Here is a 144,179-nt window from a genome sequence, read left to right as displayed (position 1 = left end):
TAGCACGGGTAGTCACAGACCCTTGGGTCACCCCCTGGCTCAATGGCATAATATTTTGTGTCTCCTGTGCCACCTGTTTTGGACAACTAATCACAACAGGTAATGCCCCCAGTGCTAATCAATCCCATGGTAGTGGGCCTAGCAATATAGTTAATCCCCTCCGCCATGGGCTCCATGCCAATAAAGTGACAGGGTGCTGACAGAGAAAGAGAGTTAAGCGTCACCTCTATGCCCTCCAGCTGCTGTGATATGGGTGCATTTAATGTACTAAACAGAGATTCCAGCCTGGATAAAAATATATCTAAGAATTGTTCAGAGTCAAAGTTGTATACTGGTAGCATCATTTTCTATGTTGTAATCCGAGGGGCTCTTTTACAACTAGTCCTCTTCCTTTAAATTGGGGGGCCGTCCGGGATTCAGTCATCCTCCACCATTGTCAGGTCTGCTTTGGCGTTAGAGACCACTATAGATGAAATGGCAGCAGGCGATAAAACTAGGTGAAGAGTTGCCCCTTCGGCTTCGTGATTCTCCATTAGGGTTAGATCATGTACGACTTTGCCAGTGTCCAGAGAAAGCCTTTCAGTCAGGGCTATCGCCTTTGAAATGACGCTAGCTGCCCTAGTTAAAAAGGAGTCTAGGGTAGCTGCAGTATTGCTCCCTGATACCGTAGCAGTATTTTTCCTTTTAACCATGGTTATGGGATTTGAAACACGCATCCCACCCACTGATTGTGCAAGCTCCTTAGGCAAACCAAAGAGGGCAGAGCACTCACTTAGCTGTGAGAGACTACCAGCAGAGTATGTCGAAAAAGGCTAATGCTGCGCACCGTCACTTTAGAAATGCAGGGCTGCCCAGTATTTACAACAATAAGGTGCAGTTCTGCATTTCTACCTTCGCTGGTGTTAAATTTAGCTGCCTATAGCAAACGCAGGCACCCTTCACCATAGTGCAAGAGTGCCTGCTTTGTGGAAAATGATTGTTTATGTGCAGGAAGGTATCCCTTCAGCAAAAACTAGGAGAAAGAAAACATTTCTCCTTGTTTCGCCTGTTTAAGACCAGGATTTCCCTTGTCTTAATTTTGGTACTGTCCCATATTAACGCCACCATTGTAAAAATGCCCCCTATTGTAAATAGGGGGCAGTGTTGAAGAACTGTAATCTTCATTCTTAGGGAATACTTACTAATAAAAAAGAACTTGGCACAGAAGCTGAAAATATGAAAAGACATCTTTATTAAATTTAATAAGTGAGGCCACATCACACAGAAGCCGTAGCAACTGAATGAGGTAGTCTGAGGAATACAGAGAACAGAGGCCTTTTATATGCTCTCAGGGTTACAAACTTCAGCATACAAGTAAGGGGCAGTCCTAGCTTTTGCAAGCATGCAAAATACCTAACATTCCTTCTTACACAAGCCGGACAAACCCATAATAAAAGGACCACAACCCATATCATAAACAGACCATAAAAGAAGGAACAGAAAACAGATAAGGGGTGTGTGTGTGCATACCAAACTCTACAATGTCCTGTGCTTTGATCCTCAATCTTGATCAGCTAAAGGGCAGGAACTGGTTTAACAAGGTCAGCTTCAGGCAACAGGGTCAGTTCACTCAGGTCAAACAGGAGTCAGCACAAACTCAAGCTAAGGTCTACATGTCCTTAAAAGACGTGTTTCAGCCACAATCATGGCCTATGTGAGGGCAACCACAAAATGGCTGCCATACACAAAATGGAACCCACAGGTTCAGAATTCACAGAACCTCAGTGTCAAAATGAATGGGTGTTGCGGTAGAATGCCCATAGCAACACCCATTACCCACTCCTTTCACGCTGCGTATAGCATGAAAGGGTGCCTTATTTACAAGGTGGCGTTAAGCCACATCAAGTGGCTTAACGCTGCCTTATGAATAAGGCGAAGCCCCTATCACCACAGGAACGTAGAGAAAAGTGATGTCCCTGTGGTAATAGGGGCTTGTAAATATGCCCCATTGTTCCACATTGACATTTGGAGGTTTTTTCAATAAAGATTTCTCCTTCAATATATCAGTAGTGTGTGCATTAATGCTTATGCTCTAAGCCATGGGTACTCACAAACTTTCTCTCCGGGGCAAATTTACAGTGTGGTTTGTGTCCGAGGGCCGCACCGGTGGGGGCGGGGTCAGTGGGGGAGGGGGCGGGGCTAGAGCAACAATAAAACTATGACCATGAGGTTGCCCACAGGTCCCTGCAGCGGACGCTTTCGTCCACTGAGCCACCAGATCCAGCATACACACACCTCTCTCTCTCTGTCTCCCTCCCTCTCTTTCTCCCTCTCATTCCCTCTCTCTCCCTCTGTCTCTCTGTCTCCCTCTGTCTCACTCACTCTGACTCTCTCACTCCCTCTCACTCCCTCTTTCCATCTCTCCCTCTGTCTCACTCACTCTGACTGTCTCACTCCCTCTCTTCCTCTGTCTCACTCACTCTGACTGTCTCACTCTCTCTGTCTCCCCCTCTCTCTCTGTTTCCTTCTCCCTCACTCTGTTTCCCTCACCCTCACTCTATTTCCCTCACTCTATTTCCCTCTCCCTCTCTCTATTTCCCTCTCCCTCTCTCTCCTTCCCTCTCCCTCCTTCCCTCTGTCTCCCTCTCTCTCCTTCCCTCTCCCTCCTTACCTCTGTCTCTCTCTCTCTCTCCTTCCCTCTTCCTCACGTTGAGGTCTCCCTCACTCTGAGGTCTCTCTCACTCTGAGGTCTACCTCACTCTGAGGTCTCCCTCTGTCTCCCACACTCTGAGGTCTCCCTCACTCTGAGGTCTCCCTCACTCTCCTTCCCTCTCCCTCACTCTGAGGTCTCCCTCTCTCTCCATCCCTTCCTCTCACTCTGAGATCTCCCTCTCTCTGAGGTCTCCCTCTCTCTGAGGTCTCCCTCTCTCTTCTTCCCTCTCCCTCACTCTGAGGTCTCCCTCACTCTCTCTCCCTCACTCTGTCCTCTCTTTCTCCCTCTCTCCCCCCTCCCTCTCCCTCCCTTTACCTCCCACTCACTCCCTCTCCCCACTCCCTCCTTCTCCCTCCCTTTCCCTCCCTCGGTCTCCCTCTCCCTCCCTTTCCCTTCCTCCCTTGCTCTCCCTCCCTCTCCCTCCTTCCTTCTTGCTCTCCCTCCCTCTCCCTCCCTCTGTCTCCCTCCCTTTCCCTCCCTCCCTCTCCCTCCCTTTCCTTTTCTCCCTCGATTTTCCTCCCTCGCTCTTCCTCCCTCCCTCGCTCTCCCTCCCTTTCCCTCCCTCCCTCGCTCTCCCTCTGTCTCCCTCCCTTTCCCTCCCTCCCTCGCTCTCCCTCCCTCTCTCGCTCTCCCTCCCTGTCCCTCCCTTTCCCTCCCTCTGTCTCCCTCCCTCTCCCTCTGTCTACCTCCCTTTCTCCCTCTGTCTACCTCCCTTTCCCTCCCTCCTTCTCCTTCGCCCTCTCTCTGTCTCCCTTTCCCTCCCACTGTCTCCCTCCCTCTGTCTGCCTCCCTTTCCCTCCCTCCCTCGCTCTCCCTCCCTCACCCTCCCTTTCACTCCCTCCCTCCCTCCCCTTCCCTCCCTCCCTCTTCCTCAATTTCCCTCCCTCGCTCTCCCACCCTCTCCCTCCCTCCTTATCACTCTCCCTTCCTCTGTCTCCCTCTCCCTCCCTTTCCCTCCCTCTGTCTGCCTCCCTTTCCCTCCCTCCCTTTCCCTCTCTCCCTCTCCCTCTCCCTCCCTTTCCCTCCCTCCCTCGCTTTCCCTCCCTCCCTTGCTCTCCATCCCTCTCCCTCCCTTTCCCTCCCTCCCTCTGTCTCCCTCCCTCTGTCACCTCACCCTGCCTGTGTGTGCCGGGGCTGAGACAGCTTCTGGGGGCACACACACACACACAGCTGCACCCGAGCACTTCACAGGTCTTTAAAAGACCATTGGCATGTTAATGAGGCTTGTTCACCTCTTAGAGCCCCTGCAGCCCCACTCTGACTATGGCGGAAATCGCCCGGTCCCCACAGAGCAACAGAGTCTCTGAGTCGCGCTCTGGTTGCAGACACTCTTAAAAACAAAAACATTACAACTCGGGTAAGATGTCTGAAGGGTCTGCGGGCCGCCAGGGAAGGCTTGCCGGGCCGCCAGTGGCCCGCGGGCCGTACTAGGAGTACCCCTGCTCTAAGCAATTCTTATTTATTACTTCATATGGTCTTAGGTCAAAAAGTCAAACAAATGCTGGTGACAAAAATGGCATATAGCGCAAAGGTGATAAATGCAGGAGATGCAGTGGCTAATGATAAAAGAGTAACAAAAGCACAAGTATTATAAAGAATTCGAAATTCAGAGTATTCATGAATTTGAAATGATCTGCAGTCTTGAGTACAATTAATTATTTGTCTTAGCAAATCACACTCTATTGGTTTGTCAACATTTCAAACGCAATTTGTCAAAACTGGAGGGGTTCGTCGTCAGGATGGGAGGTGAAGCCACTTAACAAGGCCACCAATCTAACGATTGAGAAGACAACAGTCCATAGGTATATGTTGTGATATAGTCTTCAATGGCTGGTAAATGTAGTAGCAACTGCTTAATTTGTGCCGGTGGTTTCCAGTGCTCAGCACTGGCACTTATTTGCCAGCACTGGCTGTAGTGACAGTCCACCACATGGTGGTGTTGCATTTGTAATTTTGAGATGAGCACAACAACTGTGTTTATTACGTCAGTATATATTGAAAATCAATAATACCAGCCTCTCATGCCATTATTATAGTTTTGTGTGGCCTGAAATAGTCTAAATTGTCAAACTTGTAGAAGTACAATTATTAGGTGGTATGTTGGTACCGTCATTGGGAGCGCTGGCAGTGGTCTTCCGAGAAGGGCCTGACAGTCATTTTTTACAAATTAAGCACTGCTGCATTGTGAGGTTAACCATCCCAAAATACAGTGGCGTAGCAAGGGGGTTGGGGGGTCCGGCCATGGTGGCACGAGTTTTGGGGGCGGCAGCCTCCCCCCGCTCTTACCTGCTGTCGTTGCGGGGCTGCAAACACAGTAATCGCCACCACTACCCACCACTCTTGACAGATGAAGAGCTGTATGAGTGTCAAGTGACAAGAAGAACAATTGTGGGTTTTAAAATACCAATAATGAAAGTACTAAGTAATTTAAAAAAATCGCACAGGAATAGCCAAAGAGAAGGCAGGCAAAGAGAAGAGACCGGCAAATAGCAGACCCTGGTCACCAATAAAATGAGTTAGCAATGAAAGTAATGAATTACAAGCCCTTTCACAAGGTATATAAGGGAGTGGTCAGGAAAATCCACTGCCATTTACAAGGGAGCTGTAGATAAGGAATACGACCATGCTTACTCTAAAATAGAACAAGTCCAATTACTTTTCAGCTCTGCCAGTGTAAGTACCTGTCAAAGAGGAAACTATCAGCCTGATTCATCAAAGACCCGTTTTGCGAGTCTTTAATAGCGATTCATAAGAAATCGCTATTAAGGACTTGCAAAACGGGATTCATGTAGGAATTGCAAAAAATATTGCGATTCCTACATGTTCCTTATTTGCGATTAGCAAATTGCTAATCGCAAATAAGGAATAACTCCCCATGCATTCCATTGGGCCTACAGGCCCATAGGAATGAATGGGGAGTTATTCCTTATTTGCGATTAGCAATTTGCTAATCGCAAATAAGGATGCGATTTCAAGGGTGCCAGGGGTGTCCAAAGGACACCCTGTAACACCCCTGAAATGCAACATTAAACAGGGGTTGCGCACACACATGTCCAAAGGACATGTGTGTGTGTAACATGCAACAGAGAATAATGCACTTAAGTGCTTTTTTCTATTTTTTTCGCTATTTACCACGAAGTCTGGCTTCGTGGTAAATAGGGGCCAAATATCGCGAATTCGCTATTAAAAATTGGTTAATGAATTGCATTTAAGGAATCTCAAATAGAGATTCCTTAAATGCAATTCCTCGCACAATTGCGAATTCTATAATAGCGATTATTGCATTTGGGATGATGAATCCCAAATGCAATAATTGCGCTCGCAAAGGGCCAGATTCTCAGAATCTGGCCCTTTGCGAGACGATTTTCTTTTCATGAATCTGGCCGATAATTAGGCTTGAATATATACTTAAGAACTAGGCTTAAATTTAACAAGGCGAGGCAAAATACATTGTAAAGATGAAGGAGAGCACTGATGAAAGTGTTTATCTGCACCGAGATGCTTGTGATGGTAATTCCGCTCTGCTGTGTAGCGCAGAGAGGCAGAAAGGTCATCATTGGCACCAGAAAAGGATTACTGAAGAATAATTGAAAAACAGGGTTCAATGGGCGAAAAAACTATGTGACACATCATTATATGGGAATGAGAATTTGCCTGCTTAGTTAGAGGACTTATCAAGAGAGATCGTAGACATGAAAAGAAACTTCTGCGGCCTACAGTATCACCTGCCTCTGTGTTTTGCTGGTATGTGGGAGGACACCTCCTTCTACAGAAAGTATGCACAAATGTAAGTATGATCATTATTTATATTGTTTACCAACTTTATATGAACAATGAGAACAAAGTTCCCAAAAGGAACACTTATTTGAAAGTCTGGGCTGTATCAATGCACATAATTTAATAGGAAACCACATTTCATTTAAATATGCAAATAATTATTTGCAATAATTTGTTTGAATGTATTTTGGTCTAAAAACAAACCCATAAAAATACATAGTTTAGAAATACAATGTTGTCCCTTTTTAAGCACATTAGGGCATATTAGCAAGAACCTCGTTAAAATTATCGCCTTTTTAGCGGCAGTTTCCTGCCGCTAAACGGCAATAATTGCAACGAGGTTCTTGGTAATATACCCCATTGTTTCTTACAGAAATAAAGATTCAATTATAATTACATCAACATACATTTGTGAAAAAATATTTTCATTCAGAAGGAGGAACTTGGCATCATGTTAACAGTAACCTAAAGAAATGAACATAGTGTTTCAGTGGTATGATCTTTTACTCACTACCTTCTTCATGACGATGAAGAAGGTAGTGAGATCATTGTGCAAGATCATCAAGCAATTTGGCACAGTATATGATGTAGTAAAAAACACCAACAGCATAGAAAGTGAAATGCCACTTGTGGACTGCAGCACCTATTGTACCATTCACTGGGCTCACATGGAAAACATGGCTTCAGGCATAAATGTAAAGGGTGGCTGCTGGAGCTTTTCAACCTGCATGAGACTCTGTCAAAATAGCCCCTTTTGACATAAAGGATCCCTTCTTTTAAATATTATAAAAGTCCCCATGGGGAGGCCTCATAGCCCACAAGGCAGGATGCTTAGTATGTAAAAGTGGAACATGGAAGAATTTCATTTTAATGTGTTCCTACAGTGACTAGTCATTAGAATCTATTTTTACTGTAAATGGCTACAGATGTTTCGATGAGGAAAAACTAAAGTGCAATTAAATTATTATTTTTCTAACCGTGGTTTGGGATAAGCTACACAGATGATTCAACCACTATGTTTAATATTTATTAAATATCAAGCTTGGTGGTATGCTGTATGCTACAATCATAGACTGTACACGACATTTGTTTACCCAATGGTTTTGGCTACAAAGAGAAGAGAGTTATGGGACCCAGTTACATCATTTTTTAATACAAGTGCAAGGAGTTCTCTGTCTCAATCTCCTTTGCAACAAGAAGTTGCTAAACCTCCATGACTTCCTTTAACTTACTATATTTACTTTTTGTATTCGATGCTCTTTCCTTAAATTGCACATCTTATGTATTTCATCATTATATTATTTACCAATTTACTTGGTTATGCTTACATTTATTTTATCTGTCTGGATTTTTCTAGTTATATTACTGTTGCTATTTGTTTTGCTGTATGATTTTATTTAACGCCTTTATTGACTCAATTTGTATGATTTCATCATATTTACATTAATAAAACTTTCTGAACTTAAATATCCAATTCATTTATGAAGTTGAAATTCTGAGAAATATACACATAAAGTAACTTTTAAAAAGTTAGATTTTACCTGCCTGAAGGTCCAGCTGGCTAATTAACCTTAGCCTGCCTGCATTTGACCTGTTAGATGAGCTGTGAAATAATGGCCTCAGAGCAGAGACAATGGCTTGGGACAGGTAGAATGGCTTGAAGGAGGAATGTGACACAGCTTAACCCCAGAAGGAGAGTCCAGGAACTTTACTAACTTGAATGGGACGGGGAGTCTGCACTTTTATAGGTTAGTGATAAGGGAAGCTGAGAGAAGAGGAGTCTTTAAATCCCGAAATAAATTTTAGACTCCTGGCTTTAGTCTCGGTGGATGAGGGATTTGGCCACAGAAACTAGTTTGAAGTGGTTGAGTGGGAGGGGACCGCTCATTACCTTAACCATACCCCTAAGTGTGCCACAAGCTCCCTCCCTCCAGATGTAGAAAGGTTCTGTCAGTGGATTTTACTGAAACTATTGTACTGTGGGATGGTTTGCAATGAAGCAAAAAGTATGTGATGGAAACATGGGAAGGTTTGTCCTTGGGAATTGTTTCCACATTTATCGGGGAGTGTCCAGGAATCACCCCACCCACTGGCTAGTGGATTAAACAAACACTTTCTGAACTTGTGGCAGAACAAAGGAGGACTGGAACTGCTGTCTATAACCTGTATGGCAACCTAAAGGGAAGAACCAGCTCCTACTTGTACCCAGGACTAAGACGTGGACCTTCCACAGTGACATCAAAAGCTGCAAGAGGCCCTTTTCCTGGAGTATCTATCTAGTTAGCCAGTTAAAACTGGACCTGGATTGGACCTTGCTGGTGGCCTCAGTTAGAGTGTCGCCCTGGCCCCTAAGCTTTTTCATTGAGGTTCTGTAAACATTAGAGGTGACTTAGAGGAACCACTCCAGAAAATCTGAAAAGTTTGGAAATGTTTGGACTTCTAACACCTCCAGAGTCAGACTTTGCAGCAAAGGTGTTCGATTTCAAGAGGACTAGGGGCAATATTATCAAGCAAGGGCGATACATTATCGCCGCTTTTATTGGCAGGAAACTGCCACTAAAGGGGCGATAATGGGCTTGATAATATGCCCTTGTGAATTCCCATAGCAGCCCAGGTTCTGGTGTTAACCAGGGCTTCTACGGGAATTCACAAAGCCATATTGTCAAGTCCATTATCGCCGCTTTAGCGGCAGCTTCCTGACGATAAAAGCGTCGATAATGTATCGCCCTTGCTTGATAATATGGCCCTTAGTTCTATATAGCCCAGACTTGCACCACTGAAAGATTTTGAGCTACAAAAAAAAGAGACTCAGTCCCAGATTTGTCATAGTATTGCGTTGCCCTTGCGTAATACAACGTGTTGCAAGGGAAAAGCAATACCAAAGTCAGACTAACCAATCAATGCAAGAGTACCTTGTGTGGCCCTGTGTCGCTTGGTAAATCTGGAGTAATGCACGGCAGGGCTAGTCACTGGGAGACCCCACGCATTCACCCATGGATTTTGGCATATGCCAAGACTAATAAACCTGGTAATGCGTCAAAATGCAACGCCTTCCCAGGGAGGCACAATAAGGAGAAATATCTTTATTTATCCTTGTGTTTCCTCTTTCTACATGTGCAACATTCTGCAGCACACATAGAAAGAGAAACAAAACTCAGAGGATTGTTTTTGTGCAGGAAGGTGTCCCTTCTTGCACAAAAACAATCCTGCCACAGTGCAAGGGTATCTGTGTTGTTGCTATGCAGCAGATTGTGTGCCAGCGCAGGCAAATAGCATTAACGTGCTATATATTGTATATTGGTAAATACGGCAAATTCCTGCCCTCTCCCTTTCATGTAGTGCAGCAAGATGTCATGCTGCGTTGCGTTGCATGAAATATTAATTAATCTGGCCCTAAGTCAGAAGTAGCAATCTAGGCCAGGCAAACGTGTGAAAAGTATTCGACGACAAGAGGACTTTGGTGAATTTTCCAGCTCAGAGTTTTCTCCACCAAAATTAATGGCTTCAAGAGGACCGCATACAATGGCTCTCAGACTTTGAGAGGACTTTGTGGGATACAGCCTTCAACCTTATGCCACTGCAGGATTTCGACTTTCCATGAAAAAACTAATTTCAAAAGTAAAAACTTCATCCTCGAAGAACCACTTGGTGTATCGCTCCATTGCGGTCAGCCTAAAATTGCACCTAGGTGCCTCTTCCTAATTTGCATCCTTAATCACTACTAGCAATTCAAAACCAGACATTCTTGTCAGAAAAAAGGGAGTTTTGCAGACCCTGGAGTACATTTCAGGGATTGGTTGCCATAGGATATGGTCAAAAGAACTAGTAGGTTGTGGAGGGCTTATCTATAGCAGCTAAGGCATCAGGATCATAACTGGTGATTCTGGTGATTAGTTTATTCTCCAACGTTGCATCCCTCACCTTTGCTGTTTTGTTCCCTTCTCGATTCCATGATCTTCTTTTTTTGAATTCTGACCTGCTCTGTGGATTTTATGATATGGTACTGTTTGCTGACCAGTTGCCGAAACGCTGATGTATCTCCTGGTTTAAAATGTGGTGGTGTTTGCTGAACAGTTGCCAGTAGTCTATTTTGTCTCTGGATTATGTATCAATATTGGTTGTTGTGCTTCCTCCCCCCCTTGAATCCTGAATTCCATGTTTTCTATAAACCCCAGAATCCACCTTTACTTTTATTGGCTTTCTTTGCTTGTGGCTTAAGTTCCCCAGGGCCCTCCATTACGAAGCTGATAAGCACATTCACCAATACCTCTCATTTCCACAGTATTTCAATGTTTATGCAACATAGTAAAATTGTGTGTGTTACAGGCTATTAACTAATCAATCAATCAGGATTATTAGAGTGCGGCTAATCACTCGATAGGGAATCCAGACACTTGCAAGTCCCGGTGGCTTATTTGAACAGCCAGTTCGTGAGGGCCATTAGGAATTCCGGAAGTGTGGTGATGGTCTGAAGGTGTATGGAGAGGATATTCCAGGTCTTTGCTGTGATGTGGGAGAAGGAGCGTTCTCCACTTCTGCTTCAGTAAATGCGGGGAGTGTGGGCAAGTGAAAAGGAGGTGGAACATAGTCTTCTTGACAGAGGCAGACACCACCGGGAGTCGCGGAGGTCCAGGCCTGGACAGGGCCTCCCCAGGCAGCACACGGCTCCGGCTACACTACGGCCCATAGAGCTACTACCGGGAGTGGAGGAGCACGCACCCCCCTCCTCACGCACACCCGACAGCGAGCGACCGCCCCGGAGCACAGACAACACGACGAGAGGCAGCGACGGTGCGGGGCTGCAGGCGCAGCTTACGCAGGCCAGGAGCAGGCGGCAGAGGTGGCCCAGTACTTGATTCGGGCCTTGACTGAACCTGGTGCATGAGGTGAGGGGCAGTGCAGCCGACCAGCGCCGGGGGGACGGATGCTCTGATCCCGCGCAATCCAGGCCCCGGGTGTGAGGGCCGGGATGACCTACTTATCAGCAGGGGCGGCCTAGGTGCAGAGAAGAGGCACAGAACAGGACGGCGCTGAGTCCGGTGGCACGCCCACAGCCTAGGGGCGCAGCGGGCAACAGAGACAAGGTTAGCGATGAATGCCGGTCGGGGGCGGAGTTCTGTCCCCGGGAAGTGGCACTGCCAAGAGTCCCAACGCCCGGATGGTGACGGGTCCGGGAGACCTAGAGTCTTGAGGTCCAACCCACATCGCCGAACGGGGGGAAGGTCAGAGGTGGGCCTCCTGCAACCCACACCCCTCCCCAGCAGTTAGAGAGCGGCACATCCCCAAATCGCTGACCGCTAGGTCATTGCCTACTGCCAAGGGAGCGCGGACCCCGGCCAGCGTTGTCGGCGCAACAGGCAGACCGCTGCGCGACAGGAGATTCTTAGCTGCTACGGGCCCGGCTGAACTGGGTATTGAGTAAGCGATGGCAAACACGAACCGTAGAGGTGGACGCACCATCACAGAAATGCTGGCCAAAGGGGCCTCCAAGGGGGAGAAGAGCCCGACGCCCCCGCCAGCAACAAAAGAACCCTTGGGGCGGGACGATGGAGAGTCCCCCATTCCTAAAACCTTTCTGGAGTCCCTATTTAACTCCCTGAGAGAGGACTTTCAGACACTTAAGCAAGACATGGCCGGGGAACACAGGGAACTGCGGCGAGAGGTGGACGGCCTGGGTGAGCAAGTAGTGGCAGCAAAGGAAGCGGACCAAACCAGGAGCGAGGAAGTAGAACAGTTGCAGCAAGAAGTGGTCCGGCTCCGCGAACAGCAGGTTGACCTACAGGCACAAGCGGAGGACCTCGAGAACTGCTCTTGTCGAAATAACATACGTGTCCGGGGAGTCCCATCCAAAATGGAAGGTAACAACGTGACAGACTTCCTACAGAGACTGTTCCGTGAAGTTCTAGGGCAGTCCGAGGAATTCGAGATCCGCATTGACAGAGCGCACCGAGTGGGTCTCGCACGCCGGGCGCCAGCTCCCCCACCTGATATTTTGGCCTTCCTACCTGACTTTCCTTTGAAAGAAAGAATCCTGCGGGAGGCCTGCCAGAAACAACCCCTGCAGTTTCAAGGCCACTCGGTGGCCCTATATCAAGACCTCTCTGCCATCACCCTGCAGAAGAGAAAGACATTTCGAGTAGCAACGAAGTTCCTGCGGGACAATAGGACTCCCTACTCATGGGGCCATCCGTTCAGACTCATCTTTAAATGGAAGGGATCTCTGCATCAACTCCGCTCCCTGAGGGACACTAGCACTCTGCTGGGCATAGACCCTGGGGAGGACCTGCATGAGACAGGGGCATCATCACAGCAGCTGCGGAACGACTCCCCCCGTACCGACCGACAGGGATGGCAACGAGTGGGGCGCCAACGTTCGCCCAAAGCCGACCACCGACCAGACCCGGAGACAATGGCGCAGGAACAGGCGGCGGCAGTCCAGGAAGTGTCTAAAGACACAGCACCCTTAAGCTGATATACCACAGACAGATGGTGGTCTCCTTTTTCGCATGGACATTTAGCGAGACGCTGGGGGGGACGGGCGGGGGGGCCACGGGGTCGCCATTGCCACACACTCCTCTCTTTCTCTTTACCACGGATCTGAACAGTTTGTGACTGACCTGGGACGATGGTCTACAGTTGGGGGTCACCAGTTGGGGTCAGGGAGGGGGGTGGCGGAGAGGGGGGTGAAGGCCGGGAACCGGGAGGGAGGGGGGTGGGAGACAGGGGGCGGAGGGGTGGGAGCAGTAAAGGGGGTGGGAGGTGCGGGATCCAGGAGTTGTTGGGTTTTGGTGGGGTGGTTGTTTTGGGGGGAGGGTCTCTCCTTTGTCCACACTCTTTTTTGTCTTTACTTTTGGCACACTCCTCAGAGGTCCGGAGCTACCAGGCCTGCCAATGACACATTCCAAACTCAAGGTACTTACCCTTAATGTAAGGGGGCTCACCAACCATATAGAGCGCTGAGCTGTCCTATCTCTTTTAGAGCACTCTTCAGCCGATATCTGTCTCCTCCAGGAGACCCACCTGCTACCCAAAGACCAACACCGCCTCAAGACACGCGCCTTTCCCACGCAGCTTTTCTCCTCTTCCCCCCAGAAAAAGGCAGGAGTAGCAATATTGGTATCCAAATCCTTTCAGGGCAAGGTTCTCCAACGGGAGGCGGAGATAAGAGGGCGACTTTTAGTCTATCGCTTCCTGGTGGTGGGACTCACTGTACTAGTGGGCTTGGTATACGCACCCAACGATGGTCAAGAAACATTTCTCCAGACAGCGCTAGCGGCAGCTACGGCCAATACGGAACGACATCTGGTGCTGGGGGGCGACCTTAACCTGGTTTTCCATAACGTAGCGGATCGCTCTTGCCAGAGAACGGGCCAGGTGGGGGCTCTCTCCAGGGCGGGATACACACATCTCCGTGACCTAGGCCTCACTGACCTGTGGAGACACCTCCACCCACGTAGTACAGCTTACACCTACCACTCTGGGGCTCATAAATCATACGCTAGGCTTGAATACTTCCTTTGCACTTCCTCACTGGTACAACGCACACACGAAGTAGAGATTTTGCCAGCCTCACTGTCGGACCACTCACCGGTGGTGGCCGTGTTTCTTCTGCCAGCCACCCCGAACCCACAACGACACTGACGCCTTAGAGACGCCCTTCTCCACACCCCCTCGGCGGTAGAACGGATCAAAGCCACCATTACACAATTCTTGACCCACAACAACAACACCGACACCGCATGGGCCACTCAGTGGGCTGCCCTTAAGGCTGTCCTGCGAGGGGAATTCATATTGATCGCCACAGCCAACAATAGAGAGCGGGCACAGAATAGAGCCGAAATAACGCAATGCGTAGCAGAACTAGAACGAATGCACCAACGCACGGGAGCGGCCCGGGCATGGCGTTAGCTCTGCACCGAGAGAAAGATGTTAGCCACCTTAGATCAAGATATTTGAGAATATGCAACACTTCGCCTCAAACTGGCCTACTATACAGGAGGGGATCGGTGCAGACGGCTACTAGCGACCAAACTGCGGGAACAGCGACAGCGACAGGGTGTACAGGCCATAAGAACAGACGGAGGCGATCTAGTCACGGACGATGCTGCTATAACAGAAACCTTTGGGGCATTTTATCAGTGGCTCTACGCAGGCGACACTCTGGACCTACAGACGGCCCAGACTTACCTACAAGGTGCACGTCTTCCATCTCTAACCCCGGCCAAGGCAGACTTTCTGGACAGGCCCATAGGTCTGGAGGAGGTAGTGTCTGCGATCTCGCGCCAGAAACTGGGGAAGTCGCCCGGCCCTGATGGGTACCCCGCAATCTTTTACAAAACATTCTGTCACCAAGTGGCCCCTATCCTCCAGGACCCTTTTAACTCCTTTGCCAAGCCCGGCGCGATCCCCGCAGAACTCCTGGAAGCTCAATTTCGGTCATACCGAAACATGGCAGAGACGCGACCCGCTGTGGTTCGTATCGGCCGATATCACTTCTGAATATTGACTTCAAACTATATTTGGGAATCATTGCGAGTCGCTTGGCGCCTTACATGCAACAGCTAGTGGAGCCGGACCAGGCGGGTTTTATACCTCAGCGGCAGACCAGTGACAACACCAAAAGAGTCCTCCATCTCATTGAAGCCGGGTCCCGTACGAAGCCGGGCTGCATGCTCCTCACCATTGACGCCGAAAAGGCCTTCGACAGGGTGCATTGGCCCTACTTAGAGCAGGTCCTGCACCTTTTTGGCTTTGGAGAGATACTCTGTACTCGCATACTAAACTGCTATATGCAGCCCAACGCCACAGTGCGAGTCAATGGACACACCTCCTCCCGCTTCTCGATCGGAAGAGGGACCAGACAGAGCTGCCCGCTCTCCCCTATCCTGTTCGCCCTTTATATGGAACCGCTGGCACAGAGAATCCGGCAACACTCCCTCATTAAAGGCATTCCGTTCGGACGGGATACCCACAAAATTAGCCTCTATGCTGATGACATCCTACTCTCCCTCACCGACCCAATCCAGTCCCTACGCGCGTTATTTATTGAGCTGCACAGCTTTGCACTCGCATCCGGGTTCAAGATCAACTCCGACAAATCAACAGCCCTTAATGTGTCTCTAGCACCAGAGACGCTAGCCGAGGCTCAGGAGGAACATGACATACAGTGGTCAGATACCACAGTCCCCTACCTGGGAATCCTCTTGGGTCCTACACTCCCAGCTACCATCAAGGCGAACTATGCCAGGCTGCGCACACAACTCGGAGGGGAACTTCGGAGATGGAAACGTTACTCCCTCTCCTGGTTGGGGAGGTTAGCCGCCACCAAAATGACCCTTTTGCCGCAGATTCTATATCTGTTTCAGATCCTTCCCCTACGGCCACCGAAGAACTGGATACAACAAACGCAGTCTGAACTGGCGCGCTTTATCTGGCAGGGCCGTCGACCACGCTTCAAACATGATATCGCGGTCCTTCCACCGGGCTACGGCGGAGTGGGGGTACCGGATCTCCAACTTTTTATTTTTACGCAGTGCAACTTAGAGCCTGGTGGAATGGCATCAATTAGAATCGGGCAAACATTGGCTCTTCCAAGACCAAGCGGTGGCGGGTATGCCGCTACAGGGGGTGCCCTTTCTCCCTAGACGACACCGACCGCCGAACCTATATGCAGCTCAGATTACGGGCACGGTCATGGAGGTGTGGGATCGGGTCACCACCAAATACGATTTGACTTCCTTTCCCTCCCCCATGACACCGATACTCGCCAACCCTGACTTTACTCCGGGTCTCAACCCGAAAGCATTCACTGCCTGGCGACACTCCCCTTGCAAATCCCTAGGTCATCTTTTTAATGTAAATGGTGTGCTCTCCTTTCAACAAGTAAAGGAAGACTACGGCCTCACAGACGAAGACCGGTTAACATACCTACAGGTTCGTCACTGGGCGCTTCACCCTGAAGTCAGGCCCGGGGCACAATGACACCTCTCCCCCTAAGAGAAATGGTTGGTCACCCGCACATCCGAGAAAAAACTAATCTCCGACTTATACCAACACCTCCTCCTCCTCACGAACATTTACACACATAACGCTGGCAGGTGCAGATGGGAGCGGGAATTAGGAAGATCTCTCACACACAAAGAATGGAGTGGCATCTACCATAGATCACGCTATTCCGCATACCACACTGGACTGACCGAAACTATGACCTACTGGTATCACACACCTGAACGCCTCCACCAATTTGACCCACACATTAGCAACCGATGCTGGAGGGGGTGTGGGGAGCTGGGCACATTGGAACATCTGCTATGGAGCTGTGACCGCCTACAGAGGTACTGGGGCACGATATTAGATTATATAGATGACCACCTGGATACACAACTCCCCGGTTCCCCGCTTACATCTTGCTGGGACTGCCCAATACCCTAATGTACCCCCTGAAGTCCCAGAGAGGTTGTCTCATTGCTATAGCACTAGGGGCAGCCACACAAAATATTTTAGCACATTGGAGGACACCACAGGCCCCCCCACATTCAGGTTGGTTACATAGGTTATGGATGGTGCTCGGCATGGAGAAGCTGTCGCTGGTCTCGGCAGGGCGGGGTGACGAATTTCCAGAGTTGTGGCGCCCCTTCTTGACATTACTCACTAAAGAATTTCGTGAATTGAGCTGCCCAAGGTATTTGCGCCTGCTCCGATTGGCGGACACACCAATACCGGACCAGAAGGCGCCCAAGCGCAAACTGACACCCAAGCACTGAGGACTATCTCACTTGCTTTTTCTCTTTGCCATACGGAGGATGCCTTTTTGTTTAGTGGACAAAGGGGGAGGGAGGGGGGAGGGCGGGGCTGTTGTGTTTCCGGGGGTTACAGGAGATCCACATCACTGATCGGCTCCGCTCTGCATTAGAAACATATGCCTGTGTCGCACTGGAGTCTGCCTTGCATTGCTTGAATGTTCGTTTGAGGTCCCTGTATTTTGTTTTCTTTGAAATCTCAATAAAAGATTTCAACCATAAAAGATCTCCACCAAAGAGCCCTCTTCGAGGGCCCGTGAGGGACTGCAGCGCCACTCCCACGAGGAGCAGTGCCCAATGATGTTGTTTTACACTCGCAAGGGTGTGTGAGGGCACAACAGGCACAGGAGTACCTCTCCTCACATCCCCTTTGGTATTGCTTTGTTCGCCTTAAGTTGGCAGGGTATGCCCAGACATGGGTTCCTTGCTCACTTTGCCACTGGATTCAAGATAGCCTGGCTGATGAGGGTTATGAACCCAAAACTGGTCCCAGGATGCTTGTTTCCGGTCCAGGGAAGACATGGCTCGGCAGTTTGGGTTGGACTATTCCCAGGAGGCACAGGGTCAGACTGATTTGCATATCGCCATGTCTGAAATGGGGTGGCAGATTGAGCTAAACAATGATGATGGATTAAACCCAGATCAGTTGACTGGGGGTGAGTGCTTGCATTGTTCAACACTCCGTCCATCATCCCCTTTGGTATTGCTTTGTTCGCCCTAAGGTGGCAGGGTATGCCCAGACGTGGGACATTGCTCACTTTGCTTCTGGATTCAAGCTAGCCTGGCTGATGGCGGCTGATTAGCCAGAAACCGTTCCCAGGATGTTTGTTTCCGCTCCAGGGAAGACTTGCTTGGCAGTTCGGGCTGGACTGTTCCGATAAGGCACAGGGTCAGACTGATTTGCATATGGTCATGTCTGAACTGGGGTGGCGGAGTGAGTTAAAGAATGATGATGGATTAAACCCAGATTAGTTGACTGGGGGTAAGTGCTTGCATTGTTCAACACTCCGTCCATCGTCCCCTTTGGTGTTTCTTTGTTCGACTAAGTTTGTAAGGTATGCCCAGACGTGGGGCCCTTGCTCACTTTGCCACTGGATTCAAGCTAGCCTGGCTGATTAGCCACAAACTGGTCCCAGGATGCTTGTTTCCGGCCCAGGGAAGACATGGCTTTGCAGATCGGGCTGGACTTTTCCCATGAGGCACAGGGTCAGACTGATTTGCATATGGCCATGTCTGAACTAGGGTGGCGGAGTGAGCTAAAGAATGATGATGGTTAAAACCCAGATCAGTCGCTTGGGGGTGAGTGCTTGCATTGTTCAACACTCCGTCCATCATCCCCTTTGGTATTGCTCAATTTTAATCACCACACAACATTTCTCAAAATTGACAGCTAAATGATCCCTTTTAATTCTGCTTCCAGTCTCTTAGCGCCACCAATACTACACTCTGCAATGCAGCCAAATACTCATACCTTCCCATCACCACCATCTCCCACCTATACATAAACTAATTGACCTGTCAGCTGCACTTGGTGTATCTGAAATATGGTTTTTCAAAGTGCAGTCTGGTTTGACCCCCCCAGAGATGACGAGGAGGCCTGTGAGATAAGGTGTGCAGTCTTGTGATGGTTGACTTTGTATGCTAGGCACCCAACTTTAAACTTTAATCTTACCTTGCTGGGTAGCCAATGGAACTCCTGGAGATGGCTGTGGTATGATCAGATTTTCAGGTGAGAGACAGAAGACGAGTTGTGGAGTGAATAACTGCCTTGATGGGGACAGATATGATCTTCAGATGCTGATCAATATGGCATTTCCACAGTCTAGATGGGATAGGTTTATAGCATGGATAGAAATTTTTTGTTAAGTAAGTGAAGGGAATTGTTGGATTTTCCTATGGTGTGTAAGGTGAAAGTTGACTGAGCTCATGGTTTCATTTGTAGGTGGGATGAGAATGAGAGAATACATTTGTGAAACCCAGCGATTTAACAGAGCTGGCCAGGAAAGGGCTCAGACTGTCTTATTTGAATTTGACAATCAGATTAGTTGCAAAACATAGCTAGACAACCAGTGCTGAAGCTGGGCAAGTACAAGATGGACACGGTGTATATCAATTATGGAGGGGGTTTGGGTGTATAATTGTATATCATTAACATATTTATGAATGAATTTACATGACCTCTAATAGATCAAACTCAAGAGTTTAAGCTACAGGTTTAAGACAGCGGGGGTCACAATGAAGCCCTGAGGGACTCCACAGAGAATCAGTGCTTGGATCCAGAGGTGTTCACCAATCTTTACCTGCGGCTGTCAACGAATAAACTGAACTAACTCGGAACTAACTTGAACTAACTTGGAACCTCATAATCACTCCCATGCAGTGCTCCAGATTGTGAAGCAGCCTATCATGGTCAATCTTGTCAAAGGCCATCAACAGGTGTAGGAGGACAAGAAGGCAGTTATCTTCATCAGCAAGCACCAGGATTATGTGAAAATACAGAAATTGATGTCTCCTGACTAGCTACATTCTCTTTCAAGTATCCTCTGAGGACCTATGTTTTTTATATTAGATACAATTGCTACCCACTAGCATCTTATGCTGTCCTCTAGTAACGTATGTGTTTTTGCATGTATAAATGTTCTCATTTTGGTACATAAACTTATCCTCTAGAATCTATTTTTGCATTAAAGTTGAAAAGCTCTCCTATAAGTCCCTATCCTTCCCCCCACATATCTATGATCACTCTTAGGTATGCATGCCAAACGTATCCTCTGGAATCTATGTTTGCATTTAAATTGAAAATCTCTCCTATAAGTCTCTATCCTTTCCTCCAGGTATCTATGATCGCTCCTAGGAATCCATGCTTTCCTCTACACTTGTGTCCTTCCCTGGATATTTTTGTTCTCATCTGGATATGTACCCTCTACACTAGCCTATGCTGACCTATAGGTACTTAACTGTGAACCTATGCAGTCCTCAAATTAGAAATCTACTCCAGTTACTCTTCTTCTTCTCCAGGTGCCAATGCTCTCCTCTGGACATCTTTACCCTTCTCCAGCAGCTTATGTTTTCCCCTTGATGTTCATGCTCTCTTCCAGACACCTATGCTGTCCTACACGAATTAACGATTTCCTCTATGAGTCAGTTCTCCCTTCAAAGTACCTATGCTCTCCTATAGACCTCTAGGCAGTGCTGTACAGATCACCCATTACCTCAAGGAAGCGATGCTCTCCTTTTGGTTCCTTTGCTTTTCCCTAAGCAGTTTTCCTCTCCTGAATTAGCCAGTTATGTCTTCCCTCAGAATCAATGCTCTCCATCAGTTGTTAATACTCTCCTTGCTCCGAGATTCACGTCGTGATTTTATTTAGGCTCCTCTGAAAATGCTCCTATCACTGAATATTTTACTTAAGTGATAGGGTGACTTTCTGCAGAGGAGTACTGTCTGTCACCTGCGCTCATTTGCTGATCATTGCAACAAAAAAGTTATAAGGTATGGACAAAGTGGACAATTGCCCTATTCTTGACCCTCTAATGGTGCTCCCTGGTGAACTGATCTTTCTCTCGATCTATTGCACCTTAATCGATTTCTCTGTCAGAACCTATCTCTGCCCATCACTACGTCTGACTCTGTCTCTTTCTACTCAGTGTCATTTTAAGGATTTTGGACCCCTGGACAAGACATATTTCAGCTGCTTTTGTGTGAAAATTGAAGAGAATGTAACATTGTTTAGCTGGCTTGAATTACTAAGAAATGACCAGAATGAAAATTGTCTACTAATCCTACCTCTCCTGTCAGCAGTGTTCGATACTATGAGTCATCAATCAATCATCAATCAGGGAATTTGTTAAGCACGCTACTCACCCGTGAGGGTCCCAAGGAGTCATGATACTCTGCTGAGCCTATTAGAGCACAGGATGGGCCTTTCTGACATCGTACTAACATGGTTCTCCTCTTTCCTTCACAATCAATCTCAGTACATCCTAATCCACCAAGCTCTTTGTAATCAATGCCAGTGTTTCTGGGTGTACCCCAAGGTTCAACTCTCTCCCCGACATTGTTTAATCTATACATGTAACCCCTAACCAAAATCCTCAAAGTTGCTCAGATCTCCTACCACATGTATGCGGATGACACCCAGCTTTACATGAAAATGTCCTCCCCGACGACATCAATATCTTCAACAACGTCCTGATAAAACTCAACATTGGTTAACTCTTAACCACCTCAAACTCAATGCCCTCAAAACAGAATTCCCTTTGATTTCACCTCCTGCCATCGCCCCTAGTATCAAAGATTGGCTTCCACACCTCAATGCTTTGAATTGCACCCCACACCTCTTTCACGCTGCAAAATCCTTATATTAGCCAGGATATTGCTCTCGCCATGCAAAAGAATATTACTGCTGCCACCAGAGGATCTAACTTTCAACTTCACTTCCTAAGAAAACGTAACTCGTACCTCCCCCTTCCAGACCTCAAAACAGTGGTTCAAGCTTTTGCTCCACCAAAATGAGATTATGGCAGTGCCACTCTTGAGGGCTGTCTGAAAATCATTCATGCACCATTTAAGGCACACACTCATCACCAGCAGACTGATCTATGGCAACGCACTCTATGCCGGCATCACCCAGAAACAGCTCAAGAAACTACAGAACGTCCAAAATGCTGCAGCCAGACTGGTCCTCAACATCCCCTGCCGCAGCCGCATAACACAAACTCTAAAAACTCCACTGGCTCCCAATCGACAAGAGAATCACCTTCAAGCTACTCAGACATGCCTACAAAGCTCTCCACAATGCAAGACCACAATATCTGAACCACTGCCTAGCATTCTACACACCCACTAGACAACTCTGCACCACCCAACTCATCCTGACATCCATCCCACGGATTCACCAGACCAGAACCGGAGTTAGGTCCTTCTCCTACCTCGTCGCCAAGACGTGGAACACTCTGCCCCTCCACCTCAGGCAATCTGCGTTGTTGACTCGATTCAGGGAGGACCTCAAGACCTGGCTCTTCGACTGAACTTCTAAACCCAAACAGATCAGCAGCCCTCCCATTGCCTTGAGACCCTCACGGGCGAGTAGACATGCTATACAAACCCCTGATTGATTGATTGATTAATTAATTAATTGATTGATAGATTGATTGATTGATTGATTAAGGCAGTTTTAATGCTGCAGCCAGGCTCATTATCGGCTCAAAAAAACCTAATCACATCACCCTCGACCTCCAATCATTGAAATAGCTACCTGATGAGGCCAGGATCCATCTCAAAATTGCATGCGTGACCCATAAAGCTCTGCATCACAATACTCCCTCTTACCTCGCCCAGAAACTGACCCTAATGGACGGAAACAGACCATCCAGAAGCACAAGCCTCTTCTTCTCTTACCACAATAATTTAACAAAAAGAAAACCTACAACCCATCCTTTCAGGAATGGCCCCAAAAATATGAAACTCTCTCCCGCCAGAGATCAGATGCATCCTTTTCACATCCATCTTCAGGAGAGAAATAAAAACTCTATTTGTGAACAATTTCCTCTCTCATTTAAGACAATCCTCCCTCTCCGCCTAAACTACACTTTTCCTGATTGTGCGTTGCTCCTTTTGCCACACCCTTGCACATACGTCTCTGTTCCGAGTTCTTCTCCTGTGCTTTCCCGCAAATCTACAAACTGTTCTTTTGCCAGGAGGACTCTTTCCATATCAGTATGTGCCGATGTTTGTTTTGTTTTCCCACAAATTTGCTTGTGGAACTTATATTCTACAATTATAAATTGCTTACCGTTTTGTTACTTACCTTTTGTTGCTATTCTTGTATAGTTCTCTGTTACCCGAAAGGGTCTTCTTTGCGCTGTATAAAACTCTCAATAAAATATAACAATAAAATAAAAATTCAAAGTTTTATGAACAGGTGCCTTCAAAATATATCAATCCCAGTTTTATAAGGTCCGGGGATCCCAGTCCCGGATGGTATTGCCCAATATAGCTATAGATATTAGTAGGTTTGAGGGGGGTTCACTCAAGGCATTGGACCTCTCCAGTCTATTTCCCTCAAGACACGATAACGAGGGATTGACCCAGGACTCGCATCTCATGAACTACGACAGAAACTTCGACAGTTATAATATAAAACTGAAGCTTGTAATTGAATTTAATGATTATTGTATGAACCGGACCATGCTGTATTAATGTTTTTAAAAAGCCTTAAGAAAGTCCAGGTCTCATTGACCCCTATGGACGAAACACGTGTCGGCTGATGCAGCTTTAGCTATGTGCTGTTAGGAATACCTTGAAAAACAAGGATGATATACCTGTACTGAACTTCACAAAACACTAATAAACCAAGGGGCAGATTTATGAGTACTGGCGCATCTCTGCAAATCAGCAGGGATGCGCCAGAACTGATGCGTCACGCATTTCCCTCCTTGCGGCAACACAGATGCGCCGCATTTACAATGCGGTGCACCATGGTTCAAGGAAGGGCAGATGCGTGACGCATCTTGTGGTGTACGGGCGGCGCATTGCTGGAGTAGCGTCGCAAGTGCGACGCAACTCCTGCAATGTACAGAGGCCACCCATACATAACGTGGTGCGTCACTCCTTACGCCTGCTTCAAGCAGGCGTAAGGATTTGACCCAGCAGCGTCGTAAAACTGACTCAGTGAAATCTCGTAGATTTCACTGCCTCAGTTTTACGAGGCTTTCCTACGAGGGAACACCCACCCTGCGACAGAACGCCCACATGAAACCTGACGCAGGTTTGATGTGGCGCAGGGCTTTACAACGTGACGCATCTGCCTAGATGCGTCACGTTGTAAATAGGTCGCAGGGATGCGCCACGTTTCCGCGCTGTTGCGTGACGCAACGGCAGCGTAAACGTGGCGCAAGTCCGACATAAATCTGCCCCCAAGTGTATAAAAGAACAATAAAGAACAGCTCATCAAAAATGAACTGAGATCTCCTTGTGCCTATTTAATCATAAACAAGAAGGAGGGGGATACACTCACAACCATTTCCTAGAAGCCCTCAAAATATATATTAGTCAGGGCCTCAAAAATCCTTAAGATGAGGCTAAAATGCAGAGACAAATAATGCGCCATGGACCAGCTCTATAGGCACCAAATACCCCCTCAGCATTTCATTGTTTTTTAATCCACACAAAACGCCTTCTTTCACCTCTCGAATATTCACCAATAAACATCAAAGGCCTTCTTGTGTAAACTGTCCTTCACACGTTACCCCTTGTCCAGACAGGGGCGTGGCTACTATTGGTGCAGCGGGTGCAGTGGTACCGGGGCCCAATAAAACCTGATAAGTGTTGTATTTTACCACAACAGCAGTCAAAGGGGGCATTTTCTTTGCTTTCACCAAAACCCATTCCCAAGTTTCGCCACTGAGTCCAGGCTGCCCTGCTGTAACTGTAAAGTCTGTCCCTGTTGTGCGCTTATTCGTGCTCGGGTGGACTGGGCTATGCAAACCACAAGTGAGATCCCTAAATTAAGATATAAAACGATTGCTACTTGGCTAGTTCTACTTCACACTAACTTGTTTATGAGGTAGACAAAGATTAGTACTACTATGGCTTTTAAATAGAACGGGAAACCCGAGATGTGCTGAGATCTATCGCCATCTTCCGGATATATACGGTACTTCATCTTTGCAATTATGGTAGATACTTTTTCTCAATGGCTGATTTTCTCCAATCATACCTGCCAACTAGGCCAGCGGGGTAGGCGGACACTGGTAGGAATCTGCATATGTGTGATCCTTTTCGCCAATAATGATCACGATAATTTCGGGCTTCAGTACAAGTGTAGAAATCATTATTGTTGTAGACATAAGGGGGCAGATTTATGAAGGCCTTGCGCCGCCGGTGCGTCACTTTATTTGACGCAACGGCGGCGCAAACAATGCGCCCTATTTACAACGTGACGCGGAGGCGTTCCGCCGCAGGGTGGGCGTTCCGGGGCAGGTGCGCCTCGCAAAAGTGGCTGAGTGAAATCTATAAGATTTCACTCAGTCACTTTCAGGACAATGCTGCGTCAAAAGCCTGCGCCTGCTTGAAGCAGGCGTAGGTCTTGACGCAGCATTGTGGAGATGGGGCACCCCCGAGCCTTGCTGGAGCTGCGTCGCGCTTGCGACGCAGCTCCAGCAATGCGCCACCTTTTCGGCACAGATGCGTCACGCATCTGTGCCGTTTTTGCCCCATGGTGCGCCGCATTGTAAATGCGGCGCACCATGGGTGGCGGAGCAGCGGCGCAGGTTGACTGGCTCATCCCTGGGGATGCGCCAGTCATCATAAATCTGCCCCAAGGTTTTTTCAGAAGGAGATGGTCCTGCAAAACAATTGAGGATTATTTCCCTCCAAAGAAAGCTATGTAGGGCGTTAAATGTCCCAAACTCGTAAAAAAAAAAACTTGATTGCTCGAACACAGCTACCATTGGAGACACAGGAGAGCTCAGTGGATCGTGGCTAATCTTTGGGAAGATGAGAAGAACAAACCGTACCAATCCTGATACTCCTGTCCGTCACCCCATCCCCAAGACCTGGAGATACAATCTGAAGATAAGGGGTGTAACTCAGGGCCTTGGTTTGCAGTGGGGTCCCCCAATCAGCCTCGAGCCGGTGAATATCGGAGAGATATGGAAGTGCCTCAGAGGCCTCTCGCCACGTTCTGCGTGATTGGGGGTGTAATTTAACGTTACTGTACTGGTGACCGAATTTACTTATTCAGTTAGACCTGCAGTTTATGATTCAGAGCGTTGCCCCTACTTCATACATGTAGGGCCAGATGTTAAAAAAAGTCACGCAAAGCAGGGCAGCCCCCAAAGAGGCTGCACTGTGTTGCATGACAAGGAGGCTTTATAGCTCTCTGCTCCCCTCTCCCTAGCGCCTGTGCTGATTTCAGCTGCCGTTCAGAACACACACACCTTAGCGCTAAGGCGCATGCCTGAGTCGGGCATAGGTTTTGTACAGGAAGGGCACCCTTTTGGATTTCCTAAGAGAGTTATACTCTGAAGCTTCTGCGAGAGTGCGCTATGGACAGGGCCGGCTTTAGGCATGTGCAAGCTGTGCATTCAATCAGAAAGGGATACGAGGGGAAAAAAGGCTATCTAGGGCAGTCCCCCACTCAACAAATCTGCAACAAGAAGCCCTATTAGCCTGCATGTAGTGAATCTCAGACTCAGTAACTTACGGGGTCATACCTCCCGTTCACACACCAAGTGGCCAAATCAGGTCAGTGCTGCGTTACAGGTCCTGACATGCATTCAAACATACCAACAACACTGTGCACACGGTACAACACATAAAGGAAATATGTGTGAAAGCAAGGAAAGCACCTCACGGACGTGACACCCGAGGGGGTTCCCGGTCTGTGAATGGCCGGTTTACCCACTTCTCATCATCGGTTACTTTCCTTGCGGGGAGGATGAAAATGTGCAAAAGAAGATGTGCACAAAACAGGACAGAGAGACAGAAAGGGAGTGTACAGATACACTACCTAGTAGGATAGAGACATGTGTTCAGAATTGACAAGTACCTACACCCAACACCAACAAAACATAAAAATATATAAAATAGTGAGGTTTGGCTGGCTGAATCAATTTTATTCTGGTGCTGCCAAACTGCACTGTTTTTAAAAAAGGGTTAAATTGATACCATTTGATGTTGTAATTGGACCAACATGTTTCATTGCCTTGTCATTGGCAATTTCATCAAACCCCAGGGGCCACCACGCCAATATATATCCTTAATATATTAATCCTCTGAGAATGGATACATATTTGCGTGGTGGCCCCTGGCAGGGATTTGGCGGCCCCCGGCTCTGTTCCACTTCTAAACACCCTGACCCCCTCCCCTCTTTACTGGCCTGCGCGCTTCGCCCCGCCGGACCCCCTCTTCCGGGCCCCCTACCTACGCTCCCTGCCCAGGGCCACCATGAGCCTAGAGCCGGCCCTGCTATGGAACTAAAGGAGAACTTACTGTGCCATTCAGAGTAGAACGAGGAGTAAGGCAGGGATGTGTCCTAGCCCCCTTCCTCTTCTCCCTGTACACCAACGGATTGGAGGAAATGATGCTGAAAGGGGGGCAGGACCTCCCCAGATTGAAACATCGCCTGATCCCCGCATTGCTTTACGCGGATGATGCAGTCATCCTAGCACGCACTCCTATAGAGCTCCAGAAATCCCTATCCAAGTACGCTGATTTCATGAGCGCTTTAGATTTGCAGATAAATGTAAAAAAAACGTTCGTCATGGTTGCGGGCGGAGGCCGAAAACCCACAAGGAACATCAACTTAAATGACCAAAAACTTGAGAGGACCCCCCAGTACCCTTATCTGGGCATCATGATTGATGAAAGACTAAACTGGAGGGCCGCCGTGGAGGCCAGGAGACATCTGTTTAAAAGAGCAATCACAGCACTGATGACTTTCTCACAGCGACTTGGAAAGAGACCACAAGTTGAACTTTTAAAAATCTATGCAGCAAAATGCCAAGCCGTTGCTCTCTACGGGGCTGGGGTATGGGGACATGCAGACATTGGCTCACTACAGATCGTAGAGAACTCATTTATGAGATTCCTTTTATCCACCCCAAAATGCTCTTCTATTTACGCTTGCCATCTAGAGCTGGGAATCCCATATAGAAGACTTGATAAAGGTGCAGCCATTACTACTCTGGAGACGTATCTGGTTGTCGGATAAAAATCTACTGACCAAAGACATACTACTGGACTCCATGGCACTGGATCATGCACAAAAAATAGCATGGCTTACCTATGTCAGACATTTCTTTATTGACCTGGGTCTAGAAGAGTACTATACCACCCCAGACAAAATAATTGAAATAACAAAGAAAGACCTAAAACAATTAGCATTGAGCCATCTAGAGTCTCTTAGACTGACCTCGCTATCATCTAAGCAATCTGTGCTCCATGCAAACATGATCCAGTATACCCCGCAAATCCAGCCCTATCTTACCTTAGAATTTACCACATACGATAAGATGCTCCTGACAAGGTTCAGATTGAACCTGTTTCACAGACTTGTGGCCTTGAAAAGAACACCTGGGACACAAACTTGGTACTTTGTTCATGTGACGATATGTCCCCCCAATCATGTATCCACACAATACTGTTCTGCAAATACTATCACACTCACAGAAAGATTTGGCTACTTCCGCTACTAAAACGCTGGGGTCTTAGACGCTGTCGGCCTGCTATGTTAGCCTTGCAGCTGCTAGACTCTGAATGCACTTGTTATCATGTTCTTAACTTTTTAAAGTGCATTATGAGGCACAGAAATACACATAGGATTTTGATGATATCTGTATTTTATACTTTGATAACGTGTTTATTATTTTCCATATATATAATATGTATGAATTTTTGTGATTACTTTTATGGTTTTTCTTTCCCAAAACCGAATAAAGGAAGATTTATTAAAAAATGTATTATTATTGTACGAAATACTAAGCCTAGACAAGTTTGAGCACTTTTCCCACTTTATATGTGTGCTGCACAGTGCAGCAAGCAAGAGTCGGAAAAGAAAGGAGAAATCAAAACATTTCTCCTGTTAACTCCTCCTTTGAAGTGGCATTAACCTTTAGTGCTAAACCTTGCCTCCTATTGTTTGTAGATAGGTTTTAGCATCAACGGCATGGGTGGTAGCATGGGAACACCCATGTAACACCCATGTAATGCCCCCTTGGCACTAAGTAACACAAAGCAGTGCTTAGCTCTGCTTTGTGTTACTTTCAGGGTACTTTCCAGCGCAAAACTGTGCTGGACAGTAAATTAGTAAAAAAAAATGTGTACTGGTTAGCGCCACTTTTGTGATGCTAACCCAGTGCAAAATGCTTCAAAATCAACCCTGTAGTGGCCACACACATTCCAACACATGCTAATAAAAGAATGTGCATAGCACCATTACTACTGGTAGAATAGGTTCTTTAGTAATCACCAGATAACGTTTCACCATGACCATATCTTGAGTAAACCAACATTCAGTGCAGGTGAGCAGAGTACATTTCGGAGATGACTTGTTTCACTGCTGCACCGTGAGCACTCAGCAAATTGTTAAAGTGGAAGTCCTATGAAGAAAAACAACGGGCATATTCACAGGCCCTCAGCACCACCGGAGCATCACTTTTTTGGTGTTGCAGTGCCATTTTCCATATTAACAAAGTGACAGTTCACCCCTTGTGTGGCTTAATGCCACCTTGTAAAGAAGCCCCCTTCCGCTGCAGTCCTCTGCAGCAAAGGGGCATGCAATGGGTGTTACTGTGGGCATTCCACTGCAACACCCATTGCATTCTGATGCTGCCCCAGGTTTACAAGGCTGAGACAATGCTAAAAACTAACGCCATGGAATACCAGGTGTTAAAATGGTGCAACAATGAGAAATTATTAATTTCTTCTTATTTTTTGCTCTTTCCATGTGTGCTGCATTCTGCAGCAGACATAGAAAATGCAAATCACCATTATTGATTGCTTATGTGCAGGAAGGTGTTCCTTACTGCATATAAACAATCATCCCTCCAGCGCAGGCACCATTGCAACATGGCGGCAGGGTGTCTGTGTTATCGCTAGGCAGTTTTTATTTGCACCAGCTCTAGGGGAAACACAAGGGTGCGCTGTATTCTTGTGAATATGGTGCACCACTGCATTTTGAAAATTTCAGAACATGGCGCTGCCAAATTTGTCGCAGTTCTGCGCTCCGACATTTTCTTGTCAATATGCCCCAAAAAATCCAGATCACACCTCTGCCTTTTCTCAATTTCTCAGTTTGCCAGGCCTTCCCCAGCCCTTCTTTCACAGTTTTTGGAGTTCCAGCCTGAAAACAATTAAGTAGCCACTTTATACATGTCTAGCCTTGTCATTCAGGGGCCTAGGAATCAGATGTGAGTACATGTTAGTGAGTATCTTTTCTACATTTGGGGTGTGTGAGTGGAATAATGGCCACTGGTAAGGGATGAAAGCCAAGCTCTAACTCTCTTGAGCATTTCCTGGTAGCCGATGAAACCTGTGTTTTCCTGTTAAGGGAAGGCAAGAAAAGCATAAAGTGTTGTAATTTCAGCCAGGACTGGTGATGGCATGTAGCTTGGCTGGAGTTGTGTGCAGCCTTTTCTTCTTCCCGAGTGACTGCTGTCTGAGAGTGTGCCTGATGTGTGCTGCTGTGTGTAGTTGTTTGGTAGGGAGAACATCTGAGGAGAGACTCTGCTGAGTTATTTTCCTGCAGACGAAGGAGTTTGCTTTATCATAGTTCTTCATCCTGACCTACGTTTTTAGTCTGGCATTCCAGTTAGGGAATGCCCAGTTGAGTTTGGGTATTTTTAATTCTAAACGTTTGCCATAATAATAGCGGAGCTATTCCCATGATAGGCTCAAACCTGGTCGAGCTTTTAACTTTTCTTAAAAGAGAGATATTCTTTTACCAAACACCTCACCAACACCGAATCACGTTGAGGTGGGGGTTTCAATGGTGGTAGTAGAATTTTATGCAAATATCCATAGTATGTAAATGTCATGGATGGACATCTTTGCTGATATGTTAGCGGTAAAGGGGCCTGTTGAGTGGTAAGGGCATTACTGTGTCATATAACCCTGACCAGTCTGCCATCTGGCTGCTGAGGTCGGCGTAGGACTTGCAAAGAGGCCCATTCCCGGGCCGTCACAGCTGGCCAACTCGACTGCACGGTTTGATCGTCGACAGGCTGGCCATGACGTCAGCGCGGCCTGTGACCTCAGTCCTCGTGACATCTCTGCCATGCTGTGTTCTCTCGCTCTGTGACCTCAGACGCCAGCAGCCCCGTTGCCGTGGTGATCAGAATGCCACCTGCGGACAGGGTTGTGGCCGTTGTGGAGGGCTTCGCTGGACTTTACTATCGGGGTGTGTAAGAAGCTGGGCCCTCCCACCAGAGACCGCTCCGACCGAGACACAGAGATCATCCCGGCGAGCGACCACACCGAGGAGAAGAACCCGAGGAGAGGGCAGGTGCGGGCGAGTGCAGGCAGCGTGCAACGGTTGGGTGAAGCCTCAGTGGTAGTGTGGAGCTGTAGAGGAATAGCCTTCTCTGGGGGAGGGGTTGCAAGAATTAAAATCCCTTTAAGTGGGATGAAAAAACTGGGGGGGGGGGGTCTCTCAAAAGCGCGTGGCCGATAAAATTAAGGGCGTGGCTTAAAAACATGTAAGCTAAAAAGCTGTGTTTAGCATAGTGTGCCACCAGACTGGTATTTGGTGTTTCTGTCATTGCATCCAGATATATAATACAACAAGTAACATCATACCTACAACAGGTTTGTCAACAGTCGTTAGTTGCATAAGATAGATAAGCAGCAACTATGGCTTGCATATAATACTGGAAAAGCTACCACTTAAAGCCCTGGTGACACCCCGACAATGTTGCTGCTCCCGATTTTCAAAAAGAGAAGGGAAATCCAGAGAGAAAATGACTCTCTTTAAAGGATTTCCCTACCCCTACTACGCTCACCTGGCATGACGCCATGCCGTAACTTCTCCACTAGTGAGAAGAGAGCAGTGTGAGCTGCGCACATCGATGTCCCTGCTGTTACTGCAGTCCGGAAAAAACGGACCGCCTGTGCCAGCGCACAAAAGATAGGGACCCGTTTCGAGGCCCCCTTAAAAAAACTCCTGGTGCTCAGCACCAATGAGACACGGCTCACTTAAAGCCCTGTGTGTAGGATTGCAGCCACATGGGACCGTGTGGGGGACAGAGACATCTCCTGCGATGTCAGATCAAGGTGGTTGATGGAGCATAGAGGGATCCTCTTATTTATTTATTTATATTGTATCCTTTTTTTATATAGCGCGTGCTTTACCCAGAGGTCTCAGAGCGCTTTACAAAAAACGAAGTAAATTACATAAGGAATGCGAGCTACATATTAACAAGTTACAAATATAGTCACTATTATGCAAACGACAGGTGGCACGCTTCGGGTAATACAAGTACAGAATACACATTTCCAAAATTGAGCTCTCTTGAATGTTATGTGGCAATCAAGGTCGAACTTCAAGTCTAGTCCAGGCCGACTCGGCCTTTCCTCATTGTGAGAACGACAAAATAAAATTGATTCCACCGAAGCGGTAAATTGTCAATATATCATTATTCAAGCACCAACGGTAATGTTTGTTCAAGAGGACGGGGGAACGAAGGGAAGGAAGTGGAGGGGATTTTGAAGAGAAAAGAGAAAACTGCCATCAGCTAGGAAAAGAGCTGTGTGCAGGCAGGGGAAGTGAAAGGTGCAGGAGGTAGGACAGCAGGGGAGAGTGGAAGGGTGAGGGAAGGAATGGGAGCAGTTGGGGGGCGATGAAAGGTGTGTGCAGGAGAGCAGAGGAAAGACCAGAAGGGAGGGCAGGTAGGGAGGAGTATATGACGAGTATATGGCGAAGGAGGGCTGGGACCAGTGTGAGCAGAAGGCAAGGAAAGGATAAGAAGGGTAAGCAGGCAGGGTGTGGAGGGGACAAGCAATGAATGGAAGAAGATGGAGAGATTTAAGGTGTGGGCAGGTGAGAGGATGAGAAGGGAAAGCAGGAAAGGGAGTGGGGGAGAGAAAGGAAGAAAGACGAGAGGCTGGTGAGAGCGGAGGGCTGAGGAGCGTGTGAGGGAGAAGAAGACGCCAGAGTGAAGGGGTGCGCAGAGGGAGAGAGGAGGGGCGAGAAGAGAGAGTGGAAAAGGAAATGGGGTTGAAGAGAGTAGTGGGGAAGAGGGAGTGCATCAGAAGAGGGAGAGTGGACGACTTGGGGAGAAGGGCGTGGGCAGTGTGTGAAAGGACAAAGGAGAAAGGTGCAGCGGGGAGAACAGAAGAGAATAGAATGTGATGGGGCAGAAAGGATAGAGAGGAAAGTCAAGGTCAGGAGGGAAGGGATGAGGGAGAAAGGAGGAGAGGGAAAGGGGATGGGAGATGGTAGGGCAGAATGTAAGAGTGTTGGATTAAGTTGCAGCTGGGGAGGGAAAGGGAACAGAAGAGCAGGATGAGAGAAGACGAGAGGAACAAACAGGTAAAGAGGTGACAGGATAAGGGCATAAGTGGGATACGTCGGGAGGGGGGTGGTCGGAGTAAGGCAGGGAGTAGCCTTGACATGAGCACGGTGGGATGGCAGGAAGAGGCAGCTCCTGCCAGGCTGAATGGAGCTGGGCGTCTGGAATCTGCTGTAGGCAATGGAGATGCAGAAGGGAGGGACTGACTGCCTCCTTGGGGAGTATCCGCAGCTCCGCCAGTGCACTTCTAGGTTGACCTGCAGTGCACACTGCTATTTCTGCACAGAGACTCACACACAACTCTGCCAATGTCCTTTAGCGCTCTCTGCTAATCCCGCACTGAGTTGCACACTATGGGCCTCATTTACAATATTCGCTGAAGGCAATTGTGAAGCGCCACACGTCGTCATTCTAAAAGTGCAGGAATGTGCTGTAGTTACAGGAATACGGCGCATTACTGTATTGACCCCGCGCCACTGCTAAAAAAGCAGCCAAGTGCCAACGCAGGCATCCTTGCACCATGTTGCCAGGGTGCCTGTGTTGCAGAGATGATTGATTTTGTGCAGGAAGGGACACCTTTCTGCACAAAATCAATCAATGGAGGTAATTTCCTCCTATGTGAATGCAGCACACATAGAAAGAGGAGAAATAAGGATATTACTCCTTGTTGCACCTCCCGAATGACACCCCTGGCGTCGTGTAAGAATCTGACGCAATCCCTGGTTTAGGATTCCTCTTAAATCTTGGAATGCTTCAGATTCCATGGGTGCTGCAGGGGAATACCCACAGCAGCACCCATGGAACGCCTCTTTCATTCAGTGTTTTGCATGAAAGGGGCACATATTTACAAGGCCATAAAAAGCCATGTAAAGTGGCTTTACGTGGCCTTGTAAATATGTGCGGCACATTGTGCCGCTGGAATGTCACTTTTTGGGAAAAGTGCCGCAATGGGCCTCATTAATGAGGCCCACAGTTCTGCCACTGCACCTCAGTCCTCACCCAATTCCCCAACTCGATCATCTGCTCTCTAACAGGCACAACTCTGTCAATGAACCTCAATTGTAACTTTCCGACCAACCTGCTATTCTAGACTGGCACCCAAACACACCTGCCATCGCTTATCAATCCCCGCCTGAGCCCCCCTGCTATTTCTGCACCGAGAGGCACACTCAGTTCTGCCAATGGACTCGAGTCCTGCCCAGCACCCCAATCCCATCCCCCACTATTCATTCTCTTTGGCACACAACTCTGCCAGTGCACCTCCTCACATTTCCTAGAGAAAACCTGGATATTCCAGAAACAGTCCAGTGCAGCTCTGCCAGTGCACCTCAATTGGTGTCCTGGAGGAAACCCTGATATTACAGAAACAAGCCCATGCAGCTCTGCCAGGGCATCTCGATTTCAACCTGACTCCCTCCCACATTTAAAACATACAGCTCTGCAAGTGCACCCCAATCCTCCATACAGTACCAACAGCTATTCCTACACTGAGACTCACAGATCTGGCTGTGTATTCCACTCCTGACGTGAAGCACTTCTTTCACTCCTGAGGTTCTATAATTCTCGAGTCTGACTCCATTTTGTTCTGTGCCACCATTTTGTGTTGCCCTCACGTAGGCCTGTAAAGGTAACCTGGGGAACGAAATGGTCTGGCCTTCTTAGTTCATGTATGCATTAACTAGGTTTCTTTTTGACTCTGAAAGGAACTGCAAGAAACTGACCTCTTCACCTGAAACTGACCTCGCAAAGCCAATTTCCCTGATCGATCTTTATCTGAGATTGCCAATCAATGTTCAGGACATCGTTAACTTTTTAGTTTCCTTGCACGTGCTTTATCTTGTTCAGCATCTGTTACTGTTTCTTTTTTATGTTTCTTCATTACATGTGTTATGCTTTCAATTATAGGTTTGTCCGGCTGGTAGAGACTGAATTTGGGACATTCCTAATAATTAACTTTTGGGTTGGGATACTGTAAATTGAGTTTTTGCTATGTGATACTTTGTTTGAAAATGTATCTTATTGGCTAGAATTTTGTGCAGTGGATGTACATTTATAATGTGAATATTGGTTATAAAAGGAGACGTCTCGCCTTAGTAAAATGAGCAGTCTCCTGAGAATTTACACTGTGATGTATTTCTAGGATCACTGTTACTAGCTGCAGCTAATAAACTTGGTCTCTGACGCCATCCAGAAGTATTCCGTGTCTTTGAATACCAAGACAGGTGAACTCGAAGATCTTAGGCATGTCCCTGACGTCGCTGGGTTAAACCCCGGTTCTTCAACTGGCGCCCAATGTGGGGCGACTTCAGCGGTACTGGTCCAAGCCCGAAGATTGTGAGGAGCCCCGTGAGGAAATTCTGGAGGACGGCCGCCACTTCATTGACCCCTGCATGTCGACGTGGACCGAAGGTTTTTTCTGCGAGGCTTCCCCTTTCCGACAGCTGTGAAGGACTGCTGCCCTGACTGTCGCCCTGTCTTCGACCCTCTTGTGATGATTTGTAAGGCGAGACGTTAGACGGTCTTCTGGTGGCGTGACAGACATTTTGGTTAAGTATAAGTGGGTCGCTCCCACGACTTTGTTTTGTTTCTTGGTTTTGATTCGGCCATTGCAATAGTCGATGCCGAGGGGTTCGTATATTTACAAGTGTATCATTTTTTGATAACCCCTTGAAGTTTGAAGCAAGACTAGCGAGCTAAAGATGCCTGGTTTTGGCAAAATTAGGAAATGGTTTTGTTGTAGTTGTAATAAGGATTCCCAATTGGCGGACTCGTGTCCGATACCTCCGGTTGGAACTCCAACCTATGAGCTCTATTCAAAGCATGGTGTGGGTCCCATTACCTTTAATGAAGTATGGGTCCGTTATACAAGGAAAGATGGTGTTTTACGATGGCCCCAACATGGTAGTTTTGAATCAGATGTTTTAGATAACCTAGAAGTTGCACTATTTAAGAAGAAAGCCCGGCCGGCGATGTTTGACTCTTTCCGCCTTTGGCGTAAGGAAGCCAAACAGCGGGAAATTAAGCAAGCTAAGAGAGATAGGAAGGAAAGGAATATGTCGGTAATGCAAGCTGCTAGGCAGTTTAAGGAAGATGAAGAAGATCGTGCGATTGAAGTGTCAGACAGACAACATTGCATGGCCATTGGCAAATGTTACCCAGCTTTGCCACCTCCCCTTTCAAATGTGACTGAAGACCCTGAAAAGGATCCTTTGATGTCACATTTACTGAGATTACCACCCCCTTATGTGCAGGGTGCTACTGCACCTCCGTTACCTCCAGTTGTTGCACCCCTTGTTGTTGTTCAACCCCCTGTTGTTGTTCTGCCACCTGTTGCTTCACAGGTGGTTCTTTCTTCCGCGGCGCAGCCCCCTCCAGGGCCGCCAGCTTTGTCACCAGCCTTGCCTCAAACTCCTTTGCCTTACACTCCTTTATCTTCGACTTCTCTTATTTCTGTCCCTACGTCTCTCTTGCCTCAAAACACTTTGTCTCCTGTCCTCATGTCAACTTCTTCTCCTTCTGCTCGGCAACGAATAACTGAGACTGTCACTAGTATTTTGTCTCCTTTCTTTGGGTCACTGAATATGACCCCTGTTTCTGAACGTAAGCAGAGACGTAGTCAGCTTCCTGGTCCCGAAGAGCGAGCAGTGTTAGATCTCCTTGCTCGTAGATGGGTTTCGAATGCCTCCAAGTACAGTCCACAAGTGGTTATGGATATCTTCCTACAGTGGGAGGCACCAAAACAAAGGTATGTTTTTGATGTCATGTGTACCTTCCTTCATCAGGAGTGAGAAGATAATGAGTTGGGTTTAATTCCATTGGAATTGATTAATGTTCAGTCTGAATTTGCTAAAGGAACGATAGTGGGTTCCGATGTTGAGGAAGCGGTAGAGACACTACTCACTTTTAGGTCTAGACTTCCACCTCAGTTATTGTTTGAACCTGACCCTTCTGTTAGGAGAAAAGTGAAGCAGTATCCTATGAGAGAGGTCCCACCTGTATGGAGAGAGGCAGTTGTGGCTGATGCCGCTCATGGTATTGTGGCTGCACCGGCTAATTTTCAGCAAGTGTGGGTGCATGTCCCTTGGAAGAGAGCTGAGGTCCTGGCTCTTAAGCAGACCTTGCCTGACCCCCGTAAAAATCCTGCTGGTTATTACAAGGAGTTGTTTCAGACAGTTGATGCATGTGTTATGAATTTAGCTGACATAGATATGTTGATGGGTAATGTAGTTCCTCAACCCTTGTGGGCGAAGATCCGTCATGAGGATCATGCGCCAGAGTTAGGAAATACATGGGTTAATATTACTGCTGCAGATGGTCGGCAGGTAGGAGGTGCCAAACCTGAACCCTTAGTTGCAGAACTACCTGGTAGGATTATTAATTTAATGAAAACTATGATGCCTCCTTTGCTGGTGAATTGGGACAAGTTAGCAGCATGCAAACAAAAGAAAGATGAAAGTGTGTCTGATTTCTTCACTAGGTTCGAGGAAACATTCATTGATCATAGTGGTCAGGACATGAGTACAAAAGGTGGTCAGAGGTTGTTTGTAGATAAGTTTGTTTTTAATTTACTTCCTGAACTTTCTACTAAGTTAAAAGATTCTGAGAGTTCATGGGCTGCTTCTTCTTCAGCCCAATACTATGAGAATAGAGATAAAGATGAGAAGGATAAAGTAGAGAAGAAGACGAGAGAATTAAAAACGAAAGTTCTTCTGCAGCAGGCTTATCCGCCTCGCCCTAATCAGCGTCAGTTTCAGCAACCCCCACAGTTTCAGAAACTGTTGCAGAAGCCTGAGTCTTTTGCTTCGCGACTCCCTCTAGGCCCTAATCAGTGTGCTTATTGTAAAGAGGAAGGTCGCTTCAAGAATAGTTGCCCGATCTTGCTACAGCGTGCAAATTGTATGTCTGGTCTGAGAGGTCGTGGTGGTTACCAACAAGTACCTCGGGGTAGGGGACGTGGTACGTTTCCCCAGAATGAACGTTCCTTTTCCCCTCAGAATTCTATAAATTATTTTGACCAACAGAATGTTCCGACCGTTCAGTCCACTCAGTACAACACTGATGATTATTATGTTGGAAGTGAGAGTGCTGGTTTTAATGATAGTGAGGACAGCCATGGACAAAGGGAGGGAGTAGTGTCAGTTCCAGTAGACCAGAGTGGACCTTATGTTGAAGTGATTAAATCAGGTGTGGCAGAACCTTTTCTTTTGGATACTGGTACAGCAAAGAGTTCTATCATGCACACTAAACTCCCTGGCGCACCCTTGTCTGGCTTGACTAATGTTTCGGTAGGATTTTCTGGCGCCCCAGTTCGTAACCCGTTTTCTTGTCCTTTGCCCCTTTCCATTGGTCCTTGTGATTTGGAGGTTTCCCATATTCTAACGACTGGCCGTGGCGAGAATTTGTTGGGTTTGGACTTGTTGAAAAGATTGCATGCGACATTACATTGTCCTCCTTTGGGAGTGCATCTTACAGTGGGTAAGAAAGTGTTTTCCTCGATTTATCTGTCTAAGGATCGCCTTCCACTGGAACTGCGTTCTCTCCCTGATACACTTTGGGCTACAGGTCCTAATGATGTTGGTCTCTTGCAGATTCCACCTTACGTTGTTACCCTTAAGTCGAATGCTAAATTACCTCGCATTCCTCAGTACAAAATTTCCAGTGATGGCGAAAGAGCTCTTTTAGAGATTATCTATGATTTGGTTGAGAAAGGTGTGGTTGAAGAAACGAGAGGCAATGTGTGTAATAGTCCTGTTCTGCCTGTCCTTAAGCGTACTGACTCTTCTCAGCCACCTGTGTATCGGTTTGTGATTGACCTTCGAGAGGTCAATAAGATTGTTGTGCCACAGTTTCCTGTTGTTCCAGACATTACTGCTTTATTGACTATGATCCCTGCCTCAGCTGCTTGGTTTTCTGTTATTGATCTGAAGAACGCTTTCTTCAGTATTCCGATTGCTGAGGAAAGTAGGGATATTTTTGGCTTCTTTTTAGGAGGCCGCAGTTTCCGGTTTAAACGCGCTCCTCAAGGTTATGGTGAGAGTCCCTCTATTTATAGTCAGGCTTTGAAAACTCAGCTTGATTCTTTTGTATTGCCTTCTGGTGCTACTCTTAATCAGTATGTTGATGATCTGTTGGTTGCTGCTGATGATGAAGAGATTTGTAAAGAGGTTACTCTTTCTTTGTTGCGACACCTGTCTGACCTTCATCATAAAGTGTCACCTTCGAAGTTGCAGTATTGACGACAAGAAGTGACCTACTTAGGTCATCTCTTGTCGAAGGAGGGAAGACGATTGACCCCAGAGAGTATTCAAGCGATTGCCCAAATGACTGTGCCATGCACACAGAGAGAGGTGTGTGCCTTCTTAGGTATCACCTCGTATTGTAGACAGTGGATTCCGAATTTTTCTTTGCTAGCGAAACCTTTGTTGGCACTTACTCTTAAGGACACACCACACAATCTCTTCCTTGGTCTGACGAATCTCAGAAGAGTTTTTCTGAATTGCGTGATGTATTGTGTTCTGCTCCGGTGTTGGGTACCCCCGACTATAGTAAACCTTTTACACTTTATGTACACGAGAGAGAAGATTGTGCGTTGTCAGTGTTGACGCAACAATTTGGAGACAAGCAGCGCCCATGTGCGTATTTTTCAGCCACTTTAGATCCGGTAGCTAGGGCATTGCCTAGTTGTCTAAGAGCTACAGCGGCAGCAGCTGTTTCTATTCGACAGTCTGCTGGTTTGGTATTGGATAATACATTGATTGTGATGGTTCCACATGCAGTGGATACCCTATTGAACAGAACAAAGATTCAACATCTTACCAGTGCACGTTTGTCAGGTTATGAGTTGACGCTTTTGGCTAGTCATGTGCACATCAAGCGGTGCAACACATTGAATCCAGCTACATTGTTGCCAATTTTTGTAGAGACAGATGTTCAGGAACAGCATGACTGTTTTCTCTGGACAGAGGAGGAAACGAAGGGTAGAGTTGATCTGAAAGATACTCCTCTTTCGAATCCTGATAGTACCCTATGGGTAGATGGTTCGTGCTTTAAGCTTCCGAATGGAGAGACGACTGCAGCATATGCTGTCACAACTTTGCACACGATTGTTGAAACAGCACTTATTGCACAGAATTCAGCACAGGCAGCGGAGTTGATAGCATTGACTAGAGCGTGTGTGTTGTCAAAAGGAAAGAGAGTGAATGTTTTTACTGATAGTCAATATGCATTTGGCGTGGCTCACAGTTTTGGTTGTTTGTGGAAAGAGAGAGGATTTCTTACTTCCCATGGTACGAAAATTCAGCATGGACAATTAGTGAATGATCTTCTTGAATCACTTACTTTGCCGACCCAAATTACGATAGTAAAGTGTAGTGCGCATAAGAAGGTTACGGATGATGTCGGTCGAGGGAATGCGTTTGCAGATGAAGTAGCGAGAGAAACAGCAAAAGATGTGACGAGTCGGATGTATGTTGCAGGTCCTGCCAGATGGGTTGTGGAAGGAGGAATGTGTGAAGATACAACAGAAAGTGTGAAGATGAGTCAGGCGGAAGCTACTGAGAAAGAATTGAGTATGTGGAGAGAGAGTACGGGAATGTTGGATTCAACAGGCTGTTGGGTTGAGTTGTCAGAGCACCGGCGATGGTTGTTACCGGATGCATATGTGCTCCCGGTGGTTACTATGGCTCATGGGCTGGCTCACATTAGTTCAAAAGGGATATGTAAGTTGTTGGCTCCGGTATGGCAGAATGGTGGAATTCCTAAGTGTGCTGAGAATTTGGTTAAACATTGCATGATTTGCTTGATGCATAATCCTGGAAAGGGAACCCCAACTCCAGCGGGTCATTTTGCTCCTCCAACGTATCCGTTCGAGGTGCTGCAGATAGACTACATTCATATGGAAAGATGCAATAACTTGAGTATGTCCTTGTGGTTGTTTGTGCCTTTTCCAGATGGATAGAGGCCTACCCCCTAAAGGATAATACTGCCTTGTCTACAGCCAAGGTTTTGGTCAAAGAATTCTTTCCCAGATATGGTTTGCAGAGGATGGTATGGAGTGATAATGGAAGTGAATTTGTGGGTCAGATTATGAAGAAAGTATGTGCGGGTCTGGGTATCAAACATAAATTTCACGCTGCAAATCACCCCCAGTCAGCAGGCCTGGTCGAGTGCTATAATGGCACTCTGAAGCTGAAGTTGGCCAAGGTGCAAGCGAGCTCTGGTCTTACATGGCCCGATGCCTTACCATTGGCACTTTTGTCCACGAGAACGACAGTACATTCTAGCGTGGGACTTAGCCCATACGAGATTGTTTTTGGACGCCCGGCGAAAGTCTGAGGTGTGCCGAGGCCTAAGAAGTACAGTGATATCGAGTACCCTATGTTGGTTAACTACTTACATGATTTGACTACTAAATTGCGTGTTCATCACCAACAGGTCCATGACACTTTGCCTTCAGTTTCTGTAGACGCAGGCCACACAATTCAACCTGGCGACTGGATTCTAACCAGGAATTTCCAGAGGTCAAAGAACTTGGAACCAAGATGGACTGGTCCATACCAAGTCCTGTTATCAACTCGGACTGCTATTAAGGTGTTCGGCAAGAAAAACTGGGTACATGGTACCCATTGCAAGAAGATACCTTTGCCCTTACCGTACGATAAGTGGGTCCGGGAAGGTGTTGCCGATTCCGAGAGTGAAAGGGTTCCAAGATTTGTACCTTTTAGCGATGCACATCTGGAATGGACTCGGTCAGAACGTGCGGATAATGAAGTCTTGAAAGAAGCTGTGCCGCCGTGTTTGAGATTTGATACTACGCATCCAGAGACACTCTTTCAGGATCAAACTGTGCCTGGTAAAGAACGGTACAACTTAAGGACTAAAAAGGACAAATAAAATCTGAATTTTGTTTGTGAATTACACTCTTTCAGACAAGAGACTATTTTTCTTTTTCTTTTTGAGCCACCATCTGGGTTCAGGTGCAGGGTCGCGGTATAAGACTTAAGGGGTGGCCCGCGTATTGACGAAAGGTCTGCGGTTCTAGGGACGTCTAGGACGTCTAGGACGCCTGAACGCACACTTGAGGATGGAGTCTGTTGTAACTGAAAGAGATGTTGAGAGAATAGATCTTAAGACAAGATTTTGTACATTGATATATAGCAAATGTTTTATAATATTGTGCTTTTTGATGTTTTTAAGTATCACATTAGCTTGTGTGGGTTGGATTGTCTATGTTACACAACAGACATCTGCACCCACCTCTCAACCTATGTTTTCTTTCACTACTGTTTCTTTGCACCCGTTTTATACGTTGCCTGAACATGAGCAAACAAGGAGATCAGAATTTGTCAACAACTCGTTCATACAGTTGTTGCATCAGCATCAGTTAGTAGTAAATACCACTAATTGTTGGGTTTGTGGTCTTATGCCTCATACGACAGATAAAGGTATGCCATATTTGGTTTTGCCTTTTTCTTTTAATGGGTCTGTGTGGGCTTTACAGACCATGTTTATCTATGCAAATGAGGTACGCCCCTTACGTTCCCTTAAAGATAACTCCAGCAATAGTGCCTTGATAAGGGGAATAGTAGCTATGATCCGAGATATTGATGCATATAATGCTATCCCTAAGGAGGAGGTGCAGGCTTATGTTGGTTGGAACGTGACTGGATATAGTACCAGCTTGACAGAGAAGGAGAGACGAAAAAGGTCTCCCCCTATTTGGATTGTACCCCACCGAGGCCATTTTTGTTTGCAAGGTACTGGTCGGAATCCGAAAGCTCAGCTAGGTAAGAGTGTGTGTGCTCAAACCTATGTCTATTCATCCCGGACTTCTCCACCGTTTGTGCCAGCTAAAGGCACATTTTCTTTGTCATGACAGAGCCTACACATGGTTGCCACCTGATTTTTCAGGAACATGTTATGTGGCGTTTTTGCTTCCCCCTACGTACACTACTGCTTCAGACTATCATAGAACGAGATATGGTAGAGGTGTCTTCAATCAGGAAGATCCTGCAGCACATGAAGTAGGAGATTTCTTCAAGGGCTTCCTACCCTTTTGGGGTCCTATGATCAATAGTAGGCATATTCGACAGCTCGTCCGCGTTGTTGAAGCTACTATTAATGAGACAGCAGGTGCTCTTAGTAATGTTACAGCTGAGCTTCAAGCCTTATAACTTTGCAGAATCGTATGGTATTAGACAACATACTTGCAGATCGAGGAGGAGTATGTAAATTGATTGGATCCAGTTGCTGTGTTTACATACCAGATAATGCCCCTACAGTGTACCAAGCCATCTCTAGGTTGCATAAGATCTCTGAGTCTATCCATGTAGACGAAGGAGACTGGTAATTGACGGGATGGTTTTGGGGACTGCTGTCTAAGTGGGGATGGAAGATTCTGACATTCCTTGGTATGGTTTTAGCCTTCCTTTTCTCTTGTTGTCTTTGCATCCAGTGTGGTCCCGCCATTTGTAGTCTTTGTGCTACTATGTGTGTTCGGAGATCTGTCCCGAGAGAAGTAGAGAATAAAAAAATTATGCTACAGCAACACTTTGATGACCTAATGAATATTGATATAGACCTAGGTTCAGATTAACATGAGTCTTAGGTTATTGCCTACGTAATGGCAAAAGGAGGGTCTGAGGTTCTGTAATTCTCAAGTCTGACTCGATTTTGTTCTGTGCCACCATTTTGTGTTGCCCTCATGTAGGCCTGTTAAGGTAACCTGGCGAACGAAGTGGCCTGGCCTTCTTAGTTCATGTATACATTAACTAGGTTTCTTTTTGACTCTGAAATGAACTGTAAGAAACTGACCTCTTCCCCTGAAACTGACCTCGCAAAGCCAATTTCCCTGATCGATCTTTATCTGAGATTGCCAATCAATGTTCAGGACATCGTTAACTTTTTAGTTTCCTTGCACGTGCTTTATCTTGTTCAGCATCTGTTACTGTTTCTTTTTTATGTTTCTTCATTACATGGGTTATGCTTTCAATTATAGGTTTGTCCGACTGGTAGAGATTGAATTTGGGACATTCCTATTAATTAACTTTTGGTTTGGGATACTGTAAATTGAGTTTTTGCTATGTGATACTTTGTTTGAAAATGTATCTTATTGGCTAGAATTTTGTGCAGTGGGTGTACATTTATAATGTGAATATTGGGTATAAAAGGAGACGTCTCGCCTTAGTAAAATGAGCAGTCTCCTGAGAATTTACACTGTGATGTATTTCTAGGATCACTGTTACTAGCTGCAGCTAATAAACTTGGTCTCTGACGCCATCCAGAAATATTTTGTGTCTTTGAATACCAAGACAGGTAAACTGGAAGATCTTAGGCATGTCCCTGACGCCCCTGGGTTAAACCCCGGTTCTTCACTCCTGCACTGAGCCTCAAACGCAGCTCTGCCAAGCACCACAGTCCGGCCCTGCAGCACACACTGATAAACCTGGATAGAGACTTGCCCACACCTCTGGCAGTACCTCCAATAATTCCTGATGTATAACATTCCCGTACTGATACAAACAGCTCTAGCAGTGTACCACGAGCATTATCTGCAATGCATCAGGCTATGCAGTAGTAATACCTTCCTACAGCTCTACCGATGCACCTCAGTCCTGACACTCACAGCTGTCTGTTTTGACTCGAGTTGTGAACAGCAGAAACACTTAGGGCCTTATTTATGAAAAGTGACACATCGCTGCGTGAAAACAGCGATGCGTCACATTTCATTGCACCCTCCTTGCGACACCAATGATGCGTCATAATTACAGTATGACGCATCATGACACAAGGAGTTACAGATACATCAGTATTTCTCATGTATCTGTAGGCACAACAATGACGCATTGCTGGAGTGTGTCACAAAAGTGACGCAACTCCATCAATGGGTCATTACTCATTGGCAAGTCCCTTGTGAAATGTACCTGCATGTGTCTTACGCCTGCCATGAGGCAGGCGTAAGTTATTGACGCATTTGCGTCCTAAAAGTGGTGCAGGGAAATCTTATAGATTTCACTGCGTTACTTCTATGACCCTTTCTTGTGTCGGAACGCCCCCCCTGCATATATTATACACGGTGCAGGTATAATGTGGCGCAGGGGTTTACAAAGTGACGCATCAAGGTAGATGTGCCACTTTGTAAATATGGTGCAACAAGGCTCATTATTTACACCGCTGGTGTGTCACAAAAATGGACGCACCGGCAGCACAAAAGTGACGGAAGGGCTACTAAATAAGCCCATTATTATTTCAACACTGAGCCAAAGTTCTGCCAGTTCCCCTCAGTTTCAACTTAGAGCTCATCAAGCGACCCATTATTAAGTCCATTTACACTCTGCTAATGCGCCTTAGTTCTACACATTACATCAACTCCTGGTATTTCATGAGTGGGACTCAAACATATCTCGTCAGGAGGTCACTACAGCTTGCACCATCCATTGACCCTGCCAGCGATGCCAATCACAGTACCAACACAACTATTAACCAACCCACTCCTGCAAGTGTCAATACAGACTAATACAGCCCCGCAAAGCTATAAGAATGGTTTCGGCAGCAGGTATTAGTCATTTTTAAAGTATATTGAATTAATAAACAACTGTTGTTTTGCTAATCTCAAAATTAGACAAGCAGTGGCACCATGTGGCAGACTGTTATAACTGCTGGTGTTGCCAAGTAAGTGTCGGTGCTGAGCCCTGGAAACCACTGACTCAAATTAAGCACTATTAAGGCCATGACTTGAATCTGAAGTTTGTTGGGCTTTGGCCAGGACTGTGTGAGAATTACAACCTCACAAAATCCTTATAACCAGCCATACCCCCTCTCACTCACCCACAAGAAAGAGGGCTGTGTGGAAGGAGCTGCCCAGATGCTGACAGTATATGCCCACAGCAGGCAGTACCCAGCATGCAAGAGTTGTACATTAAATAAATGTGCGTGTCCCAGGACAGATGGGTACCTCCCTATTGGAAATGGCCCTTTTTGCGGGGTTATCCCCAAACTTTTTGCTTCTTCCTCCCTTGTTATTCCTGACCTGTGGTTGTTGGCAATAGGACTCTGGGCATTTTACCACTGCTGATCAGTGCTAAAGTGCATATGCTCCCCCTGTAAATTATTACTGTGATTGGTTATCCATGATTGGCATATTTGTTTTACCTGTAAAGTCCCTAGTAAAGGGCACTGAGTGTGCCAGGGCTGGTAATTCAAATGCTACTAGTGGGCCTGCAGCACTGATTGTTCCACCCACACGAGTAGCCCTAAAATGGTATCTCAGGCCTGCCACCGCAGTGCCTGTGTGTAGTCTGTGAACTGCCATGTTGTCCTGGCCAGTGTACACACTGACCAAGCCTGACCCTTCCCTTTTCTTACACATTGGACACCCCTGTGGTAGGAGCAAGGTACCCACCTGGGCAGGGTGCAGTGTATGTGAAAGGTAGGACATGTACTAGTGTGGGTGATATGTCCTGATAGTGAAATACTGCCAATTTCGTTCTTCACTATTGAATAGCCATCTTGCCCATAGGATAGAATGTGGAATGCGGTGTCAGTGTACCTGCATATCTCCCCATAGGAGCAAGATGGGAAGCTGAAGTCTGGTATCCCTGAACTCAGAATTCGATAACGCATCTTTTTGGAAAGATGGTTTTTACATTCCATGTTTGAAAATAGCACTTTTAGAAAGTGGCTATTTTGCTGTTCAACCTTTCTGTGTGCCTCTGCCTATTTGTGTATTGACTGTCTGGTTTGTGAGTGACAGGGGCTTGGGATGGCTGCAGGAGGCTAGGGGGTCAGCCCAAGGCTGAATAGACCTATCTACACTTAGAGTGGTGGGAGGAGTTGCACCTGGGCCTGAATAGGACCGTGCCTGCCTTCCACAATGCTGGCTCCATCTCCTGCGGTGCGTCTAATAGCCCTGGCCCACACTCACAAAGGAAGAAGACCTGCCCTGGCAGAGGGCACCCAGAACTGGTTGGGACTGGATCCTGGACCCTCTCACACATGAAGAACAAAGACTTTTGGGGTATAAGAGTAAGACCCAAAACCCCTGTAATTTAGACTACTTCTACAATCAAGAGGAACCGCTGTCCACGGAGATCAACTGAAGAGACTGGAAAGGGAGACTGCCCTTGCTGTGTGTTCTTGGGCTGACCTGCAGTTTACTGAATCTACTGAGAGCGAGGATAAGGGACTTTGCTGTGTGCTGTGACCCTCCTTCTTAACAAACTAAGGACTTTGCTGTGTGCTGTGTCCTGAGAGTCTCCAAGGGCCAGAGGAGAGCGGGCCTCCTGTTAAAACTCAGGGACACAATAGTTTACAGGAAAGAAGCCACTTTATTGCCCGTGTGTTTTGCAGACTCTAGGTGCTCATCGGCACACAGCTGGGGCTTGTCGTGAGGTCTGCTCTGCCTCAAGCGTGACCTGCCCCAGGATCGTGCCTCTCGCGCTTTGAGCAGACTAGCGCCCCGCTGAGGACCTGCAGGACGTCTACTTGGCCCCAGATTGCTGCACAAGGAGATCACTGCCGCCGGCCCGTGAGCCATGATTGTAGCGTGCTACTTTTCCCCGCTGTCGGCCAGTTTAATCATCGGAGGACCAGCACTTTATCCTCGCCGGCCCCGTCTGGTCTGAGGCGTCGTGACCAAGTTTGCCGCTGGGCGGGGAGCTCTGAAGCGGCCCCAACCCTTCGGCATTGCTGCATTGTGGGGGCTACATTCACCGCCGCCGCCCGGGAGGCACGAGATCGCTGCATCAGGAATCACCGCCCGCGGCCCGGGAGCTTCGTGAGTGCCGCTTCCCCCCCGTTGCTGATGTCAGGAGAACGCCGCGCTGGGATTAGCCGTAGCGTTGGGCGGCCCCTAGCAACCGAGGGGCTCGACTGCAAAGAGCTGCGCAGGCACTGGAGGAGGTGCGGGCGTCTCCTAGCAACGAGGCTTCCCCGCTCCTCTTATGTCGGAAGGTTGGCCTCGGAAGCAGGGGAGCCGCGTATGAAGGAAGCTGCCCCTGCAGCCACATGGACTGCCAAACCTTCTTCCCTCTGCTGCAGAGAAGGTAACACGTGCATTGGCGTCCCTGGGGTGAGTTTAATCTAGAACCGGCAGCAGTAGCGCGTCCTTGTGACACGGGGGGAGTTGGTGACTTTAGCTTCAGCATTTGTTTCCCCCCTGAGTCACCCAGCGTGTACACCTCGCGCTAAGAAGGCGATATTACTGTTTGGTTGCGCAGCACCAGCTTCACAATTTCTGAAGGGAATTGGGCTGGTAGCGAAGAGTATTATGGAAGGGAACTGTGCAAGCACAAAAGACTATTACCGCAGAGTCAGTTGTGGGACAGTCTTGAAGGGTGCAGGACAGCGTCAGTCCGTGTTGACTTGAAGAGGGTGGCCATAACCCGGTTGGGCAGTCAATTCTGAATTGTCTTGCCCTAGTGAACCTGGGTAAAGAAAAGAAATACAGAAACCTGCAATTTTATATTCTTATCAAAGAATGCAGAAAGCTTGGAGTTTATTTTTATGAGAACTTGACCAGGACCATTCAAAGAATAAGCATACAAAGGTGGTTTTTGGCCAAGAGAAATGTGAATAAGTCATATACCATCACAAGAGAGAGCCAGTGATTTTGGAAGTAACGTCATTTATATGTATGTTTGTGCATTTTGATCTGACCTAAGCTACATAAAGATAGTGATATTTTTATAAACAACCTGTGTGGTGTACATTTGTGGTGTTTCACTGTGTTACTGTGCGTGTTAGTGCAAATACTTTACACATTGCCTTGGGGATAAGCCTGTCTGCTCGTGCCAAGCTACCAAGGGGGTGAGCAGGGGTTATCATCAGTGTGTGTGTTCCCCCTTACCCTGACTAGAGTGGTGGTTTCTGCCTTGCTTTGTTGCAAGCCTCAGCCAACCCGAAATCCCATTTCTAACACTCCCATTCTACACCTATTCCTAGCTATTTTAATGCTGGCATCAGTTTTGGCAATCATTTTAAACCATGGAGTCTGATGTTGTGTAGTTTAGAACATATTGACACAAGTGTGATATTGCATTCAAAATCTATAAACCATTGTCCCCACTTAGTACTAAAGATTGACTACTTTATCCGTGTGATACATGAAAACCTATCAAGGTTAGCTGAGCTTTTAAAATATGATTTAAGTAATTCTATATTTCCATCAGACACTGGGACCAGCAGGCGCATCTAGTGACAGCAGGGCTGCTCTGAGAAAGAAGAGATGTAAATAGTAGCAAGGGGCATCGGAAGTAAGAAGGTGCATTGAGAGAAAGACGTGGCTCCGAGTCAAAGAAAAAACAGAGAGGCCCTAAAACAAGAGAATCTAAAAGAAGAGGCCCTCTTTTTCGTATTGACTGTTCTTTCTCTCAGCACCAGCCTTCCTCTTACTCTCTTTGGTCCTTGTGAAGGGGCAAAGAGAACGATGGGGCATAGAGAAAGAGGGGACGAAGAGAAATAAGGGGCAAAAAGAGAGAAGGGGCACAGAGAAACAAGGGTACCAGAGAAAAAAGGGCAAAAAGAGAGAGGGTCCCAGAGAAAGAAGGAGCCAAGAGAAAGAAGGGGTCCAGAGAAAGAAGGGGCCCAGCGAAACAAGAGACCCAGAGAAAGAAGGGGCAAAAATAGAGAGGGGCCCAGAGAAAGAAGGGACGAAGAGAAAGAAGATACGCAGAGAAAGAAGGGGCTCAGAGAAAGACGGGACGAAGCGAAAGAAGGGTACATAGAAAGAAGGGACCCAGAGAAAGAAGGGGCCCTGAGAAAGTAGGGAGGAAGAGAAAGAAGGGACCCAGAGAAAGAAGGGGCCCAGAGAAAGAAGGGAGGAAGAGAAAGAAGGGACCCAGAGAAAGAAGGGGCAAAGAAAAAGAAGGGGCCCAGAGAAAGAAAATACCCAGAGAAAGAAGTGGACCAGATAAAGAAGGGGCCCAGTGAAAGTAGGGGCACAGAGAAAGGAGCGGCAAAGGGAAAGAAGGGGCCCAGAGAAAGAAGGGGTCCAGAGAAGGAAGGGGCAAAAAGAGAGAGGGGCCCAGAGAAAGAAAGGGCCCAGAGAAAGAAAGGATAAAGAGAACGAAGGTGCACGGAGAAAGAAGGGGCCCAGAGAAAGAAGGGACGAAGAAAAAGAAAGGGCACAGAGAAAGCAGGGGCTGAGAGAAAGAAGGGGTCCAGAGAAAGAAGAGGCCCTGAGGATAAAGAAGAGGGCCCAGAGAAAGAAGGGGCAAAAAGAGATAGGGGCACAGAGAAAGAAGAGACGAAGAAAAAGAAGGGGCCCAGAGAACGAAAGGGGCCCAGAGAAAGAAGAGATCCAGAGAAAAAAGGGGCCCAGAGAAAGAAGGAACCCAGAGAAGGAATGAGGTACTGAAATTCTGAACCCATTTCTTAATAGTCGTTCAGTTACAATGGTTCTGTGTGGGCATACAGAACGATGTTTATCTATGCTCGTGAAGTCCACCCCCTACGTTGTATGAAGGATAATCCAAAGAATAGTGTTCAAGTTAAGGGAATAGGCGATATGATTAAGGGAGCTAGTTCCTATGAGACTATACCAAAAGATGAGACACTAGCATATATTGGATGGAACGTGACTGGATATGGAGCGAGTCTGAGCGAGAGCCAGCGAGCAAAAAGATCCTCTACGATTTGGATTGTACCCCATCAGGGTCATCTATGTCTGCAAAGTAATGGCAACAATCCAAGAGCTCAGTTAGGGAAGAGTATCTGCACTGAGACGTATGTTTTTGCGTCCCAGACTTCCCCATCGTTCCTAGCAGCTAAGGGTACCTATTTCATCTGTTATGATAGAGCATACACATGGTTGCCCCCTGATTTCTCGGGCACATGTTTTGTCTCGTTCCTGTTGCCTCCCACCTACACAGCTGTGGCAGATTACCACAAGACAAGGGTAGTTAGAGGTGTTTTCACTAAGGAAGATACTACAGGACAAGTATTAGGAGATTTCTTGAAGGGTTTTCTGCCGTTTTGGGGACCTATGGTTAACAGCAGGAACATACGGCAATTGACGAGAGTGGTTGAGTCCACCGTAGTTGAAACTGCCGGTGCCCTTAGTAACTTGACTGCTGAGCTCCAGTCGGATCGTCTTATGACACTCCAGAACAGAGTTGCGTTAGACGTCATACTTGCAGATCGAGGTGGGGTATGTAAAGTAATCCAGTCAAGTTGCTGTGTTTTCATTCCAGATAATGCTCCGACAGTGTACCAGGCCATTTCCAAACTACATAAAATCTCCGAATCTATACTTGTGGATAAAGGAGATTGGTCGTTGATGGGATGGTTCTGGGAACTATTATCCACGTGGGAATGGAAGATTCTGATGGTCATTGGGATGATCTTAGCCATTCTTTTCCTGTTCTGTCTGTACGTACAGTGTGCTCTGCTATATATGGCCTCTGTGCTACATCGTGTGTAAGGAGACCTGTATCGAGTGACGTGCTAAGTAATAGGATGATAATACAGCAACATCTTGATGACCTGATGAGTATAGACCTGGACTCAGACTGACATGGGTTTAGGTTATTGCCTATGTAAGGGCAAAAGGAGGGTCTGAAGTACTGAAATTCTGAACCCATTTCTTAATAGTCGTCGTATCATGGCGATTTTGGTAACATTAGACCGAAAATGGCAAGTGTAAGGTATACAAGCAATTTCGTCATATTCGAGTGGCGAGGTCACCATGAAATCAGGGATTCCGTTCTGAACCCTCGGGTTCCATTTTGTATACGGCAGCTATTTTGTGGTTGCCCTCACATAGGCCGATGACAGTGGCCGAACGAGTCTCCAAGCACACGTACACTTTAGCTGACTTCTGAATGACCTGAGCGAGCGACCCTCTTGCCTGAAGCCAAAACTTGTTAAGCCAGTTCCTTTCCCAGTAGCTGATCAAGATTACTGAACAGGACACAAGACACCATCAAACCTTTTATTGCGCATCACTATGTCTTATCTTGCTCACACCTGTCTCTGCTCCTTTCTTTATGGGCCGTTTACGATGGGGATGTGCCCGTTTTTATGGTGGGTTCGATCGACCGATCTGATGAAGAATGTTAGGTTTGACCAATAGTTGATTGTGGGCTGGACAAACTGAAAAATGGACTTGTCATCAGGATCCTGCTTTTTCTTTTCGTGAAAACATGTGAATGGTCAATTGTAAATAAGGAATGTTTGCCTGAAGCATAATATTTGGTATAAAAAGGGATGACTAGCTTTGTAAAGTTGAGCAGTCTCCTGAGAACATACACCGTGTTGTACTTCTAGGATATCTGTTACTGGCTGCAGCTAATGAAATTGATCTTTGACGTCACCAAGAAGTATCCCGTGTCTTTGTACTCTAAGACAGGTGGACCCGGAGACTAGGGCGTTATCCCTGGCGCCGCTGGGTTTTAAATAACCCGGTTCTTCAGGAAGGGGCCCAGAGAATGAAGGGGCGCAGAGAAAGAAGGGTCCCAAAGAAAGAAGGGGCAAAAAGAGAGAGGGGTCCAGAGAAAGAAGGGGCCCAGAGAAAGAAGGGGAAAAAAGAGAGAGGGGTCCAGAGAAAGAAGGGGCCCAGAGAAAGAAGAGACGAAGAGAAACAAGGTGCCCAGAGAAAGAAGGGGTCAAGATAAAGAAGGGGCCTAGAGAAAGAAGGGTCCCGGACAAAGAAAGGGCTAAAAGAGAGAGGGGTCTAGAGAAAGAAGGGGCTCAAAGAAAGAAGGGACGAAGAGATAGAAGGGGCCCAGAGAAAGAAGGGCCCCAGAGAAAGAAGGGGCCCAGAGAAAGAAGGAGCCCAGAGAAAGAATGGGCCCAGAGAAAGAAGGAGCACAGAGAAGGAAGGGGCCCAGAGAAAGAAGGTACCCAGGGAAAGAATGGACGAATAGAAAGAAGGGGTCCAGAGAAAGAAGGAGCCCAGAGAAGGAAGGGGCCCAGGGAAAGAAGGGACCCAGAGAAAGAAGAGGCACTGAGAAAGAAGGGGCCCAGAAAAGGAAGGGGCCCGGAGAAAGAAGAGGTTCAGAGAAAGAAGAGGCCCAGAGAAGGGAGGGGCCCCGAGAAAGAAGGGGCCCAGGCAAAGAAGGGGCCCAGAGAAGGAAAGGGTCAGGAGAAAGAAGAGGTTCAGAAAAAGAAGAGTCCCAGATAAAGAAGAGGCCCAGAGAAATTAAGGGGCAAAGAGAAAGAAGGGGCCCATAGAAAGAAGGGGCACAGAGAAAGAAGGGGGCCAGAGAAAGAAGGGGCCCAGAGAAAGTAGGGGTCCAGAGAAAGAAGGGGCCCAGAAAAAGAAGGGACGAAGAGAAAGAAGGGACCCAGAGAAAGAAGAAGCCCAGAGAAGGAAGGGGCCCAGAGAAAGAAGGGACGCAGAGAAAGAAGGGGCCCAGAGAAAGAAGGGGTCAAGAGAAAGAAGGGGCACAGAAAAAGAAGGGACCCAGAGAAAGAAGAGGTTCAGAGAAAGAAGAGGCCCAGAGAAAAAAGGGATGAAGAGAAAGAAGGGGCCCAGAGAAAGAAGGGGCCCAGAGAAACAAGCATTGGAAATGCAATAGGTCTCGCATTAGGAAAGTTTGAGCTATTGGTCTTATAAATGAATTTTTTTTTATTTATGTGTTGTTTTTTAAAATAGCAAAATTAATAGCTTTGTCATTTACAATGCCAATAGTTATAACTTTCGCAAATGTGACACCTATAGCATTTGTAATGCAACATGTTTTGTATTTACGTGACTTAGATGTATTGATATTACAAATAACAATGGCTTTTAACTTTTTTAAATAATTAATACTTAAATAAAAGTGATTGTCATTTATAATGGCAATAGCTTAAACTTTTGTAAATAACTTTAGTGAAGATTATGTTCAGTGTATTTTATTGTGACGAAAATCCAAGAACAGAAGTGAAATATTAACATCTTTTTTTACATTTGTAATAAAGCTTGAAACATTGAGAGAACATATTTGAACCAGTGATGCTGTGGTGATGCTGAGTGATGCTGTGGTTGCGCTGAGTGATGCTGTGGTTGAGCTGAGTGATGCTGTGAGAGAGTTGAGGGATGGAGACAACATAGCAGGGCGTTTAGAGGGGCCATAAAAAGAAAGGGTACAGAGAGAGAGGGGGTAGGGAGAAGGTAAGAGAGACGGCAGTGACAGTGACGACGCGAGGGAAAAGAGAGATGTCGCCATAGCACCCATCAGCCTGTGCCACCTATAGAGACCCACACACCCATATGTAAAACTGCGCCGCATTACTTAGGAACCTGCAGTAATAAACATGTATGTCTATAATGCTTGCACATATAGAGAGAGCGTTTCATATGAGACCTGGTGTTTGAAAGCACCTTAATAATTTATCAATAAAATAAGCATTGTAAAATAACAGATGTTGCTTTTACCACTCACATTACCAACCTCAGAAGGATGACAGGCTCGGTCGGCATTGCCAGGATTTCAAATGGCGACTTTCAGATCCCTATATGGGGGGTGCCCATTCACAAAGTGGTCCCTGTCTGCGAGCGCCACTTGCATTTTTAAATGTGAGGGTGTGGGGACAGGGGGAAGCATGCAGGGGACCCCCAAATGCGCTTCACTTCACTCCCAGGGGCAGAGGCTGAAATCCATAAAATAAAAGAGCATTTTGCGACTGTGACTGCAGGGACGGGGTATGCTGTCCCTCGCAGGCCTCCGTCCCGCCCAGCCCTTTCAGTAGGGTTCAGACTCAATCTGCTGGTGTTGCTGCTTGGGGATTCCGCTTTACAAACCTGTTGGCAGCTGTGCAAGGCCTTGTTGCACGTCGTCTTGGGCGGGGCCCCACTCGCTGAAGTTTAAACCACCGCCGAGTGAGGCACATGAAATGAGATCTGCTGTTTTACACTGATTTTAAACTGAAAGAGGTGCCACATAATTATAGCATAATTTTCCTTTCTTTGCTGCATAAACAAGTCAACTCTGCCACATAGAAAGAAAGAAAGAAAGAGAGTGAGAGAAAGGGGGAGGGAGAGAGAGGGGGGGAAGAGAAAGAGTTAGAGCGAGAGAGAGGGAGAGAGAGAGAGGGAGAAAGAGAAGGAGAGAGAGAGAGAAAGGAGAGAGTAGAGAGAGGGGGGGAGAAAGGCGAGAGAGAGGAGAGAGGGAGAGAGAGGGGGAAGAGAAAGATAGAGAGAGGGAGATAGAGAGAGGGGGAAAGAGATGGAGAGAGAGAGAGAGAGAGAGAGAGAGAAAGGAGCGAGAGAGAGAGTGGAGAGAGAGAGAGAAAGGAGAGAGAGAGAGAAGAGAGAGAGAGAGGGCGAGAGAGAGATGGAGAGAGAGAAAGGAGAGAGAGAGAGAGAGAGAGAAAGGAGAGACAGAGAGAGCGAATGCGCCCTGGTGGGAGCTGCAGCCTTCGCACTATTTCTAAAGAATCTCGTAGTCATTTTAATTTTCTTCTCTATCTATAGAGTTATTTTGAGTATTTCCCTCGTTTTTTTCTATTCCGGTATTTTTAGCTGGGAATATTTTTCTATTCGTGGAGGAAGAAAGAGCTGGCGGGGATGGGTGGGGGGAGGGCGGTGAGGAGAGATGGGGAGGGAAGTGGAGAGACCGGGAGGAAGAGGAGGATGAGAGAGACGCAGACAGACAGACGGAGCGGAGATGGGAGAGAGGAGGGGTGAACACGAGAGGAGACAGAGGGGTGGACGCGGGTTCAAAGGGGGGGGGCGAGTGGACAGGCCCAGGAGATGGACACTGGAGAGAGCGGTAAAGAAAAGGGGAGAAAGGACAGAGCGAGAGAGAAAAGATGGAACGGATAGGGGGGGGGCTAGACCCCATAACTGAGGGTACAGAGTGCGTAGTTACAAGCAGAGGGACGATAAGTAGGTTAAAGGTGGGGACAGTAAGTGGGCACAGCCATTTGTAACAAAATAATAAACATTGATTAAAATAGAAGGAGACGCGGCAGAGGGCAGAGTATCAGCAGCCACGCCCCCATTTCACTCTTTTAGGATATCATCATCATCCTCGCAAGTAGCACTGTGGGGAACTATGAGAGAAGGCGCTGAAGACCACTTGAACAGAATGGAGCCACTTAATCAGACAAAAAAGGATCACCCACGGAGCAAAACATAAGAACAAAGGGGGTTTGACGACACTCTCCCATGTGGACATCACCCTGTATCAAGCAGGGTCAGGTATTAAAGATATTACGACCCTATGGGCTGGTAGCGGATCCCCACTTGCTGCCGTGGATGCATTGAACATACAAACCAAATGGTTTCCTTTTCAAAACCACAAACGCACATTTTAAATGAAACTCTTTTCACATGTCTATTAGGTTTCACTGTTATTTATTCACACTCTTCGTTTGTCTTACTTTTGCTGATCAAAATTCTGTGTTTACTCTAGTGATGTTACTGAATATTCTATCAATATATCAAATAATTGCTAATTGCGTATGCCTGTACCCAATGCATTCCGGGTCGGATGACCCTATTTCAAGGGTCTCTACCATAAAATCTGGGCATAAAAATACAGCTGATGTTTTTGAAATGACATGCACTCCCTATGCTGAGCGCGCTCGGACGTACATACATAACTACCCAGATGGTCTCGCCACCATGATACTGCGTGAGTTTAAAACCTTACAATCTTAATCCCAATGTAAGAACCGTGAACACGTCATGGTCGGCATAGTTAGCTAGTTAGGGCTAGTTCAGCTATCTGAGGCCTAAACATCTGTTCTGAGTAGGTAGAGGCCTTGCTCTGCTACCTACTGCACAATACACTGGGCTCTGTGTTCATCGAGGGGTAGCTCTGCTGTGGGACACCCTGTAGCAGACACAAAAGCGTAACGTTATTACCAATGTAGCGCGACAGTAAAACATAACATTACAAAAGCGCAAAATTAACAAAACAAGGAAGAAAGCAACAAAGGGAAAGAGTAACACGAGAACGAAGGGTAGGACAAAGGATAGGATAAATGGCAGATTTAAACAAATGCAGAAGAAATGCGAGAAAAAATAAAAACCAGAATCAACAAAAAAAGGAGAAACACGAGAGACGGCCTGCGGCCGTCAAAGTGAAAGTGGGGGAGGAGAAATGCGATAAATGGCAGATTTAAACAAATGCTGAAGAAATGCGAGAAAAAATAAAAACCAGAATCAACAAAAAAAAAATGGAGAAACACGAGAGACGGCCTGCGGCCGTCAAAGTGAAAGTGGGGGAGGAGAAATGCGATAAATGGCAGATTTAAACAAATGCCGAAGAAATGCGAGAAAAAATAAAAACCAGAATCAACCAAAAAAAAAAAAGGAGAAACACGAGAGACGGCCTGCGGCCGTCAAAGTGAAAGTGGGGGAGGAGAAATGCGGCACGGCGGGAGGGGGCGGAGCGGGGAGAGCGGCATGAGAGTGTGAAGCAGCAGGGGCCTTTGAAGTGAAGCTAAGCTTCACTTCAAAGGTGTGGGAGGAGTTCAGTTGAGGGAACAGATGGCGATTTGATGATGTGCACGTGCATTTTAGGTCAATGCGCTTGCAGAGAAAGAAGGGGCCCAGAGAAAGAAGGGACCCAGAGAAAGAAGGGGTCAAGAGAAAGAAGGGGCCCAGAGAAGGAAGGGACCCAGAGAAAGAAGGGGTCAAGAGAAAGAAGTGGCCCAGAGAAAGAAGGGACGAAGAGAAAGAAGGGCCCCAGAGAAAGAAGGGGCACAGAGGAAGAAGGAGCACAGAGAAAGAACGAACCCAGAGAAAGAAGGGGCCAGAGAAAGAAGGGGCCCAGAGAAAGAAGGAGCCCAGAGAAAGAAGGGGTCAAGAGAAAGAAGGGACCCAGAGAAAGAAGGGGCCCAGAGAAAGAAGGGGTCAAGAGAAAGAAGGGACCCAGAGAAAGAAGGGACCCAGAGAAGGAAGGGACCCAGAGAAAGAAGGGGTCAAGAGAAAGAAGTGGCCCAGAGAAAGAAGGGACGAAGAGAAAGAAGGGCCCCAGAGAAAGAAGGGGCACAGAGGAAGAAGGAGCACAGAGAAAGAACGAACCCAGAGAAAGAAGGGGCCAGAGAAAGAAGGGGCCCAGAGAAAGAAGGAGCCCAGAGAAAGAAGGGGTCAAGAGAAAGAAGGGGCCCAGAGAAAGAAGGGACCCAGAGAAAGAAGGGGTCAAGAGAAAGAAGGAACCCAGAGAAAGAAGGGGTCAAGAGAAAGAAGGGGCCCAGAGAAAGAAGGGACCCAGAGAAAGAAGGGGTCAAGAGAAAGAAGGGGCCCAGAGAAAGAAGGGACCCAGAGAAAGAAGGGACCCATAGAAAGAAGGGGTCAAGAGAAAGAAGTGGCCCAGAGAAAGAAGGGACGAAGAGAAAGAAGAGGCCCACAGAAAGAAGGGACGAAGAGAAAGAAGAGGCCCAGAGAAAGAAGGGACCCAGAGAAAGAAGGGGCACAGAGAAAGAAGGGGTCAAGAGAACGAAGGGGCTCAGAGAAAGAAGGGACGAAGAGAAAGAAGAGGCCCAGGGAAAGAAGGGACCCAGAGAAAGAAGGGGCCCAGAGAAAGAAGGGACCCAGAGAAAGAAGGGGTCAAGAGAACGAAGGGGCTCAGAGAAAGAAGGGACCCAGAGAAAGAAGGGGTCAAGAGAAAGAAGTGGCCCAGAGAAAGAAGGGACGAAGAGAAAGAAGAGGCCCACAGAAAGAAGGGACGAAGAGAAAGAAGAGGCCCAGAGAAAGAAGGGACCCAGAGAAAGAAGGGGCCCAGAGAAAGAAGGGACCCAGAGAAAGAAGGGGTCAAGAGAACGAAGGGGCTCAGAGAAAGAAGGGACCCAGAGAAAGAAGGGGTCAAGAGAAAGAAGTGGCCCAGAGAAAGAAGGGACGAAGAGAAAGAAGAGGCCCACAGAAAGAAGGGACGAAGAGAAAGAAGAGGCCCAGAGAAAGAAGGGACCCAGAGAAAGAAGGGGCCCAGAGAAAGAAGGGACCCAGAGAAAGAAGTGGCCCAGAGAAAGAAGGGACGAAGAGAAAGAAGAGGCCCACAGAAAGAAGGGACGAAGAGAAAGAAGAGGCCCAGAGAAAGAAGGGACCCAGAGAAAGAAGGGGCCCAGAGAAAGAAGGGACCCAGAGAAAGAAGGGGTCAAGAGAACGAAGGGGCTCAGAGAAAGAAGGGACGAAGAGAAAGAAGAGGCCCAGAGAAAGAAGGGACCCAGAGAAAGAAGGGGCCCAGAGAAAGAAGGGACCCAGAGAAAGAAGGGGCACAGAGAAAGAAGGGGTCAAGAGAACGAAGGGGCTCAGAGAAAGAAGGGACCCAGAGAAAGAAGGGGTCAAGAGAAAGGAAGTGGCCCAGAGAAAGAAGGGACGAAGAGAAAGAAGAGGCCCAGAGAAAGAAGGGACCCAGAGAAAGAAGGGGCCCAGAGAAAGAAGGGACCCAGAGAAAGAAGGGGTCAAGAGAACGAAGGGGCTCAGAGAAAGAAGGGACCCAGAGAAAGAAGGGGTCAAGAGAAAGAAGGGACCCAGAGAAAGAAGGGGTCAAGAGAAAGAAGTGGCCCAGAGAAAGAAGGGACGAAGAGAAAGAAGAGGCCCACAGAAAGAAGGGACGAAGAGAAAGAAGAGGCCCAGAGAAAGAAGGGACCCAGAGAAAGAAGGGGCCCAGAGAAAGAAGGGACCCAGAGAAAGAAGTGGCCCAGAGAAAGAAGGGACGAAGAGAAAGAAGAGGCCCACAGAAAGAAGGGACGAAGAGAAAGAAGAGGCCCAGAGAAAGAAGGGACCCAGAGAAAGAAGGGGCCCAGAGAAAGAAGGGCCCCAGAGAAAGAAGGGGCACAGAGAAAGAAGGGGTCAAGAGAACGAAGGGGCTCAGAGAAAGAAGGGACGAAGAGAAAGAAGAGGCCCAGAGAAAGAAGGGACCCAGAGAAAGAAGGGGCCCAGAGAAAGAAGGGACCCAGAGAAAGAAGGGGCACAGAGAAAGAAGGGGTCAAGAGAACGAAGGGGCTCAGAGAAAGAAGGGACGAAGAGAAAGAAGAGGCCCAGAGAAAGAAGGGACCCAGAGAAAGAAGGGGCCCAGAGAAAGAAGGGGTCCAGAGAAAGAAGAGACGCAGAGAAAGAAGGGGGCCAGAGAAAGTAGTTATTTTGCCGTACTTCAGCGCAGCAGGAAAACCTGCGGCCCTGTCATATGGCAAAAACCCATAAATGAGGCCCAATATTTGTGCCCTAGTGCAACACATAGTAAATCTAGCGCAGTCCATGGAAAAGAAAGCTGTGCAGTGCAGCACAGGTTTGTTCACACTGTGCAGCGGTACATGACTTTTGAAAAGTCTGGCCCAAAGAATTTTGCATATAAGAAAAAGTACACTGGAAAGCTTATTAATGAAAGAAGCACCATTCAAACTTCTTTACATACAGCAACAATATTATGACAAGGGTGATAAAGGAAACAGATTAGTAGTTTTTAAAATCCAGGGGGCATATTATCAAGGGGGTTTATCTCCAGTTAGCAACAGCTAGCAGGAGATAGCGACCATCTTGGGCCCCACTTTGCATGTCTGTGATATTTATCACTAATGACATGCAAAGTGGGCGTGCCAAGATGTTAGCGACTGGAAACAGTCGCTAACATCGCTATCTCCTATTACCAACTTTTGGAGATATTCGCGCTAAGCGCGAATATCTCCAAAAGCTAACACCTGCCCTGAGCAGTTCTTAGCTATGTTATCCAATGGGAGGTGGATAACATGGCTAAGAGCATTAGCTCGGTAATGCATGAATATCGCTGACTTTTCAACGATATTCATGCATTGCGGCCGTTTTTTATCGCATTTGCGATAAACCTTGGTAATACCAAGGTTTATCTGCGATAAAAATCGCCGCAGGTTAGCGGTAAAATATTGTCTCTAACCAAGCAATAGCGATAATTATCGCTATTGCTTGGTAATATGCCCCCAGGTTGTTCAGACACGAAAACACAAAGGGCAGATTAGAAGCACTGACGGTGTTTTTCACTTCATTGACAATGACAACATTTCTGTTTCACAACATATAAAAATCTCCTTTATTGCTTGGGAATTTGCATCTTCATTGTGGAAAACAAGGTTCTAGCTGAGGCCAACATTCCTCAACTGGAACCAGACACGATAGAAGTCCAAAATGACATGATAAGTCCTAAGAAGGTTAGGCGGGTGATAGGAACACTACCTACAGGTAAATTCCCTGGTCCAGGTGGCTTTTTCAACCGCCTGTTGCAGAACTTATTCTGATGTTAGCTGAACAACTTTAAAAAAAAATGCAATATAATTTTGCCGTTTCAATCCATTACATCCACTATGATTGACTCAACATTAACTCCCAAATAAAACCAGATAAAGACACTGTAGTTCATCAGGACTAACAGCCCTTTTTGACTACTTTGTAAAGATTTTCGAAAAAAATCTTTCTTTCAAACTAGATGTGATTTGGCTGCGTTTCGACTCTCCATATCATTCAGGATTCATTACAAAAATAACAGCATATGAAAATGGCATGGTGGCAATGTCAGATTGATGAAGATATGCATCCTATTGTCATCCTCTCTTTCGATACCAAGAATGCATTCAAGGGAGTCAAAAGGTTTACTTGTGTATATTATTGGATAGGATGTGTCTAAGTCGTCCAACCCTTTGAAGTTTCATTAAAGTTAATTTGGTACAGCCTGAGGGAAAAATATTAAGATTACTGGTATGCTGTCCATGTCCATACCATTGACTAGTGTCAATTACTCTTTGGTCTGTCCCTGAACCCTTACTACAAATAATCAGTGCTTCAGGAGACAATATGTATGTATGTATATGGTATTTCTATAGCCCAAACCTAGCCAGAAGACAGAAGAGCACTGTACATGGTAAAACACAAGCATAAAGTCGACAAGTAATAGGAGAAGAGGCTGAGTTGTTGATGATTAAGGCATTGTGATATAGTGTCCTTTAGAGAGGTGAGTCCACAATTCATTCCTAAATTGGAGCAGTGTTTGGCAGTCCTGTTGGATACTAGAATGTTGATCTTTATCCTGGGTGCATAGGTGGATAAGCCCTGCTGTCTTGTTTTTTGTTTTTTTCACACTTCTTAGTCTGCCGTCTGCTGGCGTCCTGGCTGCAGGTATGCTGTGAACCACCAGAAATGGTGAGCATGTCTGCAAGATAAGTGGGAGAGATGGTTGTGGTAGGTTTTTAAATGTTACAGCTGGTTTTGAACATGATTCTAGCTGGCAAGAGGAGCCAATGGAATTGGATCAGGATGGGTGTGATGTTATCATATTTCTTCAAGCCCTGTATGAGACACACTACAGTGTGTAGGATGCCCCTAAGGGGTACCAGTGTGGAGTTTGGGAGGGCTTGGAGTACGGGGTTGCCACTATCAAGATGCAAGCTTATGAAGGCTTGAACAACACTTCTAAAGTCATTTTACGGAAAGTTAAATCCAATTGGTGAGATATTTGGCAAAAGTTGTAGTTAGCAGTTGTCAAAGTTCACATTTAAATGAGCCAGGTTTATACTGTTTCTTGCTTGTTCTTCACAAACAACAGGAATTCTGTCTTGATTGGGCTGAGTTTCAGGTAGGCCCTGAATATCTTTGTCTGGATGATGTGTAGGCACTGTTTAAGGCATTGGATGCCTGAAGGAAAGGAGACTTTTACAAAGAGCTGTGTATCATCGGCATATTGGTGAATCTTGATGCTGTTATCTGTGAGGAGAACACCAAGCGGCTCCATATAGAGGTTAATGATGACAGAATGATTCATCAGGTGTTAGGGATCTTCTTCTTGAATTTGCACCAGTGTTTGCCAGTGCTCAACACTGCCACTTAATTATTAACACCAGCACTTATTTATGACAGCCACGAGGTGGTGCTGTATGCCTACTTTTGAGCTGATAGCATACGAAGATTGTTTAAATTTCAATATACCTTTGGAAAAAATAACACCAGCGCATTCCATGCCATTGTTAACTTTTTGGGCAACCTGAAATAGTCCAAATTGCCACATTTGTAGGAGTCTGATGGTTAGTAGGTAGTGTTTGTATTCGCATAGTCAGAGTTGGCAGAGGCAGGCGCAGGTGCAAGCTGCAGTGATCACCTGCGGGTAGCTCAAGAGACTTGTCTTTTCTGGAGGAGCTGTTTCATAAGGCTAGGAGAGATTTCTTTCTGTTATACAGTGCATTATGCTCAGCAACTTCAAACCAATTTCCTTATGATAGGAGAAAATCAAAGATTTAAATAACAGTCAGATGCACTAACTTTCTGGTCTAAAAAAATGTCACAATTTGCAACTTTACATATTTAGAGAGCCAAACCTATGTAATGAAAAGGCATTGTAGTGTGTGGCTGATGACCCTGCCTAATAAATATTCATTTGGCAAATCAGCCTTTGTGACTCATTACGATTAGTCACAATCACTGGTATAGTGGCCAGCAAGGGTCAGTAGGCCACCATGCCTGTGATTGCCTTTGAAAAAAGGAAACTTTTATATTTTAAAGCAGACTGAGTTCCTTAATGGAAACTTGGTTGCCTTGGATTCACTCCTGTACAGTAGGAACAACCTGGTGCAGCTGCCTGTGGAACTAGGCGAAATATTCTTAGCAGCAGCTCTCACCCAATATCTAGATTTAACAGCAGTATCAACACAAGACGTGATGGAGGAATGCTATTCCACAAATTACCTAAACCAAGGCCGTAGATTGATTTTTTGACATAGGTCAGTCACTTGATCTTATTGGAGCTGTGTAAATTAAGGATATCAACAAGACCCTCTCTCAAGGATTGCAATTCTTTGATGGCCCATTTGCGAACCCAATAGGGTGGTAGCCATAGGGAGGCCGTGCAAAAAATGGCTTAAGATCCAGTTCCAACCTAAGAGAAACCAATGTGGTGCCTCTTCCCATGCCTATCAGAGTTCTTATGAAATTGTTGTCATTGATACCCATGGGACCAGTGGGAGAGTGTGGCCACATATCTGTGCACCATACAATACTGCACCCCTAGGTTAAACTTTATAAATCTCCATTGCTGGAAGAATCAGGTGTCAGGTGCCTTTTTAGCAAATCTAGGAATGGTTGCAGCTCTATGGGTTAGCAAAAGTGTCCTTTTAGAGATCTCTGGGCACATGATCCACAGTCACCTAAACGAATTCCCAAATTTTCTAATTAATTGATTCTTTCCAATACCTACTATTCTCAGGCTAATGGTTCCCCTTGCCCTCTTCCCCTTGTCATAAGTCATCCACTTGAGCTGTTGACAAGGGTTTGAAAACCAGCCCCGGTTTTAGCCAGCAGAAGAGTAGCATGAGCAAAGAACAGGGCCAGAATGTTTTGCCTTGTTAGCATTGGGGAATCTTTGGCGCAGTTAATCAGAAACTTAACACAGTTATTGATCTATAAAAGAAAAGGCGTGAGAGCCAGGACATTACCTTGGTGAATTCCCTTGTTAATTTCCTGGGTTAGTTCACCATTCACACCAGAACAAACCCTAGTGGAAATCTCCCTCATGAAAGTGCAGAATGATATATAACAAATTGCAGGGAATTCTCAACCCAAGAAGAACCTCTCAGAGATTCTTCCTGGGGATCAAATCAAAAGCGGCTTGGAGGTCAATAAACGCATCAAAAAGTGTTCCTCCACCAACACCCGCAGGCTTCCACTCGACCATCAGAAAACAGAAGTCCTGGTCAATGGAAATGGTTTTGGACCTAAATGCTGCCTGGAGGTAGAAGAGAATGTGATTTTGATGAGTTCATTCTAATAGCATCTCCAGAGCCTGCTTGCAAAAACACTTTTGCAGATTGTCAAGGAGACTAATTGGATGGCAGTTTGACGGGACATTCAGACTTCCTTTTTTAAAAACAGGGACGACCTCTGCCCCTTTCCACATGACAGGGATCACTGCCCCAGCCAAAATCGCATTGAAAACAGAATTGATGTTGGAGACCCAGATATTTCAATCTGATAGTGATCCAGTGGTATTTTATCCAGTCCTGGGGCATTACTGGGCTCCTGGGAGGAGGCTGTTGCTGCTGTCTCTGCTAGGGAAAAACAACTGGTGGAAAAGGGAATTCAGGGATCTGGATGCATCGTCCCTCGCTACTAGTAAGAATCATCTCAGGGTCGCGTGAATAGAAGTAAAGATACCCAAAATGGGCAACCCACTAGCATGGCAGATTAGATGTCTCCACTGGCTTGGGTAAATTCCCAGTACCTTGGTTCACTAACCATCAAAATTTCCTAGAGTCATTGTTAGCAGAGGCTTCTAGAAGATCATCCCATTTGTTACTCTTACAGTTTGCCTTTGCTTGCCCTATTACGGACCGATATAGGATTCTGCCCTCCCTGATCTCATGACTTATTCCTTTTTTTATTGCTTTAAGAATGCTATTCTTTGCCTCTCTGACCTCTTTCTGGCCTAAACAATTCCATTCCCTGGAACCAACTCAATAGAAGGTATGAGAAAGCGCTACTCCCTCTCAGGAGCAGCCCTCCGTTTTTTGTAACAGAAAACCTCACCACCTTTCCATTTTGTTTTCTATTTCCCCCACGGTGGTGTGCATTGTTTAACGTGGCTGGCTCTCTTGATCAACTATGTTACTTCATTTGGTTCACATGGATCAATTATTCGTATCTGACAATACAGTGTTTGAATACAGGGCAAGCCCTATGTACGGTGAGGTCCCACGTGGAGTTTAACCTCTCCCAACACGGGGTAAGGAGTGCTTATGTTTAATAGAAATATGAAAGGAAAGTGAGTATGAGGGGGTATGTGCACACATGGACATACAAGTTTTAAGTACTACAACATGATCAGAGATATGGCGATTTTATGTTCGCTGGTTTAGAGTGAGTGTGAATGACATGGGTGCTTTTATAATGCCGGTTACACAGTAATGAAAAGAATGATGATAGAATGCGGCAATTCGCCGCCGCGCTAATAGGCGCTAAACAAACACGAATGTGTGATAGACAGAATTTGAATATCACATGAGAAAATTGCTTTGCGTTTGCCACTGCTAGTAGCACGGGGTAATTAAAACAAACGCATATCTTTGACAACAATTCTGAACCCTAATACAACGGTTGTTTCCTTTTCCCCTTTTTTCGTTCCACAGATGGAGTGATTACTTGAGACACACAAACCCCAGAAAACTTAGGAGCAGCTATCTGCCCTTACTAATGGTAGTATAGGGAAATTCTCTTCTACTTAGAATCCCAGGGGGCTCCCAGTCCCGCCCTGAAGAAAGTCCAGCACCCTTTATGGGGCATCATTGGACTGAAACATGTTGGCTGTAGGGTCCTGGACCATATTATCCCTGTTGATCCACTTTTCTTGTTTTTATTGTCCCTGACAGATCTAAGAATAAAGGGAAACCGGGATCTGTTTGTGGATTTTTAATCTTTATCCCCCTGGCCAAAAACATCTCACTAAGCGCTCCCTGAAAGATGGTCGAGCCCACCCTGACTTTTAGGCATCAGGGTGTCCCTATGATGAAGCATGACACCACTAGGGTGTGTGAGGGAATATAAAACAAAAGATTGTGCCTCCTTTCCCACTCTATAGTGGTGTTCTACCAGCAGCTTCACATAGGTGTCCCACCTTTTATTAGTTCAGGCATTATCCCGGTTCACTTGACCACTTAGTAGCAGTTAAGCTGTTTGGGGGGGTACTTATTGGTGAGTTGGTGTTATGACACAGGAGTTGGTGTTATGACACTTCTCCTGTTCAGAGAAGCACTGACTACCGTCTAACCGCTTCATCACTGTGGGGACTCTTTTTGATTTGCCCACAACCTCTGGCCTCGCCTCCAAAGGCGCTTATAGACCTGCCTGTGATTAGCGCTATACAAATACAAATACAAATACTCCCCTCTAGATTTCCTCTCGGCCCCTAAATAAAAGCTTTGAATTCCCCCGCTTTGTTTGTGTTTGAAACATTAGATAATACTGCCACATAAGGGCAAGCTTCGGGAGGAAGATTAACCACAGGGAAATGTGATCTCTGGAATGATGGTCGTTCCATTGCCCCAACTGCCTTTCCTCCCCCTCTAGTGCCAGTAATAACTTGCTCATCACCTAGAAGGGCAAGGATGACTGAGTTCTTTAGTCTTGGAGCCATCTTATCAGATGAACGGTTTGGTGTCTGTCCAGTGTTATCATCATTGTTGGCCAAATGATTAATAAAAGAAGATTCACTTGAACCAGAGGAAACAGGACGATAGGGGTCGAGGATCTGGGGCGGCCTGGCTGAATTCAACTTACAAAGTTCGCCTCGATAACTCCCATCCATTAATAGATTGTCTTTAATTTAGCCTACAGGATGTCCGTTTTTTTGCTCTACAGAACCACCACTACCCGGTGAGGATTTCCCTTGCCACATCCAGCAAGGTCCGCCTTTAAGCTAACAGTTATTGAGCTGGTAGTTTTTGATTTGGCACATGGTTGGCCCCCTTTCTTTTTGCTGGCAGGACATTAGCTTAATGACTGGATACATAGATATTGACTCTGAGGACACCAGTAGTAATAACTGGGCCCTCAGGTACAGAGTCCTCAGGTGTTTGGCAAGGAGGATGCACTGGCGTAGCAGGAGTAAGGGACAAATGGTGCCCAGCAAGTTCTATTTCGGTATTAATGCCGACTGCATGTTGAAGAAACCCATCAAGTCAAGAGCCCGTCTGGGATTTAGGCAAATTGGTTGCAATCTTGTGCTTCCGCATTCTGACAGAGATAGTCTAAGTCCATGAATAGGTACTTCACAAAGTGGCATATAAAAATATATTAAACCCATTTTGGTAGTCGATTAAAGTTTTAATGACTCTTACTATTAGGAATGGTTTACAAATTGCTATTTGGAAGTGACGTGTTGTGGACACCCCTTCCAAATAGAGATTAATTAATGTTATATAGCAAGGAGATATTTGGAGGAAGTGGGCGCTCCTATTGTGAAGAGTGGTTCCGGGGTGCAGGGAGAAAACCCCCGGAGACGTGCGCCCACTTGGTTCTGCGGGCGCTGCGCGAGCGCATTAATAAATGCCTGTGCAAGCGCGCGGCCGGCATCAGAGACACCAGCGCGCCGACACGGCTAACATCACTCCAGTGTCCCGTCTGTTATTTATGAAGCCTACGCAGCGCGCACCTGCCGCGTTAAGTCATTAGCGCCTCCCCGCTGCATCGCACTCCATGATTGCCCGAAGCATGTTTAAAGACACTACATTGGCGACGAGGGTGTCTGGACCCCTTTGGCACCATGGTAGCCGCCACGCATGTGACATTTTGTGCGCAGTGCTCGTGCGGCCTCCTCTGCACGTGGTCTGACTGGGGCTCCTGATTGAGGCTGCTTCTACTCCTGGAGGCATCTGGGACTACTGGAAGTGGCAAAGAACACCCGCAGTGTTTGACTGGACAGCTGGTGAACAAGTGCCCCTGGTGGGCCCAACATATAACTGTGAGTGGGGAGTTTGTCTTGGGTCAGAGTCTTCCTCACAGGCCGCTACTCCTCTCCTCCTAGAGCATAGTATGCACCATCGCCCACATCCCAGCAGTGGAGAATTTCATCGTGGAGGGGGCTCCCTCAGAGCAGGCTCCAAGATGGAAGGAGTGGGTGGAGCGAGTCCTTGTGTTTTTTTGAACCAGCAAAGGTGGACAATGACCAAAAGTGCACCAGACTGCTACATTTCGAGGGAAAGATGTACAGAAGATAGGGAGGACAGTAGCTGAGGCAGTGCCAAAGACCCATCTCACACTAATTGCGGCCCTCAATGCACATTTTTAACCAATGGCAAACAGGGATAATGAACGCTTCATATTCCGGCAGGCGTGGCCGAAGCCCAATGAATCCCTAGACATTTTCCACGCACATCTGAAAGAACTGGCAGGAACATGTGACTTTTTCAGGATGAGTTTGAAGGAATTAGGGGCCAGAATAAACAGGGAGGTGCATCAGCGAAGCTAAGGGAAAGAATACTGGAAGAATCGGGGAAGTAACTGGTGGACATACTCACGTTGGGTAGGACAAAATAACTATCCAAATCTAGGTTGGCACACATGGAGTCGGCTCTTCAGACTTCCATCAAGACAGAGCCAGTCAATGCAGTTGCCACTACTGGTACTGGATCGGTGGCTCGCACAAGAAGCCCCACCACCACGAGTCCATGGCTCACACAAGGAGTGTCAGGGTCAAGTCGTGTGGGTACTGTGGCGGGCCATCACACCGACCGTCGGATTGTCCGGCAAGTGGGAAGACATGTACAGCATGCGGAAAGTTTAACCATTTCATGAATGTGTGCTGATCCAGTAGGGGACGTGCAGGAAGGTCCCAAGTCAACATGATTCCCGAGGCTAGGGAACAGGGCATTGACATGGATGATGATGTCCAAGAAGAACACGTCGTGCACTCAGTCTTCACGGTGGGGTCTGCAGCTGACACACAGACGCACCTCCTTCGTTGCCAAATCCTCGTGCGGGGCGCCCGGCAACAGCAATAATTGACACTGGTGCCACCATAAAAATAATGTCCTGGGAAGCATATCAGGAACTGCGGTCTCCACTGGCTTTTACGCCGGCCAAGGTGAAGGTGTTTGCAATGGCCAGACCAAGCCACTACTACTATTAGGGATGTTTAAACCCAAGATAATGTATGACCAGCATGAAGTGGATGCTTTGGTGTACGTGACTGAAGAAGGACATGGCATGCTGTTGGGTTGCAAGTCAGCAGAGGCTTTAGGGATAATCATGTTTGCATTTGACATCCATCAAGAGAGCATGAGCCAGATACTGGAGGAGTTTCCGCAGGTGTTCGAAGGAATAAGATGCCTGCATGAGAAACAAATATACCTGCATATTGACCGCTTGGTGCATCCGGTGGCTCTTCGGCACCAGAGGGTCGCTTTTCATCCAAGACCACTCGTCAAAAAGGAGGTGTGCCCGCTGGAAGAACCTGGTATCATCGAGAAGGTACATAGTCCGACACCGTGGGTGTCCCCGATAGTGGTTGCCAGAAAGCTCAAAGAGCAAGGGGAAGTCAGAATATGTGTAGATATGAGGATCCCGAATACTGCCATCAAGAGTGAAAGACACCTGACACCCACCATAGATGACCTAATCGGGGAGCTCAGCGGAGCTAGTTGATTTTCTAAACTCGACCTCAGAGTGGGGTATCACCAGTTGGTCCTGGATGAACAGTCCCGATATATAAAAACCTTCTCCACTCTTGTCGGACTAAGACGCTATAAGCGTCTGAGCTTCGGAATCTCCAGCCCTGCGGAAGTGTTTCAAAACACGATCCAAGAACTCCTTGCCGACATCCCCAGAGTTGTCAATGTGAGCGACAACATTCTGGTCCATGCCAAGTCAGTGGGTGACCATAACACTCGGCTCAGACAGGTGCTCCAGAGAATTCAGGAGTCAGGACTTACTTTGCATCAGGAGAAGTACGAGTTTCTGCAGAGGAAACTGCAATTTTTTGGTTACATCTTCTCTGCAGAAGGAGTGGCTCCCGATCCGAGCAAAGTCCGAGACATCAAAGAGGCCCCAGCTCCAATGAACATCACGGAAATGCGCAGTTTTCTGGAAATGGTAAACTACTGCAGTAGGTTTATTAGGGATCTCTCCTCTCTCACCATCCCTCTGAGAGAACTTATCAAAGCATCTGTCAACTGGTCGTGGGGTCCAGAGTAGGAAGTTGCTTTTCAAGCCACCAAAGACTCTCCAGTAATACAATGCTGTGATATTTGATCCACACCAATACATGCAAATGTCGCCAATTGGGAGTCAGTTGAACAATCAATCTACTAATTTCTTAGAGACTACCGCCAGACTCGAAAAGGGTGGATGAATCTGAAGTTCAACAGGACCGACAAAGAGCTAATGTCCACGTCAGTGCTCGCCGCCCAGCAATGCACTCTCAATTACAAGTAGGAGGCCTGGTGTTAGCCCAAGACCGGCACAACGGCAGCAAGTTCAGACTCAGGTTTGAGAAAGACCCATGGCGCATCACTCATATCCGTGAGACCCAAGTAACTGCAAGGAAAGGCTTGGAGCTGATCACCCGCAATGTGTCTGTGTTTCGGAGGTTTCATGGAATCCCAGAGTTTGGCGTGAACCCGTCACACAACGAAGGAGGAGAATCAGACTGGGACAATGGTTCTGAAGCGGAGGCTCTCATGACAGGTCGGAGACCATGAGCCCAAACCCCACCTGGCTGGACCGAGCCCGAAGTGCCTTGGAGAATCCTGCAGTCCCTGATCTATGTATCAGTGTCAGAGGAGGTGCCGGTCGATATGGTTTGCGGGCAATCCAGAACCTTCCCACAAACTGAGAGACTTCCACTGTTAAGGGGACTGATCCAAGATCTGGGGTCGTCTGTACCAGGTTGATGTGCACCCCAACTTGGGTTGTGGTTAAAGGAACAGTTTGATGTTTTTCTTTACCTGTTTTTGGGAGGAATGTTATATCGCAAGGCGATTTTTGGAGGAAGTGGGTGCTCCTATTGTGAAGAGTGGTTCCGGGGTACAGGGAATAAATCCCCCGGGACGTGCACCTACTTGGTTCTGCGAGCGGGTTAATAAATGCATGTGCATGTGCATCTGCGGGGCCTGCGTCAGAGCCGCCTGCGCGCCGTCACATCTAACATCACTTCTGTGTCTCGTCTGTTATTTATGAAGCCTAAGCAGCACGCACCAGCCGTGTTAAGTCATTAGCGCCTCCCCGCTGCATCACACTCCATGCATGCCCGAAGCGTGTCTAAAGACACAATAATTATCAGTACAAAGATGCCTGTGTTGCTTCAGGGCCATGTGGTGACTTCACTGCCCACAATTCAGCTGAGCAGAGGGGCTTCAACGGCCTCGTGCAAGTAAAGTCCTGGGCTCTCCCGTCGGTGTGGGACGCCTGTGTTGTTTCGGGGCCATGTGGGGGCTTCGCTGCCCACAATTCAGTGGAGCCGTCTGAGGAGATGGAGGGGCCAACAACTTCACGCTGCTAAAGCACTGGACTTTCCCTGTGGTGCTGCAGGACTGTGTTGCTTTGGGATCCATGTGGGTACTTCTCTTCCCACAATTCAGTTGAGCCCGAGGAGGAGAAGGAGGGGCTCCAACAACCTGGCTCTACTAAAGCACTGGACTCTCCCCACGGTGCAACATGCCTGTGTTGCTTCAGGGGCAGTGTGATGACTTCACTGACCACAATTCAGCTGAGTTCTCTGAGGTAGAGGAGGAGGGGCTGCGAAGAGAGATGTTTTAAAGCATGGGCAAAGTTGGCTCTGGCCCAGGGCCCCAGTCTTTTAGGGGGCCCCTGATAGAGCCAACTCTGTTCTGCAGAGAATCTTAACCTTATGACCTTGAATAATTCTTAAACAGGTTGTTTTAAATACCGTTTTCCTTTAATTTATTTTTTAATATGAGTGATATGTGGGAGTCTATTACAGACATTTTTGCAGAGAGGTGTTGTATTTATGTATCACACAATAACCCTAAAAAAGATTATTTTGGATCAAAGAGGACCTCACATATGAGAAATGGGAGAGGGTCACATAGATTATTTGCAGTAATATTAGTGAGCTGCTGTTGTATTACACTATCAAAAATACACATCACCATCCCTGAATATTAGATGTAAACACATTTAGAATTAGTACCAGTGAGCATAAGCACTGTCAGTGGCCTGGCCAACGAGGTCATAAAAGAGCTGAAAATGGATAATAAATTCAAAGATGTTTGAATGGAGGCCCCCAAAATATGTTTGGCCCAGGGCCCCCAAAATCCTTAAGCTGTCCCTGGCTCCAAAGTCCTCATGCAACTAAAGTGTTGAACTCTCACCATTAATTAAGAACAAAAGGGGATAGGTTCATAAACAAGTGGTGAGGGCTAGACCCTTTAAAAATTGAAAAAACACAGTGCCCGCACCACAATTACTCAATCAATTTTTTAAGAGGGTAAGAGACCAATTTATTGTAACCTCCCTCGACATGATTATTTTATGTCAATCATTTTGTACTTTTCAAATTTTCACAAAGCTTGCAGACAGAAAAAAGACTGTACATTTAAATATTTACAAAAATATATATAATCTGTACATACGTAGAAAAACACACAATGTATACACAATACAAAAAGTTTCTGCATCAAACATTACAAAAAAATTATGAATACATCACAAACAACAATATCACAAACATTACAATCAAAACATGAGAAAAACTAATTTCTTGGGGGAACATAAGCAACTCAAATGACTCGTAGACGCTTGAATACTGGACCAGCCGGTCCTAGTATCTTGATGATGGTAATTTATTCTACCCAAGAACAACTGCCGTCGCGTTTCAAGACCAGGCACAAGGTCACTGGTCTTTCATCAGGGCTGTTTTATTCTTTGTATCTAGAAGATGCAAAGACGTTATTTTACTTTAATGATCAGATTCATAGTGAGCACCTTTTTCCATTAGTGGGCTACAAGTAGTGGTGGCTACATACCAGACTTGTTTTAAGGAGGGACAGGATGTTAAATCTTCATATTGTCCAAAGGACTATTTGTCTCTCACCATGGCACGGGACTCCTGTGTTGCTTCAGGGGCGGTGTGAGGCCTTCACTTCCCACAATTCAGCTGAGTTCTCTGAGGAAGAGGAGGAGGGGCTCCCATGACCTCACACTACTAAAACACTGGAGACTCCCCGCTGCGCCAAGAGCGGGACCATCTTCACCCGTCCTCACCCGGAAGAGGCTGGGCGGGCCACCACTCTTTCAGTTTCACCACATCTACTGATTACGTAGTCCCTCAAGGTACTGTTTGATTAGTCTGTTAGAGATGCCAAACACACACAGTTAGTTAACTGTACAGTTTGTGATAGCTAAAACATTGTGTATAGCTGGCCTCTAGGTCTCTCCATTCCTGAACACAGTCAGGCCCTGACTCAATAAACTTTAATGCAATGCAACCCAGCAAGAGAACTTGCTGTTCTGTGTTAAATGAAAGGGAGAAAGAAGAACTGTGCCATATTTACTAAGGTATGGCACACTTCTGCTCTCTCCTTGCGCTGGGGCACTTGTGGCAGCCTAGGGCCAATAAAGGCACCCTTGTACCACAAAGCAAGGGTGCCTGTGTTGTGGTCAGAATAGTTTTTGTGCAGGAAGTCATACATTCCTGCACAAAAACTATTCTTAGAGGCGTATTCCTCTTTGTCCACCCATGTAAAGCCTCATCAACACAAAGTGCCACTCAAAGCCACCCAAATCAGTCTTCGCGTGGCTTTGTAAATCCTGGAATACATTTTAAGTCATGGCTACGCCAAAAACTGTGGCACTTTTGACACAAAATATTAGTAAACCTGGGCCTTGTTCCATTATCAGGACTAGCACACCCAAGAAAATAAAACATTAAGAGAATGCTTATGAGATTATGATGCACTGGCACTAAACACCTGAAAGCAATGACGGAAGTTCCTATAGATATTGGAGAGGTTGTGGTAAATAAGATACACTTGCACACAGGGTGATCCTGCCCTCAGATACATACCTTCTAGACTCGTACTGTAGCGTTTGTTCAAGATATGACAGAGTTCATCATTCCATTTGAGCCACTGATTTTGGTTTTTGGTTATACAAGAGATGAAGGTCAAAACCCATTGTTGTTGCCATGTAGGCGATTAATGACAATCATATTTTTAGCAACTATGCTCACTATCGCACAAATGTGGAAGCCACTGGATACGCCTCCACTGTTGTGGTGTACATAAATGTGGTATCTACATACCACAGAGATGTCATCAGCAGTGGTCCATATTTGGAGAGGAATGTCCATGTAAAGGTACTCTAGCACATATCCCTACCCTGAGTGGCCCTCTGCTGATCCTGGTGCGTGAGCAGTGGCTTAGGCCTGTCCCTGACAATGCAAGGTCTTGAATCTGTCTGTCACCTGGAAGGGAGTACCAAGTAAAGCGTGCCCTCATAGTTGACAGAGACTACCATCCCTATCCTGGGTTTAGGACATATAGTGGTGGTGGCAGCACATCATGGGGCATATTAGCAAGAACCTCGTTACAATTATCACCGTTTTAGCAGCAGGAAACTGCCGCTAAAACGGCGATAATGGGCTTGCTAATATGCGTTATAGAACTCCAATAGAAGCCCACGTTAGATATCCTGTTCCGTGAATCCTTAGTGTGAACAGGCCTTTTTTAACAGAATCAGTAAGTGTGCCGCTACCTGACCTTATCATCTAAAATTCCACTGTTATAATCTGATAAGCTGTAGTTGGAGGTTAAGAAAATTGACTATTATGTGACGAATCCATCAGAGAAAAAAAAATAAAGGTATTAATTTATTAATGACTGAAAAGGACAGGGATGATGTCAGTGAAGACAATTTATAGGACACATTGAAAGCAGTGGTCCGGGAGGGGGATACATTAGCCACAATTGCTTAAATGATAAGGTATACTTGCACTTCAATGTTTGCAGTGAGTTAATGCTGGAATAGTTCAGAGCATGATATCTGGGGGCAGGAAGAAATATTTAAGTCTGTAATCTTTGAAATACAAACAACTATATGTGAAGCCCTTGTTTTAAGCTAATTTGTGCAACTGGTATAAAATGTTCCTTCCAAGTTCTGCACCTTACAAAGAAGTAGGAAGTTGACTCCCAGGCTTGTTTTTGTGCAGGAAGGGATCTCTTCCTGACAAAAGCAATCCTGTCCATAACACAGGCATCCATGGTGCAAGGGTCCTTGTATTGGTGCTAGGTAGCCTCAAGTGCCCACTGCAGCAGGAAGCTGAAGAGCATCATATCTTAGTAGCTATGGGGCTGTTCAACTCTCCCATTCGTGCAACTTTGCTTGCTACCCTACTTTGCATGAACTTTTAGTAAATATGCCCAAAAGTATTTTAATTAAGTCTTTTCAACAATGGCTCATGACAAATTAGAGTAATGCTGCAGATTCTCTCGTTCGAGTGCACTGTCAATTCAATTGAAATCAAAAAGACCTTTATTCGAATTTCATAAAATCCATAAAAGTACAACAATAAAAACAAGCAGTACCATTTCATAAATAGATCAAATTACAGTGATTATAATCAAAAATTTTGTTACAGCTCTCATAGGTCAAATTTTCAGGGATTTTCCATCATTTTGCGTACACGAGAGTGCACTGTCATTTACTCTTCAAAGGAGATCTCAATCATCAGCATCCAAGATATTACACCTCTTGGGCCTCATTAATGAAAACTGTTGCATCTCTGTGATAAAACAGCGATGCAACAGTTGTCACTGTGCCCTCCTTGCAACACGATGGATGCACCGCATTTAATGTACGGGGCTCCATGTCGCAACAAATGACAGATACGTCAGGAATCGTAACCTATCTGTTGGCACAAAAGTCACACATTGCTGAAGTTGTGTGGCAAGCATGTCTCAACTCCAGCAATGCATGGGGTTGGCCAGTGCCTATGGCACTGCATCACCCATACGCCTGCCATGAGGCAGGTGTAAGATTTTGACCCCATGGCGTCCTAGAAGTGTCACAGTGAAATCTCCACTTCTACAACTAATTTTTTACATGGAAACGCCCACCCTGCATATATTACACCTGACGCAGGTATAATGTGGAGCAGGGCTTTACAAGGCAACGCGTTGCCTGGATGCGTCACCTTGTAAATATGGCGCAAAAGGGTGCATTGTTTACGCCACCGCTGCGTCACAAAAAGTGACACAACGGCACCGCAAACGTGTTGCAAAGCCTTCATAAAAAAAAAATCACCTTATCTTTCACATCCTCGGTATTATTTCCATGAAGTAAATATAGAGTAAAGCAGGCTATGAGCTGATGTCACACCAGGGTCACATCACTCTCGATGTTAATGTAACTGTGTCCCAGTACATCTGATTCCATTCTCTAGAAGGAATTAGTTTTAAAATGGATATTTCCAGCCTTAAGGATGAACTATGTTTATAATGTGATGTCCAAATGTATTCAAAAAGTACTATTAATTGTTTGTACCCAGGACGGATGGTTCCTGAGGGTATTCATGGTCACGTGACCTGGCACACTGTTCAAATGCATAGCATGTTGGACCCGTACCAGGAAGAAAGCAGAGGGTACGGAAGCCCAGTGTGTTGGAACGCCTGAGTGGAACCACATGGAGAGGCGATGACACGCCTCTGTCATATGGTACGATTTATTTTCTTGGTCTCAAAGATGAAAGATAGCTATGCGAGGCAATTGGAACGGTAGGCTTCAATTTCACGAAGAGGTCTTTTATCCCGCCAGTCTGCGTACACCCCTGTGGCATGTAGCCAGAGGCCGCACGTTGTTTTCATGCTAAATTGCGTCGAATCGGTAGCACATCAGAAAAACATGAGTTTTCGACTATTGAGTGCAACTGGCAGAACAATGAAAAACACAGGCACGAAGCGTCTGTTTTGAGGTTCCTCTATTGAGTTTGTTTCCGGTTAGGTTTGGGGCTCTGAAAGGTTCACCGCAGGCGGTGGCCCCCGTCACGGCCAACCATGATGAAAACAGTCAAATCAAAACAGCTCATAACTTCCAGCCAAGTTCAAGCATTCAAAGAATGTGTCAGTCACCGCACATTCGTTGTGCACAGTTATGCAACTTCGTGCAGGCTTTACACATTTCATTAGGAGACAAGGGTGCACATGCATGAAAACATGTTGTAGTATCAATCCCTGAGATTCGCGGATTCAGGAGGTTTGAAACCACAAGATGATATTTTCAAGTGTCCTGAATCCCTTTGGCGATTTGGAAAAGAATTTCCAAATTGCAATTGAGGTTTTGCGAGTCATCCCGAATCACAATTAGGAGGGGGCTTGAAAGGGACAACCCCTCCTAATGGTGACTTGCAATGAGAAGTGTCAATGATTTGTGTCCGCAATTGTGGTCACAAACCCTTGAAAAGTTATCGACACCTCAAAGGAAGTGGTAACTCATTCAAAATGGGGATGTTGCCCAATGTTGGACAGTATCCCCTGTGAGAATGGCGTCGTTCAGCCTCAGGGGGAGCAGGCAGTGGTCATTTGGGCCAGTGCATGCTTCAATCAATATCTTCCTACATAGGAAACATTCTTGTTTTTAATGTAGCAGCGTTTCCTTTAAACAACATGGGAATGCTAACACCGTGATGGTGGTCTGCTGTTCCTTGCAGGCCACGATCCTTGTGTTGCAGCCAATAATAAGGGACCTGAAACAGCAGCACACCTAATTAATATTCATTAGGCATGTTGTTCTGTACCTGGAATTTTGCAATGCAAGTAATTCTTTTATTAGTAATTCTTTTATTGTGTAGTTAATAAAAACCATTACAAAAATAAAATACCATAATATTTAAAAATGGTCGGAAAATACATCCATAATTAACAATTAAAACGCAATTTATTAGTACATAGGTTACATCATAGAGTTACAAACAGTTTGCTAGCATCCCTGCGAAATGAGCACCCACTATTTGCAACCTGTATCTTGGTACGTTGGGCGTTGAAGGCATGAACTCCAGTGGATTCACGGGGTCTCATTTATGGGGGTTTTGGCTGTAGGGCAGCGCAGCAGGCCTTGCTGCTGCGCTGCCTTATTGAAAAAGAAAAGAGCAGGAATGTGCCGTATCTATTAGATACGTAACTGCAAACACAACAATGATGGACAGAATGTGGATCAATGTCACACATTCACCCCACTGTTGTGTTTGCAATTACCGCTCTAAGTGTACTGGGGATGCTCAGACGTGAGTCCCAGGCACTCCACACCACTGGAGTCAAGCTAGCTGGGCTGATGAGAGGTGTTACCTCGAAACCGGGCCGGTCCTCGGATGCTTGATTCCGTTCTGGGAAGGACATGGCTTTTGTAGTTCGGACTGGACTGTTCCCATGGGGCACAGGGTCAGCGCTGATTTGCATATCGCCATTGTCTAACCCAGGGTGGTGTGGAGTGGAAAAATGATGGATTTGGGCCCAGATCTTTGGACTGGGGTGAATGTGTGACATTGATCCACATTCTGTCCATCACTGTTGTGTTTGCAATTACCGTATCTATTAGATACGGCGCATTCCTGTTCTTTTATTCTGCGCCGGCGCACAATGGTCTGCCGTGCTCCAACACAGGTGCCTTTGCACCATGGTGCAAGCGTGCCTGCTTTGCAGGATGATTATATCTGTGCAGGAAGGAAAACCTTCCGGCAAAAAAACAATCACAAGAGGCTTTTTCCTCTTTCTATGTGTGCTGCAGAATGCACAACACATAGAAAGAGGAAAAGCGAGGAGAAATAAAGATATTTCTCCTCGTTGTGCCTCCCATATGCCTCCCCTGGGGAGGTGTACGTTTTTGGTGCTGCATCAGACTTACAATTTATCATAAATCTGGGGCAGTGTCAAAAGCCATGGATGTTGCTGGGAACGCCCCCAGAAACACCCATGGAGCGCTCTTTCACACAGTTTTCTGCGTGAAAGGGACACATATTTAAAAGGCCTTGAAAAGCCATGTAACGTGGCTTTACGTGGCCTTATAAATACGCCAGTGGCACATTGCGCCACCAGAATGTAAAAAAAGTGACTTTGCAGAGGCACAATAGTGCCGGTAGGGCATCATAAAAGAGGCCCTAAATCCCTGTCAGGACCTGCTGTACGAATTCGTGCATCTGTTTTTCTCCTTTAGAAGTTATTAAAGCAGACTGAAAATCATTTGCACATGTGGTGGGTTGTTGGTTGTCCAAGACTTTGGCCTTGAGCCACGATTGCAGATTGGTGACATGAGGACCAATGATAATGAAGCCACTTTTGTAACTTGATGAGCATGCTGATCATCGGGTCATGTTGGGCCAACACACTGTCATGGTGCAAAGACCTACCACCTGGGAATCCAGATGGTGCTGCTCATACGCACAAATTTCAGAGAGTTCAGTGAAGGATTGTTAATATATTTTTAAGTGCATTTGGAGCAGGATCACTGAAAACTATTTTTCACTGTAGTGTCGGGAATTAATATATTAACCTCCACCAAGTTTGCCAAGTTTAAGGCATTTTATTTTTAAATTGGTGTCTAATTTATCCATATTTTGTTTTTCTCATTGTATTTATCCATATTTATTTTTTGGTTTGTGAAAAACGTGAAGTTGCAATTAGTACATTTTCCACATTTATTTAGTTGATAGATGGTTACTTTCACTCTTATGCCTGGACGGACTTAAGGGTTAGATCCACAAATCTGTTTTACGGTTGTAAACACTCCAATTCAGAGTGTGCAGAAGCAACATTAATTTTTTCTAATCTTTCAGTCACGTTTTAGAACTAGATAAACTTTTACCAACTCTTAAAATGAAATTGTGACCCCAATCTTATTAAAGAAACTGTAATTAAAGAAACCTCAACAGCCTTTTCTGCGTCAGCCCCAAACTCTAAATTAGGCTGTCCATCCCTGTGGCTGCTCACACCTGAGTAAAACTCAAATTGAGGCGCAGAAATACCTGATCAGGACACTGTAATACGAACACTTGTTGAGTTGTGGAATGTTGCAAGAGGTAGTAGGAGCTCCTGAAATAGACCTGCGAAGCAGCGTCCACTTCGGCGGGCATCAGGAGCTACAAGACTCCTGTATACAGTAGTGGGAATGAGGTGGCAAGAAGGCGCATGCCAATAAAATCTCTAATTAGGCACACCCTCTTCTCCCGGACCAAGAGGCACAGACGGCGGCCCAGGCCTCTCGTGCGGATGAGATTGCCTCAAAACAAAGAGAGAGCCCCCTCTATGGTGGATGTGCTGACAGCTATTCATGCCACAAGGAATGAGATGATTCATAAAATAGACTCCGTGGCAATTGATGTGAAATTACTCCTGTGTGATTTGAGGAAGGTTTCGGAGAGGGTGCCCACTGAACAAACGGTGGGCATCCTGCAGACAGAGCTCCATACCCTCAGGGAGACGGTCATTGACCTTCTGAAGTGACTAGTGCACCTCGATGACCGTGCTGAAGATGTTGAGGGGAGGTCACACAGGAACAACCTCAGTTTTGGAGGTTTTCTGGTAAAAGCAGAGGGTTCATCGGCAGAATGCTTCATGGAAGATTGGCTGGTTGCCGCACTGGCCCCCAAGAAGCTCTCAAAGTTCCTCACTATAGAAAGAGAGCATAGAGCACTGGTCCCCGCTCCAAAACTGGGAGCCCTGCCCAGGGCTATCATTGACTGATTACTCAATTTTCATGACCGAACGTAAACCTGTAACTCACCCGAAACTGGGGACCACTGACATATGAAGGACACCGGATCTCCATCTACCCGGACTACACGCAGCGTGTGCAGGAACAACAACACTCCGGCAGTAAAAAGGTGTATGCGAGATTTGAACATCAAATATAGGGGCATATTACCAAGCAATAGCGATAATTATCGCTATTGCTTGGTTAGAGACAAAAATTTACCGCTGAGCTGCGGCGATTTTTATCGCAAATAAACCTTGGTATTACCAAGGTTTATCGCAAATGCGATAAAAATCGGCCGCAATGCATGAATATCGCTGAAAAGTCAGCGATATTCATGCATTACCGAGCTAATGCTCTTTGCCATGTTCTACACAGGAATAAGGGTTGAGGCAAAGAAATAATGCACCTGCTTTCACCTGTGGCTTGAAAGTAATGGGGATGGTGCTTGAGAATCCAAGGAACACAACCCTTTCTGTTCCTTCAAGGGCAAAGCCCAAAAATTGCAATCAACAGTAAGGAGTCAGCACCCATCCAAAAGTGTTTTCTTGTATAATTTCAAAGGTCCATACCATATGCCAAAGTATATAGTCTTGTGAAAATAAGTCCGGATTTCAGTAAAATTTGCTTTTTCAAAAGTTCTTTATTGTGAAAATACAAGTCAGGAAAAATCCAAGATCACAAATGGATTCTCTTCCTAGCCGACGCGTTTCGTCTCACACATTGAGACTTCTTCAGGGCTAAGGGTGAAACATAAAACAATTATACACTAATTAACATCTATAAAAAAACGTGAGTTAAAAATAAGGGATAAGCCATAAAATATCTAAGCTTTTTACATTTGCTAAATAGATCCAAGTTGGTTGACATATTCATCCGAAAAAGTTCTTGACTGATTGTTACATTCTTGGGGAGATCGACAGAACAGAAGGAAGCACTGTTCTTTACACAGTAAAAATTATCAGAAAATATCAATTGCTTTGGTGCTCACATGCACACTTTGTTAAGCTTCAAGAATAATTGATACTTAGAAGAAACATGTAAGTATTTGGTAATCCTAAATAACACTAACCAAAAGGAGTTTCATCAATCATTAATAAATTCATACCTCAAGTATTTGATGATATTCAACGGCCAATACACCTTGATAGTATTTCTTAAATGCGGCAAGATAGAATAAATTCTAAAAAAACATATAATACCACATAAATTCTAACAAATAATTTGTCAAGGAATCAGCTTCATCACATTAGAATTGTTTCTTTTTTAGTACCCTCCAAATATGAAATTCTGCAAATTTTCTATTAAGCACGTTTGTAAACTTGAGATTTTACTGATATGTACTTATTACCTTTATATCGTGATGAAAAATTCGCAAAATTATGACTCATGCAGGTTCAATTTTCCCTGTCTCTAGTCTGTTTAGGCTTGTATTGCTGTGAATAAATAAAATCATTCTATTATTCGCACTGAATATATATATAAATTGCCATAATAGACTTGCAAATTTAGACAAACCTCCAACTTATATCTCATTTATAGAATGAATACCTGTTTTTCGTGCTTGGTCTTGTTATACTATAAATTAGGAATAAAAAAACAACAAAAGAGAAAAAGAGATTCAGTAACTAGGTCTATATATTTATTCCTCCGCATAAAAGAAATTCTTCTTATTTATCTCTACACAGTTCATATGTCCCAATTACTTTGAGTTCTATGTCCTGGTCTTTAAGTCTTACTAGCTATTGACCTCAACATATCCAATTGGAAATGTTGTTTTGAGGTTTAGGAAATCTGTATTTATACAGTGACAGTAGAGTTAAATATACAAAGAATACTATACCGAACATAATTCAACCCTAGTATTGCATGCAATACCCTCAAAAGATGGAAGTGGCTAAAACTTCGTATCCTGATACTAGGAATAGCCCACAAATGGAGTATAATAAATTGGGATCACTGAGGGTAATCTTTGTGTTGTTAATAAAGAATGGACACCAAAATCAGTGTCACTAATGTATACAGGATAGCAGGTCACTAGAACTTAATATCCTGATACTAGAAATGGCCCACAAATGAAGTGTAAAGAGTTGGGATCACTGTAGGTAACCTCTATATTGTTAATGGTGAATAGACACCAGAGTCAGTGACATCAATGTATACATGTTAAAACTTAATACTAGTAAAACTTCGTTCAAAGTACTATAACATCTGCTATTAATAAACAGCTAGTATGAAAAGACAAAATCAAGTCATTAAAGGGCCAAAAGTAGTTGGAGAAATTATTAAAGCCTATCTATTGACTTACCAAGGAAAGGCATGGTGGCCAGCTCAGAGTAACGCATCACACGCAGGGCAGCATCTCAATGGTGATGTCTCAGCCCTTCTTATTTATATACCCCATACTCTCTTCAATTGAATGCACCTGGATTTAATTGGCAAACCAAGTGGCGCCAAAAATTGCCGTGTTGTGCATCCAAAAACGGCAGCGGCCATCTTGTAGTGTCTAATACACTGTTACAACAAATGTGTGCGCGTGCTAAGTAAAATAGGAGGCCAAAAAGGTATCCTCAATTTATAGAAAAAAGGATTTGGCTGTCCATCCCTGTGGCTGCTCACACCTGAGTAAAACTCAAATTGAGGCGCAGAAATACCTGATCAGGACACTGTATTACGGCCGTCTCAGAAACTAGGGACAGATTCGGTCCGAACTACAGTTTGTTTTTTAGACATTACTGTGCACGCAAATAGTCATCACCGGGACCATAAAAAGTAAGCACAAACACAGAATACAGACATTAATACAATGTGCCGCACCTTCTGTGGATTCAGGTTCACAACAGAAGAAACGCAGGGAAGCCCAGAAAAACACAAATCAATCAGGCCAGCTCAGTTCATTTTTGAGACAGGAGAAAATACAAAAATATTCTCTTTACCAACATGCATACAGACTGATGTATTGCGAAAGGGTAACACCAGCCACATAAAAGCATTTGAAAACATCATCAAAAAGGTGCATAATATGTTTGTTGAATGCCTTGGTTCTTTGGTTTTCCAATTGGGGTCTCCATAGTGAGTGGCCCAGTAGCAGTGTTCCGCTGGGTCCTCGCAAAAAAAGAATAATAATAGTAATTAAGCCAGGGAAAGGGAAGTCAGCAAGGAAATCATGTGCTCCCATGGAGTGCTGAAAGGGAGTGAAAAAATTGTCCCCTCAGAGCAGTGAAAGGATACAAAATGAACCTAAAAATTATTATAGAAGCTATGCTGCAGTGGGGAGACAGCATCAAGAACATGGAAGAAAGCAATTAAGAAGGAGCAGGGAACTGAGACAGAGAAGAAAGACATTCAATCATACACTAGGTTCTGGCTTACTCTATGTATTTTGTATTGGAGACAATGGATCATTGACAACACACAGCTAAAGCTGTTTGTACGCGAGGCCTAAGAATTGAAGATGTGAATTTAAAATAGCAAAGCGTTAATGTGTATATCAATGAAAAGTGAACTCTAGCTGTTAGTATACCGCTTAGGAGAACACACATTACAAACAAAAATCAGGCAGCACCTAACAGCAATTTTACTAACCACAGCAGGACCCTAAATGTAAATAAGACGACTAATGCATAAGGGATGCTAGTTATTGTCTGAAGCTTCAGGGAATGCTACAGCATATTCTCCAGAATGCCTTGGCAAAATGAGTGGAATTAACCTTTAATCAATTATAATGATTAATGCATATGGTTTTAAGCAGATATTTAGCATTTACACTGAAAAGAAAATATGTGCAGTGTTTTATTGCTAAAGTAATTTACAATGCACGAAAGTGGTGCAAATATATCCGTTCGCAGTGAAGCATTTTATAAATGTACCCCATCACTGCAAAGCGTTCCTACGTAAAAAAACATCTGTGCTGTTACTTGGTGGAAGTTTTATTTTTGAACTGGTCGGGGATGCATAGCCAACACAAAAGAAATGAGCAGGACAGTGTACAATCATCCAGCAAAAAGTAAAGTAAGAACAGAAATTCAAATTTGACATTTTCAGTGTTTTTATCTTTCTTCCCTTCGGAATGTCTGTCTCATTGGTAGTCTTCTTTGATCGAATAAAGGAACTGTCATGGTGATTGGAGTGATAATGTGGGACCTGGTAGTCGAGTTTATTTTATGTGAGAAGCAGACAAAAGAAAACAAACAGGGAGAACCTGGCTGGTGACCTACTGACAGACGCATTATGGGAGTTGAAGTCTATTTGCTTCAAGAGAATACTTTGTACTGTACTTCTAGTTTACAGTGGTGAGTAAAAAGGAAGCCGTGATTATAGATGGGGATTACCACCATCTGGCGATGCAGCAACAGGCGACCATGGGGAGTTGTCAATAACGTAGAAGGCCCAGTTACACTAGGTAGGGCACATGGGTGGTGTGAGGAGATCGCTCCATCCCAATTAGTGCCTGTATTTTTTTTGTACTGTAAATCTAGGGAATGTGGTCCGCTACAAAATGACACAGCCGGCTGCATACGTTTTTTCCTGTTTCTTAGCCCTGGTCCCGAACTTCAGGGATGTTACAATTTGTGAAGCCAACCGAGTCTAAAGGCAAGATCTATTGGCTTTTCCACTGATTGGTTTATGGTGTGAGGTTTGGAGTTCAGCGGGTCCAAACAACTCCCCACTTAAAGTTGTATGCAGGATTTTTTCCATTCTCTGTGTTGCAGTGAGTCGATACGTGTGGAGGTGCATTGCAGGACCCATTTATTTCTGTAGTTTAAAGGTCTTTGAAAGAGTCTCACAAGATAAACTTTACATGCCACACACCAATGACCCGTGCCCTCCAGGGTGAGGATGATACGTCAGTGGTCATGTTACAGGTAGCTGCTTAGAAATTACTTTCAATGAGAAAGCAGAAAAAGTCAGAGATTCAAATCCCAGTAACCTAGTGCACTATGTCAGTGTGTTCACCACTGTTATTTGTGTGTAAAGTGCAGATCGCTGATTCCAGTCCTGTGTAAGATTCATCAAAAGGTTTAACATACCTGCTTGAGACACGTGTGATTGGAGGTTCTAAAAGCAGGTTTAACACAGCCTTTTACAATTTCAAGGATGAACATGCAGTTACAATGCAATAGGTCTCGCATTTGTTAAAGTTAGAGCTGTTGACATTGAAACTAACAATGTTTATGTACTTTTGTTTTTTTATTTGCAGTGGAGTTATTATATTTGCATAACACTATTGCCAATGGTATAAAAAAGCAAAAGTAAAAAACATTGTGGTTTTCAACACCTACAGCTCTAACTGAACTCATGTATTTTAAGGTACACTTGTTTGTGATAATGAAGAAAAGGTGACTCAGTGAAATAAAATATTTGCCTAGGATCTCACAGATTGAGATGAGTTTATGGGTCAAGAGCATTACAGATAGTTCGAGTAGATTCAAGTCACTAGACCTGCGGGTTTTGTAATATTTTCCTGATTTTTTGATGCCTGTTAAGAGTGCAAACAATTACTATTGTCCATAAACCACACAAACATTTACAAATGTCTGGGGACTAAAACGTCTAAAAGAGTATGAGAGAGCAATGTTACTGTATTTTAACTCAGAAAACAAAACAACCAAAGTTTCAAAAAAGATATCACAAGCCATACACATTTAAAATCGAGCATCAGCAGGCATGCGCTGTCTGCAAGACCTGTTGTCTTCAATTCATACCACTTTTTTACCACATACTGCTTGCCATAGGTTCATTCCATGTTGCTCTTCTTGGCAACCTCCTAACTCGTACGCCTGTCAGATACCTCACTTCTGTTTGAGGCTGAAGAGCGCCGGCCAAGTACAGGTTCTTTGTGCATGCATCATTATCTGACCTTTAGGAGGACTATTTTAAAAAAAAATATTGCTCTCTACCATCTATTCGCACGGTGCACCGCCATGCCATCGGCTTTGTAATTGTTCATTTCCGCTTTTTATTTGCACTGTCACCCCATCTGCTTTGTAATTGTTAATTTCCGCCTTCTATTTGCACTGTGACCCTATCTGCGGCGTGCAAGAACACATAGCTATATGTATGGGCGCCGTGCTTTGTTTCAGCACGGCACCCAATTTTCTGTTAAACCCCGTCTGTTTGTATCCTCTCAGGAAGTCAGTGTTTCTTGCCCTTGTCTGCTGGGGCACCAGGGCACTGTGGTGATGTGCGGACTAACACATCTCCACTGCTTTGTATACATATTAGGGTGGGTGCGTGTGCTGAAGGACAGACACCCCCGCCCCCTTCCACATGTTAAACCGGGAATGGAACATATTATGTGGACCAAATTTAATTGCTTCTTTCAGGGCCAACTACACCTTTATTACACCACGAATGTAGGTCACAGTCACACAATACCTTGGCCGACATTACTCCCGTACGCCTTAAATAAAGGACTGCATGGATGCACCGGCCACCGGACACAACAGTGCTCTGTCACACGGGAGGGGCCCAAGTCTCCAGCAAGCAGAAGGCGCAGAGCTACATCATGCTACCCTCAGGGTTTTGGTTTTCTCTCTCGCAGATTTATATAGCGTGAACTCGACCCGAAGGTATTGGAGCGCTTTTGAGCACCAGTTACCTTACACAGGGACACATTCATTTTCACAATGTTTGAAATACCGGTCGCTAAAACACAACTTCGCCTAAAATTGTGCACCGTGACACAGTCAAACCACTCACCGTTCACAGGGAAGGACTGGAGTCCTTCATGCACACGGTCCACACGAGGCAAGAATGGTGGCGAGTAGATGATCTGGCGTAAGCTCTTCAGTGCCGCAAAATGGCCAATCACTGTATGACTACATGAAGTCACACACAGTGATTGGCCATTATGCAGTGTGTGTGTCACCACCCAAGCGCGGCATCCAATAATGGATTGCCCTGCCCTGCTGCGCGGTGACCGGCCAATCCTGTCGCTGGAAGCAGCGCCAGGATTGGCTAGGGGGGCTCACTGACTGCTCGCCCTGTGTCGCCTCTGGCTAGTTTCTGCCCCAAGCATCACTTGCGCGCTAGAAGATACCTTGGCTGGCCTGGCTGTCTGCTGCTGCAGCTGAGTGATTGCATCACGTGGACTGTCACTCAAGCTGCGCAGCAGTCCAGACCAGCCCCCCTGCGCAGCGCTCTCCCAGATTACTCGGGTGCTTCCCGGATTCCCGGCGGCGCAGGCACGACTTTCACTAAATGTTTCATCAGTCAGTGTGTGTTCTTGCAGCAGCCGAGCAGCGTCGTCCATGGGCTTGTGGGGCTACGCCCCTACGCCCCTACGCCCCAATGGACGCACCGCTGCTGGTGGTCAGACATCTCAAACTATTCTGGATCAAGAGGAGAAACAGTATAACCTGTCTGGTTTGTCTGGTCAGGTTGCAAAGCTGAGACTCACTCAGCCAAACACTGCATCTACATCCTCTAGTGTAGTGCAGGCCCCTCATCAAAGTCTGTGCTAAAATGTGTTCCCTGTGGGTCAATGCCCACCATCAGCTCAGCAGTGTGCAACCCTGTTCTGGATCTTGTATGTCCTACAGCAACATCTGCAATTGAGAGAAGACCCACTGTTACGGTGCACACCATTTTAAAGTTACAGGGTACAGGGGGGGGGCAAGGCTGGATTGGCACAGCCTATTGGGACCACAGATGCACATAGGTTTCATATAACTATGGGGCATATTATCAAGGACGGGCGATACATTATTGCCGCTTTTATCGGCAGGAAACTACCGATAAAGCGGCGATAATGGGCTTGATGCAGCCTCTTGAAGATCAAAGGGGCCATTGTCATGGTTCTCCTAAACAATATTGACCTCCTGGGGGAGCAAAATCAGTTGCAGTGGGAGCCCAATGACCTCATAAAACATTAGATTACATTAGATTACTATATACCCCTTTACCTGGAGCAACTTCAATATCCAACAACCAAACAGGCTACTCCACAGAAAGGGAGGCCCTACAAACCCTGCAGACACGTGTCATCACCTCTGATTATGGAAACATCGGTCCCCCTCAAGAGGGGTCATTCTTCTGGACCAGTGGTAGAGAATCCCAGCAAGACTACCATCAGGAGGCGCACGCATAATTTCCTTCTGTGAGGCACAAGCATTCACTTTTGGAAGTACTAGTTGAACCCATTTACCTTTTGAGGCATTTCTAATTTCTTGACACGGAGTCTAAATAACTGTGGCTTTACTATGGCAATCTCATTCAATCTGACAACTTAATTGTGTCTCTGAGAAGCATTATATCATCTTAATTCATGCTGATTTGATCCTTAAACAAATTACATTTTTGATGTACAATATATGACAATTAACTTATTATGATATTCCTGCACAAAATGTGTAATCTGTTTTGTGCTTTCATCTGTGTTATCACAGCATTTATAATATTAATAATGAGTGTCAACATAGAAAACCTTTTTGTAATGTAGGATATATAACAGATTTAGACATCTGTGACATACAAAAAAAGAGTAATGTTATGTATAGCACTGGTCTAAGTAGAGGAAAATGTGTCACGTTAAACCATTTACTAACAGTCTCCATTCTGTGGATAAGAACAATGTACTCCATGGTCATTATGGTTTGCTCCACTTTTACTTCTATATAAATGTATTGGGGCAGATTTATGAGGCCCTTGCGTCACGTTTACGCCGCTGTTGCGTCACACAAGGCGGCGTAAATGTGGCGCATCCCTACGAATGATTTACAACGTGACGCATCTAGGCAGATGCGTCACGTTGTAAAGCCCTGCGCCGCTTGTGGGCGTTCCGGCACAGGGTGGGCGTTCCGGGGCAGGTGCGCCTCGCAAAAGTGGCTGAGTGAAATCTATAAGATTTCACTCAGTCACTTTCAGGCCAATGCTGCGTCAAAAGCCTGCGCCTGCTTGAAGCAGGCGTAGGTCTTGACGCAGCATTGTTAAGATGGGGCACCCCCGAGCCTTGCTGGAGCTGCGTCGCGCTTGCGACGCAACTCCAGCAATGCGCCACCTTAACGGAACAGATGCGTGACGCATCTGTGCCATTTTTGCCCCATGGTGCGCCGCATTGTAAATGCGGCGCACCATGGGTGGCGGAGCTGTGGCGCACTGTGGCGCACATTAACTGGCGCATCCCTGGGGATGCGCCAGTTAACATAAATCTGCCCCATTGTGCCTACATATTACAACTCATGCGTTCTCTTATACCAAAACTAATGCATTTTTAGTCACTTTGCTGTGCCATTATTTTAATATTAAATGTATATTTTGCTTCAACGTTAACAGGATGAAGTACAGCCATGATGTTGACACATCTGTAGACACTCCAGTGCTACCCCTCTTATGAGTCTTTTACCAACAAGGACAAGAGATCATAATTAGAATCACTTAGGTATTTTTGGTAAGTACTTTTAGTTACTTCAAATTCTTACCAGCCAATGTATTTGTATTTTAAGTTCAAACAACATGAGGAACCCATTTAACATACGAGTTAAAATTATGAGATTGATAAAATATTTATATGTTCAATAGATAGGTGCAACAAAAATGCAGAAAAAAAGTTGAAAGATATTCCATAACATAAAAAGTATACTTGGTGTCAAGTCTTAATGAGAGCCTATATTTGGAATTGGGCAAGTAACATACTTTAATAAAAAAGAATCATGGACATTTATTTATCTGTAGTACATTTGTCTGCATATCAATCACTTCTATTAAATTGGATTGTATTAATGTGATATTTGTGAATAACCCTGGGCACTACAGGAACATAGGGGCTGATTTACAAGCCCCCTGCGCCAGTGGCATAAGGGTCTTGTAAAACTGCCCTATAGCATCTAAGTCAACAATGTTCTTAGATGCTTTGAAAAAGCAATTTTACATGCATAACAGCGTATAACCAATTAACAAAAATGAACTTTTACAATGAAAACATTAGGTAATGAGAGAACTGATGATTTTGGGGTCCCACCTTACTTAGGGGGAGCACCAAGCAGATGCCTTGAACACAAAGAGCATAAACAAAACGCACATTTTGTTGAACTTCAGTGGTGATCCCATCATTTTAGGACCACCCCAAGCACAGTTATTGGCAAAAAAACAATCCCAACCAAAGGCCCTGCAAAGCATTATGGGACGAGATTAGCAGTGGGCAGTGAATATTATAGTATTCAATATCAAAATAATTCTTCAAAGAGCTGCAGTTCACCTAGTTGTTACTAGATGTCCCTCACGAGTCAAATGCAAAGCATTGAAATTATTCTTACATCAAGCTGCAGTTCCACTGGTCGTCCCTAGATGTCCCTCATGAGTCAAATGCAAAACCCTTGAAACCCTTTCATCAAGCATTTGCATTTGACTCGTGAGGGACATCTAGTAACCACCAGTTGAACTGCAGCTCTTTGTCGAATTCTTTTGTAATTGTACACTATATAATATTCACTGCCCACTGCTAATCTCATCCCATAATGCTTTGCAGGGCCTTTGGTTGGGAATGTTTTTTTGCCAATAACTGTGTTTGGGTTTGTCCTAAGAGGATGGGGCCACAACTAAATCGTTCAATAAGATGTGCTATTTTGTTTTCACGGCATCTGTTTGGTACTCTTCCTAGGTTAGGGAGGATCCCAAAATCATCACATCTCCCACTGCTTGCTAATTTTTCAGTCACCATTGTGAAAGTACTATATGCACTTTAAACATATAAAGATAGAAATACTTATTTTATCATATTTGGTCATGTACAGGAAACTTTTTGCATTTTTTGCACAGTGCAGACAAGTACACAGTGTCATCCGCTACTCAGATTCCGATATATCAAATGCCACTCTACAGATATTTATTTAATGGGGGGCGTGGCCAAGCGAGCTACAATGGCGGTTGTGCCTTGCTGAGGCTCCTTAGCGGGCCGGCTGATCGGCTGCTTCCCATTGTCAGCCCCGGTACAGAAACGGACATCCCAGCACCGGAATTCACGGGGCATCTACTGGTGCTGAGGGCCCCTGCGGAGACGGACCCGAACGGCGTGCAGAGTACAGCTGTTGAGAGACTTGGCGTTGGGCAGTAAGATGGCGGCCGCCAGCGTTTTCATTCGCCGTCCACGGGGCTCGGGCACTGCGAAGCACGACACACAGTGCCTCTCGTAAGGTCGGGGAGGCCGGACTGAGAATAATTGGGGGCAGCCTGTGTACCCGGCAGCAGCGCTCAACACTTACGGCGCGGCAACAAAAACCCCCATGCCAAACAGATCACCACGTCCCTGCCGCCCAAGCTGAAGTGGCCGGGGACGGAAGAACAGGCTTACCGGTTTCCCACAGCCGGCAGAGACCGTGAGGGGGAGAAGCAGTAACGGACGGGGGTGCCGGTCTGAGTCACCCCCCTGGATCATAGGCCACCAGAGCACCGATACCACCGAGGCTGCCTGACCTCAAATTGGCACCCGGCGCTCACGACCATGATGCCTGCTGAGTGAGAAAGAAGGGATCTGACCTGCCTCGGGAAGAACCAAGCAACCATCAAGTCGGTGAGGGGTGGGGGGACCCCCCGGGTGGCCTCATCAGCCAACAGTCCACGGAAGAAGGCACACAGTACGCTCCCCGTTGGTCCACAGGGCATTAGGGAGTCACACCAATCTGGGCCCCCTCCAGTTGCACAAGCCACCTACTGATTAGGACAGCGAGTGAGGCAGGGGGGCTCCAACACCCATGGCGGCTGGGGCCCACTAAGTGACCACTGCGGTGCTCACCACAGGGCATGGACTGGGGGAACCACCCGCAAATCGTAAGCCTGGGGCACCTACCTGGGCCAACAGCACAGACTGGAGGCAGTGCTCACCTGGATACAGCTTCAGAGGAGACTGGGCCCTGCAGGGTCTCCGTCGACTCCAGCACCGCCACACCTGGACCCAAGAGCAGAGAGGGGGAGACATCCCAGCTGGCATGATGGGGAAGCCCAGGCCCATGCAACACACCGTGGTGCCAGAGTCGTCGCCGGAAAATATGCCGCATCCCAAGACGAGGTCCAAGTTGGCAGCGACCCCGTCCGATCTGTCCATTTGGGACAAACTAGACCAAGTTTTGGCGGCCATCGAACTCTCCAGAGCATCCATGGAGGAGATACTAGGCACTCTAACGACTGACATCAGCCTCATCAAAGATGACCACAGGAAGCTGGCCGACAAGGTCAACGATGGGGAAAAGATCATGGCAGACCTGCAATCTACAGTCAAAGACCAACAAAAGACGATCCGTGATGTACTGTCCCTCCTATCCACCGTGGAGGAGCGAATGGTGGACCTAGAGGGGAGCTCAAGGCGCTGTAACACTCGGGTGCTTGGGCAACCAGAGGGAATTGAGGGCCAAGATCCGGTGGGCCACATGGAAGCATGGGTGAAATCCTTTACTCCAGCTGCCGACCGCTCGGCCTTCTTCTCCATCGAACTCGCCTATAGAGTCCGGCACGACGGCCCCAACCAGGAGCACCCCCCCGATCTATGCAGGCAAAATTCCTCCACTTCAGAGACCGGGATGCAGCTGCCGGAGGATCGGGCCCCCTCCGGGTTGAGGACCAATAGGTGATGGTCTTTCTGGATTAGGCACGAGCGGTGCAACAGCAGAGATCGCTCTTCCTGGAAGTAAAACAATGGCTCTGGGAAAATGACATCCAATATTCCCTATTATTCCCCGCCAGACTCTATTATCTACAATGACTCTACTTTATTTTTTACATGCGCGGAGGAAGCCAGGGACTGGGCAGAACTGCACTGCCCGCAGCTACCCAGATCAGGAACTGAGCGGAGACAGAGACACAGGGCACCACGACCCAGGAAACGTCTCCCACACAAAGGGCGCAATGGCGAGAACACTTTAGCGCGGAGCCCCACGCAAGGCTCCCCAGATCTGGAGACAATCATGCAAGAGCGCCGTGAAGCCTTGAGGGCCGTGACAGCATTACAAGCCTCACTGCCTTCAGATAACAGGGACAGAGCCCCTCGTCTGTTCTCCTTGGGGGCGAGGACGATAGCGATGAAACATCATCCAAGGGGGACTCGATCACCCTACCGCAAGTCACACCCCAGAAAGCAGATCTCATAAGTTAGAGGTCGAATAAGGCGACACGACAGGGACTTTCATAGAAACGCTCACTTAAGTCTTTCGCACCACACAGATGCAGCACAGCCCTATGGAGGGTGGGTCGAGAACCCCCTCTGCAGCCGCAGTCCTCCCTAACTACACAAGCACCAAGGCCCCGTATCGACCGGGGACCAAATGACACTCACTGATCCTTCACAGACCCGCCCTGGACTGATGAATTTGGATATCTGTTGGATTAAGGCTACTATAGTAGCCTGAAGATTTTTTTATTTTTTTATTTGAAAAACGTGGAGTACGGCTAATATAGTTGCCAATTTCTTTTTTTTTTTAAATGCGATCTACTTGGTGACTGGATTTTTAAAATGGGAATCAACATTCATGGTGTGGATTAAGGCTAATGTAGTTGCCTTTTTTAAAGATCTTTTTATCTTTTTTGAACATTGCTTTGGATTTTTTGGGGGAAATAAAACAAGGAAAAGATGAGTGGAGAAATGAATGTGTATGTAATAATCGGAGACTCATGGTGACACCTGGAATGTATAGCAGTCACCATGAGTTGAAAAAAAAGAAGACTTCATAAGGTAGGAACCCCAACTTTCCTTAATTGTTTTGAGAATTTTTTTTTAAAAATGTCAATTGAATGGTTGTTTGATTGAAACTGGCAAGTAATGTGGAAAAGTTGTTAGTAATTTTTAGAAATGTATGCAATCCTGTCAAGGTAGTCGGAAGCCACCATCAACGAAAATTGTTCCAATAGTCTCTCAGATATTTCTTTACTTTTTTTTCTAAATACGTGGATTCAGACTAACTGACAGTGATTGCCAGTCTCATTTCCTAGAATCTTAGGGGCTGATTACGATTGCGGATGGACTTGAGTCCGTCCGCCATCGTCATGGGAATTGGGACCGTCCACCTATTTGGTGGCGGTTCCCCCCATGGAATTACAATCCGACCTCCACAGTGACGGTCGCTTTGGGCATTTTTACCATGGTGGCGGGTGCTGCTAACTGCGGCACCTGCCGCAATGGTAAAAATGCATGGTTTGCATTTCCCTGCACTACGCGGAAGGCACCATGCTGTGCCTGCCACATAGTCCAGGGAAATGTAGGGGGCCACCATAGGTGCAGAAGGAAAGGGCCCCTGCTGAAGGAGGGCTCGCAACGGCCCCCAAAGTCAATCTCTGCCAGCCTTTGAACGGCAGGTGAACCGCCATTCAAGGCAAGTGGAGATGAAGCATCCTAATATGACGGATGGTGCCTGTTAGGCACCGCCATCATTCTAGGTATGCTTTCCGGGTCTGCCAGGCAATCAGAACGATTGCCTGTGGTGGACCCGTGGCAGACGGATTCCCCGTCCGCCAGCAAACCGCCTGCCATCATAATTTGGCAGGCGGTGATTGGCGGCAAGTTGGCAGTGAATCTGCCACCGGTAGGCTTCCGGTGGGGATTCACTGCTATCGTAATCATTCCCTTTGTTCCTTCTTCAAAATTTCCAGAAAATTATAAAGATTAGGATGATGTTTGGCTACTGATTTCTGGAAGGAATTGTGCCATCCCTCAATGGCATTGTTAGTTTTTGCACCACCCTCTAAGCCGGTTGAATAGCAGTTCCACCATTCTATAGGATATCTGGGTTTCCTCCTGCGACATGACTTGCTTAGATGGCCAATCCATGTATCCTCAAAGTAATTTAGTAGAGGGGCCAGTTTTTCTTCATTTTGGGCACGATTCCAATCTCGCTGGGAAAGCCCTATGGCTTACTTGCACCCGTAGAGCTTTCCGAGCGACTCATGCTCCTGGGCTCTGTGTGACAGAGTACGATGCACCGCTCGAAGCTCCATTGAAGTCTATGGGAGCCTGGCGTATGTTACGTACATAGGCTCCAATAGACAAAAAAACGCATGTCTCATGCAAGGACGTCCCCTGTCGTGGGGAAGCCTCTGACCCGCCAGCACCATGCATGCATGCGTATGGGGACCCCCAGTGATCGAGTTGTAGGGCCCAGGGTGAAGGGGGGCCTGCTACAGACACCCGAAGTCCGCTTCCCGGAGCTTTTTCGAGTTGGAGGCTCTGACTCGATCTGGCTGCTCGACGCCCGCATCGTACTTGGTCATCCGGGAATCCGCCACGTTGCGCTGTGCGCATCGGCCGTGGCAGAGTCATCTGGAGGGGCTCGCGTACGCGTCGCTCAGAGCATGAGGCAAATTTTGCATCATACTTGCTCGCTCATACACCTGTACGAGTCACCCAGAAATCACACATACGACTCTGACTCGCTGCTGGCGGATGCCATCACGGGATCGGAATCGGGCCCTTTGAGTGAAATATTCAGATTCTGTAATGGAAGTGTAGAATTCATTTACACTTTCTGATGGTACGAAACATAACGCAGTTCGTTTTCGCAATTCGAATTATAGTTTGCTGCTTGACAAATAGTCCTCAACCAAGGATGAATTCTGAATCTTACGCCAATATGCCTGTGAAAAATAAAAGAAACATCATTGGATTTGGGTATCCGGTTATCATTTTTTGGGGGTTTATATTATCATATAGGAGAAAAGATGCATTTGAGAAAGTTAGAGTTAGCTGAGGAGGGATTTTAATGTCTTTGAAACTGCGGGGTGTTACATGGTGGGGATTACTTGCCAGTTTTTGCCTTTGAATCATTCGTCTGAGGTTGGGGACGAAGGGCATGCTACCTGCAACATGCACTGGTATGTTTTAAGATACTTCCCATAAAATGGTTCCACAGGATGCATTGGACGTGTGTGCCAGAAGTTGAATTTGTTGTACATTTTCACATACTTCAAATTCCATTGCAGAGGCAGAGTAGTTATGCTCTGTTGCCTTAACAACTGTATCTTCCAGATTAACCGCTCTGCCTCTGCAATGGGAAGAAACATATTGCACACACCTCCAATGACTCCTGTCTTTGCAATATAGGTAGCCACCATATAGTTCCCGATTTTACATATGTAGCTTGTCTGCTGGATGCCATTCCTGTATAATCTGTTGACAAAAGAAGAAATATTAGATGTAATATGTTTAATTTTGACCATTTTGTTTATTCAATTGTGTTTAAATTTGTTTTTTAACTCTTGTTTTCCAAAACAAGAAAAACAACACCTCTTTTATATTGTACACAGATGTAACGGCTTCGCTTTAAATAATGCTGATACACTTCATCATGTCGGCCGTCCTTTAGACACGTTGTACGGTAAAAATCGAAGGTAACCTTCTATTTAAAGCAAAGCCGTTACATCTGTGTAACTGAGTACTACACTATTGGTCCGTATAAGATGACCAGACTCTATTCTGAGAGGATGAAGAGGATTGAGAAGATCTGCCCCTAAGTAAAAGTGTATGTCACTCATGCTCCAGTTTGTTGTTTTCATGGATACTATTTCTTAGAGGAATTTGATTGTGACCGTGCTACAACTTTGGATAGCTCATACAAATGTTTTCTGAGCTAACAGGCTTTATCCTGCACGTAGACTCTGTAGCGGTTACTGTATCTGATTTTGGAGAAAGAACTCATCGCCCTTTTTTTATGTCCCCTGGGAGTTGTATGTTTTAATCTGGAGAGGTCCTGAGGAAGGTGGCTTTTAACCCACCGAAACGCGCGTTGACCTAGTGCGGAATCTCATCTTGTGTATTGAGATTCACTCTTTGGCACATAAAATCTTTGTCAATCAGATCCCATCCTTGTACAGATTTTGTTGGAAAGCTTATAGTGAGGTTGTAAGTGTGTTAGTATGATTGGTGTGAGAGTGGTGTGCATCCAGGGGTATTTTACACATTTGTGATAATGGTTTTTCTGATGAATTGTGATTTTTTGGTAATTACCCTTAATATATTTTTTTGTACATTATGTGATGATTTCTTATTTGTCAATTACGAAATAATGGATTTATGTCATGAAAATTAATATCACTCTGTTGACAATCTATTCGAGATAAAATGAATTGTTCAGAAGAAAAAGAATGAAATATATATAAAATGTTTTTAAAAAAGAAAAATAGTATTTGAATAAATAATAAACTATATAATGAATCATTTGAGATTTTCACTTATGTACTTCTGAGATGGACTGCAAATAAGAAAAGGAAGTATCTCATTGTTGAATTATTACGGTCTAAGAGGGAAATATTTTTGGTTTATGTTTTTCTTCATTCCCCTCCTTCCCTGACCTAACTTAAACTTGAGGGGGTCCCTTCAATTTTGCTTACTGTCTAGTTACAGTCCTAAGGCAAGTACACGGTGGGCCATTATGATGATGGACGGACTACACCTAAAAGGCGGCGGTCCCAGAGGGTAAGTTACGATGCGACCGCCACTGTGGCAATCGCATTGCCCAAGTTTTGTATTGCAGTGGGTGCTGCGCTCTGCAGCACCCGCTGTAAGACAAAACAGACACCTCGCACAAATCCCTGCCTACCACATGGTTCAGGGATATGTTGGGGGGCACCAAAGGTGCCCTCAACACCCAATGTCAAGGGCCAGTGTGGACGAGGGGTTAGATACAGGCCCCCAAAGTCCCTTTCCGCCAGCCTTTTCATGGCGGATAACCCGTCATGAAAAGGCCGGTAGAAAGGGAGATTGTCATCCCTAAGGCAGTGCCTGGAAGGCGCGGTCAACATGATAGGGACTACAAGCCCCTCCACCGCACCGGCGGGCTGAAGGAGCCCGTCAGATGCGTGGCGGTCGGACTTTTCGACCCCCATCACCCCCTCCACCATTGTAATATAGTGGGCAGGAAACATGTCTCCGATGGTGAGGCCTGTCGGTGGCGGTCTTTTCACTATAGTAATCAGGCCCCTAGTCACTGTCCACCACATGCCCTGAGGTAAGGGCAGGTGAAGTTGAAATATTAAATTGGACCCTGTGTTATTAATAGTAGATTTTTTTACAAGAACTTACTGTGTACAGGTTGTTGATTGAGTTTTTGTAGGCTCCTTGAACTGAGAAATATAAAACTTCTGTTGTCTGTTGGAGCGATTTTTGGAATAGGAAAAGAAAATGTATCATAAGTCACTGTCCAGCTACAGTCCTGAGGCAAGTACCCGGTGGAGTTGGAACATTAAATTGGATCCAAAGACAATGTCCAGCACCCGCCCTGAGGTAAGTACCCGATGGAGTTGGAATATTCAATTGGACCCCTAGTCACTGTCCAGCACCTGCCCTGACGTAAGTACCTGGTGGAGTTGGAATATTAAATTGGATGCCTAGTCACTGTCCAGCACCTGCCCTGAGCCAAGTACCCGGTGGAGTTGTAATATTAAATTGGAGCCCAAGTCACAGTCCAGCATCTGCCCTGAGGTAAGTACCCGGTGGGGTTGGAATATAAAATTGGACCCCAAGTCACTGTCCAGGAGATGCACTGAGGTAAGTACCCGGTGGAGTTGTAATAGTAAATTGGACCCTTTGTTATTGATAGTAGACTTTTTTTGAGAACTTACTATGTACTGTTATAGGTTGCTAATGGATGTCTGTAGGCTCCTTGAATTGAGAAATGAAAATCTTGTCTTGGATTGATTTCTGCAATATAAAAAGAAACTGTATACATATGTTTTTAAAGTTGTATTTTATTTTATTTACATTTCTTATGGTTTTTAAATAATTATCAGACTGATTATTTGTTTGGGGCACAGGGAGCTGTTTGCGACCAGTAAACAATAGTATTTGCACTATTTTCATTTTCATTTTTTTTATTTTGTATCTTTGACTCACTGTCCAGCATGAGCCAGGAGGTTAGTTAATATTGGTGTTGCTTTATGGTATTCAATATAATTTATTGCGATGTTTGTTCGATAGCTTTTTTGGTTTGTACTTTATTTAAAATTTTGAAGAGATTTGTTGTTTATTTTAAAAGGTATTTAAACGATTTACTCACATTTTAGTTATCAATTCATTCTTAAGGCAGAGTTAAATTAGACTGTTTGAATTGTGTTTTTCAAAGTCTGCAAATTATATTAAAAATAATTATTTGTCGTATTTTTTGTGTTTTGATTTGAGCACTCGTAATACTTAATTTAGTTTAAAATTACCTTCATAGGCCAGTAGATGACACTCTTGGATTGTAAATGACCAGTGTATTGCTCAGCTGCATCTGTTCAGTGCAGTATCCACAGTTGAACTGATGACAAAATGGTGGATGGCCATGTTTTTGTGGATTTTTTTTTTTTACTACAAAATATATTTTGGAAATGTTTTTTTAATAGTGTATTTTATGTGAGAACATGGTTTGTTTTTTTAACGGTTTATAAAATGCACTTTCAATTGATGTACTGTTCGATGAACCACCTTTTTAATTACCATTCTAGTGTGTCAAATATGTAAAAATAGTTGATGGACTTCTATTTTAGTGTTTCTCGTCAGGAGGCCATAGATACTCCGTAAGTTCTTCAGAAATTTATTTTAATGTAGTTTTGATGTCGATTTTGCAAATTTTTGCAAGTTTGTTAAATAAAATACTTTTTTATGAGAATTGCACATTATTTTTCTTTTTTTTCCTTTAAATTAGTGCCTATGTTTGTAATTTCATTACTAAGGCATGGGGAGTTGGAATTGTAGTGGTTCTTTAGTTTTCTATGTAAATGTACTAAATTGCGTTGTAAAGTAAATTTTTTGTTTTATACTTTGTGATTTAGGTTTGTTTGTAGTTTAGCATGCGTGGTTGAGGCATGTGGGATTTAGCAGGTAGTAGTTATATGATACAACAATCTCCTGCTATTCTCGATCGTGAGAAGGAACAGCGGGACCAGTCAGGTTTGACTGATCAGGGTGCAAAAGTGAGACTCACTCAGCGATACACTACATCCACATCCTCTAGTGTAGTGCAGGCCCCTCCTCAACAGTCTGTGGTAACATGTGCTCCCTGTGGCTCAACACCCACCATCAGCTCAGCAGTGTGCACTCCAGTCCTGGATCCTATATGGCCTACAGCAACATCTGCAACTGACAGAGTACCCACTGTTAAGGTGCACACCATTTTAAAGTCATATGGTACTGAGGGTAGGGGCAAGGCTGGATCGGCACTGCTTATTGCGACCACAGATGCCCATAGTATTCATACAACTATGGGCCAGATCATTATTGGCGCAGCCTCTAGACAAGAAGAGCAGGTGGGCCATTGCAATGGTTCTCCTAAACAACAGTGACCTCCTGGGTAGCAAAATCAGTTGTAGTGGAGCCCAATGACCTCATGAAACATTAGATTTCTACATTGTGGTTCATTTCAGAGATGGTGCAGGGCGTATTAAAGAACATTTGTAGGGCTTAGAGGGACTCATGTACATCTCAATTCAATTCAAACAATCTTTATTTCGATCGTTAAGATCATAAAAGATGTACAGGTAAACAAACATTCACCATTAACAATAAAATTGTGTGTTAAAAATAATTCATCAGTGTTAAAATACATAAAATCATTTTCTGGGTTTCAAAAGTGCATTTTTAAACTAGAATCATTTTCAAGGTTTCAAAAGTGCATTTTTAGACTAAATTTAGGGACAAATTGTTCATGGCACGGTAGAATTCCTTATAATTTTTGCGCGAACTCTCCACATTGCCGTCAAAAATTTCGCCATTACAAACACTGTTGGAGATGCAAGGTCAGTTTTAAGGACTCTGTAGGCTGGGGCATAAGTTCGAAAGCCCAAGTTCCTTAAGTACGGGATGAGCCAATAGCTCCTAATTTTGCAATAAGCTTTGCAAAATAAGACCACGTGTACGTCACTTTCTAACTTGTAATTACACGCAGGGCAGTTGGGTGAGGCCAGGTTACCATCCCAGTTTTTGGTGAGCGACCTCAGCGGTAGAGAGCTGTATCTCCATTGTAGGAAAAATTTTCTAACGTGCACAGGGGACATTGCATCAAGGACATATTCGAAACTATAAAAGTCTTTTATTTTGGTGAATATATCAGTTAAAGAGCCCTCCCGGATTGAACTGATAGAATTTTGCAACATAAAATCATAGAAAAGTTTAGAGAGTGCTTTCCGGGGAAGCCTTACAGACGTTAGTTCAGGATTATTCCATAGCTCTGGGACTCCAAGGGTCATACACATGTCTCTAATATACTTGAGCCATTGAATTTTGGACACTTGTATCGTTCTGAGGAGCTCCTGTAGTTCACTTCTATAGTGGCCCAAATCTTGACTACTCCACAGGCGCCTCCAATAAGTCAATGGCTTGAGGCTCAGTTCTTCACTAATTGGGCACAATGCCAAGTCCATTCTCAACGGAAGTAGTGGAGTGCTCGAGGGAAGGGCCGTCAGGTGTCTAATGAAGTTGTTCTCGGCCACTTGTATAGAGTGAAGCGGTGTGTGTCCCCATAGTTCAGCCCCATAGGTAATGCCTCCTCGTGCTTGGGCCTTGTAAATTTGTATTGCTGGTGCCAATGGACGAAGGGGGGATTTTTTTGCGATTCTTGTGATTGCGCCCGCCCTCTGGATTAGTTTAGTGGTTGCTTTTGTTTTGTGTGGCACCCAGGTTAAATTTTGGTTGAGTGTTATGCCCAGATACTCAATCACTTGAACTCTCTCCAGAGGTGTTGATCCCAGGCGTGGATTTGGGCAACTTTTATGCTTGTGGCTCAAGGTCATAAACTTGGTCTTCGCTGGGTTTATTTCTAATCCCCTTTTATTGCAGAAGTCCAAGAATCCATCCAGGATCCTTTGTAGCCCCATTGGTGTCTTTGACAACAGCAGGGTGTCATCCGCGAACATAATCGCCGGCACCCTACTGCTGTTCAATTGCGGCGCATCAATGTTGGGGATTCTACACAGGTGCTCTATCACCCCGTTCGTAAATAAACAAAACAGGGTCGGCGCCAACACACATCCCTGTCTTACCCCTCATTGGACAGGGAACCTATCTGTAAGCCTACCTCCTTTTCCGTATCTTACCCGGGCATAATTATCTGTGTGGCGCCTAATGAGAATCTGGAGGATATCTCCAGGGACACCCATGTCCTCTAGTACCGCCCACAACCCGGGGGACCAGGTCGAAGGCGGCACGGAGGTCCACAAAAACTGCGTACAGTGACCCCTCTTCTAAATACGCAGTTTTCCAGAATAGAATGTTTAATCTCAGTATTTGGTACACTGTTGAGACACCCTTCCTGAAGCCCGCTTGAAGGGGACTCAAGATGTCTGTCTCTTCCATCCAACATTGCAGCCTATCCAGGATCAGCCTTCCAAACAGCTTTTGGCTAACATCAATAAGGCTAATTGGGCGATAGTTGGCGGGGAGCAGAGGCGAGCCCTTTTTATATATCGGTACCACCTCTGCTCCCAGCCAAGTATCTGGTATGCCCATTCCCCCCAGCACTGCATTGAATAAAACCATCAGGTATGGAGCCCAGATCACAGGTTCCTGCCTAAAGAGGTCACCTGGGATCCCATCTAATCCAGGGGCTTTTCCAGATGGCAACCCCGATATGGCCACCTCAATATCTTTCAGGCTAAAAGGGGCTGATCTATTTGTGGTGGTAATACTAGCTACAGATGTCTCTGACTCCTCAGCCTCGGGGGCGTATAGCCCCTGGAAGTGATCCTGCCAGACATTGGCTGCAATGTTTGGTTCAATTGCGGATGGAAGGTCCCCACTCCCGTGGTTGATTGTTCTCCAGAATCTACGGGAGTCCCTATCGACTAGGGACTCCGCTAGATTCTCCCAATGTTGTATATCCCACTCCATTCTAGCGTTGGTTAGAAGTGATTTATAGGCACTTCTTTTGGAACGGATCTCTGACATACTACCTCCCTCTTTTATAGTGGAGATAAGGTCTTGTTTTGCCAAACAGCAAGTGCGATTATACCAGGAATTGATAAACTGTCCCTGTGCTTTCGGGCGGCCCCTAACAAAAAGGTCTGCTTCAAGCTTCTTGATTAAATGAGTGTGAATTTGAGCTAGGTCCTCATTTCTATCTATTGTGGGGTGTGAATCCCACAAATCAAAAGCCTCCTCAAGGATGGGAGCAATCCCAGCATAAAGAGAGGTAAGCCTTTCTCCACTGGAGACGAGCCTATCCCATCTTATCCGTCTCCTGTTGTTCTCTAGGAGGATTCCTCCTATCTGTTTCTCCTCGCCAATCACTTTTTCCCAGGGGATAGTGTACTCTAACTCCAAAGTATTGTGGTCACTGTCATGTCTTGGTGTTATTTTAAAATCAACCACCCTTTTCCATGCCTTTAGCTGTACGAGGAAGTAGTCAGTTCTAGATTCCCTCCCTGGTTTATTGAAAGTACATTTGGAAGGAATGTCGGACCTAGTACGGCCATTACAGGCTCTCAACCCATGTGTGAGATTTAGGGTGTTGATCTGCACAGCCAGAGTTGTCCATGCTCTGGGAGGAGGTGCTTCCGTCCAGGGAACCTGCCAACTCGAATCCTCCTCTAGGGAGGGTCCATCGAGTAAACCAGGTAAAGGCTCAAAATGTGAGTTGAGGTCGCCTCCTATTAAATAAGACATATCCGCGGGGATAGTTTCCAGTAGGCAAGAAAGAAGCTCTATAGTTTTGGAGGTGGACCCATTTTTAACTGGCCTTGAATAGATATTAATAACCAACAGTTTGAAAAGACCTGGCCATTCAAGGACAACAGCCAGTATATCTACAGAGTCTACTGGATATCTTGAGGCTCGGCATCCTATATCCGAGGCCACCCAAGTTGCTAGGCCTCCAGATGGTCTGCCTTTCCCACCCCAAACAGCAGGGATTGAAAATGTATGAAAGCCCCGAAAGGGGGTCTCGTCCCTTGACCAGGTCTCTTGAAAGAGACAAACGCTGTTTAATTGCGTTAATTCCGCCCATGCATCAGAGTCTATTTTATTTAACAGGCCAGCCACATTCCACGAAAGAATGTTTAACATTTGTGGGGCTTTCTGGATGTCTGGTTGCTTGAGCGTGTGAATTATATTTTCTGAAAGAGGAGGGCTTTCCATTTCCCTCTCGTCTATCAGCGGGACATCTCTACTAATGTCCGCTTTATGTAGAACATGGGGTAGTTCACTAATCCCAGATGTATCCATCTCCTGGCTACGGATTGGGGGGGAATAATTCGGACATTCGTTTCCTGCCAATTGTACTTGCAGCCCAGATATGGAAGCCCGCTGTCAATCAACCATTTCGAGACAATCGTAATGGTTGTACAAAGGTAGGGGTGGTGGCTGATAAACTCTCGGGAGCCACGGCTCCTCTCTATCAAATCTGCCCCCTCCCATCCTTTTTCTCAGGACAGTTTCCCATCCGTGAGGATCCCTATATATGTTTGGGCGGAATGGGGGTATTTGTGGTTGAGTGAAGGGTATTCTCCTCCTTCCTTGGTTACCCTGCCAATTTCCCTTAAAATTCTGGTAATGTCCTCTACTCTGAGTCTTAGCTGCGTATTCGTTAGGTGGGTAAAAAAACGAGAGGGGGACTGGGTGAATGTTACTATCTTCATCTTCCAATGATGGATTACAGACAAATGTAACTGTTCTTGGGTCTCTGAAACTCACCAGTAGGCAATCACCACTGATTGTTTTTGGTCTCTTGCCTACCCTCGAGACCCTTCTGACCATGCGAATATCGCTGGTCATACCTCCAGGGAGTGCTCTGTGCATTGAAAGCCAGTTGATGACCTTATTTCTCAAAGATTCTTCAGTTTCATATGAATCTAATTTTAATTCTGGTACCCCAACTAAGATAACGGTATATGGAGCGACCTCGGTGGAAGATTGACAGTAACCGTTCTAGGTGCCTTTGCCTTTATATATTTAGGATCGTTCATATCATGGTTAGTGTTCAGAGAAAGTATGGGGGAGTTCATTAGTTGTGGGGTAGGGTGCACTTTGCCCTTATCTAGAGTTGATCGCTGTTTTATAGCATGAGGTTGTTTAGCTGGACCGGAGGTCAGTGTTGCAACTAATTTGGGGTTTGATGTTGTCAGTTGATTAGTGCATGCACTTGAGTTATTATTGCCTGTCGTAGATGTTATTCCTGCCTCATTACATATTACAAGTTTTTGAGTGGCCGAGCTGCTATTATGTTGTGGGTCGATGTTGGGAGGCGTGGGCCCTAAAGCCCCAGGTTTCCAGCTGTCCATAATCTGTTTTCTCGATTTTAATTATTCTCGCCTCCATTTTTATTAGGCGTGCTTCTAAGGGACCTATAATTGACTTCAGAAGGTGGCCTATATCAGCTAGGGTTATATCCTCTTCTAGTAACTCAGGGTTTTGGTTGATGGTAGAAGGTATATACTCAGTGGGGGTATTACTGTGCAACTGCTGCGAAGGGTTAATCGCTATCACTTGCGAAGCTTTTTCCTGGGTGTTGTGATCTAGGGTAGCTAAGGTGGGGATCTTCCCTTTTTGTCCCTTAGCATTTTTAGTCTTTTTTTCCCTAGTTATATTTTTCCCTGGTATCCTTTTTTGGATAGCTCCTTCCCTTATCCCTCGGTTGGTACTTGGCGTCCCTGGCAGAATTGAGTTATCACTTATTATACTCAGTTCCTCCCTGATTGAAATGGGGCATAGAGTTGGTGTGGCGGTGACCTCCCCCGAGTTTTTTGCGTTGGGCAATTGAGTAGTTTGTATAGTGGGCAATGGGAGGAGACTCATATCCTCTAGATCACTTATTGTTACCTCGGAAAGGTCAATGCCGGCGGATTGCTGAGCCCCACCCTGAGCACCATCTTGTAGTGTATTTCTATTCCGCCTATCTTCGGGGGTTTTCGCCATAGCTATTGCACCCATTGAAGACCTCTTAACCCACTCTATTTCCTGGGAAATTCGTCTTTCCAGGAGATGAATGTCATCTATCAAGAGGGAGCCTGCTTTCAGGAAATAGTTGTCGATTGTGCCTTGGGTTGGGGCCGTTGATGTGCGGCCGATAGCCGCCTGATTAGCTGTGCTCCTGGTCTCCATTTGGCTCATAATTGAAAATAGGGCTCGGTTGTCAATACAAGGGGATGTGGTAAGTTAGGCTGGAAGGTAGATATAATGACAATACCTGATGTAAATGGGGTGGCCCAGTCCAGTCTCTCACTGTCTCGAACGGCCTCAAACGGCCCGCTCTTAGCCCGGTCTTCACCCCGAGCTGCGTCCCGCGCTGCGGGAGGTATGTGGTAAGATATAGAGGGCGTGGAGGGCGGGGGGCGGGCCAGCAGGGAGAGCGGACCGGAAGCTGGAGGTCGGTCTCGCAGGGACTCCTGGTTCCTGGAGTCCCTGCACGCTCGCAGCCCCGCTGACGCCTCTCACCCGGTACCGCCTTCCAATTGTCGTTCTTCTGGATTTGCCCCTGTGCCTCACACGGCGATGCGGCACCCGCGGAGCGGGTGCGGCGAGATGCGGGCGGGAGTAAAGTAGATGCCGCTGGAGTCCTGGTAGGTCAAAGTGCCTGCGTGCGTTTTGCTCGTGTCCCACAGTGAATGAGGTGAGGAACGTTTATCAATCCTCAGTAGGGCGGGGGGCGGGCCAGCAGGGAGAGCGGACCGGAAGCTGGAGGTCGGTCTCGCAGGGAATCCTGGTTCCTGGAGTCCCTGCACGCTCGCAGCCCCGCTGACGCCTCTCACCCGGTACCGCCTTCCAATTGTCGTTCTTCTGGATTTGCCCCTGTGCCTCACATGGCGATGCGGCACCCGCGGAGCGGGTGCGGCGAGATGCGGGCGGGAGTAAAGTAGATGCCGCTGGAGTCCTGGTAGGTCAAAGTGCCTGCGTGCGTTTTGCTCGTGTCCCACAGTGAATGAGGTGAGGAACGTTTATCAATCCTCAGTAGGGCGGGGAGCGGGCCAGTAGGGAGAGCGGACCGGAAGCTGGAGGTCGGTCTCGCAGGGACTCCTGGTTCCTGGAGTCCCTGCACGCTCGCAGCCCCGCTGACGCCTCTCACCCGGTACCGCCTTCCAATTGTCGTTCTTCTGGATTTGCCCCTGTGCCTCACACGGCGATGCGGCACCCGCGGAGCGGGTGCGGTGAGATGCGGGCGGGAGTAAAGTAGATGCCGCTGGAGTCCTGGTAGGTCAAAGTGCCTGCGTGCGTTTTGCTCGTGTCCCACAGTGAATGAGGTGAGGAACGTTATCAATCCTCAGTAGGGCGGGGGGGGGCCAGCAGGGAGAGCGGACCGGAAGCTGGAGGTCGGTCTCGCAGGGACTCCTGGTTCCTGGAGTCCCTGCACGCTCGCAGCCCCACTGACGCCTCTCACCCGGTACCGCCTTCCAATTGTCGTTCTTCTGGATTTGCCCCTGTGCCTCACACGGCGATGCGGCACCCGCGGAGCGGGTGCGGCGAGATGCGGGCGGGAGTAAAGTAGATGCCGCTGGAGTCCTGGTAGGTCAAAGTGCCTGCGTGCGTTTTGCTCGTGTCCATGTACATCTTTCCTTGGACCAACTTCAACATCAAACAACCAACAAGGCTCTTCCACAGAAAGGGAGGCCCTACAAACCATGGAGAGTCCTGTCATCACCTCTGAGTCTGCAACTGCGTAGACGTTGGTCCCCCTCAGAAGGGGTCATTCTTCTGGACCAATGGGAGAGGATTCCAGCAAGACTACCACCAAGAGGTGCAAGCACTGATTTCCTTCTGTGAGGCACCAACATTTACTTTTGGAAGTATTAGTTGAAACCATTTCCCTTTAGACATATATCTCATTTTTTGACACAGAGCCTAAATAATCTGCTTTGTGCTTTCATCTGTGTTGTCACAACATATATAATATGAATAATAAGAGTGTCAACATCGAAAACCTTTTAAAATGTAGGATAAATGATCAATGTTCCCTCTAATTTCTTTCCTCTGTGTGTGGAAGTTTAGGGTCTCTGTGAGACAAATATAACTCTGAACTTGTGATCAAAATAGTGAAAAACTGGTGCATTTCCACACATACAGCACCACGTTAAGGGTCTCAAGGCAGGTTTGCAAGTTGGATACACACACCATAACATGAATTGGTTATACAGGCAAGTAACCTTCGAGTTTAGAAAAGCACAAGACTCCAATGGTGGTACCATCATAAGATTTTACTGCTGTAGGTGCAGTGTTACTTGTTGTATTATGTATATCTGTATGCAGAGACAGCAAGAAGCAGCAAAATGCCAGCCGGGCAGCACACTAAGCAGAGATTTCTAACTTACGAGTTACCTAAAAGAAATGTAGCAAGTCCAAAAGCATGAGGTGTAAAGAGTGATGATGCTCAGACCTGTACATGCCGCCTGCTCTGTCAGGGGGCGCCGGAGCTAAAGTATTGGCCACGCCGGCGAATTATTTCCAAGCAGCCCAGGACAGCTGACTCAAGTCCACTGGGTAAGGGAGAGTGCACTGCTGCATTGTGCAGTCAGGAGACAGCGGTGAGATGGCCAGTCGTCACTAGTGGAGAGTCACACTGTCGAGGGGAAGAAGAAGAGCTACAGAACGAACACAGTGTGGTGGGCGAGGTCAGGGCCTCGCGCTCAGGGAATACAGACAATAATCAGACACATACACTATAGTAGGAGGTGTGCCGGAAAGACCCCGAGCGGTCTGCCGCCCTTTATTATATACCTCGGGGCGGGCCCGTCCCGAGGGTGGGTGAGTGCGTGTGTGTGTATCGATACATTGTAGTTGAGAGGCCGGGTGGCTCTCTACATCCCTCCTTCAATTTAGTTCATATGTAAATTGTCCGTGCACAGGGTTAAGGGGAAGTGCACACAAAGTCTCTGAGTCTTTGGCTCGGCCCTGGATGGGGCCGCAAGTGGTATCTGTGGTGGTGGCGGACAGGAGACCCAACAGCCCCAGCCGGGGTTGTTGCTTCATCTCGGGAGGAAGAGGTGTACCCAGGTGTTTCACTTTGGGGTCCAGCAAGCTGACGCCTGTCTTCCCTTGACTGGTCATGGCCCTGGAGGGGCACAGAGTGCCCGGTGGCGCTTTCGTCGTCCTGACCACCTGCGCCGGCATCGATGACTTCATCAGCGTCCCTGGGAACGCCGTCCGACGTCCCAATTCTTTTAAAGCAGGACACATTTCGTGTGACGGTCTGTTGGCCGAGACGGGCGGTCACCATTGTCCCCCGAATCTTCTCCACGATCCATCGTTCCGGTTCAAATGGGGTTCTGAATTTCCACCCAGGGTGTCGATCTTGTACCACTACGGTGTCACCTTCCTGCAACCCGGGGTGTCTCGCATGTCTCTTTTCACTTGCTTTCTGGTTCGTGACAGTTCTCCGTGCCTGGATGGCGGCACCGTCTCTCTCTTCCGGGGTCCACGTAGAGGACGCAGGGATGTTGCCTCTTGGTGCCCTCTTGAACAGAACATGCGCCGGCGCGCATCGGGTGGTGCTATGTGGAGTCTGTCGGTATGCACTCAGGAATTGATCCAGCGCGGCTTCCGGATCTTTGCCATCGTTGACGGCGATGCGGAGCGCCTGTTGAGAGTCCGCATGAGCCTCTCCACTTCGCCGTTTGCTTGCGGCCACAACGGTGTGATCTTGCGGTGTTTTATCCCTAGTCCATCCAGGTATGCCTGGAATTCTCGCCCTTGGAAAGGGGGTCCGTTATCCGATTTGACTTCCTCTGGTAGTCCCATAGTGGCAAAGATGTGGTCCAACGCCCTCTTGACTGGCCCGAATGCTGTGGAAGAGAGCAGTTCCACGACGGGGAATTTCGAAAAGGAGTCCACGACCACCAGCGTGTGTCGGCCGTCTGGGAAGCTCCCGAAGTCTATGCTCAGCTGAGTCCAGGGTGTTGTCGCCGCTTCCTCGGTGATGACAGGTGCTGGGGCTGGATCTGACCCCGTGATAGTGCAGGCATGACAGGAGCGCACCATTTCATCCACCATACGATCCATGGCTGGGAACCATACCTTGTTGCGTAGCCGGGCCTTTGTCTTGGCTGCTCCCTGGTGGCCCATGTGGGCGATCTCGAGTGTCTGTTGTTGGAGGCTTGCCGGTACCACAATGAGATGTCCTCGCAATATGACGCCTTCATCACCAACGCTCAGCTCATGGCGGATCTGCCATAGCTGTTGTCGGGCATGGCTGATCTCAGGTCGAAGACCATGAGCTCCCTCCAGAAAACTAGTCCAGCTTCCAGTTTCCAGGGCTCTCTTGATGCGGGTCAGGGTCTCATCTTCGGCGGTGGCTTCTCCGATCTCGGGCAGGGTGAGAGTTTCTGGACAGGCGGCCATGGACACCATGTGGACGAACTCCTCAACTACTTGACCATCCGCCAGTGGGGTAGCTCTTCTGGTCACATCGGGGTGCCTGGACAGATAGTCCGCTGGGTTGTAGGCGCCCGGCCGGAAGACCAGGGTGAAGTTATAGCCTTGTAGCTGGACGGCCCATCGTTCAATTCGCGGGGGAGCAAGCCTGGAGGATCCAGCGAACAGGGGCAGGAGCGGCTTGTGGTCGGTAACGATGGTAAAAGGTTGGCCACAGAGATACAAGTGGAAGTGGCGGCAGGCCCACTTGATGGCTAGCGCCTCTCGCTCGATTTGAGCATACCTCGTTTCAGTGTCCGTGAGGGCCTTGCTCGCGTACGCGACGGGCTTCCATTCATTCTGGCCATACTCCTGCAGCAGAACTGCGCCGAGGCCTACCGGGCTGGCGTCCACGACTAGCTCGGTCTTCCTGCGTGGTTGGAAGTAGGCCATCGTGGCCTTATCTAGGAGGCTCGCCTTGATTTCTTGGAAAGCTTGGTTCGCCGCGCACGTCCACTCCCATTCTTGATCCTGCCTTGTGAGTGCGCGAAGGGGTTCAGCCAGATCGGCCAGGTTGGGTATGAACCGGCCACAGTATGTGGCCATCCCGAGGAAGCTCCTCACTTCGGTGGGGTTCCTGGGCGTGCTGGCATTCTGGATGGCCTCCGCCTTCTTGGGGTCAACCCGGAGCCCTTCGCGCGTGAATCGGTAGCCAAAGAAGTCCACTGCTTCCTGGTAGAATGAGCACTTCTCTCTGTGCAGGGTTAGGCCGTGGTCCTGCAGTCTTTGGAGGGTGGCCCTGAGATGTGCATGGTGGTCCTCCAGGGTATTTGAGTAGATGAGAATGTCGTCGCTCAAATTGATGACCCCACTCAGCCCTGACAGAACTTCCTTAATCGCGTTCTGAAACACCTCAGCCACTGACGACACTCCGAAGCTGAGTCTCTTGTACCTCCGGAGTCCGACATGGGTGGAAAAGGTCGTGATGTACCGGCTGCTTGGTTCAAGTTCTAACTGGTGGTACCCCGCGTTGAGATCGAGTTTGGAGAACCACTTCGCCCCGTTGAGGTCAGCGACAATGTCGTCCATGGTGGGCGTGATGTGGCGCTCCCTTTTCACTGCAGTGTTCGGCAACCTCATGTCGACGCACAGTCTGATGGCGCCAGGCTGCTTGGGCTTCGGGGCTACCACCAGTGGGGACACCCATGGAGTCGGTCCCGACACCTTCTCGATAACGTCAAGGTCTTCGAGCTTCCTCAGCTCTTCTTCTACCTGAGGGCGGAGGTTGAACGGCACCCTTCGGTGTCGCAGGGCGACTGGACGGATGGAAGTGTCTATGTGCAGCTTGACCTTCTTGCCCTTGAGCTTTCCGAGGCCGCTGAAGAGCGCAGGGAACTCCTCTAGCATGATATCGGCGTGTGATTGGTGAACTTGGTTGGCGAAGAACACCAGTCCCAGATCCTCTGCGGTGTTGCAGCTGAGCAAGGTGCCTTTCTTTCCTTCGGTTATGTGGAACCGGGCTTCCGTCGTGTACTCACCATTGCGAATGGTGGTGCTGATGACGCCACGTAGCGGCATGGGTTCTGTGCCCCCATAGGTGTATATTCGGACGCTCGACGGGTTCAAGGCAGGTTTAGGCGACATTTGGTCGTATTGGTCAGAGTCCATGACGTTCACGGAGGCTCCCGTGTCAATAAGTGCTCTGATTTCGGAGCCCTCCACGGAGATTGTGCACATGGGCGGCGGTCTTTTCCGGGTGGCAATTCTGCTGACGTAGGATATCACATATACCTCATCGTCCTCCTCGTCTTCGTAGTACGGCTTCCGACCCTGGGCCTGCGTGTCTGGAGGCGGGTGCTCTTGCTCCAGCGATAGCTGTCTCACCTTGGACGTCGCCGACCGAGGCCCGTATCCGCCTCGCGATCTCTGTGCATTGGGCCTGTATCTTCCTCCTTGGCATACGGCGGCAAAATGATTGAGTCTGCCGCACTTAGAGCACGTCTTTCCTTTTGCGTTGCACACGGCGGTCGGTGCATGGTCTCCCCCACAGTATGCACACTGAGCGTCCCGTGGTTGCCACTGTCGTGTTCTTCCACTCGTCGGTCTTCTCTGTATCGCGTCAACTGTTTCCTCCTTGATGGGCACCATCTTGGGTACGGCCTGCGGAGCTATAGGGGAACGAAGCGCCAGCTCCATTTCGTCTGCTCTGGAGTCCGACAGTTCGTGGGAGCGCGCAAGGACAAGAATGGCGTCCAGAGTGATTCCCGGTTGCCTGAGGATGAGCTTTCGGAGAAGTTTCGACTTGCAACCCACGATGATCTGGTCTCTTATTTCCTCACGCGGGTCGGCGAATGGGCAGCTGCTGGCCAGCCGGCGCAGCCTCGCATAATACATGTCCACCGACTCAGCGTCAGTTTGCCATGCCCTCTTAAATTTGAATTTTTCATAGTCGGTGTTCACTTGGGGGTCAAAATGCGCGTTTAGCGCGGCCACCGCCGCATCATAGTCGTCTTCTTCACCTGTGTTTGGGAGAGACTCGAAGAGGTCATAAATTTCTGGGCCCCCATACATTATCAGGAGCGACCTTTTCACTATGTCGTCCGTTTCTCGGGTCCCTTTGAAGTACAAGTTCAAACGTCCCAGCCACGCTTTCCAACGCGGCGCCGCAGTGGCGGGGTCCGCCGTTTCGCTAAACGGTGGAATGGGGGATACGCCTGTGTGAGCATGAGTAACGACGTGCGTGTCGGCGTCGCGGCGTTGAGGTGGGCCTGCGGGACCAGGTTGAGCGGCGTTGTTGACTGGCGCTGCAGTCGCGCCTCCGGTGGCGGTATCGGTCATGCTGACGTCCCTTTTCTACCTTCGCCCCTTCCTGGCCTTGAACGTGGTCTCTGGCTCGTGAGAAGGGTGTACCCAAAGCAGGCAGCTGGCACACTGTGGAAACTGAGGAAGCAGACAGTGTCCTATGGGGATATCATGCCCAGTTGATTTTACCAATGCTTTATTAGACCTGCTCAGACTTGCTTATAAATGTCCCTTTTGATCGTTTCCTCTCTTTGTTTTATTTTTTTTTATTTTCTTTTTCCAGTCGATTGCTGCAGAGGGAGGCCAGGAGCAACCACACAGCGCGCAGGGCAGAGCAAGCGTTGGAGGCTCCACGTGTCCTGAGCCCCGGGGATGACGTGCAGCGTCTCCCCTCTTCACCCCTCCCCCACCGGGGCAGTGCACTCAAGGAGGAGCGCGCGCACACGTGCGCCACACGCCGGGGAAGAACGGGCCCCTCAGGCAGTAACACGCGCTGCGCGGGGGGGCCGCAGCGGGGCCGCAGGGGCAGTACACTCACCGGCACCACGATGATGGGCAGGCACAGCCCCCGCCGGCTGAACACGCTCCACAGCGGGAGACGCGTGGGCGGGAGCCGACAGAGAGCCAAAGCAGCAGGCCGGCGGACGGGCTCCGCGGCCGGGGACGTCAGCGGCAGCTTCAGCCGCGGAAGGCAGCAGGTAGGGAGCGGATGGCTCCAGCAGAGGCAGGGCACGCGGGGCGCGGTACCGGCCTCGTCGCCAATGTGGTGGGCGAGGTCAGGGCCTCGCGCTCAGGGAATACAGACAATAATCAGACACATACACTATAGTAGGAGGTGTGCCGGAAAGACCCCGAGCGGTCTGCCGCCCTTTATTATATACCTCGGGGCGGGCCCGTCCCGAGGGTGGGTGAGTGCGTGTGTGTGTATCGATACATTGTAGTTGAGAGGCCGGGTGGCTCTCTACACACAGTAGGTATAGCCATCAGTCACTGTCAGTTCAAGTATAACAGTCACAATCAAATTGATTTAATTTTAGGAAAGTAGATGATATTCTTACTTTGGAAGTTCCCGGCTGCCTATTGGGGAACGTCAAAGCGGTAAGCCATACACAAGGTACCGTAGTACGCCTGACTTGCTATCACCGCTGTAAACTTTAGAACACGAGTTGGTGAATTACCTAGTGTGTATACTAGCATCAAATGTAAACGTTTAGCCAAATACATCCGCCTTTGACAGAATTACTGAATTACGTGATCCACAATAAGAACTAAGCAACAAATATGAACTAAATTGTGGGCAAATTTAACAATGTTTTTTCTTATTGCAGTGCTGGCTGCAGGCACAGAGAGAGTGTGGAATTGGTATCCTATAGTCCACTTGGGGGCTCAGTGGCAATGTACTGTCTGTGTGCTTACCGGACTTCACAGTGTTGTCAGCATCGGTGACTGAGACTATGCAGGATGTTTTTATTTTATAAGCCTGACCTTAGAAGGCAATGCTGCTGCTTGGGTGGGCAGCTGGGCCCCCTGTAAACAGCATGCAAGGAGCCCCGTAAGAAGGAAAAACTGCTGTGAGCCAGAGCAAGAAACTCCTGAGGAGAACTGCCTGTGGCTCTTCATGCGCTCTGACACATCTTTAAATTGCAGCTATATACTTTTTCCTTCCTCCCTGGATGAAGCACCAAAACACGTCGCAGCTCAAGACTGAAAACAAGGCTGCTCTCTGGCACTGGTGGAAAGCAGCAGTAACATATCTCACCCGAGGGTTGATACCTTTTCCAGAGACAAATTGGCCATTAGTTGTTATTCAAAGAGTCTGCAAAGGCCTGGACCTGATACTAAACAAGACTGAACACTAAATTTAATTTATTCAATTTAATTTATTCATTTGTAATGTGCCCTTTCTGTATATGTTTACGTTAAGTGTTAGTCACTCATAGATCACCTCCAGAACACTTTTAAAAATGCTTTCTATTTATATTTGGTCTTTGTAGTATGTACAGATAAAATGTACAAATTCCAGCTTTAAGTGATTTTGCTCTTTTTTGCAACGTCCGCAACATCAAAATATCTGCCCTGTGCTTGTTTGATTTCAGCACGATGTGCTGATAGGCATCATTTTTGAGGCGGAAACAGGGTCAGCTATTGCTCACATGAAGAAGGGGAAGGCTACTGGCCATGACGGAGCTCTGCGGAGGTCTATCGGCCATAAATTCTGAAATTATTCCAGCCAGTGTAATTATGAGTGACATTTCAAGGACTATGAGTGACACTTTCTTGCAAGCAAAATCAAGGAATGAAGATGAGGGAATCATATAAATATCAGAAATTACACCCATTTGAGTAACAAGAAACTGTAAGATCTTTAAACTGCTGCAAAGCACCAGAAATGAAAGGGCACTAACCTAGTGCCCTTGTAACCTGATCGTACTGTTAAACAAATATGTAATCATGATAATAAACATTAAACAACTCATTTTTTGAGCTGCAGTTTAAATGTCAAATGTGCAAAGTGATAATGTACAAAAAGCTATGCTGACAAGTGGCTAAATGAGTCAAACATGACACAGTCTCTTGACACCTATGAGTAGTAAAACACCTAACCTTGCTTCATGGGGGAGGGAGATTACCCAGACACTGGTCGGCCCCAAATAATTTACATTGTGGATAACATGGGGTATTCCGTGGGGGTTGCAATGGGATAAAGGAACATGTATTCCACTGGAGCGTTTTCAGAATAGGACTGGTTTGGAAGATAATATATGATGTAATCAGACTATACATGCTATGTTTATCCAGTTTTGATGCTCCGCATATGTGATTGCGAGAACATAGCCATTGATTTTGTAATTGTAATGCTAAATGTCAATAAAGATGTATTTAAAACAAAATACATACATATGTAAATAGATACATACAATCATACAAATAGATAAAAATACAACAGAAAATTGCCAAATCTGGACAAAGCATGTGCATCATAGAGATAAGAATAATAAACTTGAGTGATTAATATATAAATGTAAAGTAAAAAAAAATGAAACACGGACTCACATCAACAGTGAATGTTTTTTCCATATTTACTTTTCTTCCCATAGCTCTGACATTGTTTGCTATGTTTGGTTATGGCCTCGGTTTTGGAAGTAGGGGTATATATTTAATGTCAAAACATTCTTCACCAGCCACACATAGTTTGACATTAATTGGCGGACAGAAGTAATTCTTCCTACTATTGAAGAAAATGCAGGCTGAAAACATTTCCTATATGGTAGGAGCTAAAAGTATAGATATGTTGTATTAACTTTGTTTCAGCCTTTTGCTATGGTGGTTTTGCGTTTCAAAAGCTTTGCCTTCTGTGCTTGCTGTGCTATTGAGTTAAAAAAAAAAAACCTTTCATTTCTCTGTTTATAGTTATGAAAAATATTATCTCTGCAATGTTTGACCGGCAACCAACTCAGGTTTCAAGATTGGCATTAGAATAGTCAGCATTTCGAGGCTGCTGACCATGCAGTGTGATCAGTGGCGTCACTAGGGTTGGTGTCACCCGGTGCGTGTAACTCATGGTGTCACCCCCTCAGTCCAGACCGGTGAGATAGCTCAGTCTCTTGCCCTTTGCACCTGCTGCAGCGGTGTATCAGTCATTTCTGCGGTCAGAAACATTTCCTCAAGACCGAGGCATTTCTACCTCTTTTCAAGCTTTCCTGTGAGGATGTGGGAAGTGTTATCTGTACTGGAGGGGTGGTGGGGCAGGAGGGGGGGTCATCAGTGTAAGACCAGGGGCAGAGGGGGAGGGGGTCAGTGCAAGACCAGGGGCCTGATTCACAAATGTAAATTTAGACCAAAAGTCTAAGGGCCCCAAGTCTAACTTTACTCCTAGTAAAATAAGACTTTTGGTCTAAGTTTCCCTTTGTGAAGGAGTCCGAGGAGCGCTGAGGGTCACACGGTGCGACCTCTCAGTTTGCAGATGTGCTTGATGGGGGAGGGTCATTTGTCTCTGGAAGAGGGTCGAAGGGGCATATGCAGGCATTGGGGTTGAATGTATGCGTCCAGGTGCCTCGTTCCTAAATCTGCCTTCTAGTTCAGGTCAGATTCCCATGAGCCAATAGCCTGCTTTCCTCGTATTTCAAACTCATGAAAGTAGATTACACAGTCGGAAAGTGCTTTACACACACACAGGTGTCTGTGCGAGTTACTCCTCTCCTGTGGGTGGGAAGTGGGCGGTCCCGGCTGGAAGTGCCCTGGACTCCTGGACACACTCACAAACCTACTCATTTGCGGATATACACAAGTTATTTTCCCGCCGCTTCCGACCCTAAAATCATAATAAACTCTTTTTAGGGTGGGAAGGAAAGGGGACGCCACACACAATTGGTGCTAGGAAGGAATTTCCAACCAGGGGGTGTTGTTAGCCAGTGCCGTGCTCTGGGATTGTCACCTGGCATGTAATTCACAAGACTCGTCTTATTAGGCTGGCAGTATCATCCCAAGAGTAAACCCAAAACTCTTTTGTGAACTCTATTTTTGTTTGCCAAAATGTTGTTTTGGCTTTTACTCAGATAGACACTTTATATTGCCCCCAAACCAGTGCTTAATTTGTTTAAAAAAAGACACACACATTGCCCCTGCCATGCTGCCAATGACAGTCCCTATGCAAACACTCACCATCATGCTCCTGCAAGTGTGACCCTTCAGTCTATCCAGGCTTTGGGCGTCGGGTGCACTCTGCACTAGAGTCTAGACCTGCCCGTCGAAGAGGGCCATGTTTTCGTTTGTGCGAATGCAGTAAAAAAGCATTGTACTGAATCTGATTAATTTCGTTTGCACTGCCACATTTTTAACTTAGTTCATCATGAATGATTCACATTCATTTATAAATAAATGATATTATTTCATTCTCTCTCACCGTCCGGTCCGACTGCTGCCTCGCTCCGAGTCCGGACCCACCAGCAAGAAGAATTTGAAGGGGAGAGGAGGCCATGACGGCGCTCGATCTGATGTCGGCGGTAATAATTCTTTATTCCCGGCGGGCGCGTGACCGCTGTGATGCGTCAGAGCAGGAGCGCACACTCGCACAGTGCGCGGGGGCTGTCCCAGGGCCGTCATTGGTAGCGCTAAAGATTGACAGCCCTGGGACCCACAAACTTCTGGGTACACCGCACATGATCCTCAACGCACCAGTGACCACTGACCAGCACAGTCGTGTGCGTGCGTGGCGACCATTGTGCTGCTGCAGTGTGAGTGCACACACACTGCGCAGTGATCACTGTGTAGCAGACAGTATTTTACATTTTTTGTAAGGTCTGAAGGAGCACACCGTGGTGGTGGCGTGCGGGCCACGCGGTGCGCTTGCACTAAACTAAAGCAGCACTATGACTAGTTGCCAGCTAACTAACTAGATTGGTGTCACCCCAGATGGGGTGATACCCGGTGCGGTCCACACCCCCCGCACCCACCTAGTGTCACCACTGACTGTGATTGGTTGTCATAGATGTAACGTGTCAAAATACGGCTTAGTGAGCAAGTATAGAATGATCCTTGTCCTATACCTTAAGGTGGGAGTTGGTCAAATGTTAGAAAGTGCTTCCTTGCTCAATAAATGAATACCTAGGAAAAAAAGAAAAAACAGCTCTCAGCCGTGTTCCATTGAAAAAAGGCATGCATCTAGCCCAAAAGCACAACGTGTGCTTTACACGTTGTGCTTTTGGTCTTGATGCATTTCTTTTCTTAAAATAGCGTGGCTGCTGGATGATTGTGGGCATTTGTGAAAGTACTCCTGTTAATTGCAGCACAGTCATGCACTGCAATTAACATAAATATTTTCACAATGGCTCACAATCAGCCTGCAGTTGTCCTCCATTAAGAAAAGACATGCATCAAGTCCGAAAGAACGATGTGTCATGCTTTTGAACTTGCTGCATTTCTATTCTTTGAAGGAGGGGGCCTGGGGGCCAATTGTGGGCCATTGTGAAAATATTTATGTTAATTGCAGCGCATGCCAGTGCCGCAATTAACAAATATTTTCACAAAGGCCCACAAACAGCCCCAGGTCGTGCTCCCTTATGAAGGAAATGCAGCAAGTGCAGGAGTCACTGCTTGCGCAACCTTCCTGCAGACAAAAAGTTACAATTTTTTGCGCCGCTCGCATTTTAAAAGTGGTGTCGCGATTGCTCTCCCAGGATGTGCTGTGTGTGCCCGCTCCACACACAGCACTACACACTCGGGGGAACAGAGGTGTGTGGGTGCTCGTGCACGCACCTTACGGGGAATATTGTATATAATAGTTATAGACATCTGTGACATACAAAAAACTAGTAATTTTACATATAGCAAAGGCCTAAGTAGAGAACAATATTCCACTTTAGACCATTTAGTGACTCCATGCTATGGATTGGAACAATGTACTCCATCGTCATTATGGTTCGCAATGGTTTTACTTCTATATATGTGTATAGTGCCTACATATTAGAAATCATGGGTACTCTTATACCAACACTAATGCATTTTCAATCACTTTGCTGTGCCAATATTGTATTATTAAATATACATTTGGCTTCAAAGTTAACAGGATGTAGTACAAACGTGTTGTTGACACGTCTGTAGATACTCCAGTCGCAAAACACGAAATGTGGTACCCGTCTTATGAGACTTTTACCAAAAAGTAACACAAATCATGATTACAATCGCTTAGGTCTTCTTGGTAGGTACTAATATTTAAGTCAAATATTTATCAGCCACTGCGTTTGCATTTTAGGTTCAGACATCATGAGGCTCCGAATTAACATATGTGTTCAAAATTATTAGACTGATAAAATATTTATATGTTCAATAAGTAGGTGCAACACAAATACAGAAAATACGTTCAGAGCTATTCGATAAACTAACAAGTTTACTTAGTGTCAAACATGAATGAGGGCCTATATTTGGAATACAGCAGGCAACACACTTTAATTAAAAAAATCATGGACATTTATTTCTCAGTAGAACATTTGTCAATGTCTATCAAGCACTTCTAATAAATTAGATGGTATCAATATAATGTTTGTGAACCAGGACCTCATCTGAAAAACTCACAATATGGGGTCGATTCCGATCCGGTAAAAAAATCCGCCGTACGATTCTTGTTCGTAGCCGAATCCGTACGAATGGGAAACTACCGTCCGACCTGCGAAGTACGATCCATTTCCGTCGAGTGCCGTATGAATATCAGCAAACCGTACGAACCACAGTCGATGAGCCGTACGAATTAGCATCGGAAATCCTACCGTACGATTTGTAAACATGCCGTACAACCACACTAGTACGATCCTGTACGGAAAGCCTGTCCGCGATTCGTACGGGCCAAAGTATTCGCGCAGGAAGAATGATTTGTACAGGATTTTTCACCTCACAACAAGCGGCAACAACACATACCACCCGTGTACCCCTCGATGAAGCATACGCGAACCCCCACCCGCCAACGGCCCGTACAAGTCAACCGCATGCACAAGTATGGCACGCACACCCCCCCATCAAGCCTACACGAACACCCCCACCCGCCAACGGCCCGCACAAGTCAACCGCACGCACAAGTATGACATGCACAACCCCCCATCAAGCCTACGCGAACCCCCCACCCACCAACGACCCGTACAAGTCACCCGCACGCACAAGTACGACATGCACAACCCCCCATCAAGCCTACGCGAACCCCTCACCCGCCAACAGCCCGTACAAGTCAGCCGCACGCACAAGTATGACACGCACACCCCCCAATCAAGCCTATGCGAACCCCCCACCCGCCAACAGCCCGTACAAGTCAACCGCACGCACAAGTACGACACGCACACCCCCCGATCAAGCCTACGCGAACCCCCCACCCGCCAACGGCCCGTACAAGTCAACCGCACGCACAAGTATGACACGCACACCCCCCTTAAGCGACCAAGAACCCCCCCACCAACGGCCCGTACAAGTCACCCGCTCGCACAAGTACAACACGCACATCCCCCCATCAAGCCTACGCGAACCCCCCACCCGCCAACGGCCCGTACAAGTCAACCTCACGCACAAGTACGACACGCACCCCCCCCCCCATCAAGCCTACGCGAACCCCCCACCCGCCAACGGCCCGTACAAGTCACCCGCAAGCACAAGTATGACACTCACAACCCCCCATCAAGCCTACGGGAACCCCCCACCCGCCAACGGCCCGTACAAGTCAACCGCACGCACAAGTACGACACGCACACCCCCCATCAAGCCTACACGAACCCCCCACCCGCCAACGGCCCGTACAAGTCACCCGCACGCGCAAGTACGACACGCACACCCCCCATCAAGCCTACGCGAACCCCCCACCCGCCAATGGCCCGTTCAAGTCAGCCGCACTCACAAGTACGACACGCACACATAACGCCAATACCAAAACCAGCACAAGGACTTTGCTAACGAGTCGCACAACAACACTGAACATGTCTCCTGTGTACACACCATTGAGAAACAATGTCCTGCTCACAGCCAAACAGGCAAACAGAGGTCAACTCTAACACCCACCCCATATAACACACACACCACCAATTCAAAATAAGCCACACCCACAAATTGACCAATAAAAGGGTCCACACATACAACCCATCATCCTTTGCAACATACCTATTCTTGCTAAGACACAGACATCACACCAACAATTGCAGCCACACACCTTCACACATACAACCTATCTCATCTACACCCAAACCACCCTCTTCACAATCAGACCCACACACCCTCATCCATACACACCATTACCTCCTCAATCACATACATCCCACACCATGACCACACCCAAGAATCCAAAGTTCACTAACCCGGAGAATGAGATACTTACAGCTGAAATCATCAGAGTCGAGCCACAGCTGTTTGGCGCATTGGTCAGACAGACCAGCATGGCTGAAAAAACACACCTGTGGGAGAGGATCGTAGACCGGGTCAATGCAGTTGTACCCATCATGCGCACCAGGCAGGACTGCCAGGCCAGGTGGTATGATCTGCGGAGGATGGTCAAGAAGAAAATGGACCAGGACTACGTCAATGCACACTACACTGGAGGTGGTGGTCCCCGCAGACCTCCAGTATACTATCTCTGGGAGGAGAAAGTCATGGCCCTGCTGCCGCCGGTGGGAGTACACGGAATTGAAGGAGCCGTTGAGTCTGGTGAGTGTACAAAAAACACATGTTACATGGGTGGACTTACAACAGTGCCCAGCAGCATAGGGGTGGGTGGCCATGAGTCCCAGCAGTACACAACAGAATGGGGGTAGTTGCAAGGGGGAGGCACAAAGGGTGGAAGGTGTAGGGTAGGAGACTGCTCCCATCCCATATGTCCCAGGTACACACCCAAGCACCATGCCCAATGCACAGGGATATGGAAATTTCACACAAGATAGTAGACCACAGCGTCAAAACTATTTCATGTTGCTGACGCACTTTTCGGAGCTGCATCATTTTGTGACACAGTAAGGCAGTGTAGCAAGCGAGCGAGCACAAACAACATGTCTCCATCCCTCTGTTGCCCTCCTCCCTCTGTCTGTCTGTCTCCCTCTGTCTGTCACCCTCTGTCTCCCTCCCTCTGACTCCCTCCCTCTGTCTCCCTCCCTCCCTCTGACTCCCTCCATCCCTGTCGCACTCTCCCTCTGTCTCCCTCTCCCTATGTCTCCCTCCCTCTGTCTGCCTCCCTCTGACTGTCTCCCTCTGTCTGTCACCCTCTGTCTCCCTCCCTCTGTCTTCCCCCCTGTCTCCCTCCCTCCCTCTGACTCCTTCCATCCCTGTCTCCCTCTCCCTCTGTCACCCTCTCCCTCTGTCTCCCTCCCTCTGTCTCCCTCCCTCCGTCTCCCTATCCCCATGTCTCCCTCTCCCTCTGTCTCCCTCTCCCTGTCTCCCTCTCCCTCTGTCACCCTCTCCCTCTGTCTCCCTCCCTCTGTCACCCTCCTCCCTCTGTATCCCCCCTCAGTTTTCCTCCCTCTGTCACCTCACCCCAGCTTCCTGGGCACACACACAGTTGCACCCGAGCACTGCACAGGCCTTATAAAGACCATAGAGCAGAGTGTCTAGGGATGTCTCCTAATTACCAGCAGTCATGTACTAAATGCCTGCGACACACCCACCATTTGCAGGCGACGCAGTACAGTGTCAGGACACACAGTTTGGAAAGGTCTGTAGTACACAATGGGTCCAGGTGTAGGCAGCACAAGTCCCTCCTGTGAACATTGCAAACACAAACACCAGGACAAGGTCAGACATCCGGTACAGGAACCCACAACCACGATTATGCCAGCATGCTACATGAGGGCACAGCCAAATCACGAAGGATGGACGCTTGTAAATCACACTCGAACTATTAGCATGGCCTGTCACACACACCCCTTACAGAAACTCATCCCCTGGGGACAGGCAATGGAGTGCAACACTGTCACAATTGTCATGTCCCACAACTAAACACTTACTCATATGAATACGAATACAACTTTAACATGCACATTGCAGATGCTCCACTCCATTGTGCCTCTCACACAATGCACGTGCCCCATCTTATGAACGTTGTGGATGCACTTAAGTACTAACATGGATATGGGTATTGACAAGGTAATGCGTCTTGGAGAAGTGCCACGTTCTGAAGCCATGATCTAGAAGTGGGTGTACAGGTCCAGGGGTGTTGGCATTGGTTGGCCATCACGGAACAGCAACACCTATCCAAAGTAGAATAATTTATCCTAATAAATAATGCTCTGTCTCTTACATGAACAGGCTGCATCTAAACTCTGTGCATGCTTGACGCAGGCATAAGGATTTACACTGTATCCTGGATGTTGCGTGAAACAGAGCACTGCTGTATATGTGTTGTGCCGGCAAGACAAGACACAGCAATGGCTGTGTCAGTCATTGTCAAGAGAATGGAAGAAGGAAAATACCCCTGAGTACATGTCATTTTGCTACCACTACATACACAACTGAACAATGACAACAATGCAGTGGCGGTTTCTACATGGGGCGTTTGGGCGCCGCCCCACCTGATTTCTCGCCGTGCGAGAAGAAGGCAGAAACAAATGGTAGTTATTTATTTATAACTACCATTTGTTTCTGCCTGCCCTTCTCGCACGGCGAGAAAGCAGCGAACTTCCTGGTTACTAACTCGAGCGGAGCCTCAGGGCAGGGGGGAGTGGCTTGGGGGAGTGGCTTGCCCACTGTTATTAATACTGACTGTTTGGACAGCCTGAGAGGCTGTCCAAACAGACAGTATTAGCAACAGTGGGCAAGCCGCTCCCCCAAGCCTCCTCCCACTCTTCGTTCTGCAGGATGCAGACTCGGAGAAATGACGCGGTTAGGGCAGCCGGCCGAACCAATCAGCACCAGCTGCCATGGAGGGGAGGAGGCTGCCTGCAGCCTCCAGTGACGACGAGAGCCCACACGACCACGTCAGACGCAGCGGCGGCACGGGCATTCTAAATCCAGGAAGGCGGGAGTCTGCACTGCGGTCTCGGGACGGGACTCGAGTCGGGAAGCCAAGGTAAGTTATTTATATTTCTTTGCCATTTGGGCTGACCTCCGCCGTGAGGGAATGAGAGTGAATGATCTTGGTGCCTCCTCCTGACCGCGCTTTTATTGGGATTGTCTCCTCACTTATGTTTCAATGCAGGCTGGTTACAGTATTGAGCATGCGTTTATTATGTGTATTGTTCTGTGATTACGGAAGACGACACATATTTGTCAACCACCAATCCACTCAGAGAGTTCAAACTGCAGCGCCTCTTGCAGTCACCCCTTCCCGCACTCCTCACATGACACTGCCATGCGTTGGGCGGTTGGACGGGTGTCTGCTCCTGTCCCGCCTGTGTCTCGAGTGTTTCTGTTTCCGTGATTCGCTCGACCCTCCCATCACATGAACACATCAGTTGGTGCGAGTCCGCGCTGGTACCCCGTTCTCTTTCCTCACGCGGTCACCTCAATGTCTCACAATGTTTGTTTCTTTAACCCCTTCCATGCTTGTCACCAGCACACATCGAACTGCATTTTATTGTATATGTATTCAGCGCTACCTACTTCATCACAGGGCGCGAAGCGCGTTATTTGTCTGAGACAGTCACCCTATCCTCTGCACGTCACCCCATCCCTCACAGTGTTTAAGTTCATTTATACCCGTCCTCACCGTGCCAGACTGCATCGACCACCCCTAACTGCCACGTGACGTACATACCTAGGATCCGGTACCTATTGTTGAACCGGATCCAGACCGAGTCAGTGAAATATGCTGACGCTGTCCCTGTGTGGCAATATATAAATGGGCGGGTTGAAGGTAAGGGGTTCTCAGCAGCAGCCTTCCAAACACCCTTTCTGTTGGTCACCCTTGCGCACTTCGCACGCTCGCGATGTAAGACTCATTCGCAACTTTTACGCCCTGCCACTTTCAAATGTCACCAGCCGCCACTGCAACAATGTAAAGCTGGTGGAACTGTGATGCTGATAATGGTTAACAAATTAAGATGTCACTTGATAGTGCATTAACAGTGTCTGTCTCTCCCACACACAGGGCAACGTGTGGAGACCACCCCCAACCAGGGGGGAGAAGGATCCCAGTCCCAGGCTCGGCAGGACCCTGACCCCACCGACAGCAACGCCACTCAACGCACTGTGGATGACCCCAACCAACCTGGCCCCTCTGGATCCCAAACCCCTGCAGCAACTGTACCAGCTACATCTGTGCCAACCACCGGAACCATTCCCACCACATCCCAGCAGACAGGTCAGAGGCCTGCCCATGATCCACCAGAGAGCCTGTCTGAAAATGAGGGACACCCTTTGTCAGGCACCCCTGAGGTGGCAGACAACATCAAACCTGTCAGCACTCGGGGGGGCCCGTCGAGCGGATGTGCCCACAAGCGCAGGCCGTGCTCGTGTGGGTCAGGGTGGTGGGAGTGGCGCAAGGCGGAGGCGAGATTCTGGCCAGTCAGCTGCAGGGCCCGGTATGCCTGAACTGACTAACATCCTGGAGGCATACCAGCGGGATGCCAGGGAGGTAAGCCAGGTAGCGGAGGCCCTCAACCAGGTGAAAGAACAGCAGGCTGAGCAAAATGCCAGGCAAGAACAACATTATGGACGGGTGGAGGCAAGTCTGGCTGAGCTCTTGACGGTGCATCAGGAAATGAGCCAATCACTACGTCAGATTGCTGCCAACATGCAGCACCCTCCCTGTGTCATCAGGCCAGCTACATCAAGGCAAAGTGCAACACCAGCCACAGGGAGGGAGGAGGAGGAGGAGGAACTGTCTGACGTAGCGTCCCATGCATCGTCCATGCCTGCACGTGAGGGTCCCCCAAGGAAGAAGGGTCGTCCACGGCTAAGACGTTGAGAGGCAGTGGGGCATGCACAACTCCCAGGACACCTGACCTGGCATATTGCCCTTGGGTGCAACAGCATCACCTATGAGACTCTCCCACATGGACTTGCTGGTCACAGTCTGCCCAATGATGCAAAGCACTGTGGGCTGGACTCTGTTGACTCAAACTGTAAGGCATCTCATCTCTAGCAGCGAACTTTGAATTCCCCCCTTTCTGTACAGCACCTACTCACGTTTCCTGCACAAGATCACCCAATAAATATAACAAACATCATACGCATTTGTTGAGTCATCTTGTACCCACAGTATAAAAGAATATGTGTGTGCAAATGTATGAAATGCAAGAGTATCCAACAAACTGCAGCCATCCACACACTTGGATCTGAGTCCGGGTGAGGACACACATAGGTCACAAATTTCTAACAACTAGATACATGGATGGAAACACACACCTGTGATGGATAGTAAATGCTGGAGGGGGTTCGGATCACAAAACTGCAATTACAGACAGGCACAGGAGAGTCACTTGGAGGTGTATAGATCAGTGTTAAAAAGCTAGTTGTCCACGTAGGGAGTACCTACATCTGTGTCCTCAGGTATGTGAACTATCATCAGCATGCTGCTGTACTGTGGATGTGATAAATGGCGCACAGGACAAGGGTGGCAGGACAGACTGTGGGCAATGGGCTGTAGCACTCTACCCAAGCTCACCTGATTACGTGACCTCCCCGTATGGAGCTACAAGTACTAAACTCCTGTGATGGGTGCAACGCATCCAGAACAACTAGCCACGTCTGACAATTATCTACACCAGAACGGCCAAATCACACCACACCCAAGAGACGTGGTCATGGTGTGTGTCCCCTGTGGCTACTTGACTGACTGTGACGGCTATGTTGAAGTGGTGTGACCAGGTCGTGTACTGCCACGTGACTGTAAGGAAGGCGAGTTTTGCTGCTGTGGTGTTGACAAGGTAACAATGTACAATATTATGCCTATGGAAGGTGTGTGTGTCCTGTACAAGGCACATGACCTGGTGGTACGTTGACACACTGTCATGTGGCTCAGCATAGTCTTGCCAGTATGTGTTGCTCACACAGGCATAGAAGCTGTAATGGGTGAGTTTGAGGCATTGTGATACCAGGAGGATGATTTTCTGGTGTTCTCTGTGTGTAGGGTGGCTGGAGCATGCTCTACAAATGGATGGAAGGAGGGGAATCCTGTAGGCGTGTGTGGTCCTGGATAGTGTGCGCTGCATTGTGGTTGTGTATGCAGCAGCAGGAATGAGGGAAGACATGACGGCAGGAGGGGTGTGACAACTTGCAAAACAAGCACATACCACAAGGGCATTGGCAAGCCACAAAGTGACATGTGTATGTGAATGCAGGAGTGTCTGCTTCACTCAGGGTCACTGCAAAAAAAATGGCACAGTAATCACCAAAGATCACGGTCACAGGATCAGGCCCCTTAGGGACAAGTGGGGCACAGGACACACAGCGTCAGCAGGTGTAGTCTACAGGTAGTGTGTTCCAAGCTAAACAGCAGCTACACAGCCATCTACCTCACACACAATATAGTACTTTAGCCTTAACCAACACCATGCATGTTGTCACTGTATACATAAACACATAACAAGAATAAGCTTACTTCATGCCATATAGTATACATGCACATTAGAAGGACATGTGCGTTGACATCAAGGAGGCACAAAATTCAGTTGAAATCACACGTCATGCACAACATGATGTTTTACCTTGGGAGCCCATGTAGCATTATCCAACATACATGGTCATTGGCATTGGCAAGAAGACAAAAAAAGAATATGAATGATGTCACCTGTAATGCAGCAGAACGATTCGCTACAAGCCTGCCAGGGACTGGCCGTACCTTTTTTCATCAGAGTGGTGTGATGCTCAAAGGGTTCCACTTCCAAATAGCCCCTTGGTCTGAGTACAAATGACAGACACAAAAGAGTGATCAGGCGAGGGAAGGAGAGGATGGGAACTGCAGGGAGGGAGACCTGAAACAGAGGCAAATAACCATTAGGAGTACTTTCTCATGTCACTGACACTACAAATACCTCATGGGATACACTGTACCAGTCACACCTGTGAAGTGTAACGACTGTAGCCAATTTGAGATCACTCATTATGCTATCACATGAGATCCGATGCTGTAACACGGACACATAAAACCTAGGACAGTCTGTCATCTATTTGAGTCTTGTGTTACGCTCACAAGTCTGCTACTATGCAATGAGATCTATGTGGACAAAAACTAATTCACAGTGTCTGATGATGTGGACCCTACAAACAAATTAAAATATATGGCAATGCTATTTACGCAAAGTGTAATATCTGTATATGTTTATGTGTACCCGTAAGGGCCATGTAGGCAAACGTGACATCACCCACAACAGCTGTAAGAATCACATATGATGAGGAAGCTAATGACCTACATGCAATGAAGGCACTCTGTAACCAGTCTTTTGCTCTATCAACTTTGCATCACTATGCTAAACATGACAAGCAGGTTGAAAATAACTCAACAGCAAGTGATGTTGATCCAAACCACATAATGAACCCTACCGTCGCACAGAAATGCTGCACGGGACAAGAGAATCATGTGAATGACCGCACTCCACTGGTGCAACACAATAATTCACATATGCATCATCCCACCATTGTCATGTCTACTGCTAAACATGCATGGCATCAAGTGAATAAAAACATAACTGCTACTCACTGTGAAGGCTGGCGGAGCAGTATTCTCAACCTGCACTGAGGTAACGACATGACAGTGACATGACATACTGCAGCAAGGGGCAATGCATCCATGTGAACAGAATCACAGGACAGTTGTCTTAACATGTGGAACATACACTGGGCCACACCTACACAACATGGTTTTTTGGTAAACAATCTGGACTGGCCCACAAGGTTGAGGTGAGGATCCAGACAAATTCTAATGCACACAGTGAGGCTGCAATCCCCCACAGAGTCCATGGTTGTGACCTCTAACACAATGTCAAACCATGGTATATGCAATGTTGCAGTGTCAATGTCTACACACATTGATGCATTCACCAGAGTCTAAAACTATGACAGATGACTGTCAGATGGGGTGACTATCCTGTCATGGGAGTGGGCCTACATGTAATAAGATACATGATGTTGTTGCATGTATGCATGGTCTAACAACGTGCGCATGAACATGTACCACACAATAGAAACCATACCTAAACAGCCTCATATGAGTCCTTACCCAAATTGACTTTTCCACATGTCCATGCATGCACCGTTGATTCGGCTGACGTTGCAATCATAATGAGCAATAGCAGGCTGACCACGATGACACCAACGGACAACAGGCAGGGCGAGCTGGGGATGAGAGGCACACAAGGGGTCAAGTTCCCCATAGCACGTATGTGTGTTGCATTACATCTGCACCTGTGTGACACTGCACAACAAACATCCAAGAGACATTGCATACAGTCAGTTGCATACACAGCATGCTACCCATGCAACTCTATAGTACATGTTTTACCAAAATGCACCTATGTCTCACCATTATGAAAAGAAGTTGCGGATGAGGTGACTCCGGATATCATCTTCATCCTCCTCGTCACTGGCATCCTGGGCAAGGCCTTCATCCTCAACGGGTGGATGTTCCAGCTCATCAGGATCAAGGATGAGTGGCACAGCCTTCTCCACTGCCATGTTGTGTAGCATGCAGCACACGGTGAAGATGTCACACACCTTGAGTGGGGTGTATTGGAGGGCTCCGCCTGTCTTGTCCAGGCACCTGAACCGGCTCTTAAGGAGTCCAAATGTTCGCTCGATCACCCGCCTGGTCTTCCCTTGAGCATTGTTGTACCGCTGGTCTGCAGCTGTCCTGGGGTTGCGTAGCGGAGTCATTAGCCACGGCATGTTTGGATATCCTGCGTCTCCTGCAAATTTACATCATGGAAATGAGTGTGTAATATGATGCAGTTCATGAAGTTTTGACATACTGACATATATGGCTAACAGAGTTTACCCACCAACAAGAAATGCCCGATGGTTGTGCAGCTGCAGCATCATCTGTGGGACCCTGCTACGCCTCATGATGAATGCATTGTGGCACGATCATGGAAAACGTGCACAAACATGTGAGATAAACATGTTGGCAAGACACACCACCAGGGCATTTATCGAGTGGTAGTGTTTCCTGTTGCGGTACGCTTGCTCCTGAGCCTGTGGTGGCACCAGAGTAACATGGGTACCATCAATTGCACCAATTACATGTGGCATGCGTCCCAGGGCATAGAATTCCCCCTTGACATGTGTCAACTGTTCTGGAGTAGGGAATGTAATGAATTCATCTATGTGCAGCAACAAAGCTGCCAATACATCGCTTAATACCCGGCTAAACATTGTTTGTGACATCCCTCCCACATCAGCTATGGTAAATTGGAACGTACCTGTGGAAAAGAAATATAGGGCTGCCATCACCTTTACCTTGGGTGTCAGCGCAGTTGGATACCTGTGTCGTGGTTGCAGATGTTGTTCCAGCCTGTCCGTCAGGTCCTTGTTCAACTGTCTGGAGAAGCGGTAACGCCGTATGCAATTACGTTCCCTCATGGCTTCCAAGTCTGGCAACGGCCTTTCCAGAGGGGGTGCCCTGCAAACCATATTTAGTAGAAAACATGTACAACTGTCAGACAAAGACAATAACAATGTACATGGCACAAGCAACACTGCTTCAACAAATCTAGACAATTTTGAGTGTGGCGTGGGATACACACTGAGCAAACATGTGCCAGCTGCCAGCCACTCCTCTGTGAAAAGTAAAAGACCTGTGGTCTGTGGAATGGATATTACATGCATACAAATGATCTGATGGGAAGGTCTGAGTGAGCATGACAATGTATCACGTCAGTGACACACGTCACGTGAATTGCATTAGGAGGTTGTCTGCACATCCAGACAGCTGACAGCAATACACACACCCACATCACATGTGCCATCATTTGCACAGATCTGACATATTCCTATAGCGGTGTGATATTTCCAAAACTAATACATGGACATCATCAGACAGCAGAAATGTTTGATTTGTGACAAATGGTCTGTGATGCCATCACCCATATGAGCGGTTCATTTGCACAAGTGGCATGGTGTACGTACATGTAAAACCCTGTCATCACGGCAAGGACCCATCATAAATGCTCCTACAGCAGATATACTGAACAGTATGAACAAGTTACTTACCTTTTGTAACGAAATATATGTAAGGAACAGTATTTAGTACCATATTCCTACCTTGGAATACATACCAGGCTTTGCAACAAATCGCCTCCGTGGATGCCATCGCTCTGCCCAGTGAGTCGGTGCTATCCAGCCCACACCGGATCGAATACCGTGCCGCAGATCAGCATTCTACAAGGGCTTGGCCAAGTATTGCCCGTACCTACAACGCGCACTCTGGCAGCAGTTCCACAAACGTGTCCCACAGAGAGTGTGTGTATCGGACAAAGAGGCATGTGATGTTGGAAGACCTCAGTCCCAGACTCAGGGAGGATGATACCATCTTTCCGTACTGCTCATACCTCTTGGATACCCTGTCCAGCGGAGCAAACGTGAATGCGGTCTCTGATTTGGAGGCCTGGATGCCCATGCTCTCTGGGGTGGGGTGGGAGGACAGGAAACATGGGTCGTCCGGGGACGGGTGTGGGCGTCTGGCAACGTGGCCAAAATAGCGTCAGTCAATGCCTCGTGAAACGGCTGCAGAGGCTCAGCCGAGCTTGACTGCAGTTTAAGGACCTCAGTGAGGAGGTTGGTCCTCACGGGGAGATGAAGGGGCAAGGCTTTGGCCACCCACGTAAACACAACACTGTACGTTGCCCGCTCCTCCAAAGACACGGTTGGATTAGAGACATTACCAGTGTCTGGCGAGTTGTCCAGACCACTCGCATCCCCCAGTCCACCTGTGCATTCGTCTTGGGACTGACACTCACGTGTCAGTGGGTCTTCAGAACCCTCCCAATACTCCTTATCACCCATTCCCTGATAATCAGAGTTGTCAAAATATGTGCCCGGCTCGTTGAAGTTAAACTCCCCATGCAGCATTAAAAGCGTTGTTCTGCCGCGCCGTTCCCACGCCGGAGCCGTATAGTGTGTGGTATCGGGGACATCACCACCCGAGGACAGCGCCGAGGGTGACACCTGGGGGACTGTTGTCGGTGAGGTCGTGAGGTGAACCAGCGAGGACCAGGATCACCAATCGGATCCAGTGTGGCCCAGCGGTGCCGGGACGAAGGCGCCGCCAGCGTCAGAGCCAAAGTAAGAGACGGCGTCGGGGCCAAAGCACCAGACCCGCTAGTGCCCCCAGACGGGTCCGCTGGGCCCTAAGCCGCGGCGTAGCCCGTCGGTGGAGTGAGGGACATCATGGCCATGAGGAAGCGCACTAACTCCTCCTGCGTCGCATGCTGGCCAGGGACCAGAGGTCATGGTGCAGGCTACGAAGACTTCAAATCTGACGGAGCCGCATGGGCGGTGTCACCCAAATCCCATGCAGCATTGCACTTGCATTTTGGTGAGTTTGAAGTGCGATGACGTCTCTTTGACTTATTGTGGTTACCTGACGACTTTGCCCTGGAGGAGTGATGTCAAATCCCGGGGCTCTGATGGCTCAAACCCCACACCCGGGCACTCGACCTACGTCCAGACCATGAGCTATTGCGGTGCTGGGCCAACTGCTGGAGTCCGAGCCGCTTGCGGGACCACTCCCACCTAACTTCATATGTCTGGGCCCGGCAGTCGGAGCAGCACTTGTTGCCGTGCTTGACGTCGAAACAGTGGAGACACCGACGGTGAGGGTCAGTCACCGACATCAGTCGGTCGCAATCCTCACAGGCTTGGAAACGGCCATCCCTATTGGCACCGTCCTGAGTCGGACAATCCAAGTTAAATGATCAGAAGTGATCGTACTATGATTTGAAACAAAATGAGCTAGGTTACACTTATACGGGAACTGCGCTGCGGGTGTGAAAAAAGAGGACCTGACGTGAGCACGTGGAGGCGACGTATGAGTACTCAGACAATGTCAGCACAGCGCACACAACGCCAACGACACACGCGGAGCCGCAGACGATGCCTACCGACACACAAGGGTACTGCGAAGCCGAAATTGGCAGATCCAGTCTGCCACTTGGGGATATTGTAAGGTGAGGAATATAATACTGACCTGTTTCTTTCATATGCAAACAGCATGCACAATGTCGCACATGGCACACACATGACGTGGTCACACAGGGTCATGCAGTGCGTCAATTCGACATCTGTGACAGTGGGCATGTTGCTGTCATCATGTGACAGTTCCCTGTACTGAATGGTGTGCCATTCCAGTGTTGATGTGCATCACAATATGTTGCAGACGTTACTCAGGTGCGAAGTGTTGAATGTATGTGATACACATGTGCACAATGATTAATGACATGTCTCAACAGCTCTTCACACATCAACTGAGTCACAAGGTCACAGTCCCTGTGCTTCTTCAATGTCTGCCACACCTGGGGCCTGCTGATGTAAGGATGCCATGCTGATGTATGCATCCACATCATCAACATGAGTCTAGACTACATCCCTGCAATGTGATTTCCTGGGGTCACTCTCCCAATGGTGACATGAAGGAGGTCAGAACCGCAGCCTACACAAGCGTTCACTTGAGCATGTCTGACGCACTGTACCCCAATGGTACGTGCGTGTGTACGCCTTGTTTCCCTATTGCATTGTAGCCATACGCGAGCACAGCGAATCCCAATGGTACGTGCGTGTGTAGGCCTCGTTTCCCTATTGCATTGTAGCCATACGCGAGCACAGCGTACCCCAATGGTACGTGCGTGTGTAGGCCTCGTTTCCCTATTGTATTGTAGCCATACGCGAGCACAGCGTACCACAATGGTACGTGCGTGTGTAGGCCTCGTATCCCTATTGCATTGTAGCCATACGCGAGCACAGCGTACCCCAATGGTACGTGCGTGTGTAGGCCTCGTTTCCCTATTGCATTGTAGCCATACGTGAGCACAGCGTACCCCAATGGTACGTGCGTGTGTACGCCTCGTTTCCCTATTGCATTGTAACCATACGCGAGCACAGCGTACCCCAATGGTACGTGCGTGTGTAGGCCTCATTTCCCTATTGCATTGTAGCCATACGCGAGCACAGCGTACCCCAATGGTACGTGCGTGTGTAGGCCTCGTTTCCCTATTGCATTATAGCCATACGCGAGCACAGCGTACCCCAATGGTACGTGCGTGTGTAGGCCTCGTTTCCCTATTGCTTTGTAGCCATACGCGAGCACAGCGTACCCCAATGGTACGTGCGTGTGTACGCCTCGTTTCCCTATTGCATTGTAGCCATACGCGAGCACAGCGTACCCCAATGGTACGTGCGTGTGTACGCCTCGTTTCCCTATTGCATCGTAACCATACGCGAGCACAGCGTACCCCAATGGTACGTGCATGTGTACGCCTCGTTTCACCATTGAATGGGTTGCATTTGGAACGGCAATCGCACCGTACTTGTGTGGGTAATCAAATAAATACATAGGGAACATCTAGGGGAACAGTGGAATGATCAGAATGCAGCCAGGTTGTCATGGATTCAGAGAGTTTTGAGCCTCCTACAGGTGTTCTAGAAAATTCAGTTGGGCAAAAGTATACAATGTTGCAAAAGTTGTTGTTCAGCTCTGGCTCAGTTTTCAAACCATGCATATGTGTTTCATGGCCGTATGTGTGACGGGATTGGATGAAACATAGGATGCAAACTATGGTGGCCTATCACACACTACTCCTTGGACTCACAGACCCACTGCAGCACAAATATAAGGCAGCATGTGGCTGTGGGAGGGCACTTGCCTGCAAAACATTGGAGTGGAAAACACAGCAGCTGTCTCTGTATCCTCTGGACCCTGATTAGCTGAGCATGGAGAGGGCACCTGCATTCAGTGATGGTGAGAACAAGGCCCTGCTGGATGCCCTCCTGCCTAACTACAGCAAGATGTATGGGAGACCAGAGGAGCAGGTGAGTGATGTGTGCACTACCTTGGAGTGTGCACCTGTTGTGTGTGTGACACTATAGCCACTGTGTATGTGTAGTGGATAGATGCTATGTTGATGTGAGTGAGTGCCAGTGTGTACAGTGTTGTGTGAAGAGGGTTATTTGTTGTAGTGGGGTGTGTGACAGCATGTCACGTGCTGCAGTGCCCCCTGATGTAGCATATATTGCTCAGTGAGTGCCATGCTCAAAGAGTGGTTTGCACCCCTTATGTAATCTGTAGCCTTTAAATGGCATGTAGTGCAGTTCTGTTTGCTCACAGGCCACATACTCCTGGACAATGATGCAAGTGTGTGGAGCATCCAATGCCCTGTTGTCCTCAAGTATTTTGTGCACATATGTGTGTCTTTGGAACATGGACCAGGTGTACTGATGTTCTTTTACTTTACATTTGTGACAGGTATCTGCCTATGAGAAGGGTGAAATCTGGCTGGACATCGCCAGGGCTGTCAGGAGTGAGGAGGGGCCTCGCAGGAGGCTCAGAAACATCAAGAAGAGGTGGCAGGACATCCGGTGCTGGACCCGACGCATCGCCAGGGTACAGCTGAAGCTGGAAGCTCCACGCCGGCATGGCGGCACCTGCCGCCTCACCCCCCACATGCTCCGGGTCCTGGAAGTGGTGTTCCCAGACCTCCATAGGCAGTTGCAGGAGGGACAGCAGCAAGAAGGGGGTAGGTACATGTCTCTTTGTTGTCATGTGTGTCACATGCTACCTGCAGTGCTGCGAGGCATGGTAACACTCCCATAGTTGGAGTGGTGTGGTCAGACAGGCACTTTATGCATTGGCATAAGAATGGCCCAGTTTCAGCAGATGCTTCTTTACACGCCTTGCCCTACTCCACATTTGACCAGCGCTTTGGCTAATGATTGCTTTTCACATGTACTCCTATGGTGCAATGTCTTAGTATGCATCTTCCTTTGCACATCATCATGTTGGAGGGGGGTCTGTGACACCTGTTGGTACCTTACATGTAGCACCACATGTGCACTGTGTCTGCCCTTCTTCATATTTTGGCACTGATCTTGAGTCTCAACATGTGTTTTCTACACGAGTCATCCTCAGTGGCCTTTGTCCATGGTACACTTTCTTGTTGTCATGTGTTAGCTACAGGTGCACACTGTACATGTGCAATAATTTTGGCTTGTGCATACTCACACTGGGCAGTGCGTGTGTGCATATTCTCAAAATATGTTGCATGTTGTTTGTAAATAATATTGATGGTCAGCCACACAATGTGACTTTGAGTGTAGACAGCTGTGATGCCAGTGTGAGGTGATGGAATACTTGGTTCAGGTCCCAGGATGGCATCACATGGCAGTTCAGGCAGGACTTTTCCCATGTGGCACAAGGTCAAAGCGAATCAAACATGACCAGGTCTGGATTTGGGTGGCAGGGTGGGCAAATGAACTGTGATTCAACATCGGCTATCCTGTTGTCAGGCGGTGGCTGATCATTGTGTCTCTCATACAAGTTTTTGCCTTGCCTGTTACTTGTACCCTACTATACATTGAGCGTTGTGTCTCTTACAATTGCCCAAGACTAGGCTTGGCATTGTGCAGAGTTCAGTGGCATGTGACTCATGATCCATGCCATGTTTAGAAATGTGCCCAAATGATTTGTAGCTGATATGTCTGATGTGTACAGGTGACTGATATGTTTTTCTTATTCTCCTTGCCAACAGCATCATCACCAGAATCTTGAGGAGACACAGGCGCGGACCAGGCAGAGGGACCCAGCGACAGTGCCACATGCTTTGAGGAGTCAGAGGGAGGCAGTGGCACGGAGGGTGAGGAGAGTCTGCAGGCCGGACCCCATGTGACTGACACATCCTACCATGCGGACGGCTCGGAATCAGACTCTCAGGGGAAGGGGGAATATGCAGCAATGGTCTCTTCTTCATCTTTGGCTTGCCTCTCCTCCTCCAGTACCATCTCCACCCTCCCAGTTGTTAGGGTCCGTGCTAGCCCCCGTGTCTCCTTTGTTCCCGGCACCGCAGCACCTGCCCCTGTGTCCCCTACTGCCCTCAGTGCTGTCTGTGCACCTACTCTGGCAGATTGTAGTAGGTCAGACATCCATGTTGACTGTCCTCCATGGACATACACGACTAATTACACAGTTGTTGTCGTTCATGGAGGGCATGTCATCTGCCATGTCTGATCTACGTCGGAGTGTGGCTGCCATAGAGTCAACACTGACAGCAGCTCTGTACACCCAGCAGCATCTGTCCCCCCATCCTTCAGACCCATCCACCTCAGCCTCTCCCATACCTACCCAACATACACGCAGACGCCACAGGTCAGACGCAACAACAGACACACCCAGCACACCCACACAGCAGAAAAAGCTCAAATCTCCACGCACCCAATCTCAAGGGGATGTAGGCACACCCACAGGGAGAGGGGACACACCTCACACACGCATCCACAGACCCAGGACAACAGACTCACAGCCCTCTACCTCCACCCCCAATGTGTCCCCGGGTTCAGGTGGTAGTTTTTCAGAACTGGCTGAAGTGTGCAGCCAAGTTTATCTTGCTACTTTCTGCGATGCACCGGCCAGTGTGGATGAATCCACAACACCTGCACCCACTCCACCTGTCCTTCCCTCTCCTGTCCATGCGGTGCCGGAGGATTCCATAGATGATGCCCCCAAAGTTTCCACAGTGGATTGAACTCCATGTGCAGGCAAGTTTGGGTGTGAGAACATCCATGAAGGCACAAACTGTTTATCTGACTTGTTTGGACTGGCCATTGGCCTTCTGTGAGTGAGGACTCTTATTTGCGTTTTCAATTTTGAACCAGCTGAATAAATCTATTTTTTCAGTTTATGTACTTTAGTTTGTCTGATAATGTCTGTGACTGCCGTGTGCCTGGGAGCTGGTGTGATGTTCAAATTTGGGTATAGTAACATGTGTCTATTTCCTGATGGTAATGAGGTTAACAATGGTACGTTTTTGCTTTAACTGCTGGGTACTGCTGGGGGTCTTAGCGACACACACTCTAATGCTGGGCACTGGTGGGGGTCTTAGCCACACACACACTCTAATGCTGGGCACTGGTGGGGGTCTTAGCCACGCACACTCTAATGCTGGGCACTGCTGGGCACTGGGGGGGGGTCTTAGCCACACACACTCTAATGCTGGGCACTGCTGGGCACTGGTGGGGGTCTTAGCCACTCACACTCTAATGCTGGGCACTGCTAGGGGTCTTAGCCACACACACTCTAATGCTGGGCACTGGTGGGGTCTTAGCCACACACACACTCTAATGCTGGGCACTGGTGGGGGTCTTAGCCACACAGACTCTACTGCTGGGCACTGGTGGGGGTCTTAGCCACACCCACTCTAATGCTGGGCACTGCTGGGGGTCTTAGCCACACACACTCTAATGCTGGGCACTGGTGGGGGTCTTAGCCACACACACATTCTAATGCTGAGTGCTGGTGGGGGTCTTAGCCACACACACACTCTAATGCTGGGCACTGCTGGGGTCTTAGCCACACACACACTCTAATGCTGGGCACTGGTGGGGGTCTTAGCCACACACACACTCTAATGCTGGGCACTGGTGGGGGTCTTAGCCACACACACTCTAATGCTGGGCAATGCTGGGCACTAGTGGGGGTCTTAGCCACACTCTAATGCTGGGCACTGGTGGGGGTCTTAGCCACACACACACTCTAATGCTGGGCACTGGTGGGGGTCTTAGACACACACACTCTAATGCTGGGCACTGCTGGGCACTGGTGGGGGTCTTAGCCACACACACACTCTAATGCTGGGCACTGGTGGGGGTGTTAGCCACACACACACTCTAATGCTGGGCACTGCTGGGCACTGGTGGGGGTCTTAGCCACACACACTCTAATGCTGGGCACTGGTGGGGGTCTTAACCACACACACACTCTAATGCTGGGCACTGGTGGGGGTCTTAGCCACATACACTCTAATGCTGGGCACTGCTGGGCACTGGTGGGGGTCTTAGCCACACACACTCTAATGCTGGGCACTGGTGGGAGTCTTAGCCACACACACACTCTAATGCTGGGCACTGGTGGGGGTCTTAGCCACACACACTCTAATGCTGGGCACTGCTGGGCACTGGTGGGGGTCTTAGCCACACACACTCTAATGCTGGGCACTGGTGGGGTTCTTAGCCACACACACACTCTAATGCTGGGCACTGGTGGGGGTCTTAGCCACACACATTCTAATGCTGGGCACTGCTGGGCACTGGTGGGGGTCTTAGCCACACACACTCTAATGCTGGGCACTGGTGGGGGTCTTAGCCACACACACCCTATGCTGCTGGGCACTGCTGGGTGTGTTTTCTACACACCTCTTACACTTACTCTGACATAGCAGACGTATGTCCCACACGTCTCACTGTTACACAGGTGATATGCGGTAGCGTACCGTACCCCGAGGTCGATGACGTGGATGCAGCATGTCTCCGTATTACACTGGTGATGTGCGGCGACGTACCGTACTCTGAGGTCGATGACGTAGGTGCGGCACGTCTCCGTATTACACTGGTGATGTGCGGTGACGTACCGTACCCCGAGGTCGATGACGTAGGTGCGGCACGTCTCCGTATTACACTGGTGATGTGCGGTGACGTACCGTACCCCGAGGTCGATGACGTAGGTGCGGCACGTCTCCTTATTACACTGGTGATGTGCGGTGACGTACCGTACTCCGAGGTCGATGACGTAGGTGCGGCACGTCTCCGTATTACACTGGTGATGTGCGGTGACGTACCGTACCCCGAGGTCGATGACGTAGGTGCGGCACATCTCCGTATTACACTGGTGATGTGCGATGACGTACCGTGCCCCGAGGTCGATGACGTAGGTGCGGCACGTCTCCGTATTACACTGCTGATGTGCGGTGGCGTACCGTACCCCGAGGTCGATGACGTAGGTGCGGCACGTCTCCGTATTACACTGGTGATGTGCGGTGACGTACCGTACTCCGAGGTTGACGACGTAGGTGCGGCACGTCTCCGTATTACACTGGTGATGTGCGGTGACGTACCGTACCCCGAGGTCGACGACGTAGGTGCGGCACGTCTCCGTATTACACTGGTGATGTGCGGTGGCGTACCGTACCCCGAGGTTGATGACATAGGTGCGGAACGTCTCCATATTACACTGGTGATGTGCGGTGGCGTACCGTACCCAGAGGTCGATGACGTAGGTACGGCACGTCTCCGTATTACACTGGTGATATGCGGGAGTGTGTGGCGCAACGTACCCAGACATTACAGTCACGCAATGGAGATGTGCGCGTGTGGCACCACGTACAGGTATGTTGGACTTCGTTGTACTCACTGTCTGCGCCGTCGTCGGTTTCTATGTACAAGGTGGTGGCCGTACAGGATTGGGATGACACGGACGATGGCGTTCATGTCTTGCTTGTCGCGTACCGGGGTGCGGTTCGTGCCGGACTCTGATTTTACGGTCGTTTTGAGCTCTCGTAGCAAAAGAGCCGTACGGAGTGTGTTCAACACGGATCGTACTTCCTGGTTCGGAAGACGCGGTCTATTTACATTCGGACGTAGCGTGCAGCGTCAGCCGACTGCAAATCGTATGGACTTTTGATTTGTACAGCGTTTTTTACGAGGCGTACAGCGTGACGCTTTTGGTTGGGATCGTACTTGCTGATTCGTACGGGGACGCTTACGGGTACGAATCGTACGGGGAAAAACGCTCCAAACGGCAATTCGGAGAGCTTTTTACCGGATCGGAATCGACCCCTATGTGTCTGTTTTACCAAAACCTACAATCCCATTTCCTTTCCTTTGGCATAGATAAAGGAGCCTGTTCATAACTAACTGAATTACAAGTCCACCTTTGTGGAAATCAATCTACCCAGAATCCAATAAATCAAATGCCACTCTATAGAACTATTTCTTTCACGTTTTGTTAATTAATATTTCCATTATCATTTTAGGAAGATCATCCAAAGGTGAAGTCCAGAAACCCTCTAAAAATCTCTCAACCACCACTCCAGAAACTTTCAGTGGACAGGCATCTCCTGCTCTTCTGGATTGTGAGGAGAAACAGCATGACCAGTCGGGTTTGCCTGGTCAGGTTGCAAAGGTGAGACTCACTCGGGTATTGCGCTACTTCCAAATCCTCTAGTTTAGTACAGGACCCTCCTCAACAGTCTGTGGTAACATGCTCACTGTGGCTCAACACCCACCATCAGTTCAGCAATGTGCACCCCAGTCCTAAATCCTTTTATGTCCTACAGCAACATCTACAATTGAGAGAGGGCCCACTGAAACAGTACACACCATTCAAAACACAGAGGGGGCTGGGGTAGGGGAATTCTAGATTTCCACAGCTTATTGGGACCAGAAATGCCCATAGTTCTTGTACCACTATGGGCCAGATCATTATTGGTGCACCCTCAAGACATGAAGAACAGGTGGGACATGGCCATGGTTCTGCTAAACAACAGGGACCTCCTGGGGTAGCAAAATAATTTGTAGTGGGTGCCCAAAGACCTCATAAAATGTTAGATTTCTATATTGTGGTTAATTTCAGAGATGGTGCAGGGCGTATTAAAGAACATTTGTAGGGCTTATAGGAACCCATGTACACCTTTCTCTGTACCAATTTCAACATCAAACAACCAACCTGGCTATTCCGCAAAATGATAGGCCCTGCAAACCTGGAGACACCTGTCATCACCTCTGAGTCTGCAACTGCGAAGACATCGGTCCCCCTCCGGAGGGGTCGTTCTTCTGGACCAGTGGGAGAGAAATCCAGCAAGACTACCACCGAGAGGCGCAAGTACTAATTTCCTTCTGTGAGGCACCAACATTCACTTTTGGAAGTATTCGTTGAAACCATTTACCTTTAGACATATATCTAATTTCTTGACACTGAGTCTAAATAACTGTGGCTTTCCTATAACAATCTCATTCAACCAGAGATCTTTCATTTTGTCTCTGAGAAGCATTATACAATCAAATTACATTTTTGATGTAGAATATATGACAATTAATATAATACAAAATTCCACCACAAATTGTATAATCTGCTTTGTGCTTTCATCTATGTTGTCACAGCATATATAATATGAATAATAAGAGTGTCAATATCGAAAACCTTTTAAAAATATAGGATATATAATAGTTATAGACATTTGTGACATACAAAAAACTAGTGATTTTACATATAGCAGAGGTCTAAGTAGAGAACAATATTTCACTTTAGACCATCTACTGACAGTCTCCATTCTATGGATTAGCACAATGTAATCCATGGTCATTATGGTTTGCAATACTTTTACTTCTATATATGTGTATTGTCCCTACATATTACAAATCATGGCTACT

The 144,179-nt window shown here is 47.2% G+C and overlaps 1 long non-coding RNA gene across 1 annotated transcript; it reads left to right on the top strand.

Annotated features, from left to right (window-relative positions):
* Positions 1-31,141: 31,141 nt before the first annotated feature.
* On the top strand, positions 31,142-115,903 carry LOC144775338 (uncharacterized). The gene is made up of 3 exons (XR_013600550.1): positions 31,142-31,274; positions 90,632-90,746; positions 115,712-115,903. It is a non-coding gene; the product is annotated as an uncharacterized LOC144775338 (long non-coding RNA).
* The last annotated feature ends 28,276 nt before the right edge of the window (positions 115,904-144,179 follow it).

Source organism: Lissotriton helveticus, chromosome 1_1, assembly GCF_964261635.1.
Source record: "Lissotriton helveticus chromosome 1_1, aLisHel1.1, whole genome shotgun sequence".
Classification (NCBI taxonomy): domain Eukaryota; kingdom Metazoa; phylum Chordata; class Amphibia; order Caudata; family Salamandridae; genus Lissotriton; species Lissotriton helveticus.
This window is presented reverse-complemented; position numbering and strand designations above follow the sequence as displayed.